Source organism: Microtus pennsylvanicus, chromosome 13 (assembly GCF_037038515.1).
Source record: "Microtus pennsylvanicus isolate mMicPen1 chromosome 13, mMicPen1.hap1, whole genome shotgun sequence".
Classification (NCBI taxonomy): Eukaryota; Metazoa; Chordata; class Mammalia; order Rodentia; family Cricetidae; genus Microtus; species Microtus pennsylvanicus.
The window spans coordinates 61,735,447-61,875,466 of record NC_134591.1 but is presented as its reverse complement, the minus strand read 5'-3'; the positions used below and the strand labels follow the sequence as shown (position 1 = coordinate 61,875,466).

Below are 140,020 nucleotides of genomic sequence, written 5' to 3'. Positions count from 1 at the left end.
ACATGCATGTCCATATACATGATCCTTAGACATGGTCACTGTGCTAGGCGCACACACACTGGATTTTACTTCTCTGTGCCTTGTAGCCATCATGCGTTAGCCCCAGGGCTTCTGGCCTTGCTAGGTCTGTTACTTCTCTTTACCTTCTCTCCTCCAGGTGGCAGGCTGGGAACCATAGTGCCTTCTGGGGCATGACCCTAGACGAGGGCATTCGCTACCGCCTGGGCACAATCCGCCCATCTTCCTCCGTCATGAATATGAATGAGATTTATGTAAGTCCGCCCTTGTGCACATCCTCACCATCTTTCTCCCGGTGGCTTAGCACATCACGGATGATGTGGCTTATCTTGCTCTGCCAAGGGGCTATCCCCTAGGACGAGGCTGTATGTCCCTGGGCATATAGGTGCCTTCTCTGGCAGTGTTGCCGTTAGCTTCTAAACCTAATTCTGGTGGCAGCCCCTCCCGCCTTCCTCAGCCTGGGAAAAATGCTGTTGGTCCCAGTACAGCTGGGTCAAGACCCAAAGGGTCAGGGGTCACCTTGGTATTTTAGGAAACGAGGGACAGACAGTCTTCCAGCTCTGGCCAGAAAGCAACAATTCTCGGAAAAAATGCCGACTCAGTGAAGCCCCCAGGGAGGAGGGGGCTTCTGTTTTCCCACCAGTCAAAGAGGGGGGAAGACTTCGTGCAGCAGGCTTGGGTGGGGCTTGTGCTGTCCCTCAAAGAAGACGTAGTGAGGCCGGGGACTTATACTCAAGGCCAGGGTGACCAGCCTCTGGCCCTGCCTTTCTCCCTGGGGCTGCTTGCTGTTTTCTGCTGTTTGTCTTGGCGACCTGCCTGGTCACGGGACTTTACTGTTTCTTCCCCGCTCCAGTCCTTTGGGGCTTGAAGGCCACTGCTGTGGCAGGAAGGAGGGTGTGGCTCACCAGAAGGTACAGAGAGAGTGGCAGGAGCTGAGAGCAGGAGCTGGTGGCCCTGGCCTAGGCGTCCCTGCTGCTGGCTGGCCTTGGTGACTCATTTGCTGAGTAGGCCTCATTACCCCTGTATGATCTTTGGGGGACCCCACTCAAGGTCAAGTTGGAAGTAACTGGCTCCCTCCCCGCACCCCAGGACAGCTCCAGAACCAACTGCTGGAGGCTCTGGACTTTCAGCGTCCCCCAAAGCCTGGGCTCCAGGGACAACAAGGAATGCTAGGAAGCAAGTGTCATCACTATTGTCTTACAGATGGTGCCGGGCCAAGGGGAAGCACTACCCACGGCCTTTGAGGCTTCTGAGAAGTGGCCCAACCTGATCCATGAGCCACTGGACCAGGGCAACTGCGCAGGCTCCTGGGCTTTCTCGACAGCAGGTGTGTCTAGGGGGAGGAGCTAGTACCAGAGAGGAGGGCCATAGCCCCGCCTCTGACAGCACCTTTTACCTCTCCCACTAGCTGTTGCATCTGACCGGGTCTCCATCCATTCTTTGGGACACATGACGCCCATCCTGTCACCGCAGAACCTGTTGTCCTGTGATACCCACCACCAGCGGGGCTGCCGAGGTGGGCGTCTTGATGGCGCTTGGTGGTTCCTGCGGCGCCGAGGGTATGCAACAAGGGTCTGTGGGCTGGAAGAAGACGAGGCACCCTGAAGAGCCTGGGCTTTCGGGTGTCAGGCATCACGGCCTTCGCTCCCTTCTTCAGGGTGGTGTCTGACAACTGTTACCCATTCGCCGGCCGTGAGCAGAACGAAGCCAGTACCACTCCTCGCTGTATGATGCACAGTCGCGCAATGGGGCGGGGCAAGCGCCAGGCCACTTCCCGCTGCCCCAATAGTCAGGTTGATTCCAATGACATCTACCAGGTCACCCCTGCCTACCGCCTGGGCTCCGATGTATGTCTAAAATAAACATGGGGAGGGGGCAGAAGCAAGAGTTGGGGGGTTAGGCCGGCTAAATCTTACCTTGATGGACCTCCTTCCCCAGGAGAAGGAGATCATGAAGGAGTTAATGGAGAATGGCCCCGTTCAAGGTAAACACCCCTAGCCTGTCCCTGGTTCAGGAGCTTCCTGCGGGAGGCTGGGCACAGGACCTACAGCAGTGGAACAGGAGTGGAAGAGGGTCCGTTCCCCATTCCTTGCAGGAAGCTCCTGGAAAAATCAGTCTCTAACATGAGGCCCCAGTGTCTCAGCATCAGAACCTGTACTAATGGGCCCGGGCGCCCTCCCTGTCTCTGCCCACAGCGCTCATGGAAGTACATGAGGATTTCTTCTTGTACCAGAGCGGCATCTACAGTCACACACCTGTAAGCCAGGGGAGGCCGGAGCAGTACCGCAGACATGGGACTCACTCGGTCAAGATCACAGGGTGAGCCGGGCGGTGGTGGCGCACGCCTTTAATCCCAGCACTCGGGAGGCAGAGACAGGCGGATCTCTGGGAGTTCGAGGCCAGCCTGGTCTACAAGAGCTAGTTCCGGGACGGGCACCAAAGCTACAGAGAAACCCTGTCTCGAAACACCAAAAAAAAAAAAAAAAAAATCACAGGGTGAGGTTCCTGTGCGCACACAGGACTAGGAGCAGCGGGTTTTACACTGGAAATTCTTTGGAACTCTTGGTGTTTTCTGCGGAGCTGAGGCTGCCCCTCCCCTCGTCCTATTGCCAGAGAACCGACACAGAGAGGAGGGGTGGTTGCAGGGGTGCGTGGACAGTGGGGAGCTCTGAGGGGTGTGTGGGAACAGTGAACAGCGCCCCCTTGAAATAGAGGTGAGAATGCAAGGGTGGGGAAATACACCTTAATCCCAGCATTGGGGAGCCTGTGGCAGAAGAACCGGAGTTTAGTCTTTACATAGCAACTTCAGGTCCAGTCTGGGCTATGTGAGACCTTGTCTCAAAAAACAAAACAACAACAACGACAACAAAAACAACAACGAACCAACCAACCAAACAAAACCAAGAAAACCCTCAAGGGTTGTTTACCACTTGTCCCGACTCTGGCCAACTCGGAGTGACGGAGGCTGTGCAAAGAAGGGTGGACGCTCAAGTGCCCGCTGCATTCAGATTTCAGAAGCCACAGGGGTGGGTGAGGAGTGCTTTGTTCGGGTGCTGAGACCTGGTGCAATCAGCACCCCCTCCCTCTTGCTTTACCACTAGGTGGGGAGAGGAGACGATGCCAGACGGGAGGAGGATCAAATACTGGGTGAGTCCCTGGTGCAAAGCTGAGCCCCACATCCCCTGCCCTCCTAGGCCCTGGCCCATCCCTGGCCTCATGTCTCTCTCCTTTTCACTTCCAGACTGCTGCCAACTCATGGGGCCCGTGGTGGGGTGAGAGGGGCCACTTCCGAATCGTGCGTGGCACCAACGAGTGTGACATCGAGAGCTTCGTGCTTGGCGTCTGGGGCCGTGTGGGAATGGAGGACATGGGGCATTAATGACGGGCAGCCACTAGGTGGGATCCACAGCTACGAAGAGGCCTTAGGGGCCACACCTGATGAAGCCTTGGGTGCAGTCAGGGGAACCAGGTGCTAATTCACGTACACACAGATCCGCTAATGCCGCATCCGGCCTGGGAGCCAGAGATGGGTGAGGCTGGAGGAGGTCCCAGACATCACAGCCAGAACTGGAGAGGGCCTGGTTTGCAAACTGCAGGGAGTATAGATCCCAGGCCCCTGGTCCACCAGTCCGAGACCACAGGAGCTAAGACACCCCACTCTTCCTACTACTTAATCCCATTCCCATTTTCTTAACTTTTTCCTCTTCGGTTGTTCCTTCCCATCTTCCTGGTCTCCATTCTGGCTGTACCTTTCCAAAACTCCCAGTACTGTTTTCTTAGTCTTTAAATATATTTATTTTTCTTTTCACCGTTTTAAAATAAAACCAAAGTATTGATAATTACAGTGTCTTGGACTCTTCAAGGTGAGAAAACCAAGTCAGAGCCAGTGTGGCCCACAGCTAGACAACAGAAAGAACCGCCCTAAAGCTGGGAATGAGGACATAGGCTTGTGATCCCAGCACTTGGGAGATGGAGGCCTGAGGGCCTGAGTTCTAGGTTATTATTGGGTTAGGTAGCAAGTCTGAGGACAGCCTTGGAGTACATGAGACCCTGAAGAAAGAGGAAGCAGAGGGATGAGAGGCGGAGGAATGCACGCCACTAGGCGACAGGCATGGGTGGACGGCCAAAAAAATGTAACTGTCCTTCTATTTCTAATTGTCGATGCCTAGTCACTTGGAGGAGGGGCCTGGATAACATGGCCTTTGACCTCCAGAGGTGGTCTGCCCTTTCAGATGCTGAGTCAGCACTGCCCAGGGAATGGGGGAAGGGTGTGCCCAGTCTTCCAATTAACAGAAGCAATCTAGCAGGCAGAGAAGCAGGACCCTCCTCTCTCCCTGCTCCTGAGACAAATCCTCTCCCCGCTGTATATCCCCAGGCTCCCAGTGCCTAACAGCTAGCGATATGTGACCCTCCATCACCTCCCCTCCTCTTCTACACCCTCCCTTGTCTTTCTTATCCTCTCCTTTCCTTTCTGTGAGAGTCAGGACTGCCCTTCCATTCCAGGCTTCAGCCTGATTTCAAGGCCCCAGAGTCCTGTCTTAACTGACAGCTTACCCTGTGCCCGGGTGGTACACATTGCCTACCCTGTACACACCTGCAATCACAACACTCGGTGGATGCAGGAAGCTGCGGAGCAAATCCTGGGTCTGGAGACCCTGTTAGAATGTGACAGCCCCAGGACCTCTCTGCTCCTTAGATGACAGCACATACCCAGACTCGAAGAACTTTCTGGTCTCCAGGCCCTCCCCTGCCACTCATTTCAAAGCCAGGTCCCTATGTTCACGTGGTCCCTGTAAAGGACAACTGATACAGAAGATGCTGCGCCAGGGCCACGCCCACCCCAGCATGGATTAGACACCACCTCTCCCAGTTCTCCTCTGCCTGCCCTTTCACCTCGTATTTGCCTTGTGTGTGCATTTGCGCTAGAAGCCCCCAGAGTCCATCAGGAGTCGGTTCCTTGTTCTTCCATGGATAGGTTCTCACGTAGCGAGTACCCCAGGCTGTCCTCAAACTCTCCGCGTAACTGATGATGACCTTCAACTGATCCTCCTGCCTCCACCTCCCAAACACCGAACTCGGCGGCAAGCCCCGCCACACCCTATTGACCTTCCAGTTTATTCTTTCACCTTCCTCTTCCCTTTGAAGGCTAGCTGTGGGTTCCTCTGGGCGTAGATGCCGGTAACGTGCAAGGAGCTGTCTGGAGGACCGGAGAAGGGAGCTCCTAAGTCACCAGCGGAGCGAGGTCCGCACCGGTGCCCCTGGCAGCCCACAGGCATCTCCTGAAAGGAATGCGGGGCGGCCCGATAAGCGGTCGCCTTTGTCTCGCTTCCTGTTTGCTGGACGTCCCGAACTCGGGGCCCTGGTCAGCGTGTCCCAGGACTCAAAGCCCAGGGCGACCTTGGAACAGCGCAAGTGGGAAGTTCCGAGGGGGCACGCAGGCCCTCTCCTCCCCTCCGAGGCTGTGGCCCAAGACGCACCCTGATGGAAAAACCCCATCCCGGAATAGCTGTAAATTTCTACTAGGACCTTTAGCGGAAACCGTGGGGTGCAGGGAAGGAAACCGGACCAGAGAGGGAAATCGGATGTGGCTGATTTGCCAGCTGAGGCTCCCCTGTGCCCCGTGAACCCCTATGGATTTCACCCAGGTCTACCCGCACTTCTTCTGAACTGGGGGATGGTGGGAATGGAGGTGAAAGGCCGCAGCAGGTGCCCTGTTTACCCCTGTTCCCAGCCACCGCTGTTCTCTGCACTACTGATGGGTGTACTGCCACGCTGAGGGGTGCCTCGGTGCCCCTTAAAGTAAGCCCATAGAGAAATCCTTCCCACTCCATGCCTCTGCCCTTGCTGTGTGTCCTGAGGCTAACCCATCCTCTTGGATCTGGCCTAACATCTTTAAATAAATACAGACTGATCCACACTTCTGGATATAACAGGTCAGCTTTGTCTGTCTTCAATAGAGATACCAGCGGCCATACTGCTCAGTGCTCAGAACATTTTGGTTTTGGTCAGGGTCTCATGTAGCCTCAAACTCTCTATGTAGCTAAGACTTACCTGAACTTCTGATCTTCCACCCAGCTAATGTGGTGCTGGGATAGAGCCCAGAGCTGCGTGTATGCTCTGCAAACACTGAACCAACTGAATTTCGAAGCTCAGTGAACAGTAACAGCCATGATCACGTGAAGGAATTGGACGTGTTCATGAAAGATTTTCATAGTGAGCCGTACATTTGTTGAGAGCTTTGCCACAGATGTCTGCAAACACGCCGTTTGGAATCTTTTTACATATATTACCTCATTTAAGTCTTTAAAATAAACAGTTTCTGGGCTCAGTAGATGGCTTAGCCCTTAAAGGTGAAGGGTGTGATGCTCTTGCAATTGCCCCCAAGCTCTGGTTCCAGCATCCTCATTAGGCAGCTCACAACCACCTGTAACTCTAGCTCCAGAGGATCCAGCATCTTCTTCTGGTTTCCTTGGGCAACCACACACATGTGGTACACACACATACACACATGGTATATACATACACACGTGGCATTTACACACATATATATGGGGCATATACACACAAACACACATGTGGCACACACACGGCATATATACACATACACACATGTGGTGCATATACGCATACATGTCCTACATACACAAATAATAAATATTTTTAAGGTTTCTTTTGCATTCAAACAGAGAATGATACGTTTACGATCATAAGCTCAGTAAATAGGTGAGACATGATCCAATGAGGGTACCTCAACCCTCAGTCATCTGATCTGGACTAATGATGGCAGTTAAGATGGGTAGAGAGGGGCTGGGGGGGGGGCGCAATGGCTCAGTTCACAAAGTACTTGCCGTGCAAACCTAAAGACTAAAATTCTGATTCCCAGACTCCATGTAAAAGCCAGGCAAGTGTGATGCCCTGCCTGTAATCCCAGTTCTCCAGGGCTGGAGGTAGAGACAAGGGATCCCAGGAGGGGCTAACCAGTTAGCATTAGGGAGGAGTGATAGAGCAAGGGGGCCAATGTCAGCCTCTGACCTGTACATACCACACATATGTAAACACACATATACACACATAGGAATACACACATGTACACTACATATATACACCACACACATACACACACACAGAGTACTGATAGTCCAACACCCTTCCCCAGTCTCTTTACCTGTCTGGAAAACTCTTGCTCATCCTTGACAACCCACATACATGTCCCTCCTCCTCCCTCCTCAGCCAAGCCTGTCCTGACAGCCACCCTCTAGGACTGCACCCAACATCTGGATGCCACCTTCTGGGGCTGCACCCAAAGTCTGAATGCCACCTTCCGGGGCTGCACCCAACATCCGGATGCCACCTTCTGGGACTGCACCCAACATCTGGATTAGCCCCCTGGTACAGAGAATGCACTTGCTGACCGCTTTTCCCACAACCCAACGGGGCAGGATCTTTATTATAATAGCTCAGCTCAGTCCTCTCCTGCTCCCCAGCATGGCATCTGGCTTTCCTTCTGGTCTCCTGAGAGTCTCTGCAGGGTTCCAAGGCACCTGACTCTAATCCAGGCAACCACTGAGAAGTCCTGTCACTTCACGAGAACTGAAGCTCCATATCCTCCTGATATCTTGCCAAGCCCTGTCCCTGCCTGGTGTCCATTTAGGGAAAGGAATTCATGTGGCCTGAGCTACAGTGGGCCAGGCTTGGGACTAAGCACGGTCCTGATAGTTGCCTAGGTCCCATCCATGCTTGGTGATGAAGTATGGCTCTTGAAATCCAAATCCAACCGGCGGGGACTCCAGGAACCTAACACAGCTGCCACCAAGGCCCCAATACTATTAGGTGATTCTCACTCTCTCTCTCTTCCTCTGCCTTTTAACTTACGTTTATTTATCTACTCTGTTTGTGGGTGGGTGGGTGCCCCTACGGATGTCAGAGGACAACTTGTAAGAAGTTGATTCCTGCCGGGCGGTGGTGGCACACGCCTTTAATCCCAGCACTCGGGAGGCAGAGGCAGGCGAATCTCTGTGAGTTCGAGACCAGCCTGGTCTACAAGATCTAGTTCCAGGACAGGCTCCAAAACCACAGAGAAACCCTGTCTCGAAAAACCAAAAAAAAAAAAAAAAAAAAAAAAAAAAAAAAAAGAATAAGAAGTTGATTGCTTTTTCCTGTGTGACTCCTGGGACTGGAGCTCAGATCATCAGGGGCAGTGGTAATCAGCCAGCACCTTCACTTGCTGAGCCACTTGGCAACTGACCGCTCTTCTCCCTTCTCTTTAGATCACTCTTCCAGGAAGAAGGCTTGGGGCCAGTGATGGCTCCTGAACCTCCAGCCCACAGCCATTTTCTCTGGATTAACTTAGTTCTCGTCCGGTGTCTACCTATAGGCTAATCACCTATGGGCAAGGGGCAAGGGACAAGGTCACAGATCCTTAGGAAATCAGCACGGTGGGAAGGGGAGCTCCCCAAGGACAGAGAAGTCTACTGTTCCCTGGAATACTGGACAAAGGACAGAGTGTGTCCTCAACAGCCCAGGGCAGCTGTAGGGACACTGCTGATGGGAGATGGGATGGAGGCTCAGGAGGGTATGACGTGACATACTGAGAAGCGACGGAGCCAGGAACGGAGCACACTGCCTGGCTTCTGCCAAACTTGGAGTTCCTTCCAGAGATATGGATTCATCTCTCTCAGCTTCTCCTAGACAACTCTCCTGGCCCACGATGGGTACGCTTTTTAGAATTCCATCCACCTGGTGAAGTCACCACGCTGAGGCAACAACAGTCAGCCCAGTCCCCTCCCAAGCAAGGCTGAGGATGAGCAGTCACTGCAGAAGCATCCTGCTTCCTGCTCCATGGTCTTCCGCCATGAGCTGAGGTAGCTATCAGACCGTGTCAAGTATGTCCACTGGGGAGGAGATGGGGGAGGGGGAGCTTCCTGTGGTCATGTGCTTCCTCTTGGTCTTGTACTCTGGATGGGACTGTTTGCCTTTTTTGTACAAGGAGGAAACTGAGGCAAGGGTGGAAACAGGAGAAGGTGAAGTGACTCGCCAAGGTCACATAACTCAGAAGGAATGGATGTGATTATGACGCATCTTGTTTCCATCCTGGTTTATGACCTCTGTCCCATAGCTAGTCACAGAAGGCAATCTCTTCCTGGAGACTTATTTTACACCTTCTGGTGTTGGGGCTAGCGGTTAAGACATTGGCTAACTCACCCTTATCCAAAACTAGGTCATAAGCCTCGCATTCCTGTCTCAACCTCTGGGCCTAGAACACACATGCAATCTGGCCTGGTAGGGTTTTAGCATATGATCTCACCAGCATCAAATATGAGGTGAAGGTTCCAGAAACCTAGAAGGTCAGGGGTCCAGATAGCTCCCTGCTGAGGTTCTTACATGCCTCACAAAGCATCTCTTCATCCATATCCTTTGTGACAGCATTTGTAATAGGTTACTTAAGGTGTTTCCCTAGTCTGGGGAGGATGGCTCTGTCGGTAAAATGCTTGCTTTGCAAGCATGGGGACCTGAGTTCAAATCCACAGGGCCCACATAAAAAGCTGAGCACCAGCACTTGAAGAAGCAGAGACAAATAATTCTCTGGCACTCACTGGCAAGGCAGCCTCACTGAATCCATGATCTCTGGGCTCAATAAGAGATCCTGCCTCAAAAAAGTAAGACAAAGAGAGATTGAAGAAGATACCTGATGCCATTCTCTGATGTGCACGTGCGTGCGCGCACACACACACACATCTGTCATGCTACTCAGGGGCTTGGCATGCTAGAAAAGTACATTGAGCTACATTCCAGCCATTGGTGACAATCTTGATATGAAAGCCAGGCTGGCTTCAAGCTTCAGCGGACTTCCTACTGCAGACTCCTGCCTGCTGATACCACAGACATGTACCATTGAGTTCTGCTGAGTGAACCTCTTGAGCGAATTGGGATTGAACCCAAGAATGGGGTCATGGGAACCCTGCTTTAGAGCCTGTCCAACTAAAGCACAGATAAATGTGGGTATGGCGGCCCACACCTATAATTCTAGCAGTTGGGAGATGGAGGACAAAGGATTAGGAACTCAAGGTTATTTCTTGGCCATGTAGTGAGTTCAAAGCCAGCCTGGACTATGTGAGAGCCAGTTTAAAAAAAAAACAACAACAGGGCTGGAGAGATGGCTCAGCGGTTAAGAGCATTGCCTGCTCTTCCAAAGGTCCTGAGTTCAATTCCCAGCAACCACATGGTGGCTCACAACCATCTGAAATGAGATCTGATGCCCTCTTCTGGCCTACAGGCAGACACACAGACAGAATATTGTATACATAATAAATAAATAAATAAAAACAACAAAACAAATAAAACTACAAAATCTAAGCGAATCAAAAAACCCAGAAGTACAGGCAAAACAACCTGGGTCTTGTGATAAGCATCTAAAGTGGGGTGCTGTGCTCTCAAACTACGGGAGGAGACAGTTTCTGTAGGTGTCAGGTCAAACTTGGTCAGAGTTTCTGCTGAACAGCAGTTTCCCTGCTGCAAGGCAAAAGCCCTCACACCTTTGAAGCTTTTTGAGATTTGCTTATTTTATTGTTTTATGTGTATGAGTGTTTTTCCTGTAGGTTTGTATGTGTTCCATTTGCATGCCTGGGGCCTGTGGAGGTCAGAAGAGGACATCGGATTCCCTGATATCGGAATTACAGATGGTTGTTAGCCACCACGTGGGTGCTAGGAATCAAACCTGGATCCTCTGCAAGAGCAACAAATACTCTTAACGACTGACCCATCTCCCCAGTTCACCACCCCACCTTTGAGATTACAGAAATCTGTTGTGGAATGATCCTTTATAACTATTACTCTGCAATATGTATTACTCTCATTGATTTAATAGAACCAACTGGCCAATAGCTAGGCAGAAAGAGGTTAGGCAGGAGAGCCAGACTGAGAGAATGCTGGGAAGAAGGGTGGAGTCACCAGCCAGAAGTAGGAGATGAACTTGCCATGCTGAAAAAAGGTACTGCCGTGTGGTATATATAGATAAAAAATATGGATTATATAAGAGCTAGTTAGTAATAAGCCTAAGCTATTGGCCAAGCATTTATACGCAGTAATAAGTCTCCATGTGGTTATTTAGGAGCTGGCTGGTGGGACAGAGTTGACTGTCAGGACAGAGAAAGTCCTCCAACAGAAATCCTGTGTTGCTTGCCGTGCTGTGTGTGCACAGTAGGGGAAACTGAGTCAGCCCAAGTTTGTTATTTCTATAGTAGTGGAATCTCATTTATCAAACTTCAAAGCCTGAGTCATCCACCACCCCTCAGACACACACACAGCTACAATTTGGTTTGGACCAAGCAGGTGTTTTGGCCTTCAGCTGTGCAGATTCCAAAGCCTGAAATCTGGGTTTCAATGTTGCAGCTGACTAAGGCGCACTTGAAGGAAGGTGCAGTGGTCTTGACCTGGAGCTGCTGGGAGCTGAAACATCCCCTTCCTCCAAGAAGCATTTCCTCCCCGCCACACCCCAATTGTCATCCATTCTTGGTTTCACATCATGGAAGAGCCACCTTCCTCCAGCCCCTTCCTGATGACTTCTGGGACACAGGCCAGTTGTACTCTCTCCGGTCTCCGCAGCATTTAAGACAGCAGTACTATATTCTTTCTTTTTTAAATTTAATTTAATTTTTATGTGTTTGGGGTGTTTTTCTTGGAAGTAGGTCTGTGTGTCACGTGTGCCTGGTGCCCACAAAGACCAGAAGAGGGCATCAGATCCCCCAGGACTAGAGTTAGAGACGGCTATGAGTTTCTATGTGGCTGCCAGGACTTGAACTTGGATCCTCCGGAAGAGCAGCCAGTGCTCATAACTGCTGAGCCATCTCTCCAGCCCAAACAGCACCTTTTGTAAGAGGAGAGAGGAGAGAAAGGATTCACACTGGGAAGCCTGCAGCAGCTGATCCCGCAGTGCGGCCTTCCGCAGCTGAGTTCACACCTCACTGCCACAGCAGAGGGGGACAAGGAGAAGTCACCTGAGTGGGGTCTCAGCACAAAGGCCTGACTGTCCACCATGCTTCACATAGCCTCCTGGCTGAGTCCTAGCTGCTCAAAGAGATCAGGGTACTAACACGGGACAGCGTGGGGGGCGGCCAAGGACTCCCAGCTTGTGTGGGCTCCAGAGGCGGATCACTGCTGAGACCCTGCTTTGTTGTCTTTGCTAAGATATTGTGTCGCAGCCTGGCCAGGAGAGGGTCCTTGTTTGGTCACAAGGGCGCCTCCTCCTCATGGCCCTGTCCTATTGTGTCCCCATCTGTGTCCCCTGCATGCACCACAGAAAGCCCTCTCAGGTCCAGGCAGGCCCGCGCTGCAATTTCAGTTGTACTGCACTGCCTGAGGCTCACTCCAAATTCCCAGCCACTGAGGTGAACGCGATATTTCCGTTGCCTCTGTATGAGAGTGACCCCAGACTGAGGGGAGGAAACGAGAGAAGCTTCCATCCAGGGTTAGAGAAATGGGACCTAAGGGATGAAAGTAGAGCCCCATATGATGGCACACTCTCGTGGTCCCACCACTCAGCTAGAAGCAGGAGGATCAAGGCCATCCTCAACTCTAGAGTGAGTTTCGGGCTAGCCTGGGTTAGCCAACCATAACAACAATAAAGAATGAGCCAGAGGGGGCTGGAGAGATGGCTCAAAGGTTAAGAGCACTGGCTGCTCTTCCAGAGGTCCTGAGTTCAATTCCCAGCAACCACATGGTGGCTCACAACCATCTGTACTGAAATCCGGTGCCCTCCTCTGGCATGCGGGCATACATCGAGGCAGAATGTTGTATACATAATAAATAAATAATCTTTTTTTTTTTTAAAAAAAAGAATGAGCCAGAGATGGATCAAGTCATCCCGAATCCCGAGGGGTCAGGATTATTCTGGAGCCTGCAAAGCTGCAGAGACTGTCCTCAGCCTCTTGTGCCAAAGGTGAGTCACCGGGATCTGGGGAGGCTAAGAGCCACTTCAGGCCAGCAGAACAGTGGCCACATAGGGTCTTGGTCCTGATGGACATGGACTTTGGGTAGTGCTTGTCCTCATTGCTGGATGGAGTGGTGAAGACCTGGGTGTGGCGGGTTCTCTAAGCAGGCTGCAGGGTGGGAGCAGAGAGTAGTGAAGCCTGTGTCTGGGCTGTCACAGAGTGTGTTCTCACCCTAAAGCTTGCAAAGCTAGTGACTTTTAAAAACACCAAGGCAGCCTGTATCACTCAGGGCCTTGGCAGGAAGCAGATGGTGAGGGCTAATTAGGAGAATTTGGGCAGAATTTACTTTCAAAACATCTCCACAAAGCAGGGTGTTGGAGTCACAGTAGGAACACAAGACTCAGACCTACAGCAGCCACTTCTGAGAGCTGCAGGGCGGAAGGGAGCAGGGCGTCCAGACACGGGACTCTGAAAGGGCAATCTTAGCAGAGTTCACCTGCTTCAAGGACCTGGGGAATAAACATTTCACAACCTCCCTCCCGTCCCTCACACTTCCTGCAGAGCTCCCCCTGACTAAATCTGAAATCTCACAGGAAGCTGGAGGGCATAGGACTGTGTCTGCGGATCAGCAAATGGGGCACAAAATAAACTGCGTGCGTGTTTGTATGGGGGAGAGGTGTATGTGTGTACGTGTATGTGTGTGTTTATATGGGGGTGTGGTATGTACATATGTGTGTGTGTTTTTGCATGGGGGAGAGGTGTATGTGTGTGTTTGTATGGGGGAGAGGTGTATGTGTGTACGTGTATGTGTGTGTTTGTATGGGGGTGTGGTATGTACATATGTGTGTGTGTTTTTGCATGGGGGAGAGGTGTATGTGTGTGTTTGTATGGGGGAGAGGTATATGTGTGTACGTGTATGTGTGTGTTTATATGGGGGTGTGGTATGTACATATATGTGTGTGTTTTTGCATGGGGGAGAGGTGTATGTGTGTGTTTGTATGGGGGAGAGGTGTATGTGTGTATGTGTGTGTTTTCATGGGGGTGTATGTATGTACATATATGTGTATGTGGTTTTATTTTGTGTGTGTGTTTGTATGGGGGAGAGGTGTGTGTGTGCACGCGCATGCACACACACACATCCATACAGAGGCCCGAAGACATCAGGTATCATCATCTATCACTGTTCGCCTTGTTTCTTTGAGGCATGATCTCACCATGAACCTGGAGCTCATATATTTTCACTAGGCTGCGAGCCAGCAGCCCCAGCCATCCTTCTGACTCCACCTCCCTTAGTGCTGGGGCTACTGGCATACGCGAGGACACACCCAACTTTGACAACTAGTGCTGGAATCCAATCTTCATGCTATACTCTCAACAGCTGAGCTATCTCTCCAGTCCCAAGAGGTAAATTTCTATTTCGTTGAAACCACTGTTTCTTTTCGACCTTTGGCAGCAACAGTCTAACCCATAGCCTAAGCCAAAGGCGCATACAGGGAAATGCCTGCCAAGAAGCTGTAACAATCATGAGTTTGTGTGCGTCTGGCAGCGCGAATCTAGCTTGGTGAGACACAGAGAACAGACCTGGCAGAAGTGCAAGGGGAAGGTCAGGAGCCTCCAACGCGGAACTGCCCGTCGGGCTTTCTTAAAGCTAATGGGTCAATTTGCAGCTTGGTAGTGGGGAGCGCAGGAGTCTGAGCCCTGTCTTGAAGGAACTTGATCTAGCAGGTGTACTTAGGCCCAGCAGAAAACCCATGGCTCATGCTCTCCGTGAGTGCAACGCTTTCTTGTTCTTGAATCACTGCACACTTGGAGCCCAGCTTGGAGGCTCACGTCTGTAACCCTAGCATTTGAGAGACTGATGCAGGAAGTGGTGAGTTCAAGGCCAGCCTGAACTGGGCGATCATCTCAACAAGCCAAATCAAACAAGCAACCAACACTGGAAACTTAGAAATAAAGGAAGTAAAAAAAAAATTCAGATTCTAACATAGGCCAAGGGTGTAGTTTATAGGCAGAGTGATTGTTTAGCATTACTTAGCATGTTCTGGGCTCTGGGTTCAATGCCCAGTACTGCAAACAAAATAAAGGATCAGGAACAGAAAGAATCAATACCATTTGGTCACATTTTTCTAATCCCAATATGATAAAACTTGAAATCAACATTAAAAAGCTGGCTAAGAAAATTTAATATGTTTGGTAACTTACAAACTCATTTCTAAATAATGCATGGGAAAAAGAGGATATTATAATGGAGGCTGCAAGATATTTAAAATGGAATAACAATAAGCTAAAGTGGAACTTGGAGGAAAAATTATAGCCTTCACCATGTTTATTAAAAAAACACAAAGAATTGGCAACAAATGAACTAAGCTACCAATTTGAGACACTGGGAAGAGACAATCAGAAAAATCCAAAGAGAGAGTAACAGGAAGGAAATCATAAAGAGGAAACAGAAAGTGACGACGTAGAAAACAGCAAAAAGCCGAGTCTATTCTTTTAAAGGTCGTAATAAAATAGACAAATCACAAGTACAACAGAACGCAGGCTGTCGGGAACTGGAGGAAGCATGCGGTTGGGGATGCGACCAATGTTGCAAAAATCACTAGACTGTGTGCTGGGGACCCGAGGCCCTAAGATGTCAGACTGGGAACGAGAAGACGCCAGGAAGTACAGTCAGAAGAAGTAGCTGGAGGGAAGAGATGGAGAGCAAAGAAACACTGACCGTGGGAGAGCCCAGCTAGTTAGGACTTTAAAGTCTGGTTTAAAGGAGAGCGGCAATCCCTGCATGTGGGAGGCCGAAACAGGAAGCTCTTGAGTTGACTAAGGCAGCCTGGGCTACACAGCGAGACTGAAATAACACAAGACTATGTGGTGTCCTCTGCCCGTAATGCCACCTCACTCCAGAGGCTGACGTGGGAAGACTGTAAGTGTGGGGCTAGCCTGACCTACTCACTCAGTGAACCCTGTTTCAAAGTAACGATCAAAATGAGAGGGCTGGGTAGTTCAGTGGTAGGGCACTCACCTAGAGTATGCCAGACCCGGTTCGGTCACCAGCACCACCAAAATGAAGCTAAGTAAGACTAAAAATCTGGTAAGCAGTAAGACAAGAGGCAGGAAACCATGGTCAGAGTTCAAAGGCGTTCTACAGCTGCTCCAGATGTGGACCCACACTCTGCAAAGGAGACCTAAGGATGACAGAAAGGGGATAGGATGCATTCTAAACCCTCAGAGAAGAGAGAAAGGAAGTGAAGAAAATCCAGCCGTCAAAGGAGATCTTGGTGTCGCCGCTCCTGCCGCTCTTCTCTCTCAGAATTAGCTGGCTGGACCTGACATTTGCTCTGTCCAGTAGAATACAGTAGGTGTGAGGGCACAGACGTCATTTCCGCATACATCATTTCCGAGTAGGGCGGGATTTCTGGCCTCTCTCCTCAGAAGGCTCCTATGTCCAGCTTGATGATGTACCTGACTTGAATTTTTTTATTTGTCATTTTTTTTAGTTTTTTTAAAATATATTTATTTATTTATTATGTATACAATATTCTGTCTGTGTGTATGCCTGCAGGCCAGAAGAGGGCACCAGACCCCATTACAGATGGTTGTGAGCCACCATGTGGTTGCTGGGAACTGAACTCAGGACCTTTGGAAGAACAGGCAATGCTCTTAACCTCCGAGCCATCTCTCCAGCCCAATTTCTTTAGTTTTTGAGACAGGGTTTTATGTAGCCCAGGTTCACCTTGGGTTTGCTGTGGCTGGCCTTGAACTTCTGAATCTCCTGAATCCATTCTTTGAATGACGAGGTTTCAAGTATGTGGCAACTTACCTGGCAGTGGCTTCAAATCTTTGAACACAGCTTTTCTTCTAGTGTTGGGGACAAAGTCCAGAACTCATGCCTGCTACAGTGCTCTACCACTGAGTCGTATCCCTAACCCTGTTATTTTTTTGTTTGTTTATCGAGACAGGGCCTCACTGTGTAGCCCTGGCTGGCCTGGAATTCATTATGTAAGTAGACCAGGCTAGCCTTGAACTCAGGGATCTGCCTGTCTCTGCCTCCCACATGCTGAGATTAAAGGCGTGAACCACCATCCCCAGCAATTTTTATTTTAAAATTTTAAATCTTTTATGTTTATTATTTTATGCATATGGGTATTTTTCTGTCTCAGTACCACATGTGTGCCTCACCAGAAGAAGACATCAGATTCCCCTGGTACTGGAGTCACACACAGCTGAGGGCCTCATTGTAAGTGCTGGGAATCAAACCCAGGGCCTCTGGAGGAGCTGACAAGTTCCCTTAACTGTTGAGTCACCTATCAGTTTCCTCCCTTTATTTTTTTTTTATTTTTTGTTTTTTTGGTTTTTTTTTTTTTTGGTTTTTCGAGACAGGGTTTCTCTGTAGTTTTGGTGCCTGTCCTGGAACTAGCTCTTGTAGACCAGGCTGGCCTCGAACTCCCAGAGATCCGCCTGCCTCTGCCTCCCGAGTGCTGGGATTAAAGGCGTGCGCCACCACCGCCTGGCTCCTCCCTTTATTTTAATGAGGGTTCCTATCAATTGTTGCAGATGTCCATAGGTTTTCTAAGTAGGCCATATGATCAAAATATTGTAATAACCAATGTATTTGAGACAGAGCCTCAGGCATCCCTGGCGAACTTTAAACTTGCTTTGTAGACAAGCATGACCTTGAACTTCCAACCTTTCTGCCCCTACCTCAGTGCTGGAATTCCAGGCATTTGTCACCATACCTGGTTTTATGTGGTACTGGGGATCCAGTTGAGGGTTTTGTGCTAGGTAAGCACCCTACCAACTAAGCCGCACACCCAGACTCCTAATTTTATCAAAATTTTCTTCCTAAATGTTTTTTTCTCCAAATTGTTCTATGTAAGAGAAGGATGTTGGTCTGTTATTGCATTGATGTCAAGGCTTAAAGTGACAATAATTGTTAAGATTTTTAGAACCGCTGGAATAAGCCCAACTTGGCCATTATGCTTTTTTTTAAAGATTTATTTTTTTTTATTATGTCTACAGTGTTCTGTCTGCATGTTTGCCTGCAAGGCAGAGGAGGGCACCAGATCTCATTACAGATGGTTTTGAGACAGCATGCGGTTGCTGGGGATTGAACTCAGGACCTCCGGAAAAGCAGCCACAGTCTTTTTAACCTCTGAGCCATCTCTCCAGCCCCTGGCTGTAGGACCCAGCCATGACAAGCTCAATAGAGGCCTGAGTCTCAGTAGTTTACCCTGGTTCCAAGAAAGACCACAAACTGAGATTATCCAGGCACCACCAGGAACAGACCATCCAAAGGAAATTCCTAACGTTCCAACTGTCGTAGATAGAATCACCTGCCAACACACACCCATCGCTTTTCACCAGGACACCCCTAGACAAATGCCAGTCAATTAGAGATCATGAACCTTAGAAATCCCTCACACACACCCCCACCTTTGCTACTACAAAAATCCAACCCCAACTGAGCTCGGGGCTCTCCGATCACTCCAATACGCTGGATACATGGAAAGACTGAGTTTGCAAACTTGTGTAAACTAAAGCTTTTACATATAGGACTTGGTCCCCTAGTTGGTTTTGGGGGGACTCCATGAGCTGGGTAACACTGGTCATTAGGCATTTTTAATAGTTTGGGATGTTTGCATCTATAGTCATCAATGAAACTGGCTTCCAACTCCCTTATCCCACTCTGCCATCATCTGGGCTGGGTATCAAGGCTGCACTCACCACATTAAACACAGCAGGCACTTTCCCCTCTTTTTCTATCATCTGAGGCAATTTGTGTAAGATATGGACTCTCTCTGCTTCCTGAATATGTACCTGAGCCCATGGCATTTGGTTGTCATAGCTACGGGCAATTCCCCCAAACCTTCCCTTTCTGATGACAAGATTTGCCACCAGGTCAAGTTCTCAGTGTCCTTCTGCTTGGTCCGTGGGAGGACTCTCTCCCAGTAGGCTTCTCAGCTCCTAAAATCGTGCTGGCCACTTCCCTACCATGGGCAGACACGCCAGAACAGCGGAGTGGGTGGGAGAGCGTGGACGAGACTATGGCTCACTGCAGGAGAGACCGGGTCAGGCCTGTTCGCTCTCTCACTGGCAGCCAGGTCTCCCGCTTCAGAACGGTGATAACAAAAGGGACATTTTGTCTCCTGTCATTACTCATTTTCTTTATTTCCCCGTGTGTCAGAATCTGGGCGAGGAGAAGGGCTATTTAAAGGAGATCCTCTCAGTGGGGAGAATCAGCTCTTAGGTAACTGATCGGCTGGTGATCCACACAGTAAAAGACCAGAGACACTCCCTCCCAAGAACGGCATAAGGGTGGCATTTACTGGTAGATGAATGAATTCTATTATCCAGAGAGTTATAGTATTGTTTAAATGTGGATTTGAAGATAGAGCTAGAGGGCCAGGGGTGTAGCTCAGATGGTAGAGAGCTTGTCTAGCACGCAGGAAGTACTGGGTTCGACCTCACCGTGGTGCGAACCAGGTGTGATAGCCCACACCTCTAATCCCGGTGGAATTAGGAGGGTCAGAAGTTCAAGATCATTCTCACCTGCATGGGGAATTTAAGGACAACTTGGGTACAGAACACTTCATCTCAAAAAAAAAAAAAAGAAAGAAAAGAAAAGAAAAGAAAAAGAAAAGAAAAAAGGGTGTTTTGGGGGGTTGAAGAGATTGCCCAGCATTTAAGAACACTGATCTCTTCCAGAAGTCCCTGGTTCCATTCCCAGAACCCACATGGCAGTTCATAACTGCCTGTAACTCCAGTTCCAGGGGATCTGACACCTACATACAGATATACTTGAAGGCAAATGAGTGCACATGAAATAAAATAAATAAATTATTTAAAAAAAATACAGGCCAGGCCGTCGTGCTTTAATCCCAGCACTCAGGAGGCAGGCAGATCTCCGTGAGTTCAAGACCAGCCTGGTCTACAGAGCTAGTTCCAAGACAGGCCCCAAAGCTACACAGAGAAACCCTGTCTCAAAAACTCAAAAAAACAAAATAAATAAATAAATATACATACATACATACATATGAACAGGGAGACAGGAGATGGCTTGGTTGGTAGAGTCTTGTCTCACAAGTAAGAGGACCTGAGTTTGAATTCCAATCACCCACGTTAAAAAAGCAGAGACAGAGCCGGGCGGTGGTGGCGCACGCCTTTAATCCCAGCACTCGGGAGGCAGAGGCAGGCGGATCTCTGTGAGTTCGAGACCAGCCTGGTCTACAGAGCTAGTTCCAGGACAGGCTCCAAAGCCACAGAGAAACCCTGTCTCGAAAAAAAAAAAAAAGCAGAGACAGCGGTATGTGCTTGTAGTTCCCATTCTGGAAGACAAATACAGGAGCATTGCTGGGGCTCCTGTCAGTTGATCTAACTGGATAGATGAGCTCCCTGTCTCAATCCTAAGATGGAAAGCAACTGAAAAGGATATCCACAGCTGGTAAGATGGCTCAGAGGTTAAGAGCACTGGCTGCTCTCCCAAAGGTCCTGAGTTCAATTCCCAGCATCCACATGGTGGCTCAGAACCATCTGTAATGAGATCTCTTGCCCTCTTCTGGCCTGCAGACAGAACACTGTTTACATAATAAATAAAAAAATCTTTAAAGAAAGATATCCACATCTACCTAACATGTGCGCATACATATGAACACAAGCATCATCCCCCACCATACACATACACACACACACACACACACACACACACACACACACACACACACACACACACCATAGCAATAGCCAGGTATTCTGGTAAAGACAACTTGCAATCCTAAAACTGAGAGGTAGAGCCAACTTCTTGGCTTCAAGAGTTCAGTCATTCTCAGCTACATAGCAAGCCCAGACTATATGAGACAGTCTAAAAGGAAAGAAAGAAAGAAAGAAAGAAAGAAAGAAAGAAAGAAAGAAAGAAAAGAAGTAGAAAGAACAGCTATATAGATATGGTTTTGGTAAAACGGCAAATGTACAAATTACGGGATAGTCACTTTAGAAAAAAATAATACCATGAGTAGTTATAATAAAGAGTAAGGAGAAGTGACCAATGCTGAGACATGGTATGAGAATAAGAAAAGTCTGGGGGCTGATGAAATAATTCAGAAAGCTAAGGTGCTTGCTGCCAAGCCTGAAGACCTGAGTTCAATCCTCAGGACTCACACTTTGGAAGGAGAGCACTGACTCCCAAAAGTTGTTCTCTGATTATATGTGCCCTGTGGCAAGGACACGCCTACACGCATATACACGCATGCACACACACACACACACACACACACACACACACACACACACACACACTAAACAAACAAGTAAGTGTAATACAAATACTTTTTAGAGAAAAATATTTGGGAAACCTCTTTGTAAAAGTTCGTTTAGCACATAGCAAGTCACCATGAGCCTTTAACTTCCTCCTGCCCCAAACACAAGAGTACAAACACACATACAGAGACAGGGACAGAGATGCATTCTAAGATGAAACAGAACCACCCTCCTCTTCCTCTTCCTTCTTCCCTCTCTCCTCCTCCCCCTCCCTTTTTCTCTCCCTGAATGGTTTTTTCTCATGAGGCTGGTGTTCCTAGTGTGAGTGTTGGTATCCCACAGGGAACCTGGCTAATTGCCTATCCGCGAGTTGGTGCCCTGTGCCTCAGCCGGCTAGAAATCCTCCCCCACTTTGGATTTATGAAAGACATTTGCTCACACACGAAGATTCAGAAGGCCTCCTCCTTCCGTGCAGGTCTTTTAAAAAAGTTGTTCAAAGATGCGCCTAGCAAAACAGACATGATGGAAAAATGAGAGACTTACCGTGTGTCCAAGGCGCTGGTGTCAGTGGAAGTCAGTGGAATATCAGAGGTCCTCAGAGCCTCCATCAAAATTAGAACAGGAAGTCTGGGGATCCAGGGAAGAATATCTTCAAGACAGAAGTGGGCTTCACAGAACAAATACTGTGGCTGAGATTGGGGCAGGCTCCAGGGACTGGATGTGAAAGGATAATGTTTCTTCTCTAAAGAAGCAAAGAGAAACACAGTAACTCCGAGAGAGAGCAAGAAGCTGTGTAAGGAAGTCGTGATGCAAGTACGAAAGGAATTAACCAGTCACATGACTTTGAATATTGAAGGGAATGTAGGAGAGCACTCTTGAACTCAGCGCCTTGAGTGTGTCCCTTCAAGAGGCACTTACACCGTAAGATCATAGCTCCTTTTCTACAGTCCCAATGTGCTGTTTGGCTCCATAGAGGACCACGCTTACACAACTGTATTTTTTAAATGCTTTATTGATTTTCAGTATTTGAAATTCAGAGATAGATGTTTTAATTATGGATACAAAACCGGATGCAAACACAGTTAGCAAGGGCTTGAAGGAGGAGGGGAGGGAAGAGTGATGAACCATAGCTCATTTTACACACTGTGGAGTCCAGAAACACCGCATAAACCCAATGGCGCTGAGGGCTGAGGATGCGCTCCAGTGGGAGCGGGTTGTGGGATATTGAACTAGGTAAAGACACTTGCATATGCTGCAGACTATGACTTTGATTGTGTAAAGGTGTGTTGTGCTTGTTTCTGCTGCCTTTGTTAACGACGCAAAGATGTTACATTTGTTTTTGTTGCATTTGTTTCATTATGAAAAAAATGTGTTGCTGTTTCACTTTACCTGCCTAAGGCACCGGACTGGTCTAATAAGAAGCGGAATGGGCAATAGCTGGGCAGGAGAGAGATAGGCAGGGCTGGTGGGCAGAGAGAATAAGTAGGAGGAAAAATCCAGGCTTGAGAGAGAAGAAAAGGAGACAGGAATGGGGGAGAAAGAGAGTGAGATGGGGTGGGGGGGGAGCAGCCAACCAGCCAGCCATGGAAGAAGCAAGAAAAGTAGGACATACAGAAAGAAAAGATAAAAAGCCTTGAAACAAAATGTAGATAAAGAGAAACAGTTAATTGAAGTTAAAAGAGCTAGCCAGAGCCGGGCAGTGGTGGCACAGGCCTTTAATCCCAGCACTCAGGAGGCAGAAACTGGTGAAATCTCTGTGAGTTCTAGGCCAGCCTGGTCTACAAGAGCTAGTTCCAGGACAGGCTCCAAAGCTACAGAGAAACTCTGTCCTAAAAAACAAAAACAAAACAAACAACAAACAAACAAGCAAACAAAAACTAGCCAGAAATGAGCCTAAGCTTGGCCAAGCATTCAAAACCAAAACTAAGTCTCCATGTCATAATTTGGGAACTGGTTGGTGGCCCAAAAGAAAAAGCCTGGTACAGGAAAACACTTGATTGTCACCTGAAAGGCCCCGGACTACATGTTCAGCACCAAAGCAAAGCAAAACGAAATTAATGTACCAGAAGGAAGCATGGGGAAATGTGTACGGAGTCAAACATGGCAGGAAGTCACCGCTGAGAAAGCTGTCACGGTGGCGGACACTGTCGGCTCTTCGGTAACCACCTCCGACTTCCCCCGAGTCCTCGACCATTGAAGCTGCAGTTGGGCATCAGCTGAAATGTCTCTCTGGAGAAAAAGCACATTTCCCAGCATCCCTTGCAGCTTCATTCAGGTAATCAAATTCAGGCTGCCCGGATATCTGTAGAAATGACACTTCTTTTCATTACTTTGAATATGAATGTTACAAGCCTTCTCTGGCCCAGGCTGACTTTTGTCATAAGTAACAGTAGACAGTGCAGGTGCACGCGTGCGTGCATGAGCACACATATACACACACACATACACACACTGACTACCTGTTAGGCACTTTCCTGAGGGCTTTGCACCTTTTTAACTCTCCTAACCTGTTGATGTGTGTTCCTTCTCTATGGCGGACTGCAAGCTTATGGCTTACGGGTACATTTATGCATTTATTGTGTATCTGTGTATGTATGTTGGCGCTCATGTGGGCCTTGAGAATTGAACTCAGGCTGTCAGGCTTGGTGGCAAGAGTCTTTACCCGCGGAGCCATCTTGCTGGTCTGTGCAGTAGTTTCAAACAGGCCTGGAGGGCAGCTGTCTAAAAACAGAGTTCCTTTTTCAGACTTGGTGGGGGTCACCTGCCTTCCCCGATCCCCATACCTTCTGCCCTCACATGCTCCCATCAGCACACCCTGACCACTCTGACTTCCAGCCTTTCTGCAAGGACTCTTGTGATTATATTAGGCTCACCAGGGCAACCCAACACAACCTCACTCCGCAGCATCCCTTTAATTGCAATACTTGACAGGCAGAGGCAGGCAGATCTCTGTGAATTCCAGGCCAGCCTGGTCTGCAAATGGAAATCGTGTCTCAAATAAAAACAGAAGCTATTTTGAAACTGGGTCTCACGTGATCTAGCTTGCCCTTGCCCTTGCTATGTAGCTGAGGATGACTTTGAACTTCTGATCCTCCTGTCTCTACCTCTTAAGTGCTGGCATTACAGTTGTGAGTCATCCTGCCCAACTTATGCCATCCTGGGGATCAAACCCCAGACTTTGTGCACGCTGAGCAAGGACTCTAACAGATGAGCTACACCCGCCTCCCTCGAGAAATCGTGTGTGTGTGTGTGTGTGTGTGTGTGTGTGTGTGTGTGTGTGTGTGTGTGGCGGGGGGGTGACATTTTTCTTCCCACCACAACCCGATACAGTGTTGTTTCCATTTAAAGACAATGAAACCCAAGCACAAGGAAGTGAAATAGCATCCCAGGGTCACACAGCAGGCGAGTAGCTGATCTGTGATTTAAGTCCAGTGTGGCTCTGGTCTCTCTGAACACAAGCCAGACTCCCCCCTCTCCCAGCTGAGTGCTGGTGTCCTGGTAACGGCAGAGCTGCCTTACCAGACCTGGATGGCCTATAGAGAGTGAATGTCATCTTTCTACACCAATGCCATCTGCTATGCTAGCTGCATTCAAAGGCAAGGGTCCGGAGCTGCTCTACTCAATTAAAAATGATGTTACTTTATGTTCTTCTGAATGGTTTAAAGGAGAGTGGATTCCTCATTCAAGTGTCCCAGAGTTGCAGGGCAAGACTGGCCATCTGTCTGCATCAGACCCTGTTGAAGCCATGCAGGGATTGTACTGCCTCTAGGATTGACAGAGTCCTAACTCTTCAGCCCAAGCTGGAGGCCAGGCCTTTACCCATCCTATCCCCACTCCCTTAAGTTTCTCTGGGTAACCCTGGCTGGCCTCGAACTCACAGAGATCTGCCTGCCTCTGCCTCCTGAGTGCCTGTACTAAGTCCTGACATCTTTTTATTTCTCATTGCTCATTTTGGGAACACCCTGGGGGCCAAACTAAATGCTAGTATGACAGCCCTTGAGCTAGCCCTGTTCCCCACCTCCGCTCATGCTGTCCCCAGTAGCTGGACCCCCTCCCCTTCTTCCTGTTTCACTCCTGCCCACCCCTTCTGTCTTGGCTACTTCCCTACTGCCTTGACAAAACACCATGGCCAAAGCAATTTAGGAAAGAAAACATTTATTGGAGGCTTAAGTCTAAGAAAGTGAGTCCTTGGTTATTGTGGCAGGAAGCTTGGCAGCGGGCCGGCAGGCATGGTGGGGTAGCTGAGTGCTCACATCTTGAGACAACACCAAGGGGCAGAGACACTGGGAATGAATGGCAATGAAATCTGAAACCTCAAAGGCCACCCCCACCCTGCCACGCCCAATGACACACCTCCTCCAACAAGGCCACACCCCTTAACCTTTCCCAACCTGTTCTGCCACCTGTGGAGCAAACGTTGAACTATGTAAGACTATGGGGATCATTCTCATGCAAACCAACACAGGTCTCACTCGAACACCACCTGCAAACTGTCCACCAGCCCTCAAGACCCAGTCCAAGCGGCTTCTGGAATAATTTGGTCTTTGGGTTTTCTTTCTCTCCTGTTCAAGATTTTTTTAAAAAAAATACCTGGTAACTTGGGCCATGGTTAGACAATCCTTCTCACTCCTGCCTCCTCCTTACCTGTTCTGACCCCCCCATACCCAGACCACCCCAGAGAAGCAGTCTGTCTCTTGTTTGTGTTCCTCCTGTACTTCTCTGTCAAAATAACCAGTTGTCCACATTTACCGTGACTGTTGCCCCCTAATGTGCAGGCGAGTTTTTTTTTTTTGTTTGTTTGTTTTTTTTGCAGGCGAGTTTTGTGCCCACTTGACACACACACACACTGTGGTCATCTGAAATGAGGGAACCTCAATTGAGAAAATGTTTCCAGAATATGGGTCTAAATAGTCCTGTAGAGAATTTTCTCAATTAGTGATCCATGGGGGGTGTGGCGGGCCCAGATCACTGTGGGTGGAGACACCCCTGCTGAGCCCGGGCAGTGGTGGTGCGGCGCCTTTAATCCCAGCACTCCTGAGGCAGAGGCACGCGGATCTCCACGAGTTCAAGGCCAACCTGGTCTACAAGAGCTAGTTCCAGGACAGCTAGGACTGTTACACAGAGAAACCCTGTCTCCAAAAACACAAAAACAAGAAAGCAGGCTGAACAAGCCAGTAAATGCTTGCAGCGTTTCATCACAGCAACAGTCTCCCAAAAACATTAATATTGGTTGTTTCATTACTTAGAGTTCTCACAGCCCCAAGCACTAACATGGTCTCAACATGCAAGCAGTACCAAAGCACAGGTTAAACATAAGCGTGTCTGACAGTGCTAACTCTTTCCCCACGAGTGCTGGGAATTTAAAATGTGAAACCAATGCCGAAAGATCACGGATCACGGACCTAAGGGTGCCAATCTTCACCTGGCTGATGCCCAGCCCTGCCATTCTACAACCAGCCTAGTCTTAGGATGTCTTCCTACAAACCTCCTCACGGAAAAAAAGCTACTGTGGTTTGATCTTAACCAGCAGCATGAGTGTATGTGCGCGCGTGCTCACGTGCGCGTGCATGCACAAATGTGTGGGTGCATGCACGCTCGCTACGGCAGATTATCCCAAATGTACTGGTTTAAAGCAATGTAAGCGGATCTTCTCCAGTGCTATGGGCTCTCAGCCAAATGAGTTCTGGAGCAGGAAGACCAGGGGATCCGCAGGGTTGCACAGCTTCTCCAGCCTCTGGGGAGTTACTCCCTCACTTTCCAGGTTCACAGGCTTGGTGTGTAGTTGGGGCCACTTCCCACACCGGTATCACTCAGCCCAGGCCTCCTTCCTACCTCCCCTGTCTGGGGTTCCCTATTCCATCTTAGACGCCACCTGCATATTTAGCATTGTCTCACCCTTTCAAGAGCATTATAAAGGAGCCGCATCTGCTCAGTCTACTTGGTTGTCTGGTTCCAGGGGTTGTTTGTGATGTGAGTTTCATTTTTGTTTTTGAAGGGCTGGGTATATAACCCCAGGGCCTTGTGCATGCTAAGCCAGTACTCCACCACGAGACACAGCCTCAGACTCCAACTCACAGATTTCACCTTCCTTAACAACCTCTTGTTCAGTGTCAGGGACAGGACCCAAGGCCTTGCACATGCTCACAACTGCTCAGCTACTGAGTTCTGGGTCAGATTAGGTCCCCTTTGAGCTGTTATCTAACCTACTACAGGGACACAGACGTGACTGTTCAGGGAGCACATATCAGGGAGCACTGAGCTGGCTGTTCAGCCAGGCCTTTCTAGTTTTCCACTTCGACTCAATTGTGGGTCCTAAACTCATTGCCCGGAGTCTGTCTCCATACAATAACCCCACGCATTTGACTCCACCCAACCATCTCTATGCAAGGGGCTCCCCAGCCCGAGCTGGGGGGGGGGCTCCTCAGGGTTTGCTGAGTGAGTAGCTGGGTAAGCAAGCCCCTTCCCCTGTCCCACCCCTGTGTGGAAGATGCTAAATCTAAAAAGGTCCTGATTCCAGACTTAAGGCCCCTCCTTTCTCAGTGCATGCTGATCCTTCTAAAGCCTCCAGGCCTGGAAAAGGAGCTCCTCCCCCAGGGATGAGGACATCCTCCTACAGAGGTGCTGAAAACACAAGGGATCTGGGCACCACCCCAGAGCACTGAATACTTGGCTAACTCCTCCCAGAACCATTGCCATTGAACCCAGGGACCAATAACCTCACAGTTACCTCAGTGACTTCCTTAGTCCCAGTTCTTGGAACCCCCTTCCTGGAGTACATTAGAGCCCTGCACCCCAATCTATCCTCCATTTCCTGCCTCAGGACCTTCTAAGCAGCATCTCTGCCCCCTGGCCACTGTCACCCACCCACAGCCAGGCCCCTGGCGTCCACACATTGCAAAGTCAGTTACTGTTCAATGGCTCTAGTCCTAGCCCAGACAGAAGTTACTGCAAGTCACATCACATCGGGACTGGAGCCACCACCTGAGGACAGTGCCCGGACTGACACTTGGAGATGGATGTGACAGGGACCTGAGGCTTGGAGGCTCAAGATTAGATCAACAAGGCTGGGGCTGGCTGGTTCCAGGAAAAAGGTCATGTGGACACGGTTTGACAGACAGCTCAAGCAAAGCCAAGGTTTCAGGCTGGCCTTCCCCGAACAGAGGAGGCACTGGGGCTGATGGCCCAGTCTAGAGATGAAAAGCCTGAAGTCCTTGGTCTCTCTTGGGCACTGGCATTTTCCCAGGAGCTCCCAGAGGCCAGTGTCATTGTATACAAGAACTAAACAACTACAGCTCCCGTGGGTCTTCCAGGACATGCCCAGCTCAGATGTCCTTTAAGCAGGCATTCAAGGTTTCTCTCTCTCCTGCTCACCTAGGCCCAATGATCAGCCACCTGTAGCTGAACTGGGGTACCCAAATCAGTACCAGATGGTCTTGGGGCACACGGTCTCCTGCTGATCCGGTTCGGTCCGGCAGGTGAAGAACAGAGATCTGCCTCCTTAAGGAGTCCCCTTACAACTCTTGTCTTGGGAAGAAGCCACCTCTGGGGTACGGAGGAATAAGGGGGGAAAAGTGGGCACCTGGAAATTTCTGGTCGGGGGAGCTGGGACTGACCCTAAAACACTGGATGCTCTCAGTGGGTTCAGGGGAATGGCAGGCAGGCTCCCTCCACACACATGGACCAGTGCACCCCCAGTGTACACTGACTTGGGAGACTGGAGGCCCCTTTGCTCGCTACAATCCACAGCTCAGAGCTATCGTCAGTGTGGAGCCTGAGCTGCCCACCGCCCACGCAGTGATCTCTACCTTCCGCATCCCTGGCTGCACCTCGCTTGCAGCAGCTGCGAGCTAAGTGTCCTTGAATGATCTGCCTCCCAGCCCCCACATACTGTAGCCTCCTCGGGGACCCCTACATGGCAAATGGTCGCAGCTCCAGACTGGGGAGGGGGAAGCAGAATGTGGGAAGATGAGTCGTCACCATGGGAGCCGACGACTGAGTTCCACACTCACACACTTGCAGAGCTGGAGGCACCAAGGCATGCCCACACTCACATTCCCAAACTCGCAGGGAAATAGGCTGAGAGGCCAGCGGAGATGCACACTGAGACCCACAGAGACAGACAAACTGCCCCCTCCATACACACACACAGTCCTTAGACACAGACACCAAAACACAGGGGCAAATAGGACCTATGTAGACACATCTTAGCCAGGGTGAACCCCAATCATCACCCAGTGCCTACTTTCATGTACAGAGAGACACAAATACACATGACAACAGACTGAATTCCCAAGACACATCCTAATAACCCTTCTGTGAATACATAAGCGCTCTCTCTCTCTCTCTCTCTCTCTCTCTCTCTCTCTCTCTCTCTCTCACACACACACACACACACACACACACACACACCATCTCTCTTCTTGGGAGTCCTTCATCCATCCATCCCTCTCCTGTCTCAAGCAGCAGACAGGACACTTAGAATCTAGAGATCACAGGGCAGTGGTGACACACGCCTTTAATCCCAGAACTCAGAAAGCAGAGGCAGGCGTATTTCTGTGAGTTCAAGACTAGCCTAGTCTACAGAGTGAGTTCCAGGACAGCCAGGACTATGCAGAAACCCTGTCTTGAAAAAAACCAAAACAAACAAAAATCTTGAAGATCTATGATCCACCATCTTGCATACAAAAGCCACAGCTACCCAAGGACAAGGTTCTTTCTCAGGTCCAGGCACTTTCATTCTTTGGGAGTGGAGGTCACCACATCCATAAGGATGCTGCCCCATCCCTCTGCTTAGCAGCCGGGAAGAGGGTTCTAACTGCAAAGGAAAGATGTGGTTACACTCCCGGGAGGGGAGGGATGTGAGAGAAAGGAGACTTCCTGGCTTGGAAGGTCCTATCCTGAGGCAGGAGGTGGACGAGGTGACTAAGCCTGGAAGGTCCCCCTCCACCTGCCTAGGAATCCCAGGAGATCCAGCCTGCAATCATTTGTACCTGGTGCTGTCTACCTTAAAGACCCCTCCTCCCTACTCTACCTTAGCTACTAGGCCTTTTGTTATTCTTCAAGTTTCAGAGCAGGTATTGCTGCTCTTGGAAGCCTGGTGAAATCTTCGGCCCTGTTGTGACCTCAGTCCCCCTAGGACCTCTCCCAGCACCATAGGGAAATGCCTTAATCCCCAGGCGAGACCCTCTGCATGGCTGGGAGCCTTTGGGGTGCCAACAGATCTGAGTGGAACACAGGTTGGAACCCCCAGCGCTGCTTCTGACCTTGGGCAAAGCCCTGAACTGTGTGTGTCCAAGGTCTTATCTGTAAAAAGGGGACAGTGACAACATCTCACCGGGCTGACGTGGGGATTAAATGAGATCGTACATCGTTTAGCCTGTGGAAATGGCGGCCGTACTATAGGTTCTTTGCTTGCCACAGAACTTGGTAAATATTTATTGAATTAATGAACGCCTCCAGTTCTCCCTCTTTTGCCTCCACCTCACATCCTTGCTTTAGGAGGGGGAAGTAGGAGCGAACAAAGATTTGGGGGCAAAATTTGGGAGAGATGGGGCTTTCTGACATCTCTGGACACTAGCTGCTCCAGCAGGTCCTCAGCTTGCCTGGAGGCGGCACCGGCTTCCTTTCACCTCGGTAACAACCACTTGGGCTATCATTTTCACTGATCAGGTGAGGCAGCGAGTAGAAGTGGGGTCCACCCCTGCACTGTGTCCCCCGACGCCGCCCCACCACACACACACACACACACACACACACACACACACACACACACACACACACTAGGTGCGCACTGAATGCAGGGTGGCGGGAGCGTAAGTGTCGGAAGGATGCGCACGGTATGAATGAGCCAGTGGATGCATGAATGGAGGTGGATGAAAGCTTAAAGTACAAAGCAGGGTTTGAGCTGGGCGACCTCGGGCGCAGACGGGGCCGGGGCTCCCTCCCCTCCCTGCCCAGCCTTCCGCCCCGCTCCCTTCCCTTCCCCTCCCCACGGCACGCAGTCCATCCGAGCCCTCCCAAGCTACCACGGGTGCGGAGCTGGGGCCGCGCAGCCACCGAGGGGATAGCTCGGCCTCGGGAGGGGGCTGCCCCGCCGCGTCCCCTGCCCCTGCCTTCCCCCGCACCAAGGCAAAGTCCCGTCTGCAAGGTCCAGGTACCAGTAACGGATGCTGCTCGGGGCCGGGAGCCAACAGGTGCGGGGTGGGGGGGGGGGCCTCAGGACTGGCATGGGAGTTCCAGAGGAGCAGTGGCAGGTGAAGGTGTCGGGGAAGCCTGGAATTTCTGGGGGTGACCTGGATGCTGGGAGGCTGCGCCACCACCCACTCCGCTCACCTCCAGGCGGCTCTTGCTGACCCTTCTGGGAATCCTCCCAGACCCCCTAAGGAGCAGGGAGGTCCATCTGGGAAATCGGTAGGCCAGCATCTCTGCCCCTTCCCTTAGGGCTCTCCGGGGACTATCCACTCTCCTACACTAGTCTAGGGTCGTCCCTACCCAGCTAGGGGAAGGAGGGGTCTGAGGGAGAGAGGAGGGAGCGGCCTGAGTGGGGCTGGATTTATGAATGGAAAGCGACCTGCGCGCCGGCTCAGCGACCCCTGGCGGCCGTCGGGGGGCATCCCGACCCCGGGGACTGGAGGAGACCTAGGAAGGGGGTCCTGAGAATTTCGTTTCTGGGGAGAGGACTATTTCATTCATTTCATTTCTCTCAGGGAGGTGGTCAGTCCCTTCTCATACTCTTCTTTCCTCTCTCTCTCTCTCTCTCTCTCTCTCTCTCTCTCTCTCTCTCTCTCTCTCTCTCTCTCTCCTCTCTCCCTCTCTCCCTCTCTCCCTCTCTCCCCCTCCCCCCGTGAATGTATGGTGTGTGTGTGTGTGTGTGTATCTCAGGTCTAGTGGGCGGAACCTAGATCTTCAGTATCTCCCTGAATCCTTTCCCCAACCCCTAACCAAGGCTTGTGAGAATATTTGCTATTGGGAATGGCTGCCTTTCCTAACCCTGTGCTGGCTGGAGGATGCAGGTGACCTTGAGCAAGGGGCTCAACCTCTCAGCTTCCCATCTCCTCATCCACACACAGGGCTCACTAATAATGATCCCGGACACTGACTGGGAGGCCGGCTTCTGGGTGAAGTAGTTCCTCATCGTGGCCTGGCAGGTAGGTATCTTTATTACTCCATTGGATGGGGAAACTGAGGCTGAATGAGGGAGGTAAGATGACTTTCTCCACCATTCCCAACCCACGACTAAGATTAGAGAGGGAAGGTAAGCAAAGTCCCTAATGTCCCCTCCTTCCTTCCCTACTCCCTTCTTTTTTTCTGTTTTCCCTTTTTCGTTCTCCCCTAGCCTTCTCTCCTTCATGATGTTTGGGCTGGAACCCCAAGGACTTGGGTACATAAACAGGGCCCCTGAAGGGAGTGGGCTGAGAGCTTGTGGGAATTCCTCTTCTTCCACAGAGCCCAGCACCTTTCTCAGCTGAAGTGGCTCCAGAGCTCATGGAACCCTCGGCCACTCCCGGGGTCCAGCCAGGAGTCCCCACTGGCAGCAGGGAACCCTTCCACCTCCCTCCAGACTATGAGGATGAGTTCCTCCGCTACCTGTGGCGCGATTATCTCTACCCGAAGCAGTATGAGTGGGTTCTCATCGCGGCCTACGTGGCTGTGTTCCTCATAGCCTTGGTGGGCAACACACTGGGTAGGTGTCTGTCTTCTGAGGCCTAGAGGGAGTCCTGCCTGGCCTTGCCTTCATACCCCTTCCTGCTGGTGACGGGGGGGGGGGGATGGGGGCTTAGTGTCCCAGCAGAGCCTGGATGGTCATGGCTGATTTAACTCACCCCATGCTCTCTGCAGTCTGCCTGGCTGTGTGGCGGAACCACCACATGAGGACAGTCACCAACTACTTCATTGTCAACCTGTCGCTGGCAGATGTGCTGGTAACTGCCATCTGCCTGCCTGCCAGTCTGTTAGTGGACATCACTGAGTCGTGGCTCTTCGGCCATGCCTTGTGCAAGGTCATTCCCTACCTACAGGTTAGTTCGCCCACACCCTCAGTAGCCTCTATCACGCCTGCCTAACACCCAGTGACCCTAAGGTTCACCTTTCAGGCAAGTTACAGTGGCTCAGGACTTTTTCAGGGTCACCCAGACCACCAGGCTGGACACTCAGGAACACAGACACAGCCTCACAGACTCACACAGACATCCTCTCCTGGTGACAACTACAAACTTGGCCATGTGTGCACACACAGTTACCTCCAGGTACACGGGCACATATCGAGAGGAGACAGGAGCCCACAGTGACAGTCCCAAATGCTCACTGGGTCTGCTCCCTGACCCCAGCAGAGACCAACTGAGAGAGAGTCAGAGAGAATTGTCTCTTCTCTCCTTTCTAGCCTGCTTCCCCAATCCTTGACACCAGGATGTCAGAGCGTGATCAGTAGCCAGAAGGAGGGCTGGCCCGAGGCCACCATGGCTTCTCAGTAGCCCTCAGACTTCTTCCTGCACCCTGGGAAACTGGGACACTCTGGACGCAATGCCTGCCTATGCTACTTGCATGGCAGACTCATCTTTGCCTCTCCCAGCGACAGAGGAAAGGGATGACCTCCAGGGTGACAGAAATGCTGCCTGGACTTCTCACTGATTTGAGGCTTTCTGCTCAACTGACACAGTCTGTTGGCTTACGTGTGAGGGACTCGCGTATCTCATTTCCTCATCTGTAACATGCACCTACCTCACTGTAAGGCAGGGAGAAGAGTGTCCACCACACAGAGTGACATGGTTCACAGTAGAACAGTGCCTAGTGCCTGTCAGGTCTCCAACTGGACATTCTCCATACATGATTTCATTTATTCGTACCAGAATCCTGCCAGATAGATGCTCTATTCCCATTCTACAGCTAAGGCTCAGAGAGAGTGAGTGACAGTCCCCAAAGCGGCAGAGTCAGAATTTGCTGCCCTGGTAGCTCTGGGCTGCTCCCCGCCACACCTCTGATGTTGTGTCCCCATGGGGGGGGGGGCAGGCCGTGTCCGTGTCAGTGGCAGTGCTGACGCTCAGCTTCATCGCCCTGGACCGCTGGTATGCCATCTGCCACCCGTTGATGTTCAAGAGTACAGCTCGCCGGGCCCGTGGCTCCATTCTGGGCATCTGGGCTGTGTCGCTGGCTGTCATGGTGCCCCAGGCTGCTGTCATGGAGTGCAGCAGTGTGCTGCCCGAGTTAGCCAACCGCACCCGGCTCTTCTCTGTCTGTGATGAACACTGGGCAGGTAATGGTGGGCACCTCTGGGGTGAGTACCCCTAGGACAGGGGACTTTCAGGGTGGGTATTCCCGGGGTGGGTATCACCTCTAGTGTAGGCATCTGCTAGGGGTCCCTCCACGATGATACCACTAGACTGGGCAATTCCCTGCCATGTGCCTATGCAAAATTCAGTTGTCCCTGGGTCCTTGCTTGTTGGGAAGGTGGCATTGCTGAGGCAGACTGGGATTTCCAGGACAGACCTGACCCCTGCATCTCATGACCCCTACAGATGAACTTTACCCCAAGATCTACCACAGCTGCTTCTTCATTGTCACCTACCTGGCCCCGCTGGGCCTCATGGCCATGGCCTACTTCCAGATCTTCCGCAAGCTCTGGGGCCGCCAGGTAAGGCGTCACTGTGTGGGCTGCAAAGGGTGCGGCTGTTACTCTAAGGGGGTAGATGGTCCCTGACATCAGAATATGCCATCCATGCTGTGACTACAGAAAGGCCAGACCCAGGGACATGGGGAGACGAAGGCCCCAAAGTGACTTGCAGCCTCTTTTAATTAATTAATTAATTAATTTTGGGGCTGGAGATCTGGAACCTTGCATATGTTAGACAAGCGTTCTACCACTGAAGACTATCCCCAGACTTTTTTTCTTCCTGACCCCTGTACTCTCCTTCCATTTTTAAATGTTGAGGCAGGGTCTTGCTAAGTTGACCTGACTAGCCTGAACTTGGAATTCTCCTGCCTCAGCCTCCTGAGTAGCTAGGATAATAGTCAGCTTTAACCACCATATCCTATTCCCCCTGCCCCAAACATGTGAGAAAACACCCAGAGAAGCAACACAATGTCCCCCAAAGCATTCAGCTGGTGAGTGGAAAGGCAGGAGTTGGAACCCGAATCTGAGGCTCCGATGCTCAGCTTCATCGCAGGAGGTTAATCATTGCAGCTCCAAATGTTTACCTAGCTGGGCTTCAGGTTAAGTGTCTTCCAGCTAGCTAAGGAAGAGACACTAGTGCCCACTTCAGAGTGTGGGCAACTGACTGCCAAGGCCAGCGAGGCCAACTGGTTCCAGCCATGACTTTGGACCCACAGCAGGTTTCCTGGGGCGGTGTTCATGGGAAGAGGGGTGCTAAGAGCCATTTGCACAGATGGCAGTAAGTCCTGGGTTAGTATCTAGGCAGTGAGAGGACGTGGGTCACAAGGCTGCTGGTCCCGATGACACCAACATTCTGGGATGTCACATACATTCTACACAGTGCTAACCCACCCCTAGGCCATGGAGGGCAATGGGTTGGGTGAAACCCAGATCTGCCTTGCAGGAATGCCAAGTTAAAGCCTTTCCTGGTTGGTCTACATTAAGGAAACAAGGGTTTAGCGAAGTCACACAGCTCATGCATGTGTGAGCAGTCTCTAAACTCTATGTTCTTGTGTCCTGGCTCCATGTCTCTTGGTTGTGGGGCAATTGTGATGTCCAGTGGTGGGAAGAGCTTCCAGCATCCAGAGCTACTCAGGCTTCTGAGCTTCCTCCTAAGGGGAGAGCTCTGCTCTGACTCAGTCCAGGCCATCCCTGAGGCCCTCCTGACTCCCAGGCCTCCGCCACAGTGTGACATGGACAACTCTTCATGACTATCTAAAGAAGATGGGAGAGCAGTTAGGAAGGGGTTCACACTCCACAGTGTGGCAATTTCTTTGCACCTTGCCCACCAGGCCCAGATTGTCCCCAGACAAAGGGAATGACTGTCTCTGAAGGAGTAACATCCACTGCTGTCGTGTGTGTGTGTGTGTGTGTGTGTGTGTGTGTGTGTGTAGATCCCTGGAACCACATCAGCCTTGGTGCGGAACTGGAAGCGGCCCTCAGAGCAACTGGAAGCTCAGCACCAGGGACTGTGCACAGAGCCCCAACCCCGGGCCCGAGCCTTCCTGGCTGAGGTGAAGCAGATGCGAGCTCGGAGGAAGACAGCTAAGATGCTAATGGTGGTTCTGCTGGTCTTTGCACTCTGCTATCTGCCCATCAGTGTCCTCAATGTCCTGAAGAGGTGAGGACACGGGGCAGCCATGTGGGGAGGGGAGGGGCTTCGGGGTCTGAAGAAGACTCCCGTTCACTCCACTCCTCTCCACCCCGGGCCATAGTCATCTCCTCTAGGGTCACGTGGGGATATCAGGCCTCCCTCCAAAGGCAATTGGAAAGGCCCCTTCTCCACGCCCTTGGGTCCCAAGTTCTAGGGTGACTGATTACAAATGACAGACGAAAATCTCTGTCTTCATAGAGGCTGCACTCCAGTGAGAGAGAAGGAAAAATCAGCGTGTATGAGGCAGTGAGGACTATGAAGGAAAATGAAATGCCGGAAGAGGGCAGAGTGTGATGGGGGGAGGGGTTGTCTCAGATACATTGTTGTTGCTATTTAAGGCTTCTCTGAGAAGCTGGGAGGTGAGTGTCTATGCTCTCAGCACTCAACAGGCCAACGTAAGAGGATCATGAGTTCAAAGCCAGCCTAGGTTAGGGCCCCCGAGAAGAGACTTGGCAGACACGAAGAAGCAAGCATCATGGGATGGGAGAATACCAGTTAGGCAGAGGGATACAAGGACACAGACGATAAGGGGTCAGGAGTCATCAACGGAAGGTCATGGAGCAGTGGACAGCAACCAGCCTGGTTTCGGCCATATCCGCACTTGTGGGATCCGGGGCATGTACTTCTCTGTTTATTACCTGGAAACAATGGGTGCTGTCCATGATGTCTTATTTCTGTTGGGATGGATGAGAAGGTAAATGGGATGGCTCCAAGTGATCAGAAAGGTGGAGATTGAGAAAATCATATTCATCGCTGTCCCATTCTGGCCAGAATCCATGCTTGGATACCCAAAGTTGGTACCCAAATTTATGGTCAAGATCTCAAACCAAGTGCCACAAATGGGTGGTAGTGATCACTGGGGACCCTTATACTTTCTAGCTAGAGTTTTGTGGGCACTCTCACCCTGCCCACCTGTCGAACTTCTCTCCATCTTTCCCACTGGCATTAGAGTGTTCGGGATGTTCCGCCAAGCCAGCGACCGGGAAGCTGTCTATGCCTGCTTTACCTTCTCCCACTGGCTGGTGTATGCCAACAGTGCCGCCAACCCCATCATTTATAACTTCCTCAGTGGTAAGTGGACCATGCATGCAGTGGCTCCGGGTGGCCATGGTCCCTTGGTCCATCTCAGGCTGGTAAGAGAGGATGTACCTGCTCGCTTGCTCTCTCTTTGGGTATCCTCCACTCAGGGGAAACTCGAGTACACTGCCCTGGCTAGGGGCCCTAATCTAGGGCCCTAATCTAATAGCACCCAGAAGGCAGTCTGACCAACCTGCAGACCTAAGAGGAAGGGCAGGACCTGGGCCTCCATCCCCCATCCAGGCAGCATGTGCAGTAAGACTTCCTATTAGTCCCTTTCTAGCTGGTGCAGACAGAGCAATCTCTGTTTCTCGAGGGAGCCAGGCCCGAGAAGAGGACCCTGGAGGCTCTGACTGAGGGTGATTGTATAATCTAGCTGAGGGATGAGGGACAGTCAGCCGTAGAGACACAGGGTAGGGTAGCCATCTTGGCTACCCCTGGAGTCATGAGCCTCAAAGCAAATATCTCTCCTGGGAGTCTGGGCCCCCTGGCCCGTCCCCACCACCTTGTCCTATACTTCCCGCTCACGTCCTCTGCCTCCCAGGCTCTTTCAAAAACAATTAAGATGTTTGAGAAGGGGCAGAGGTCCCTAGTGTTACTCAACCAAGGCTTCCTAGCTGTTTCCCTGCCCAGAGGACAGGAGAGAAGAGTGGAACCCTACAGAGGAAGAACCAGGCAGCCATCCAGGTGCACACGGCGTGCCTGGCCTGTGTTTGCTGAGTATCTGCTGTGTGCTCAGCCCTGAGCTGGATACTAAAGAATGGCAGACTGGGGACACGATTGGGGAGGGTTCAGTTTCTGCCCCCCAACACATATACATACACACACGAGCTGGATGCAGTGCCGTGCAGCCCCTCTTCTCCCACTCTGCCTTCCCCTTTAAGAGATGGTTTGGGGTTAGATCCCAATGTCCAATTTCCAGCTGAGTGGACTTGGGCAAACCATATCCTTCTGCACATCTGTGATGTGAGACACAGCCTCGGGGGCGTGGGGGATGTTTTGGGGGATGAGGTCTGAGGTACTGGCCTAGCCTCTGGTGCAGTGTGACTGCCACCAGCAAGGGTTGCATTAGACAGAGCTGGGGTGGTTAGCCACAGCATGAACCCTGAGCTACACACACACACACACACACACACACACACACACACACACACACACACACACGGCATGGAGGGCAGAGGTGACCTGAGGCCCCTGAGCCAGACACCACGTCTTGAGTCAGGCTCCCAGCCAGAATGCAGTCAAGGAATCAAGACAATTGCATTTTGCTCCAGGAACCCACTGGGGCCTCTCATCCTCTCTGGCTGGCAGGGCTGAGGTAGCCTTGGGCTCTACCTCCCAGATGCCCCTCCCTCTCTGCCCCACAGCTTTGACCAAGCTCAGAACCCCTTCCTGCTGCATTTGTCCCCTTATGGCTGTGTCTTTTGTCTCCCAACCAAGGCAAATTTCGGGAGCAGTTTAAGGCCGCCTTCTCCTGCTGCCTGCCTGGGCTGGGTCCCCGCTCCTCTGCCAGACACAAGTCCATGTCCTTGCAGAGCCGATGTTCTGTCTCCAAAGTCTCTGAGCATGTCGTGCTGACCAGCGTCACCACAGTGCTGTCCTAAGTGGGGCCTGGCCCAGGGCCTCCGGGAGGCACAGCTTGATCCTTTGCCCGGGATCCGCCCCAGCGCTCACGAAAAGACGTCTGCTGCTTGGTGAGAGGCTGAGACTCCAGCCCTGGCTTTCTGCCTGGGTGACTCAGCCAGAGTCATTCCCTCTCTGAGGTTGTGTCCCCTAAGCAGGGCTGATAGGGGACTTAAGCACACTCAAGAAAGCAAAGAGCGTTGTAAGTCATTTCGTGCTGTGGACACAGTTACTGTCGTACCTGCCTCGTGTGGCTGTACCCTATGGTGTCACCCCACCCTTTCAGAGCTTGGCTTTCCTCCCAAAGACCTACTCAATTACAGGCTTTCCCTGGCTGGACTCTGTTCCAAAGGTCCCCACAGGCATAGTCACCTGGCCTGGAGGCCACCGAGACCCGGGTCACACATGGCCAGCTGCTCTGATGTCCCTGTGAACTAATTGGGGTCCAGCCCTTCTCAGTGGGCTCTGAAACACAGCCCGCCCTCTCCAGGTGTGGACTGCACGCACCACAGGCTGGATCTCGTTGGCATTGTGGAGTGTGGCTGTTCAGCATGGAGGCCAGCAGCCAGAAGCAATTGTAATTAAAAGCCTGGCACTGACTGGTCCCTTTCCTTGTCATTACACAAAGTCTGTGCTGCTCAGGTTAGTAGTGGAAGGTGGGGCAGCCGGCAGGGGAGGGGGGTGGCAAGAAGAGAAGGCTCTGGAATGCTCTTATCTGCGCGACCCCGCCCCCACCCCAGATGACCTGACTGCAGGCCAGGCTGCCTCTGGCAGTGCCCAGCCTCCGACGTCCAGGACTTAGATCTCTGACACACTTTCTGCTCCCTGCCCGATGACCTCTGGACTGGAAGGTAAGGAGGCAGGTGGGCAGACAGCGGGGCTGACAGATTTACTGTTCCTAACCTTCTTGGAAATCAGGGCTTCGTTTACTTTCCATGAACTCCCAGAAAACAAAGGGGAAGCCACAGATTTGGCCAGCCATGCTCCAGCTGTGACCGAACTGATTATATGGTTGCCAAAAAGGCCCCAACACCTGTTGCCAGAGTAGAGTAAGAGCACATTGTTCCACTCTGCAACAAGGAGCGGGGGACATCTGGCTGAGGCCGTTGAGGGCGAGCACACCAGCAGATGCTCACGGGTTTCCTTGACTTCAGCGGTCAGGAAGTGGGGCAGAGCCGTGGGGCCCAGCCCAGGAGCGCAGAGACACCTCGGCTCCCTGTAAGGCACGGCATTCTGTCCAGATCAGGTCTAGGTGCTGGACCATTTCCTGCTCTACAGACGCATCAGTCCAGGGGCCATAGCTGGCCAGCAGAGTGGGCAGTCCTAATCACTCTGTGCTCCCATTGGCCTTGGGATGCACATAAGTGTGAGGGCTGGCGTGTGCTTGGGATGAGGCCTGAGGGCTGGATGCTCCAGGACTTACGTTCTCAGCACCCCCTCCCGGTGTAAGGTAGATTGTGGTTGACACCATTGTAAAGAAGGGTTTGGGGGCTAGAGGTGTAGCTGGGTGGTAGGGTACTTGTCTAATATGTGAGGCCCTTGGTTCTATCCCCAGAACCACATAAAAAAAGACAAAGATGACTTCCAGTGGACACGTGGCTCAGCAGGAGCAAAGGCGATGGTTGGCAGCTTCCTGCACACACTACCTTACTCCGCTGGTGGACGCCAGCCTGCACCAGCGTGGGCCTTCTGATGGGGAGCTGATGCGTTCAAGCACACTCTGGGGAGGTAGCCAAGATGCCCAGGGGAGTAAAGCTCATGAGGGGCATTTGACGAGTGCAGAGCTACCTGATCGATGAGGGAACTTGGACTGGTGTTGGCTAGGGGAGATGGGGTGATAGGCTCCACTGTCCAGAAATCTAGCATGCAGGAAGTGGGGGGCTGAGCTCTGGCCGGCCCAAGAGTGAAAACTATGGCCAGTGGATGGTGTTTCCAAAGCGGTTGGTTAGGACAGGAAGACACCACTACCAGTCAAAAGAGAAGCAACCTAGAAAGTTTCCCTCCCCCTCCTCTTTTTTTGGTTACTGGAGGTTGGCAGATAGAGGCTGGACTCTCTGGGGTCCCCTAAGAGGACTCCAGAAATGGATGGGGCTGGCCGTTAGGATCTGGACTCTTGATTCTAGGACTGCGGAGCCACAGCAGCACGGGGGAGCTGAATTGGCTGAGCCTGACAGGCCTGCTGGCCTCTGTGACCTGGAAAAGGCCACAGCCGCTCTCCACCCCCACTCTGCAGGGAGGACAGCCCCGAAGGCCTCTGAGCCTCAGCGCTCTTATCTTCATCTCCCAAAGCCAGAGGATAATCACACCATTATCTGTGATAAGGCCCCCCTAGCAAACTAGAATGTCTGGTATCTGCAGCTTTTGATTGAAATTCTGTCAGCTCATTACAGACACAGTGCAGCCTGGGTATCACGCTGATCTAGAAATGCAACTGGCAGGTACTGGTGTCTGTGCTTAATAAAAGTGGGAGGAGAGTTATGGCTTCATAAATGGAGTTTGTCTGAGAGATAAAACTCAGGCCTAAGATAATGAAAAGAGCACGCTGTGAGAAGTTTGGGGTGGCAGCTGCCAGCCCAGAATGGCAACCCTAAACCCAAGAAACAGCCTTTTGGGCAGATCCCCGACACAGAGGAACCTGGCAGGGCCCCAACTTCACCCTGGCAAATCAGATGATCACCAGGTCCGCCAAGGCCCCTGGCACTGCTGCTTTTGCCTGGCTTGGTAAGCAGTGGATGCGTCCATATTAGGATGGATGGATGAATGAATGAATGAGGATGGATGGATGAATGAATGAGTGAATGAATGGTGAGCACAGACACGCGCAAGAGGAGTCGTGGTGGGAAGCATGGGACTGTAGAGTCTTTTATTGAAACTCACAGTTTTCTGGACTTTTGGCCCCAAATGGGAAAAAAAAAGCAAATTATAAACATTGGCAGTAAGATGCGACAACTATCCCCTGGAACTGAAGCTGAGTGGAACATGGCAGGTCAGTGAGGGGTCCAAGTTTTGGAGGGCAGGAACCTCATCAGATATGGCTGAAATGGCAGCTTCTCCAAGCCTCGATAGCAGGCAAAGTCTCAGGTGAACTAATGCTAACACACAAGGATTGTGGGAGTTGAGGAATCCCAGGCACTGGTCCTAGCAAATCTCCCTCATGCTCAGTCTGAGTCCACTTAGCAGAAACTGGGCTCATCTGACCTGGCGGTCTTGGTGAGGGATGACAGTCATGCCAGCAGAGGCCAGCGGTGATGCTTAGCACTGGCATCAGGGAACAGAGGGGGAAGCCAGAGGCCAGGGACAGCTGACCAGACACTAACTCCACTGCCACCACCAGCATCCCCTACCCCAAGGTGGTGCCATTCCACAGCCCAGGGTATTCAGCCTTCGGTCCTTTCCTAGGTCAGGCTAGGAAAAGCTTTGCTAGGAGAGGAGGAAGAGAAGACAGGCCGCATCCCTTGGTGTGCTCCACTCTTGTTGGGTAGGCTGGATCATAGCATCCGAGAGGCTGTCATGGTGACGAAGTCTTCAAAGCTGAGCCGAATGTTGCCCTGTACAGCGGTGTCCTTTTCCCGGAAGGCCTCAGTCAGCACCTGCAGCTGGGTACACACCTTGATGAAGCAGTCGAGCTGCATGGCGGGAGTGGCAGAGCGTGCGCAGTAGCGAGACACCAGGAGCTGGGTGAACTGAGGGCTCAGGTTGTAGCCCATCTGCGACAGCGCTGGAGAGGAAGGGCACAGGAAGCAGAGGCTGCGGTGAGTCTATCACTACTGAGCAGCACTGCAGCACAGCAGATCAGGGGACCTGGGGACAGTTGTTCACAAGTCCTGCAGACCCATTCAGATGTCAGGAGCACAGGAGGTCTCTTCAGAGACCCCACCCCAGTCTCGTCACTGTCAAGGTTCATAAGATCCCAGAGAAGCCAGCAGCCTACCTGTGACCGTCTCATGCGCCTGAGCTACAAAAGAAGTGTGAACCACTAGCCACCCTGGACAGACAGACACCAGAGACAACAGCACAGCACAAGGGCCACTGTCCTGGAGGCAGGCAGTTCTGGGTCCCCTGCTTAGCCTCACTAGCCCTTCTTATTGCCACTCAAGCCGGGCGATACTCAGCCTATGCTTCTACTAAGGATTAAAGGCAATCACAGAGGCACTCGGCACAGGGCCCTGCACACAGTATCCTATTTTAAATAAAAGTCTTATCCCCATACAAGGCCACAGCCTGTGTGCCACTTCCTTTCTCCTACTGAGAGGCCTCCTGCCTTTTCTGTGTCCCCGGCCTCCCAGGAGCAATCTGAGCTCCGCTCTGTGAGCCCTGGGCAAGGGACTAGGCTTCAGTTTTGTCACTCATAAAAGGGAGACCAGCAGGGGTTCTGCACCAGTCCCTGCAAGCGTGGATCAGTCAGCAGGGTCTAGCCTATGGGAAGAGGAATTTCAGGAACCGACTGCAATGCTCATTTCAGTGCCTAGGGCACGGCAAACATTTAGTAAATTGTTGCTATCAACCTCACCAACATCAGTGAAAGGAGCTGGCAAGGCAGCGTTCAGTACTGGTCACCCTCCCTTGTAGCAGGGGCAGACACGGCATGCTCACCCCCCCCACACACACACCTTCATCTCAATGAAATGCACGGCCTGGAAAAAGGACCTAGATTCTCCAGGCAGCCTTTCCCCTGAGAGGTGATGGAACTTCTCCCTGGGTTCTCAAAGCCACATCAGTCATCTGTCTTAGTTCCCTACTGGCCTAAGCCCAGGCTGCAGGCTTGACCTACGGAGTCAGACAGGAACCAGATGTGGATCTGTGGCCCCAGGTCCTCGCACCCAGCCACAACTCTGAGAAGGCTCTGGACCTCAGAAATCACCTCTGGCCAAGTGGCAACAGAACTGTGAGCCCTGAAGCAGGTCTCTTTCCATGCCACATGCTGGACAATAAGAACGAACCACACTGCTAAATTCCCACCTCTCTGATGCCAGAGGGGCTGTCCCGCTCAGTCCTGTCACCAGGGAGCCCAGTTGCCTGGCCCTGGATTTTGGCTCAAAGCACTGGGCAGTGAGAGGAAACCCTTCACTGTTTTAGGCATGAGGAGGAGTCTAGCTGTGCCAGGCCCACTGTGCCTACGGTGGTCCTTACCCTGCTGCAGCTCTACAGAGCTGATGGATCCAGAGCGGTCCCGGTCATACTGCTGGAAGAGGCTCTTCCACTGCTGGAGGAATCTCCACAGGGCTGAGAAGCCGACAACATCAATGCGGCCGGATTTGGTCTTATCAAACATGTCTGAGTGGGAGGAGGGAAAGGATAGAGGAAGGTTTCAAGACTGAGGGCCAAGGGCACCACTGAGGCAGCCCTTCTCCCAGGCTGAAGCAAATGCCTGTGTCTGAGACATGGCACCAAGCCTTTCCCCTGGCCGTTCTCAGTCCCGTCCCATCCAGATTCTGCAGGGCTGGTGGCTTAGCTCCAAGATGTGGGTCCATGATGACCCCTTTCCTGCAGTTTCTTACCAGGGGAGGGAGTGTCTGGCTGCAGAATGGGAGACTGGACCAGCCTGAAACTTAGCAGCCTAGTCTTGACAACAATCCCTGGTAAAGGAAATTGCATCTTGAACCCTGCTTCCTCTCTGGCTACTACTTGTCCACTTCTGTCACCTGTCAGGCGGCTTGGACCAGTTCAAACCTGCATGCTCCTGGAAGGGGGGAACTCACTTATCATCATGAGGCACGTCTCATCATTGAACGAGGACCAGTTAGAGTTGACGAGGGCCTGCTTCAGTTCCTTCAGGGAGATATAGCCGCTGTGATCGGCATCCACTGACTGGAACCACGAGTAGGCCTCAGGATCCACATTGGGGGGGACACCACCTGGAGGAAGGGGTGTAAACCATGGTAGTCAGACCCAGGTCAAAAAAATGCCAGGGAGCCATTCTGGGTACCTCCCTGGTCATAGGCGTTCCTTTCTGTTCTATTATTAGCTTTAATGCTACCTTGACTCAGCCTGGACTCAACTGAGAAAGGAGTCCAACTGAAAGATTAGACTGCCCAGATGAGACTGGCCTGTGGGGGATTGTCTTGACCGTTAGCAGATGTAGGAGGGTCCAATCTGTGGGTGGCGCCATTCCCTGAGCAGGAGGTCCCAGCTGTTTATGAAACTAAGTATAAGTCTGCAAAGGACCTAGCAAACAGTGTTCTTCCATGGTTCCTGTTTCTGAGTTCTTGTCCATGATGAGACTACCACCTATAAGCGGAAATAAACGCTTCCTGCCCTAAATCCCCTTGGTCAGTGTTCTACCACAGGGACAGAGAGCAAACTAGAAACCCACCCACAAAGCCTCGCAGGCCTGCCTGTCCATCCGCCACCAAGCCCACGCCCCTCTCTGCATGGCACCTCAGGAAGGCTTGATTCCTGTAGCAGAGTCCTGCACAGCTTTGTGTATAGTGTCCCAGTAACTGCTCTAAGATGTCATTTTCCCACGCCTCCAATACAGGGAGAACGCTCTGTAAATGGCCTGGGGGATGGAGCAACACGGGCAGGAAAAGGTCGCCTGAGGGAAGCAGGGTTAACGGGCCACAGAAGGGATCAGAAGCAGACATGGGCAGTGTGGAGGACAGACCCAGAGGGGACGCCAAGGGAAACTGCTTGCCTGACTGAAGGTCTGGCGTGGAGACCCAGGCCGGCTTGGCCACCTTAAACAACAGTGCACTGGTTAGTATTTATTTTCGACTTGGCACAAACTCGACTGAGGACTGCTCAGATCAGAGCTCTAAGAAACAGGTCAGTGGAGGAAAATGAAAGGACACTCAGTGTGACCTCAAAATAACGACAGCACACTGTGGCCTCTTACTGGCCTGAGAGACAGGTGCCCAAACCCTGCAGGTCGGCCTCTGAGGGTCCAGGAAAACACGCCCATCACACAGGGTGTGAGAATCAGCTTTTGTAGTGGAGAATAGGGACAGAAACTTTTTTTCCTAGATAAACTGTTTTTGAAACTGTAGGGAAGGAGAGAAATCAGACTTCCTGCTTCTAAGACCTAGGGCTCCAGGGTAACTCTCTGGAACTCCATGGGCTGCAGGTTTCTTGAGCCTTGGGCCCATTTTATGGCCCTGGTTTTGAGGTGGGGATTTCCTTTAAGATTGGCTGGTGGGCATGTTTGTTTGTCGGGCACTGGCTTACTGGTAGTTGATTTAGAAGCCCACTGCGGGCAGCACCATCCCTAGGCAGGTGGGCCTGTGTTGAAGAGAAAACTAGCTGAGCCTGAACCGGGGAACGAGCAAGAGGTGAAGGCAGCAGGCGGCGCTCTGCCTCGGTTTCTGCTTTACACCTCCTGCCTTGGTTTCCCTGTGTTAGACTAATCTGAAGTCAAACAAACCCTTTCTTCCTCTTTTGGTCATGGTGTTCTTCACAACAGAAACCAAACTAGAACAAGCAGGGTCACTGGGGAGGGAGGACATTTCTGTGACATGTGCCAGTGTGCTGAGACTCGAGATAGACCAGGACTCAAGACCTGACCGATTTTCACTAGTTGTGGACCTTCAGGTGAAGTAAGTAACTTTTTTGAATTCCAACTTCCAGCTTTATAAAGTGAACCACTTCCAAGGGTGGTTAGATGACCACCTGAGACAGCAGCAAACCCAAGTCCTCAGCAGAGGCAGGAAGGGGGTGGTGGGAGACGTTTTCAGAGGAGGAGTATTTCAGCTGTTTTCTGAAGGAAGAAGAGCTGTGGAGGAGGAGGCAGCAAAGGATGCATTTACAGCACTCAGCATCTTTGCTGGATGGAAGGCAAGGGCTGACGGCAAATGCGGAAGCCACTGGCCCTCTGGGATCTTTCTGCAAACAGAGCAGCACCCCTAATGGTCAGATCTGCCACCTACAGTAGTAGTACTTGAACCTTGGAGGTGGACCTTCCCAGGATTCTAAGGCAAGTGCAGCAGGGATCAGGATGGATGCAGTATTGCTCCCAGGTGTTGCTAGTCACCCCGGAGAGGAAGCAATGCAGGCAAATGAGAAAGCAGATGAGGCACGCCCCTTCTTCCCTCTCGTCCTGGAGACTACTGCCACTCTCTGGCCCTGGGATCAGAGGCCTCAGAGTGGGGGGTGGGGGTAGGGGGTCGGGCTCCTTTCCCTGCAGACTTTTGATGAGCTCAGACACAAGGTTTTGGAGGACTTGGAAATTCACTGCAGAGCTGCTGAGCCGGAAGCCAACAGCCAGATGCTTGGGCTCTGAGAAGATAAATGTCACTGGCTGGCTGTGCTCAGAACCCCAGAGGTTTGGGTACCTCCCCAGGGCCACCTGCCTGGGTACCTCCATTCAGATGCTGCTTGCTTCCTAAGCACAGCATTCCCAGGAGGCCCTTCTCATGGGCCAAAGCAGTTCCTGGCTGCCTAACTGGTGCTCAGCCTCCTGAGAACAGCCACTCTGTGAAGGGAGTCAGGGGAAAAGCAGGGACTGCACCCACTTTCCCCAGCCTTCTGCTAAGAGGCCCCAGCTAAGGCTCGTCAATCTCTGGTCCTTGTCTTGTCCAACACCTCCCCTCCTGCCTGCGGCTTTCCTTCCCCTTCTCTTCCACCCTTGTTTGCCACAGGTACCATCACATTAAAGCCAAGAGTCCTCTGCCCTAAAACAAGTCTCTCAGAGTGCCGTCCACTAAGCCCAGATGCTGTGTCCAGGGTTAAGCTGCAGCTTCACACTTAGGGCCTTTTTTTTTTTTTTTTTTTTTTTTTTAGTTTTTTTGAGACAGGGTTTCGAGACAGGCTTTGGAGCCTGTCCTGGAACTAGCTCTTGTAGACCAGGCTGGCCTCGAACTCACAGAGATCCACCTGCCTCTGCCTCCCGAGTGCTGGGATTAAAGGTGTGCGCCACCACCGCCTGGCACACTTAGGGCCTTCTAATCAGCCTGTGAAGCAGTGACACTGTCCCTATTTTACAGAGGGGACTGAGGCATAAGAGGCCGTCTGGGCAGGTCACTGAGTGTCTGATCTCGAAAGCTTTCACTAGCGACACCATCTTTTCTTTCCACGGATGTGGTCAGTCACCTTCCTACAGGAATGCAGTTTCTTCTCCCGTGGACTGCATTGCTGTCTCCTATTGTCTGCTGCTCTCCCTGCCCAAGACAAGCACTGTACACCCTCTCCACTGCCTGGTAGCCCGAGGGGCTCCTCATGAGAGGAGCACCACGTCCTGCCAGGGTCAGGCTCGACAACGGGATGTGTTTCTGCCAAAAGAACACGAGTAGATGAGACATGAGTACTTCAGACAGGAACCACCCAGCCTGGTCACCTTCTCACTCTCTCCACCCTGAGGACAACGTGCCCCCAAAGGGGATGCTCTCAGCTGCAGCTGACTGACACACGAGCGAGGAGAGCAAACAACAGAAGTGTTTGTTGTAGCCGAGAGGACTTCAGGGATGTCAGCACACTCGTTTTGCCAGTACAGCAAAGCAGGAGGCAAGGAGCTTGTGCCAGAGACTGGGGTAGGCGCACATCTTCAGGAAGGACACGGATGGGACACGGATGCTTAGTCCAGGTCAAAAGGTTCCACACTGGGTTCCAGAGCTGAAGATTCTACTTACCCTGTCCATAAGGTCCAGGCTGCTGGGCACCATAGGAACTTGGAGGTGGCTGACCGTAGGGGCCCCCTGGGTGTACACCACCATATGGTCCACTCGGAGTTCCAGAGGGGAGTCCCCCAGCACAGGGGTATCCATAGGGCCCTCCAGGGGCAGGACCTCCGTAACCACCACCAGGGGGGAATCCACTGCCATACTGGCCCCCACCATGGGGAGGTCCAGGGTAGTAGCCACCTGGAGGTGCTCCAGGTGCCTGTCCTGCAGCTCCGGGGCAATTCTGCAGGAAGAAGAGGGACATCAGGGTGGTGAAGGAGGCCATAGCACTTTACAGCTACTGAGCACCTACTGAGCCACAAATAGCATAAAATATCTTGGGGTAACTCTGACCAAGGAAGTGAAAGATCTATTTGACAAGAACTTTAAGGCATTGAAGAAAGAAATTGAAGAGGACACCAGAAAATGGAAGGACCTCCCTTGCTCTTGGATTGGGAGGATCAACATAGTAAAAATGGCAATTCTACCAAAAGCAATCTATAGATTCAATGCAATCCCCATCAAAATCCCATCAAAATTCTTCACATATCTGGAGAAGACAATAATCAACTTTATATGGAAAAACAAAAAAACCCAGGATAGCCAAAACAATCTTATACAATAAAGGATTGTCTGGAGGCATTACCATCCCTGACTTCAAACTCTATTACAGAGCTACAGTATTGAAAACAGCTTGGTATTGGCATAAAAACAGAGAAGTCGACCAATGGAATCAAATAGAAGACCCTGACTTTAACCCACAAATCTATGAACACCTGATTTTCGATAAAGGAGCTAAAAGTATACAATGGAAAAAAGAGAGCATCTTCAACAAATTGTGCTGGCAAAACTGGATGTCAATCTGTAGAAGAATGAAAATAGATCCATATCTATCACCATGCACAAAACTCAAGTCCAAATGGATTAGAGACCTCAACATCAGTCCGAACACACTGAACCTGATAGAAGAGAAAGTGGGAAGTACTCTACAACACATGGGCACAGGAGACCACTTCCTACGTATAACCCCAGCAGCACAGACATTAAGAGCCTCATTGAATAAATGGGACCTCCTGAGACTGAGAAACTTCTGTAAAGCAAAGGACACTGTCACTAAGACAAAAAGGCAACCCACTTACTGGGAGAAGATCTTCACCAACCCTGCAACAGACAAAGGTCTGATCTCCGAAATATATAAAGAACTCAAGAAACTAGACCGTAAAAGGCTAATCAACCCAATTATAAAATGGGGCACTGAGCTGAACAGAGAATTCTCAACAGAAGAACTTCAAATGGCCAAAAGACACTTAAGGTCATGCTCAACTTCCTTAGCGATCAGGGAAATGCAAATCAAGACAACTTTAAGATACCATCTTACACCTGTCAGAATGGCTAAAATAAAAAACACCAATGATAGCCTTTGCTGGAGAGGTTGTGGAGAAAGGGGTACACTCATCCATTGCTGGTGGGAATGCAAATTTGTGCAACCACTCTGGAAAGCAGTGTGGCGGTTTCTCAGGAAATTCGGGATCAACCTACCCCTGGACCCAGCAATACCACTCTTGGGAATATACCCAAGAGAGGCCCTATCATACAACAAAAGTATATGCTCAACTATGTTCATAGCAGCATTGTTTGTAATAGCCAGAACCTGGAAACAACCTAGATGCCCTTCAATGGAAGAATGGATGAAGAAAGTATGGAATATATACATATTAGAGTATTACTCAGCATTAAAAACAAGGACTTCTTGAATTTTGCATACAAATGGATGGAAATAGAAAACACTATCCTGAGTGAGGTAAGCCAGACCCAAAAAGAGGAACATGGGATGTACTCACTCATATTTGGTTTCTAGCCATAAATAGAGGACATTGAGTTTATAATTCGTGATCCTAGAGAAGCTAAATAAGAAGGTGAATCCAAAGACAAACATATAGGCATCCTCCTGAATATTAACCTTCATCAGGCAATGAAAGGAGACAGAGACAGAGACCCACATTGGAGCACCGGACAGAAATCTCAAGGTCCAAATCAGGAGCAGAAGGAGAGGGAGCACGAGCAAGGAACTCAGGACCGCGAGGGGTGCACCCACACACTGAGACAATGGGAATGTTCTATCGGGAACTCACCAAGGCCAGCTGGCCTGGGTCTGAAAAAGCATGGGATAAAACCGGACTTGCTGAACATAGCGGACAATGAGGACTACTGAGAACTCAAGAACAATGGCAATGGGTTTTTGATCCTACTGCACGTACTGGCTTTGGGGGAGCCTAGGCAGTTTGGACGCTCACCTTACTAGATCTGGATGGAGGTGGGTGGTCCTTGGACTTCCCACAGGTCAGGGAACCCTGATTGCTCTTCGAGCTGATGAGGGAGGGGGACTTGATCGGGGGAGGGGGAGGGAAATAGGAGGAGGCAGAAATCCTTAATAAATAAATAAATAAATAAAAAAAGAAAAACAAAACAACAACAAAAATCAGGGTCTTGTCCATTGAGTCTGTCCAGTAAGTTGGGCAGTGCTGGTGAATAAGAGTCACTGTTGGTTTGGAATTAAAACAAACAAAAAGTTTTAGGTTTATTATAACATGGCTGAAAGGGGAATGAATGGTAGTTACAAAAAAAGAGAAGTGTTCAAGACAAACAGAGGGGTAAATCCAAGCATCTTTGCCATGAAACAGCTGTCCTGTTCCAGAGCTCAAGCCACTTGCTGGGATTGTTGTAATGTAAAGACGTTAACAAAGGAGGTGAGTTCAAGACCTGTGAGGGAGGCAGAAGGATGGGAAAGCCACTTTGGGAATTCCCAAGGAAAGCAGACTGATGTTGCCCAAGAGCTAATGAAAAGAATTTAACATTTCTCTTTTTGGGAGCAGACCACTGCAATCAGCAAGGTGTAATGGAAGGATAATGGACAATACAGAGACAGATGCATGGAACATCTAGCAGAACTCTGCTGGGGCAAGCACCAAATGAAAAAAGGTTTGTATTGAAGTGTGTATGTCCTTAAAACAGTTAGACATACTTTAGTAGAAGAGGCTAATAGGATCCATATAGTGAAATATGTAATAGGTACCAGAAAATTTTTGTCTAATAAGAGTGTATTGCCCTTTCAGCGGTAGTACTGTATACCCACCCCTGGCAGCGGGAAGTGAGATATAGGTGCCTACTTATTGACAGGAGGCACTGAAAATGCAATTCTTGATCATCAGGGCGTAATGGAATAGTAAAAAAGGCAGCGTTTTAAGTCAATAACTATAACATAATAGTTTTGAGGGACGTTGGTGGGAGCGGGAACTCCAGGCTGGAGGCTCCACAGCATGGAGAGCATGGCACGGCCTCCAGTTAGCAGAGTTCCGGGAAGACAGATAGCAGCACTGAACAAGGGGTTCTACATAGTCTGGCTGGAGCTGTTCTCGGATTAACAGACATAACTAAGTTTGTCCCCATGGGGGGACCTCTGATCCAAGAAAGTTTGGGCAGGTGTTTCTCGTGGCCCTGAGGGAAAAGGATGTTCAGGAGCTGTCACAGCCCCACTGAGACAGGGGGTCTCTACCCCAATGGAGGAAAAAAGATAAGGGTAAAACAAGGGTGGAAAACAGCAGTTTGATTGCACATAAGGTTTCTGTACTTACAAAAGCAGGGGATTACTTCTGTCACCAACTCCTTCAATGTCTGAAACTGGGGACTCAATGTGCCAATTAGAAGGCCAGGATTATTTGGCTATAATGGAAACACCAGCTGCTGTATCTCTAATGCCCTTCATGGGAATCTGGTTGACAGAAACACCAAGTCCAGTGCATTTTGTGGAATCAAATTCTTTTTTTTTTTTTTTTTTTGGTTTTTCGAGACAGGGTTTCTCTGTGGCTTTGGAGCCTGTCCTGGAACTCGCTCTTGTAGACCAGGCTGGTCTCGAACTTACAGAGATCCGCCTGCCTCTGCCTCCTGAGTGCTGGGATTAAAGGCGTGCGCCACCATCGCCTGGCCGGAATCAAATTCTTGTTTAGTCCATTATCAGGGTCTATGGTGTGGGATAAGGATTAATAATCAATTTTGTCAATTGAGTTAGAGCTGGAATTTCTCAGAGCAGCTGGGAATAAACTATAATGTAAATTTGACTAATATAATCAGAATCAGTGACATCTGGAGGAAAAATAATCAGGGCAAACAAAACTTCTATAGTCCAGTCTGATTTACCTAAAATCAAGTCAAAACAGTCATAGGAAGGGGTTCCTACCATCTGTCGGGGCCTCTTCACCTCTGCTCTTACATCGAATTTTATACCCTTAATTACAGATAAATCTAATATAGAATTACCTTTAGTAATCAAACCTCTTAATGTCTTAGGTTTGGAATGGATCTGGATGGTGTGCGGCAGAGGCACGTGGTGTAGAATCTGTGGTTCCACACTGTGCTCCTGCAGAGGCAGCACGGGGCCAGGACACTGGAACCACAGGCAGGGACCAAAGGGGGTTTGCTGGTATCAAGCCACCCTCAGTACTCATTCCTGTTTTCCCCAAACTGGACTACCTTCACTATCAACTCCAGATGGACACTGACTAGGCCAGCAAAACCATCTTTACATTCGGGGTATATTTAGAAAGGGGGTTTACCATACTGAAGTCTACGAATAAGTTTTATTTATACTGTTTTTGGAAATGGCTTCTTTTCCCACATTTGAAACAGAGAGAGCCACAAGGCTGCTGGCAGAATCTGAGCCTTCAGCTCCTCTGTGCCAATGCTTTGGTGGGCCTTTATTGATCAGCATAGTATGAAAAGGATTAATTAGCAACTACAGTTGATGGGTTTTTTGCAATCAGATTTGCATTTTTGTGAGCTAATGAAAGGTAAAGTGGTAGCAGCTTCTTTATTATCCGCCTTTCACAGCTTGCTGTGTAGACAGCCGACAGAGTCCATAAAGGGCTCTGTAGATTTTTGTCTGATGGTAGAAAAGGACCCTAAGGAAGAATTAGGATCAGCAACTTTGGTCCCAGCCCTTGTAGTTGCTGAGGCTAGCAAGCGGCTGAGCCTTGGTTTCAAAGTCTCCTTGTCTGATTAATTGATCATAATTAACATTTGTAAGGGGCTGCTGCCTCTGGTTGTGAGCAGCAATGGAGGCATTTGTCCATCCACTCTGAAGGCCACATTAGCAGTGGTGAGAACTGCTTTTATAAGGGCTTGTATTCAAAAGGTATCACTTCATATGTATTTGCAGTAACATTACTATTCCGCTAGTAAATGGTTTGAACCTCATTCTCTGTAACACCCTTTGTGAGATCTTAGTACACGGCGAATGAGCCCTTCTCTGGCAGCGCCAGGTCCCACTTCTCTAATGACTGCAAATGCAGTCACTGGCTCTCCTGCCCAAGAAGCCCTTTAAGGCCACTTTATGGATGGGGACAATTTATTTATTTTATTTTGTTTTCTCGAGACAGCGTCTCCCTGTGTAACCTTGGGGCTGACCTGGATCTCACTCTGTAGACCAGGCTGGCCTTGAACTCAGAGAACCACCGGCCTCTGCCTCCCAAACGCTGGGAATAAAGGCCTGCACCACCACTGCTTAGCAAGTACAAGGAAGCAACTCCAGCTGGAGTGATTTGACAAGAGCCAGCCCATGTGACTTCTCCACTTCTCCTGTGTTTTCTGCTGGACTCTACCAAAGGTCTTCGCCCTGCATTTACTGAACAGCACAGAAAAACGGCATAGGACAGAAATGAAGAACACTTCATTTTCTGGGGGGAGCGGGTTCAAGATAGGGCTTCTCTGTGTAGCCTTGGCTGTTCTGGAGCTCATTCTACAGACCAGGCTGGCCTCAAACTCAGGAATCTACCTGTCCCTGCCTTCCAAGTGCTTGGGATCAAAGGTGTGAGCCACCAATGGCTCTTAAGGGACAATTTTCTACAGAAATCTTTAGCAGAGTTTTACAAAGAAACAAGTTACTTCACTGACCCAGAACAGTGCTCAAAGCCTCACACAGGTGTTGGCGGCTTTCAGTAAAAGACTAACACACACACACACACACACACACACACACACACACACACTGTTCTGGGTCAGCGGCATAGGAGAATATAGAATATATAACTTAAGAGTAAAGCTCTGCATTTAGCTTAGCACGGGTTGTAAAAGTTGATGGAGAATCCAAGTCAAGTAAGGTTGGTTACACTGCTGTTCTCTTAAAGGCAGGATAAACTACACAGTAGATAGCAGATCGGGTACAGTCTTCGTGGATCTCAGGCATACGAACTTCTACTGCTAAGTCTGGGAAAAGTTCTGTCTCTCTGAATGAAAGAGCTATTTTCAAAAATGTCCACCACACTAACTGAATTAATGGCTCACCCGCACAAAGCCTCGGGTTCCTTAGGTAAGAGCTCCTCACACTGCCTGCTACATGAATGGAATCAGGCTCATCACACAAAGCCTGACGGGACCAGAACTTGATACGCAGTAACTATTAATGACAGTGCCCCTCTACAGAGGAGGAAACGAGTTCAGAGAGGTCACACGTAAGCTGTGTGTGCAGGCTCAGGTCCAGAGGCTGGGTCTCCTGACGACCACAACTATAGCTACATTCCATATGTAGTCCACCTCTGTGCACTACAGCCAGGGGCTCTGGAGGCTTGGAGTGTTCCATTCCCATCCCTACATGGGTTTGGCAAGCATAGATCAAACAAACATATGTACTATTATTATTTTAAATGTATATCCATCTCTCAAAAAAAGTTGCTTTGACTAAAGCTAGAAGTGCCATGCTGGTCTTTGAAAGATGCGGAGGTATCCCCACCAAAAGAAGTCAGAGGGGGACACTGTGACAGACCTATGAGTAAGCATGGCGTGGCCAGGGAATGGCGAGAACATGCTGTGAACCCAGAAAGGAGGACCCTTCACACCCTCCTCGACCACGCACCTCTCCTGCTGTTTTCAGCTGGTGGGTGAGTTATCCATACCTGCCCAGTGTCACCCTCACTCAACAGTAAGTTCTCTAGGGACAGACCCAGAACTTCTTTAGCATCACCATCGCCACCCCCACCCACCATCCCCAAGCCCGGCACAGTGACCGGTACCTGTAAGCCTCCATAAATATGGGAATACATAAACACCGCTCCGCAGTGAGGGCTTTATGCGGAGCAAACAGGGAGCACCATAGAAGGCTTTCCAGCGGAGGAGGAATGTGCTCTGAGCCTTGTCTGGAGAATTAGCCAGTGCAGATTTGGAGATGAGCTATAGAGCTGGGGCGGAGGGAGGGGGCAGGTGCTGGGCAGGCAGGGCATGAACCAGACAGCAGCAGGCGCAGGGATGGGAAGAATGGGGTGGATTCTGAAGCAATTTCAGAGAGAGACTAGACATGACTTGGCAACTAATTGGATTAGGCAAGAGATGGAGGGGGAGTGAAGAAAGCCAAGTGTTCTGAATGACTCAGGGTTCTAGCCTGCACACGATGAAGGAGGGACAGCCATCAACTGAAGGCAGAGCAGGCCGGGGAGGAAGCTTGTGTAAGGCATTGGGCTGGTCCCAGGGTCACTGAGTTGCAAGTTAAGGGCTGAACTTGAGGAAATGAGAGCCAGATCTTTGCCTCCACGTTTTGCTGCCAACCCGGTCCAGACATTTTCTAACAGCATTTTAGCCTCATAAACAGAAAATCGGGGCGGAGGGCAAAAGACAAGAGTTCAGCAGCCATGGTTTCTAGAGCATCACAGAAACCTACCTCTAGGTCTTAGCTGATGGAAATAAGCTATATTTGGGATTTTTCGGTGTTGGGGGACATAATTAACGAGGCTCTGTGAGGTGCTTTAAGTTCACTTGGTTGTCACTGGTTCCCTGATCATGAGAGCTAAATGCTCACCCCCATTTCAGAGATGAGAAAATGAAGATGCCCAGAGTTTAATATACTTTAGATCATGCAGCTAAAATGGGAAACTGATTCAAAATAGGCCCTGCACATATGAGTGCCGAGCACAGGCCTGTGCCAGGAGCTGAGCACCTGTCAGGTACGACAGCTTCTGCAGTGGACACAGAGGGAGGGAAAAGCCGGAACAGACAGACTCAGAAAATCACATCCTTCTTTAACTGCAGCATCTAGCCCCCGATTTGTTCAGTTCAACCTCCAAGTCTCTATCTGCACTCCTGCAGGTGACAGACAGCACAGCTCCTCCCAATTCAGAAATTCCTGCATCCTCTCTTAGTCCCAAGAGCTCATTTTTCTACCTCCTAGCCCAAGCGAGGCTCCAAGGTATCAAAGAGGGTCCAGACTGACTTCTGATGAGGAAGGGAGGAGATTGCATTTGCAAAGGCAAGCCTGCTCAGAGCTACCTTTCAAGTGCCTGATGGAAGAGGCAAGAACCCAAGCTAAGGGGTTAAACAGCCACAGGAAGACAGAAGGAATGGTCTGGGCAATCACCAGCAGAGCCTTGTAAAATATTTAAAGGACAGAAACATGCAACCAACAAACAGTGAGCTGAGAACTGTCCCAAGACTTTAATTACCACCTCCGTGCTGACACTCCAAAAATCTTTCTTTCCAGCGTCATCTCCCCTGAGCCGCAGACCCACATACCCAACAGCTTCCTGACCTTCCCTCCCACCTTATCCATCTCTTTGTTCCCATCTCCTAGTGCTTCCTGCCACCCAGTCATCTAAATCAAAGCCTTAGTGCCCTCCCGGGTACTTTCCTTCCTCCCGCTGTCACCTCAATTAAACACCATGTTCCCTCAACTCTTCCTGCCAACAGCCTGTCACACCAGCCTTTACCAGGTCACTGTCCTCTTTCGGAGAGAGGATTTCAATAGCTTTGAAACTGGCCACCTCGCCTCCACCTCTCCAGCTTCAATGTCTCCTCTCAAGGCCCATAGTTAGAGCCCTGCAGGACAAAAGTAACAAGAGAAAACCAGACCCCTCTAACAAGCCCCTCACCAGCTCCCCTCCCTCAGTACTCAAGAGAAAACCAGATCCCTCAAAATGACACACAAGACCCTTTGGGATCTGGCCCTTCTTACACTTTTGGTCTTGTTTTATTGCCTCCTGGTTCATCATCATTAAAACCAGACTAATCTTAAAATTGCCCCCAAATATTGGACTTTCTTCTTCTTTAATAAAGCTCTCAGATACTTATGCTACAAAGCAGCCGCTAAGAGCAATGCACCATGGAATGTACCTGTACTACCCTACTTGCTTTCTGGTCTTTGTGAAGTTATTTCTTTAGCTGGAATATAAACTTTTTTCTTCCCCTATCTTACACCTACCGGTGATTCCTCCTGCTGAACCCCACTGGGCTGGTCCCCCTGCACTATCCCAAGGCCTTTTGTCCATTCCCACTTCACACCATCTACATATCTGCATTCCGCTCCCACTTGAGTATCTACTACATACCACACTTGATATTAATATTCTCATTGCGCCCTCACAGTGAGTCTGCCGTAGGTACTGCTATGACCCCATTCTAAATAGTGGGAAAATGAGCGTCAGGTCTTCACAAGCAATTTCTGTAAGCAAGCGGCAGAGCAGGGAAGTGAAAACCAACTTCTCTGGGCTTGGAGACCAAGCTCTTGAGCATTGAGCTCCATCAAGCAGGCTCCCCCACTGAACCAAAGGGCACTTGACTTTTACTACTCCACAACCCAGGCAACGCCTGAGTACCCTGGGCCAGAGGCAGCAGACACCGTGCCTGCCATGGACGGCTGGGAGCCTCTGGAACTAGGCAGTGGGTGGGAGGCAGGAAGCATTGCCTGAGCTTTTGCCTGACTTCAAACAACCAGCTCTTCTTCCTCAGAACACCTGGGATGAGGAGGCGGCCAACTGCGAGGTGGGGATGGAAAGTACCATTGCTGCCTCTATTCCAGACATTGTCTCCTGGTGGTCCTTTTCAGGACTCTGCCCCGAGCGTGAGCCCAGGCAGCATGGCAAAGCAACCACACACTGCCAGGTCCTATGCACCAGTGACGTGCAGGGCTCCCGTGCGCTTTGCTGCACCCCATCCTCCTTACACCCTTTCCACAGGTGCTAGTCCCCGCTTTCTATGGTAAGGAAATTAAGGCCCAGAGCCCTTAAATGGTCTATCCGGGAGCATATAAGACTTACTAAGTGAGTAGTGTTGGGATTCTAGCCCGATTCACTCTGTCATTGCTTCTAGAGTATATACAAACCACCCCCAGAGCTTACTAAGATGGTGACCACTGGGGCTTGGAGGATGGCTCCATCAGCACTGTGTTTACCATGCAAGCATGAGGACCTACTTGCATGGATTCCCAGTATCTAAGTAAAAAAGCCAGGTATGGCAAAGCATGCCTGGGGAGGCAGAGACGAAGAGGATCCCTGCAGCTCAGTGAGTTCCTGGCTCAGTGAAAGACTGTCTCAAAAAATATATTGGAGGGCAACTGGGAAGCTACTATGTCGACCTTTGGCTTCTAGATTCTCAGTGCCCACACACACTGAGGCAGCTCCAGGGGAGGAGTAATCGTTGGGCCGGCTTTCACGGGGATGGAGGTGGGGGTAGGGGTGGAGTTTGGACAGCCGCAGCTCCAAGGGAGGGGGCATGGAATGGAGCTTCCAACTGAACATTCCAGACTCTTTGGATCTATGGATACCAGGGACCGGGGTTAGGCTTCCATTCAAACAGTGGGAATCTGTGTCAGAGCAAGTTTTAGGTGGGATCCAAGTCTGTTCTTTAAGTGAGCTCTCGGGTAATTCTGATACAAACCAGCCACTAAAAAACAAACAAAACAAAACAAAAAACCCAAATGTACTATGGCAATGCTTTCCCAAACTGAACTCCTCCAGAATACCAGAATGTCACACACACAAAAAAAGACCAGACATAAGACAAACTAATGTGGAGGGGTGCTCCATGGTTAAGTAATGTTTCAAAGAAATATCACATATTTTATGACTTTCTGGCAGACTTAATGAATATTATCAAGCTGTATCTAACACAGTATTTCCCAAACTTGCTTAACCACAGAACCCTCCTCTATTGACAGCACCACTAACGTCTCAGAAAACCCAGCGAGTGGAATGGAGTCAGGGAAACACTGCTCTGTTCTAACCTCAGCTCACAATGGCTCTCTGCTCTCTTCTGCTAAGTATGCAGTAAACATAGTTCATGGCTCTAATCATGGCCTCAGGCTCTCTTGCTTTGTGGGACCTTCAGGCTCCTCGGGGGTTCGTTTCTCAGCTATAAATCAAAACAGGAAGCCCTGCGTGCCTACAGGGTCTTCACATGAGCATAACGGAGGCCCAACTGCTGTGTAGGGGCCAGCAAGATGACTCAGTGGCTGAAGGTGTTTTCTGGCAGGTCCAAGGAGTTTGATCCCCAAGACCCACGATAGGAGCGAAAGCAATTCCTGGACATGTGCAAAGTCTGGTCTCCCCTCTCTCTCTCCAATTCCTGTGCATGTGCAAATCTAGTCTCTCCTCTCTCTCTCTCTCTGTCCCTCTCTCTCATAAATGTTAACAAATGCTGTATTAATGTACAGGGCTGCACATCTTTTGGCCTCTGACTATGGTCAATCAAGGCTTGCTAATATCTCATTTGATTTTGTTTTCTACTTTTCTTGCATGAGATTAATCTCTCAAATTACTCTGTGATCAGGGCAACTCTGGACCCTTCGCTGGGATTGTTTTGTACCATGTGAAGTGGGGGGGGGGGGCTACTTTGAAAAATCCTACAAAATAATGTTACACTTGACTGTATAGCATATGCGCTGCAAGAATCACATCGTTTTTCCTACTAACTCTGTGAGGGGTGCGACAACTTATTCGACCTATTTTATGAGGAAACTGGCTCAGAAAAAAACGCCTTAACTAATGCGGCCAGGACATGACTCTACTTTTGACTCAACTGCATTTAACTGCTTCTCCACTCTGGCACCTAACAGATTTCTGGTCACAAAAATGACACTGCCATGTTCCTGGCTGGTTCGAGACAGGCTAGCAAGTGAGGAAGACGCGTTGGCAGACAATCCAGGTTCTGACCTTGGCCCCGCCGCCTAACTACCTGGTGACCAGATAAACTCCGTGTCTTCTCTGGGTTTCACTTTTCCTACACGTGAAGTGACGCTGGACTATCGTTGAGTGGTGTAAGCATCTCACTTCTGGCACCTCCTACCACTGTCGCAGTACGTGCTAGGTGAGTCGGAAACCTGTTTTTTATCCCACGCCCTCACTGACAGGGAGAGAACCACAGCTCTGGACGCCTCGTCAACACAGAGGACCCCGCCCCATAGGAGACCTGAGGAGTGTGTCCTGGTCAGCCCAGATCTATCCAGTCCAAAGCCCCCAAAGCCTGGCGTGTGCGACGTCAGAGGGGACGCGACACACACACACACAAAAAAAAAACCTCTCGAGTGGTCCTCAGTGACGTAAGAGAGCGCGACAGACTGGCCCTCTTTGTTTCTCGCTCACGCAAGACCTTGCTAAGGCGAACCTCTGCGTGGAAAGGGCGCGAATAAAGTGGGAAGAAAGAGCTGAGGATGAAGAGCGGCCCCGGGCCTCTAGACAGAGCCCAGACATTGATGCAGGGGCCGCTACAACTCACCTGCCCGTACGGATAGCTGGCCATGGCGACTATGACGCCATACAGTTGTGGAAGGCGGGGCTTCCTGCTTCATTCAGTCTGGGGGGGCGGGTACGCATCTTATTGGATAGACAGACTGTCGATATTACGGCGGACAAACGGAAGTGACTCTTGGGGCAGCGGGCGGATACCTAACAGACCGACTGCAAGAGCGGGGTGTCTGGTTGCTGTATCCGGAAGTGTTGGTGGCTGTAGTAGTGCGTTTGTTGTTGATTTGGTGACCTGGAGCAGCCTTCGGGGCTCGTTAGACCAGGCTTTTCTAATGGGGAGACTAAGTCGGTTGTTTTCGCGGTGGCCATATTATAACCTGGCAAATCGGTCGCGTGTTAGTTACGTCACTTTCTGAGATCACTTTATTTTTACGACCAAGCCGTTGGGAACTAACCCCCTCCTGGAATACAGGTACCATTTAGTGCTTGGATGCTAAACCGGTTTTTGGACCGTGGAGAAAGGTCAACTTGCCTGAGTAGAAGAAAAATTAACATGATTTAGCACTTCTTCATAAATGGGGAAACTGAAATCCAGAAAGGCTTGTTTTCCTAAATTCACAGTGAGTTCGTAATAAAATATGGAATAGGATTAGTGCCGATGAATAACTAGGTCTCAGCAAGAAGGTCTGTCTCTCTTTGTAGGTCAAATCCCAGGTCCTAAGCGATCATCATCATGTACTTATCTCTTGGGTTTAGGTCCTACACTTGCTTATTTGATTGAATTTCCACGTGGCCAGGCAAGGTGGCACATACCTTTAGTCTCAGCACTCAGCAGGCAGAAGTAAGCATATCCACATAGAGAGTTCCAGGCCAGCCAAAGCTACATAGGGAGGCCCTGTCTCAAAAAACTCTCATGTGGACAAGAATTGTGTCTGCTTTGCTAGTAATTGTATCTCCAGTATCTATAGTGCCGGTGCTATACTTTTCACTAAACAAAGAGTTATGAGCTGTTATCCAGCCAGGCCCTTTCCAAACCCCCAGTGCTGATCTTGGTGCTGACCACAGGACAGTCTGCAGTTCCCATCCCTCATCCATATCTGCAAAGGAAGACAAACCCTTTGTTCTGATGCTCTCGGCTCCTAATGATCTGGCCCAGCTGTCCCCAGTCTGTGTCCCACTCTCTTTGCTCCTTCTCCACCTTCAACATGCTTTAGTGAGCAGATCTTGCTTTCTGTTTTAAAAATCAGTTTCTAGCTGTATGGTCTGCCTTCTCAAATGTCTGTTAAAACAATGTTAACGTAAGCCGGGCGGTGGTGGCGCACGCCTTTAATCCCAGCACTCGGGAGGCAGAGGCAGGCAGATCTCTGAGTTCGAGGCCAGCCTGGTCTACAAGAGCTAGTTCCAGGACAGGAACCAAAAAGCTACGGAGAAACCCTGTCTTGAAAATCCAAAAAAAAAAAAAAGTTAACTTGAAAGGAAATTAATTACAGCCTCTCATGCTCAGGCTAGGGACACACTGCTCATTCATAAAAAGACCCATGGCCCTTTCGCTTCTGTCTGTCAGTTCCATCCTCCATTTAACCTCCCTCCTAGCCCCCAACTCATTAGCTTCTCCTCTTAGTCTCCCTTTGGACCTAGCATGGCCGCTAGCCATGGATAAGAATTTTCTGATCATTTCCACCAAACTCATCCATTCTAACTCAAAAATCTGCAGTCGCTCAGGCCAAAGACCCAGGATCATTCTTGTGTGTCTTCTCCACGCACTCACGTACCTTCATTTGTTTTTTTTTTTGTTGTTGTTGTTGTTAAAAAATATATCACATCTGTTTTTTTTTTCTCCATGTTCCACCTATCACTGGTCCAAGACCCCTCTCTAGACTGGCCTCCCCACCAATGTCTTTTTATTTGGCTCCAACACTCCCTTTTCCACTGAGAAGTCAGAGGAAGCACCTTAAGAATTAGGCTGGGTGGTGGTGATACATTACCTTTAGTCCCAGCACTCGGGAGACAGAGGGTCTTTGAGTTCAAGGCCAGCCTGGTCTACAGAGCGAGTTCCAGGATAGCCTGGGCTACACAGAGAAACCCTGCCTTGAAGAACAAAATGAAACAAAAGGCGAATTCAATATTGTCATTCTCTAAACTCCTCTGAGGGTTTCCCATCACTCTTATAATAAAATCTAAACTCATCCTTGTGATTTTATGATCCTATAAGAACTAGACCCAGCCTGTGACGCCAGCCTCATTGATGTCATTACTGTCCTCCTCAGTTCACTGCAGCTCTGCTGGCCTGGTCACCACCCTGAAACCAATGGAACTCAATCTTCTCCAGATCTTTGGATCTGCTCTTCTCTTCCTTTAAGAGCGTTCTCCCCTTAACTTTCCACATTTTCCTTTCTTGTCTCATTCGGGTCCCAGCTGAAATACGACATTGTGGGTAGGTGGCATCCGTGATACCACATCTAAGATACCTTGCCTTCCCAAGCACACTCCAGTCATCAGACGTATCACTGTATCTCATTTTGCCATAAAATGTGCTATGTTGACTAGTTCCCTGGATTTACATGCAGTCATAAAGTGGGCATGTATATTGCAGGATGATCCTGTTCTTTTTATAGTTATATTACTTGTCTGTATCTGTGTGTGGGTGTGTGCATGTGACTGCAGGTGCCTGTGGATGCCAGAAGAGGGTGTCAGATCCCCTGGAGATGGAGTTCCTGGCAGTTGTGAGCCAATCGACCTGGGAACTGAACTTGGGTCCTCTGGAGAAACAGCAGACTAACTGCTGAGCCAGCTCTCCAGCCCTTGTGTTTGTACTTAGTACATAGACTAGCGCCTGGCATGCATCCAGTAGGTGTTGATGGTTGTTATTATCATCGACGTGCTTTGAATGCTTACTATGAGACATCGGGCAAGTCCTGCAATATTGTTCAGTTACCAGCACAGTCTTTTGAGATAAATGTCATTACCTAATTGTAACGGAGGACTGGAGAAGCTAAATGATTTTCCGAGTATAAGAAAGAGAAATGATGAGCTGGGACATAGTCTTGCATCCCTGTAATCTCAGTATATGTGAGGCTGCTGGCTGGAGAATCACTAGTTCAAGGCAAATGTGGTCTACATAGCAAGATCTTGTTTCAAAAAAAAAAATGAGTCAGGCAGTGGTGGTGCACACCTTTAATCCCAGCATTCAGGAGGCAGAGGCAGGTAGATCTCTGTGAGTTCGAGGCCAGCCTGGTCTACAGAGTGAGTTCTGAGACAGCCAGACTGTTACATAGAGAAACCTTGTCTTGAAAAACCACAAAAGAAGAAGAGCCAGGCGGTGGTGGCGCACACCTTTAATCCCAGCACTCGGGAGGCAAAGGCAGGCGGATCTCTGTGAGTTCAAGGCCAGCCTGGTCTAGAAGAGCTAGTTCCAGGACATGAATCAAAAAAGCTACAGAGAAACCCTGTCTCGAAAATCAAAAAAAAAAAGAAGAAGAGGAGGAGGAGGAGAAGGAGAAGAAGGAGGAGAAGGAGAAGAAGAAGACCCGGTTTGGTTACCAGCACCCCACATGGTGGTTCTCAACCAGCCATAACCTCAGTTTCTGAGGGATCAGTTGCCCTCTTCTGAGGGATCATGCCCTCCAAGAGCAGCATGCACACACATGGCTCACATGCATATGTGCAAGCAAAACAGAAACAGTCATACACATAAATAAATCTAAAAAACTTAATGGAGAAGCCAGATTTCAGGCCAAGTTCAGAATATTTTAACAACTCAGTGCTATTATTAATATGTCATGTGGAATTTCTAGGCCAGGAGTCTGGCTTGGGTGTGGTAGACTCAATAAATCATGCCCAGCCACTCCAAAAGACAAAACAGAAAAAAGTGGTAAACAAGGGAAAAAAGTTGATTCCGTACAGCCATCATGCTGAGGAATAGGAACCAGCGTCCTTGGTCCTGTCTTCGAGGCGCTAGCAAGAGTTCTGAGTTTATGTTAGAACAGACAAAAGGCTGGTGGCAAGAAATGCATGGCCAAGCAGTCTTGCTCTGGCTGTGGTTGGGTAATCATTACCTCGGGGTGGGTTCAGAACCTTCTGGGTAGTATCAAAGCTGCTGCTGCTCAGGCCGCATTGTTTATCAGTCAGACCTGTAATTCCTGGAATCCAGAGCAACTGCAAGAGTACATGACTCAGGACAAGTCAGGAAGACAAGGTGGAGTCAGATCAGTAGTTGGTCTCTTCCAGCTTAAGGCAATGATTAGAGATTTCTAGGCGCTGCTCTTGTGGTCTGGAACAGGACAATGTAAGGACCAGATGCCAACCAGGTGTTGCGGCACACACCTTTAATCTCAGCACTTGAGAGGAAAAGGCAGGCAGATCTCTGAGCTGGAGGCCAGCCTGGTCTACAGAGTGAGTTCCAGGACAAACCAGGGCTACACCAAGAAACCCTGTCTCAAAAACAAACAAACAATAAACAAACAGCTCCATCCTCCAGCAGTTGGGAAATTGAGGTAAAAGGATGATTTGGTCCACACCCGGCCCCCGACCTTTAGGGACCTGTGTATCCCAAGCTGGCTTAGAACTTGCTGCATAGTCAAGACTGACCTTGAATCCCTGATTCTCCTGCCTCCACTTTCCAAGTGCTGAAGGTGTGAACACTCTGCTCTAGGAAGATTCCCAGTTTGAAGCCGTCCTCTGTCTAAAAACAAAAACCCAAAATCTGGTAGTTGGCAGTCTACTGGAAAACTGGAAATCTGCCCCAGTCCTTGGATGAGTTAGCCTCGGGTTAGGGACATTTTCCCTAGAGTGCCTTACTCGACAAAGACTCAGAGACCAGCAAAATAGGGAGCGTGGAGCGAAACCAGAGCACAAGGGAAGGGCAGTGCGTGAAGGGGAAGGCACGAGGTGGCTCAGCGGTTAGAGCACTTGCTGCTCTTCCAGAGGAGCTGGGTTCCGTCCCGACACCCAAGTGTAGCTCACAGCTGTCTATGACTCCACTTTGCCCCCTTCCAGCCTCCGCAGGTACTGCATCTGTGCCGTGCACAGGTGTGCCGTCAAAACACCCACGGGAATAAAATAAAGAATGAGCTTGGGAGTGGGGGCAGGGCAAAACCGACAAACTGGGGAGGGAACTGGTCACTTCAAGTCCTTGTCCAAATGTGAGTGTCCCAGGATGAGATGAGCTTTCGATTCAAAACGTGTGCCCTAACTTTTCTGGCCAACCGAGGGAGAAATGGCCACTTTCTATTACCGTTACTTAAACTTTGCAGTCCGTTAACGCCACTGTTCACAGTTCCATGCGGCCTAAAACCCAGGATGGGCGTTTGCTAGGCAACAGTTGACTGCATGTGTGACTGGGAGTTCACCTCCTCGCTGCCCTTAGTTGGGCTAGGAAGGGACAGCTGCCTGAAATATTCACCGTCTTCAGTATACCTTTTAGCTTTGTGGCCAGATTAAAGTTCCAAGTACTCTTATGGTTCATTTTTTTTTTTAAGCATTACACGCAGAAGATTGCTGGCTGAAATTCCCTCATTTGATGGTTTTAAGCTGCCTCCTGGAGTACGTGACTGCTCTCGCAATCCCCTAACGCCTGCCTTGTGTTCTCCGGCGATCGTTATGGCATCTCTGCAAATCTTGAAGATGCCTCAGTCCCTCTTATCTTGCTGTCTTCCATCTTGAATGGGGAAGATCACCAGTGCTGCAGAACATTCCTTAAATGATTAACACGCTGACGCGCAGAAATTAGCAGGAATTTGACTCAAGGGTTTTATTACATCTTATTTCTTTTGTGCTGTGGATGAGTTCACTCACCCGTGTGTCGACGTGCGTATGTAGAGGTCAGAGGACACCTTTGTGGAATCACGTCTTTCCTTCCACCATGTGGGGCCGGGAAGATCAAACCCAGGTCATCAGGCTTGGCAGTAGCTGTGTTTCCTTGATGAGCCATCCGGGCCCCAGACCCAAAGTCTGAAGTAGCAAAAGGAGACACGTAAAATAAAAATGGAGACGTCACGCTTTGCTCCTGCCTTTAGTCAGCCAGCAGGCCCCAGTGAAGAGGATACTTTCAGCCTCTCATCGGATAGTGTCTTCCAGGAACTGTGGGTGGGACTGATCTGTGAAATCTCAAAAAGGAAGCAGTTCTGAGGTAAGGGGCTGAAGGTCAAAGAATAACACCTCACCTTCAAAGTGAGGTCATGTGACTCAACTAATTCCACAGACACCTTAGTCTGAGTTCCTCAGGAGCTCAGGGGTCACCACCCCCTGTGTCCATCCTTTTATGAATGCATCTGTGTGCGTGCATGCACACCTGTGCATGCATTTGCCTGCCTAAGCCAGTGTGCGGAGGTCTTAGGACAGCTTGAGGGAGTCATTTCTGTCCTCCCACCACGTGGGTCCCAGGAATGGGAACAAGTCACCAGCGTTGCCAGTCACTACCGAGCCATCTCGCCCACCTCGGGAAAGTTCTTTGCATTCTTACACCCCAGTAAAAAGGCTTAGGAGAACTCACAGCCGGAGGTCTGCATTACTTGGGGGTCAGGAGGAGCTTCCAAGGAGCCTCTCAAGCAGCCAGACTCCAACCAAAGCCAGCGGGGGCGCAGGTGTGTTTATTTTGGAGGGGCAGATGAAAGAGAGAAAAACAAGCCGCTCTCATTTCCAAACCTTAACCACCTGAAGCAGACAGCGGTGGGTGGGGTCTTCCTGTTATTGTTTCAGCTCTGGCGGAAGGAGAGAGAAAGCTTGGCTTGCTGCCTTTCTCGGGGAAGCGAGAGTTTTCCGGAGATCACAGAAGGCATGTGCTTGACCATCAGAGAAGCAGAGCTTGGTAATGGAAGGCCTCACACTGAAAAATCTTTCTTCCCCCAGTGCCACCTGGCTGGGTGCCAAGCTCCCCGTGTGGCATGCTGGGAAGGAACACCAACACCCACCTCATTATGGAATTCGCTTTGATTCCAACTAGATCCAGGTTTGAAGTTTGGATTCCTTTTGGATTTTGTGGACTGGAGGGAGGTGTTCCCGCTTTCCATAGAGCCCATTGTAAAATGAGACCAACGCACGCAGGTGTCTGGCCCCTGGCCCCTTACATCATGGCACCATGGGAACAGTATGAAAGAAAAAAAGGGCTGTTTTTGTAAGGGGTTAACAGACCTCGTGTGAAGCGAGAATGCTACTGAATTGTGTTGAAGTGTGGTGGAAGGAAAATATTTTGACAAAAGAGAGGATTTCAGCTCCCCAGGCTTCCAACATGGGATTCTTTTTTTCTCTGCAGAATAAATATGCAAAAGCCTTGGACTATAACTTAAGGGCTCTCTAGTCCATTCTTCACGCTGCAACCCGCAAACTCCTCATTAGGCAAACCTTTGTTTAAAACTCACCAGCGGTTACCCACTGTGTGACCATTGCTCGTGCTAAGGACTGCAGCCCCACGGCCCGTGGCCTCCCCACCCACCTGCTGCGCTCAGTCATCTCTGGACCTTGGCACATGCTGTTCCCTGTGCCTGGATCAACTTCTGTCTAGACAGTGAGGTCCCACAGCGCTGCACCTCCCTAGCCACGGGGTACCGTCCCCCCATCCCTTGTTGTTGTAATCATTTAATGAACTGCTGTCTCTGTCGTCATGGTGGGGCCTGAGTCCATAGCTGTCTAGTTTCTTTCAGGATTCCCCAGAGCCTAGTACAGTTCCTGGCACAAACCAGGAAAAGGAAACAGGCTCTTCAAGTTAGACTTCATCAATTTGAATGATCTCTGCGTTACCTTGAAAGTCTGGAACAGACTGGGAAGTGGAGACGGAAGAGCAGAGTGGGAAGTGGCAGCGTTGCTGAGGAGAGCAGAAGGCACCCCTCCCTGTTTTCCAGGCAGCCCATGGCTCCTGAGCTGATGAGCAAGATGCACAGATTTTTTTTTTCTGCTGACCACAGAAGAAGAGACTATAAAATTCAGCTTCCATCTGGTTCTTCATGGTCCAAGAAAAGACAGCAATTTCAAACTCCAGGGACACAACCACTCAGATCACAAAAGCCTATAAACCCTAGCCTGTCGTAGAATCCCCAAGAGCGGCATGGATTTGCCCCAGGAAGGAAAGCGAAGGAAGCACCGGTTTCTTAGGATCGATTCCCCGGTGGCCCTCAAAGGGTGCGCATTTGATGTCTCCCATGTCAGTTACCCCCCTGGCTTTCAGAGCCAACCTGCAGGATTCAACAGCTGGTCCTCGCTTCTCTTTCTTTCTACTTGTGCCAGCAGGCTTCTGGTCACAGGACCCCTCTCCAGTTTGCTTTGCAGGCTGGGCTGAGAGTAGAAGCGAGGCCTTCCAATGGGAGCGCTTTAACATCTGTCCTCACCCACCGTCTAAAACCTGGCTGCGACTTCAATGCAGTGATGATGTATTTGCTTTTTAATGTTTTCTGTTAGAACCAGAGTTAACTGAGAGTTACTGGTGAGAGATGAAAAGAGAATGGACTCCCCTGGCTCTAAGAGCAGAATGGGGAGGCACTTGGCAGACTCAGGAGCCTGCCTGTTAGCATTGTTTGGCCACGGGCACACCTCTGTGTCAGGCCAGAAAAAAAAAATAGGGCAAAGGTTCTGAAGAGCCACCCATAGGCTGGTACCAGACCAGAGAAGGGAATGTTCAAAAATGTATTGAAATGCCAGCTCTGGAGAGATGTAACAGCCAGCTTGAAGGCTTCAGGCAGTCTGGATAAACATCTAGACTTTGAGTACATTTCTGAGCCTGCTCTGTGATCCCTTTGAAGTTTATCCAACTTGAATAAGCCCTCCAGAAGGCCAGGGCCAGTGAAATAGGCTTTCTTTGGAAGTCCCCCTGGATGTACCCTGTTGCTTCCTCCAGGGCAGCCGGCCCATCAGGACCAGTGATCTGAGGAGCAAAGAAGAAAGACGCCCGAGACATAGCGCTCCTAGAATACGCAGTGCATTGTCTTCTTCTTTTCTTCCTGTCCTTTTTACATATGGAGGGCACAGCAGATAGAAATCCCCTGGTGGAGTTGGTGGACCACAAGCTTAGATCTAATCGTGGCTTGCCTGGGACCCCTTCTCAACGATCTAACCCCAGCTATTTCTGAAGGCCCGGCCTGAGACATACATCACGAACATTTGAATAACAAAAGGCACTGTTTGCAGTCTAAAAAGTCTGCCTGAAGCTGGAAGGCTGGTGACAGAGCTCAGCGTAGGCACAGGCAAGAGGTTCCATCTCATTTCCCAGAGAAACAACCCCTGGCTGCCTGGACAGGGGCCGAGGCAGTCTTTCCTCCTGTCTGTGCGGGTTTTCTAGTCATGAAATTACTGGGGCATTGAGAAGAGCCTGCATGCATGGAGGGGTGTCCGGGCGGATGAGCACTCCTCAGCCCTGGGTGACATCTCCTAGGTGCAAGCTGGCTCAGCTTCAGGTCACACAAAGGAGAATGGGCTACTAAATACTGGGTTCATTCAGAAAGAAGACAGGGAGCAACCTTTCTGAGCGTGTCTCGGTGGTCTCTGAACCGGCTTTTGACTCACTCCGGAGATTGAGCAGTACCTCTTCCCTACCAAGGCAAGTGTGCCCTGGTGGTGCCTAGAGAGAGAGAGAGAGCAGGGCAAGTGGACGGCCTGTGCCTAGCACAACACAAACCTACAGGCTGGCGTAGACCATGGGGACACATCCTTTCGTAACCCTAGGACCAAATGACAGAGAAGACGCGGCTGCAGCACCAGGAGAACCCCATGGAAGTGGGGTTACAAATAGTTTTGTTTCTTTATTGTTAAAAAAAAATATTAACAGCAACAACAACAAACGAAAGAATAGCACAAACATTCACAACCCATCAGAGTCCGTAAGCTTTGCCCACTAATTCCTCTTGGAGTCCTTCATCTCCGTGCAGGTGGTGGTTTCAGCCGAAAGGTCCCTTCATGTTTTTCATGGGGGGGTACTGTTGCTCCATTGGCATGGCCCCAAAGCAGTCTGAGGGGTTGCAGTGGCCAGCCTTCCCCGGTTGGCCCATAGGGCCTGGGGGGCCGGGGATGCCTGGAATGCCTTGCTGACCCATTGGCCCTGTGGCACCCATCTTGCCGTAACCGGGAGGTCCCTGAGGACCTACGGAGAGAAGAGCCACAGATGACAAGAGACAATGGCTGTGACCAGTTACACCTTCATTTCATGCATATTTGCCAGGTTGAATCATGCTTTTTTTGAGACCTGCCTGCTCCTCATATTGATTTCAAAAGGACAGCCGCACATCTGGCTGGTTTTATTGGGAGTGTCTGTGTATCAGGAAAAAGGATCGTGAGCCTTTAATACATCATTGCATCCACAAAATAGCTCCCGAGGAGAATGACAGGACTCAAAAAAGTCCTACGTGGGTAATACCCGTGGGTAAGTAGCGAAGCTGAGCTTCAGGGCTTGGTCACCAGGTTTTAACCACGCTCAACTTTCTGACCATTCACCTTGGAGAACAACTCTGAGGGCTTAAGTGACCTCATCAACATCACAAGACCAGTAAATGCCAAACAGGTCTGAGACTTGGATTTCTGGTCCCTACTGCATGCAGTCCCTCCCCCAACACACACACACTGCATCATGCGAGCCTAGCTGAGGACAGAGGCAGACAGTCTCTCTCTCCACTCCTCCCCTTCAGGCCCTAGCACCGTATCTTGAGCTGGGAGCATTTCTGTAAGTGGTAGTTAGCCTGGCATTATTTGCTGTTCTAATCATTATGTTGTAAAGAAGCGCAGGAGGGGGGGGGGTGATGAGAGGGTGGGTTCTGTTGTTCTGAATTCATGGTCTGAAAGACTGGGTTCTCCTACCTGGGGGACCAGGAAGACCATTTTCTCCTGCGATGCCAACACCAATATCTCCCTTCTCACCTTTGGTGCCAGGTAATCCTGCGACAACAGAAATGAAGTTAAGTTCTATCTCTAAGTAGAAAAATGATAGCAGTGTGAATTGCTACACATACACACACACACACACACACACACACACAGAGAGAGAGAGAGAGAGAGAGAGAGAGAGAGAGAGAGAGAGAGAGAGAACAGCCAGCCCACGCACAGCTGCAGATACCCTATACCCTAGAGATCCAGAAGGCAGAGCTACCTCTCATTCCTGGCAAACCCTGGCGTCCTTCTCGGCCTATCTGACCAGGGAGCCCAGGTGACCCTGGAGCACCTGGCCGGCCTGGAGCACCATCCTTTCCAGGCGGCCCTGGCCGGCCCGGAGCTGCTGCCACCTCCATGGGGAACTGCATCCTGGAGGTATAGTAAGCCATCCTCTCTGTAAGGAAAGACAAAGGCCAGGTCACTGGGCGACCAGGTGCTTAGAGTGGCTGCAAATGCTGCAGACATGCCACCAGCATGGGACAGCTTCCAAAGAGAAGTATCAGGCTGGGGAGCATGGGCTGCTCTCCCGAGGGAGGTCTTGTGCTGTGGCCCCCATGTGCCCTCCCATTCAGACCTTTCAGAAGCATGGATCTGATTTGGGCATCTCTTTCCTGTAACCATCACCCTTGGTCCACCACTGGCTTCAGAATGTGGTCCAGAGAGGCCTCTTTCCTAAGCAGGACGCCCAGCATCCATGTTCCCCTGAGTCCACAGCACACAGGCAGGAAAAAGGGCTTCAAACCAACCCTAGCGGCACCTTCTGCCTGCTCGCCCCTCTCCTCAGAAGTGCCACTACACAGGCTCCTTTGAAATTGGCTTTCTTAACCTCCTCTGCTCGAGTGGGGGATCGGGAGGGCAGAAGAGAACCGATTCATCTCTGAACAGAGCAGGTGACAAGGGAGGTCTGATGGATAGGTGAGCATATGCCTGTCACCTGCTGTCTGTAAATGTGCGAGGGTGGGAAGGGGAGGACACTGGAGCTTTAAGGAAAAGGAAGGCAGGACCGGGTGAAGAAATGGCTGGTAAGGGCAAACATTACCCACTGCCACCCAGCCGGCTGCCAATTACCATCAAACATTTTAATGATCTCTTGTCTGATGAACCTCTTGATGTCATCATAATTCACCATGTCTCCCTGATGAAAGAGAAGAAACCTGGCCTCAATTATACGTCCAAGCTTGGCACTTTCCCCGTGAACAGACTTGATTTCCAGAAATAAAAGATGGAGCAGAGGGTAAAGGTCCTGGGAGCCTCCCACGGAGGCTTAATCCAAAGTGCTACCCACCCTGAAATAGTACAATACATTTTGTGCTAAAATGCAGCTTGGGATGGGAGGGGCACCTGAAGCTCCCCCACTTTCCCATGAAAAACTAGACACCACCTGGAGCTGAGCTCTTTCCTGCAGAATGTCAGCAGGAGTTGCTAAAGTAACCATGTGCCAGCCCGTGGTTGCTGGCCTCCCCTTACCATAGAGCCTGGCAAACCAGGCAATCCAGGGTTCCCTGCAGGCCCTGGGGACCCAGGGTGGCCTCTTTCTCCTGCAGGACCTGGTGGCCCAATAGGTCCCATGGAACCGCTCTTGCCAGGTCCCCCCGGCATGCCAGATCGTCCCTTCTCTCCTGCTTGGCCCTTCTGTCCTGCAGGTCCTGGGTCACCCTACAAAGACAGCAAGTCACAGACAGCATTACTGACTGTTTCCAAGTCTGTCACAGTATGTCAGCCCCTTTCCCAGGTGCCCAGCATCCCCCGCTGAGCTGATACAGGCTCCTATGTCTCACCACCTCCCAGAGCAGTGCTTCTGGAAGGCAATGTTCGCATCACCCTTTGCTGGGAAATGCTCAGGCTCCCACATACCCTCAGTAGGAAGGTCCCTTTCCTTGCCCAGGCAAGACCATAACGCCATCCTCACACCCTCCTTTGCCAGCTCTAGCTGCCTGTCACTCTCTGGTTCTACCATGTTGCTTGAATCTGCTGTCTGGAAGGCCTTCCCAGCCTCAGCGCCCTAATGATTACCTCTCTACTTTTCTATGCTGAATGTTCCTGTCCTTCCTGCAGCCTTCCTCCCTCACGGCCAGTTAGAGTTAGGAGTCCTTCCTGGAGTCCCATAGCACCGCTTCCACACTCTAGTATCAGTGTGACTAGGCAAAGGGAGTGTCTGTCCAGGGACTTCTTTTTACTTCTAGACCAACCCAGAGGCCCTGGAGTGAGCCAGAGTGGGCCATGATGAGAGGATTAGTGAGACCTCCATTCCCTAAGATATAGATGGGACAGTCCCAGGTGAGGTCACATCTCCCTTTCCTGACTATTGGCCACCCTAGGCTTCCTCTGTGGCTACAATTGCAACTTGGGGTTCCTGAGTACCTCTTTTCAGACCCAGCGAGAGGTCGCTCACCTTTGGGCCGGGAGGTCCATAGAGCCCCTGCTTTCCGGGAGGTCCCTATAAGAAAGCAGAAGTTTGGGGTCAAGTCTGGGCAGCATCACTGAGGCTCCCTGGGGTGGGAGCAGGGGAGGTGCAGTGGGAAGGACCACCATTTTCTACCCTAGGACCCTGGTTATGTCCAGCTGGGCTGTGTGGGAAGAGATGACAGCTTCCCTTCCGACCAGAGGGGGCTGACGGCTGGGAGGGAGGATGACGTCCCCGGGGGCATGGCCTTGTTTGATAGCATTGGCTGATCCCTCGTCACAGATGAACTGATATGACAAGAAGTCAGAGTGGGAAGGCCAGTCTGAAAGAGCAGAGGGCCAGGCAGGGGCCCAGGGAACGTTTGTTTGGAGACTGTTAATCATTGTTGTCTCTTTCTGACCAGAAACAGGGTCCTCTTATTCCATGAGAACAAGAGTTACCAGCTTCTTGCATGTAATTGGCCCTGGATATCTGTAGGGGACTGTTCCGGGATCCCCGTGTATCCCCAAGTCTGTCTCGAGTCCCGTTTGTAAAGTGGTGTGACACTTGGTATAACCTGTGTGTACCAACCAGTCTGTGTGCTCCGCGTCACCTCTGACCTGCTTAACAATGGCGACCAGTGGAAATGCTGCCGTGTAGGGAGTCGTGGTCAGGGAAGAAAGTGAGCGGGCGTGGAGACACATGCGAGTTTTCCCTGAATATTTTCAATCAACCTGAGATTGGTTGAGTTTCTGGATGTGGAAGCTATGGGTATAGTTTCTATAGGAGATAGTCTGTGCCCATGGCGTACGCTTACTGAATGAGGGATGGAACAAGATGAGGACCAAGAAGAAATGTCCCCGAGGGGAAGAGAGAGCAGTGTAACTGTACCTCTTTGCCAGCCGCACCATCCGACCCAGGTTCACCCTGGGGAGCAGAGAGCATTAGAAGCAGAATGAGCAGTCAGTCAACCCCACCCTACCTCCCTCACACCTCTTTGTTCTATCAAGGAACCCTGATCCTGCAGTTCCCTTCCCTCCCCACTGCAACCTGCCGGAGCGAGGGCAGAGGTGTCTTTTTTCCTTGAGAACTGTATGCATTCCCTGGCTCTCGGTGTGCAGTAAATGCTTGCTGAAGGGCTACATGAACGGTGAGCCTCTGTCCTCAGTGAGACTGGCCAGGACAAGCCGACTTCCTTCCTTCCCCCACGACACTACAACCGCTCAGGGCTATCCAGCCCCTGACCCCCTGAGTTGCCCAGGCCTTTCTGGTGGCTGCTAAAGAAGGAAAATCTGTGATTGCAGGTCAAGGGTTAGAGGCTGGGGATGACATCCCCAGGGGTGGAGTTCACAGTGAGCATGAGTGCTGACTCCTGGCCCTCTGGGAAATACGTCCAGTGACCATGCCCACATGGCATGTCCTCATCCATCTCATCAGGGACTAACAACCAGCTCTGGTTGTGCTCTGGAGGAAAGTCTGCTTGGTGAGAAAGCCCCGGTCATAGAGACCTGGGCCCCCTTCTTTGGCTTCTCAGAACCTTTACATGCCCAAGACCAGCAGTCAGCTCCACTCATGTGGTTTGCCTGTCTGGACCTCTATAGAGGGGAAGCCGGGTAGGTTGGTGAAGGGGCACAAAATCTGCAATGGCGAAGGGGTGCAGAATTTGCAGTGAAACAGGCTGGGGATCAAGTCTCAGCTCTCCCATTTACTAGCTGTGTAACTCAGAGCCATCAGCTCAGTCACACTGAACCCTCATTTCCTCATCTGAAACCCCAGGGACAATTGGACCTCCAAATAGTGTTGCAGAACACATTAAGAGAAAACACACATCCAACATAAGCTAAGGCTCACTTCGGCACAGTCAGTGACCAATATAGCATCACTCTGAATGCTAAACGGGCTGAGATCAAGTCTGGCTTCTGCGGCGCTCTGAAAGTTACAGTAATAGCACAGTATTTCTGGTTCCTGACATTTTCAAAGACTTTTTGTGGTTACTGACAAGCTCCACTGGGGCAGGGGCAGGGCCAATACATGGACCAAGTCTTCTCTTCCTGGCACCTCGTCAAGGGGTCTGCATTAGGTTGATGATATGTCCTCAGAGGCAGTGCCCTTGCGTGCAGCTGGCTCGGTGCTGGCTTGCAGGGCTTGTCTTTCAGGATACAATACAATCCCTAGACACAGGCCCATGCTGCTTCCCTGCCATGTTAACACCCTCTCCTTTCCTGGAGATCCCAGGTGTGTTGGACAAAGTCAAGTCTTCTCCCCTGGGCTGGGCTATAAGATGTGGGGTCTTACCGGAGGGCCAGGATGTCCAGGTGTGCCAGGTTGGCCTGGGAGGCCTGCCAAACCCCTTTCTCCAGGGGATCCCCGATCTCCTTTCAGGCCCTGGAAAACAGGATGAAAGTGAGCGGGGAAAGGAGAAGCAGAACCCACGAGTCCAGAGGCAGAACCCAACCCCCACCACCATGTTCCAGGGGCCAGGCTCCACAGGGGCAGATGGCCCTAGGGTGGCCTTGAACCACCCTTTGCCTCATCCCAGAAGGGAGATCTTTAGGACAAATGAGAGGCTGCTGCTAAGGAGGAGGGAAGACAAAAACATCCTCCATCCGTTGGCTTTAGAAAGAGCCCACAGCAGAAAAGACAATGTTCAATGTTCCTCGAGGAAGTACTTGGAAGAAAATCACTTACCATAGTGGAGATCCCAGGTGGACCTGGCTGGCCTGGAGGCCCCTGTGGCCCCTAGGGACAGGGGAGACAAAGCATGGTAAGGGGTTTGGCCTAAAGCCCAGGCTGGAGGGGGTGTACACGGCAGCAGGAACATCCCTACACTGCATTCACTCTGCTCTCCTCCCGAAATCTCCCCTTCCTTCCTATCTTACACTTTAACTTCTACCAGGAGCTCTGCTTCCAGAGCAGAGGCGGGAGGGGCTGAATAGACAGGACCCTTGTACCCAGTGCTCACTGATGGGTGTACCTAGGTTGTGAGGTTCAGAGGCCAAAGGCAGGGGAGGACGAACCACTAACCGGGACCTCTCCCGAGACCCTGTGCTCCCTAAAGGCAGCCCAGCCTCCCATTGTTTTGTGGAGGAGGCAAAACCAGTAATGAGGTTTTACACCGTAGAGGTGAAGGGCAGGGACAACATGTACCAGAGACCATGTCCCCCATCCCCTACAGCCACAGAAGGGAATCCAGCTGTCTCCAAAGTCCTTTTCCATATCACGGAAGGGGGAGATCTTTGGGGACAGAACAGAAAGGCTGACCCAGCATCCACATGGGAACGCTCTGTAGCCCCACATTCTGGGAAGCAATGACACTCTAACCCCCCCCCCCCGGGTTGTCCCCTCCTGACACCGCTGGAGCTGTATCTGAGATGCCCACAGTCCAAAGGTCACCTCCCTCAGCAGAACAATACCTTCTCTGAACCCAAGAGTGCTCAGCTCCTCCCCAGAGCACATCCCTCCACACCCCTTCCAGAACATTCTGGCACCATGGCACCTATACTACTCATGTAAGACTCCTAGGGTGGGGATGCTCATTGGGACCAGCACATAGCAGGGACCAGGGTGGAAGAGAGGAATGACGGGGGAGCCCAGCAGGTCCTCATTCATAGCCCCCCACCCTGTGGAATCTCTACCAGGCCCACCATCCAGTGTATGACTCTCTCATACTTAATGTGAACGGGTCTGGGGGGAGCCCTGGAATCCCCAACACAGAGCCTCTGTAGTCCTTGAGATACACAAAACGGGGACCTGAGAATTCCTGGGTTTTTTTTGTCATGAGCTATTTTTAATGTTCCCAAACACCTCCTGAAAATTATACAGCCATGCTATACTAGCATGCCAGTGGATTTGCTCTCGGGAGCCCTGTTGGCTTGGTGCTGTCACACTGATCAAAGGCCACAATCGGCAGCCGTTTGTGTCACTGATGAGAAAAGTGGATGGAAAAATACAGCATTGCTAAATAAATGTGTTCTCCAATTCCCCCTAATGGCAAAACCACCACCTGCCCACCCAGGCGCTCAGCAGAACTTCTTGGTCCCTCTCTTTCCACCGCTCAGCTCGCCCTTGCTTCAGAGCGAGCTCCCCACCTCTGAGTGCACCCCAGATTCCGAGCCCTCTGTTCCCTCTCCCTTCCCACCACCCAGCCACCCACCTGCCACTTACCAGCCCTTTCCTGGGCATACCTGCCTGCACCCACCACAGAGGTATCGTTTTCAAAGTTCAGCTTTTCCGGTCACACATGTATCAAGCTACCCCAGTGTGACAGTCTTCAGGTCCCTCAGACACATCAAGCCCCCGGCTGCTTTTGGTTTTGTGTATCCATGTCCCTTCTCCAGCAATGGCTCCCCTAAAGCAGTGGTTCTCAACCTTTAATATCTCATGTTGTGGGGACCCCCAACCATAAAATCATTTCATTGCTACTTTGTCACTGGGATTTTGCTACTGTTATGAATCATAATGAATTGATACACCAATATCTAATATCTCAACCCACAGGCTGGGTACTGCTGTCCTAGCTTTCCCCACCTCCCAGGTGTTCCCTGCAACATCCCCTTTCAGACACATTTCCTGTGCCTGCTGGGAAGCCCTGTGGGATAAGGGCCCTTGTCTGTCTGACTCCATGCTGTGGCCCTGATCTGCAGCAGATCGCCAATAACTACTTCCTGACTAACTGAATGACTCGTGTCTGGTCAGCAAATGTGAGTGTGCACACTGAACCCCAAAAGTGGCAAAAAGCAAAAACCACTGAGTCAGATGAGCCTGAAGCCCCTCATACCTCTGCCTGGCTAGGACAGCTACTGAGGCATAACCAGCTTACCCCATCCCCAGGGGCATCCTAATTCATAGAAGGAGAGACAAAACCAGTTTAACTCACAAGATGACCTGGGGGTCCTGGTCGTCCCTGGGGTCCCATGGCACCAGGCTCACCCTGCAGGAGTCAGAGAAAGAAAGAGGTGACACAGAAACCAACTGATCTGCATATGTGTGGCTGATCGGTAGGAGTGGGTTGAGGGTAGTGGCCTGCAGCAATGGCCAGAGGGCTGGACAGAGCTCTGAACTTTGACCCTAGCCTTCCAGGGCTTAAGAAGGCCAGGCTTGTCTTTTGGGTGGTTGTGGAATTGTCCTTCCAGGGAGGGGACCAGTTACAGCTCTCAAGATAGAGAAGGGTCAAGATGTGCAGTGTGGGGTGAAATTTCCCAGCAGGAAGCCAAGGAGAGAAGGCAGCCACTTTGCCAGTGTGAGGAAGGAGAGGCTTCATCTTGGGACACAGCAGAGCCCAAGGCTGTGTGACAGCAGTGTGCACAGAACCCCAGTCCTTACCTCTGCACCTGGCCGGCCACTGCTGCCAGGGGGACCTGGTTTTCCGCAGTCACCCTAAAAGAGAGAGGGGACAGTGGAGTTTAGTATCTCCACCCTCTGTTGAGCCTGGATAAAGTGAACTCTGCCACCTTGCCCTGGCTTTGACCAGAGGGTCTCTGGCACCCTTCGGCTGATAGGTGGCAGAGTCCTGACCCAGGTCGGCAGGCCCTAGTGGCCACAGGAAGCTAGGGTGCTGGAGTAACATCATTCTGGGACCAGGCGACATCCTAGACCCAGGCTGGGTTGCCATGTCTGGCTGGACTGGGCCTGAAGAGAATAGGGACGCCCGTTGTCCAGAGTCCCCCTTACCTTAGGCCCAGGGAGGCCGGGATGCCCTGTTTTCCCCTTGAAACCCTGGAAGAAAAAGCAGGGAGATGTTTCTCTTACCTCCTCTGAGATGCTCCCCATACCCTGCTCAGGCCAAATCAATGGAGTCTATCACAGTCATAGCGTGAGGACTGGGAGGCTGAGGATGGCTGGGAGGAGGCTCGGAGCTCCAGGCTCCTTCCTGCTCTCAACTTACCGGGGGTCCCATGAGTCCAGGAGGGCCAGCAGGACCTGGGTCCCCCTAGGGAAAGAGAAGGAGCATTGAGGAAGTTTGGTTTGGCCTCCACCCAACTCCTTCCCCTCTGCCTCTGCTTGTCCGAGTCTCCCATCTCAGGATTTGGTGGGGCAGAGGGAACTCAGCCTGGCTCGGCCTCTGACAGGCTGGGGACTGTGAATGGGTCCCAGCCCCTCTGTAGGCCCGGATTTTCTTTCTTTGGTTAAGGATAGGAGTTGACCTCAATGTTCCCTGTATGCCATGTTCCCATCTCTCACAGGATTCTCCAGAAAAAAACTCAACCAAGGAGCCAGGGCCTGCTCAGGCCTGTCATGGCTACAGCTTGGTTCTCCACAGAACCTAGCTTCCTTTCTCTAGCCGCCCAAATTTTGGAATATAAATGGCATCTCTGTCACCATTCTGTCTTCACTGAGGCCAATCCACTGAACCTGGCTAAATCTATTAGAAGGAGTGAGAGACCCGAGAAGTCTGATGCCATCTGGGAGAAGGAGCAGCCTAGGAGGACACTTAGGCACCCTGATGAAGGGGTGACTTCTCAGCACACTTTATCAGGAGAAGGTTAGGGAGGGGTCCTGCCTACCCCACTCCCCATCCCCATCTTACCCTCAGGCCAGGCTTGCCATCCTTCCCGTCCAGTCCGTCCAGCCCAGCAGGGCCCTGCAGACAGGGAGGGGAAAGGCATTTCTGGATGCTGTACTATCTCTGGAAGGCGGATCCAGCCCCTCGGCTCTCTTTACCTCTTACTCAGCTCACATCCCTGCCACACATGTATCTGCTCACACAGGCACTCACTCCATCCCCCATACCTGCCAGGCGCTGAGGGCACACACTCACCTGAATCCCAGGAGGGCCTGGTGGCCCAGGGGAACCAGGCAAGCCCGATGGACCTCGAATCCCTTCACTGCCCTGAAACCAGAACACCCAATGAAATCAGGGCAAAGGGGACTACGGACCCCTGGAAGTCAGGGCATTTGGCTCCCAGCCCTAGTTCTGTCCTGACCTGATGAGCATGTGCCCTCGTCTGCCAAGCCCCACCACCACCACCATTTTCCTCACTGCTTTATGGAGAAAGAACTTGCTCAGACCAACCTCTTCTCAGGGTTGTCCCTGGGACTGGCACCTGGATGGGTGAATGTGTTTAGTCTTTATCACTTTAATGACATGCCGTGTTTGTGGGCTCTAACACCTCAAGGAGAAAAAAGTGGGGGAGATTCCTGCACTCCAGGGTAGCATGACCCCTCAAGTACCACGACCTGCTGGAGCCAATGGCAGCGCAACACCCCATATCTGCTTTGCAAAGATGGGGCTGCGGAGCCCAAGGGTAGGGTGGGAGACCCATGGTGGCCGGGGCTCAGGGAAAATGCCACAGAAGTGTCACCAGGTGGCGCACTCTGAAGAATGCCTGGGATGGGGCAGGAGGAAGCTAGAGGGGACCTAGGGCAGGAAGGTTTGCATGTGGTCACATGGCTGCCTGACCTGGGTATTGGGGCCCTTATGGTTGATGGACTGGGAGAGGAAGCTGGGCCAGTGGTCACCTGACTGGGAAGCACCCTGAATAACAAGCTGCACTTTGTCAAGCAGGCCCAGTGCCTTTCAAATCACATCTCAGGGTCCAAGGGGTTGTTTTGGGGAGCCCTGAAGCTGGGCACATGAAGTAGGTTTCTGGCCCAGAGGATAGGACTTCAGAACCTTCTTCCAGGTTTTATCCAGAGCATCTTCCCTTGTGTCTGTGTTATTTGAGATTTTACATGAACTTTTGTCTAATAAAAGGCTCAGGGACTGTAAAACGGCCTGCAAATACAGCCACAGTCCCTGGGTAGCCCCTTAAAGCCCAAAGCAGGACAGCGGTGAGAACAGGCATGTGGACTGGGATGTAAGAAGCTTAAGGAAAGGCTGCTACCTCCCCTGGGCAGGAGAGAGAGGCACAGCCCTGGATCAGCATCTGTGGAGGGGGCTGCAGAAAAGGGAAAGAACTACAGGGGAGAAAACCAGGGGTGTTGCAATACCGCCACCCACCAGAAGGGGTCAGCACAGCTCTAGCCAATGTGGGCCTCACTGAGCGTTGTGATGGAGCATCTCCTGCCAACAGTTTGGGGTTCTCTGCAATGATCAGCCTAAGAAGGACTCCACAGGGAAGGGGTGAGAGGGAGCTGTCAGCTATCAAAGATCTGCCTATGGCTGATGGGTCCTGGCTTGGGGAAGCAGTGAGGGGCTTGTCCTCTCTTCCAATGGGGAACTCAGCTGATGGCTCCCTACCTTTTGGGTTCCCCCCACTGTTTTTTTTCTCACTTGTTTTTCTCACAGTCAGAGGAAAGAGGCTCCCGGAGACTACAGAACATCCCAGCTCCCTGTGCACCCCCTCTTCCATCCAAAGCTCAGACATCAACCTTGGGGTCTCTGACAGCTCCCACCCAGTACACAAAGGAGGCCCAGCTTCTACAGAGTCAGGGGTGTCCTCTCCAAGCCACAGTAGGGCTACGTGTCCAGTTTAACAAGGCAGTCTCAGAGTAACGAGTGTGGCTCTCCACGGCTACTGTCTCTGTCTTATCACGAAGTCATGGGTGACTCCCGTGTCCTCTGGCCCTTGGGGACAGCCTAGGGAGAGAGGCACGCTCCACCTTCGAGGGATCCCGGTTCCATCCTTTCCCTTGGCTTCTTGCCCTCTCTGCTCTCTCTTGAGAAACGAAGCTAGGCAAAGCTGGCCTGTCACAGTCTAGTTACCCACCTCTCTCGCTCCTGCGCCTCCTTCCCCACCCTGCTTTTGCCAGGGAGCCCAGGATACTCAGAGGCTGCTAGAGGGTGTGGGGAGGGCAAGGGGAGGGCAATGGGAGGGTGCAGGGCCATCCAAGGAGCCACTGGTTGCCTTAGTGCAATGGAGTTGTCTGTGGATTTCCTGAAGGCCTGAACAGAGTCATGAGAGCTTCCTGGCTCAGATGTGGGTTTCTGCTCACCTTCTCTGCTTGGGGACCAGGAGGACCAGGGGCTCCAGCTTTGCCTGGGAATCCTGGGGGACCCTGGATCGACAAAGAAGCAGGCAGGAATAAAAGTGGGGCTTCATCTCCCTTCTTTCTCTGTGTGTTTCTTCTGTCTGTCTGGTCCTCTGTGGCCACCCATAAGGTCTGCTCTTTACATCTGGCTTCTAGAATCTATCATGGCCACCTACACTGTCCGGCCACTTACACGGTCCGGCCACCTACACTGTCCGGCCACCTACACGGTCCGGCCACCTACACTGTCCTCCCATCTCTTGACTCCCCTCCCCAGGTTCGTTTTCATCCAGGGGGGACTGGCCAGACCTGCTCTTCTCAATGGGACCACATTACAGGGAACTTTTGTGTCTTTACTCACCGGTGGGCCTGGAAAGCCTGGCTGGCCTTGAAATCCCTAGGGGAAGAAGTGAGGAGGTCACCCCTACGCCTGGCCACTTGGGTGGAAAGAGGAACGGGTGGAGCAGCCTGCAGGCTTTGTCCTCATCTACCCAGTAGGAGATGGCCAGTAGGAGAGGCTCTGGCTAGGTGGGAGGGTGGGTAGGAGAACCAGAACTAGTGGCCAGCCTCTTCAACCCCGCCCCCAGCCCCTTCAGTCACGCCCCCAGCCCCTTCAGCCACGCCCCCAGGCATCACTCACCTGGTCACCCTTCTCACCAGAGCTCCCCTGGGGGCCTCGCTCTCCTCGAGGACCCTGTCGCCACAGAGAAGAATATAACTGAAACCCACCCTTCTAGTCCCCAGGCCACAGGGAGGAGTCAGGAGACTCCCCCGCCCCCTCCACAGCTCCATGGCCCGCCCACTCACTCACCGCTGGGCCTTGGGGACCTGGAAGGCCTTCAGATCCTGGTGGGCCCTGGGGACTCAAAGGAACAGAATCAGTCATTCAGAAACAGGAGGAGTGAGGCCTGGGGATGGGCAGGGTACGCGGTGGGCGTGTCCTGAGCTGGTACGACTCTCAGCCCAGGCCCCTCGGTTCCCTGGAACCAGTCTGCTAATTAATCCTACTACCTCCTGTTTCACTCCGAAGCTGCCAGCAAACAGCAGCTGATCTCTCCTTCTTAGGCACGGCTCCGACTACGCCATTCTCCTGCTCAGAGCCTCGAACGGCTCCCCTCTGTCTAATGAATGAGCCTGTGCTTTCCTGCTGGCTTCCCAGGCATCCTGTAACCCATCACCAACCACCCTTGCCTTGCTTCCTGTCCCTCTCCTGCTCCCTCTGTTGTGTTTTGCTCAGTTCAGACTGCTGTCACCCCCAGGCCTGAGCGTTGCTGTCCCCTCTTTCTGGAATGCCCACCACTGGTCGCCCTTCCGTGTTGCTGAGCCCTTAGGGAACCGGGGAGTAGCTCCAAGCTGTTCCTGCCAGGACCCCACCCGTGACCTCCGTTCTCTGTGGACAGACACCATATAGCTCCTTCCACCCCCATTAGGAACTCAGCCTTGAGAGTACCCCCCCGCCCCCCCTTCTCTCTCTCTCTCTCTCTCTCTCTCTCTCTCTCTCTCTCTCTCTCTCTCTCGTCTACACAGCATCCTCACACTACTCCAGCCCCACACCCCACTCCCACCCTGCACGCTCAGGGGTCTCAGCTCTCTTCATAGCTATTTCTATCTACTCGTGTTTTATCTGCTTCCTGCTGCAGGGCAAGGCATGCAGGGCCTGCTTTGCTCAGTGCAGAACCCTCAGAAGGGCTCAGAATACCCAGCATGCCTAGGAGACAATCTTGTTGCAGATTAAAAGTGTGACAGTTGTTGGCAGAGTCCCATGAGGTTTCGCTGACATTTGCGAGGGGGAGAGGTAAGGTTCCCATCCTAGCTTGGCGGGTCCCAGATATGAGGGTTGGGGTTCCTCACCAGAGAGACTTGGGCTCCAGGCCAGGCTCCTCACCACTAACTCCCTAGCTGGCTGGAGGACATTGGGTGAGTCATGTCCCTCAGGAGCCTGTGACCTCATGTGCTAGCTGTCCCAGCACCTTCATTCGGTGTAGGACCCCCATGAAGGTGGCCTCAATAGAGAAAAAGGCTCCTGGCCCTGATCTGGCAGGAGGGGGAATTCTGCCAGCTGACTGGGCCCTTCCCCTCCTCAGTGTCGTCTCTGCAAGAAGCCTGCTGGGATCTCCTCACAGCCTCCGCCTCCGCAGCCACCAGCTGGTGCAGAGACGCAGCTGGAGTGACTCTGGGGCAGGGGCAGCAGGGGTCACAGGAAAGTCCCAACCCTGTTGATGAACAGGATGCGGGGAGGGGGCTCTCCCCTGCCCTCCATCCATCCCATGCTGTAGCTTACCGACTCGCCCTTCTCTCCTGCAGGGCCAGTGTATCCTCGCTCTCCCTTGATGCCCTGACAAGCGACAGCAGAATTAGCTCTGTGGCCTGCCTATGGGGGTGCTAATGCAAGACGCCAGGGTTGCAGCTGGGGCCCAGACTGACACTTGAAGGCTGAGGGGACCAAAGTAGGGGACTAGAGGGGGGAAACAGTAGCCAGTGTGGCCACCCAGCGGCCACTGTGGCCCACACTGGAGAGGCCTGGGGGCGCCTTTGCAAGGAGAGGCATCTCTCGGGTGTCTTCCTCACTCTCTCAAAACCCTTTGGGCGGCACATCTCAGTTCCTTCTGAGTCTGGGACTCATGGGGGTTCTGAGAGTGTCCCCTTCCTTCCCTCCATTGCAATGGTGGGGGCAAGCCACATCACCAGGGGAACCAAAGTGGAATGGGGGGGGTCATACATGGATGGCATGGCAGAGACTGAATGTTGGGAAAAGGGGAACACGGTTGAGGGACGCCCTTTCTGGCCCTGTTCTCACCGTTGGACTGTACCCCCAGTACCCTCAGAGTCAGAGTCCTCTTACTCACAGGCAATCCTGGGGGTCCCATGGCACCTGGGTAGCCAGGTTGTCCTGGAGGACCCTGCAAAGCAAGGGAGGTATGGTGATGGACCAGCCCTCAACCTTTCTGTTACCCTCTCCCTGTGTGAGAAACCCAAACTGAAAACCCTGGATCTGCTATCCAGCAGGTGCCCATCCGCCACCCAAAACACCCACACCCCAGGTACAGTTACTATTCTGGGCCATTTCCCAAGCCCAGGTGACCAGCCCCAGAACCCCGGGAGCAGAGCAGGAAAGGAGGCCCAGAATGAGGTGTGGAGGAGCAGGCAGGCACACAAGTGTGGAGGATGAGGGAAGGAGAGGAACCCCCACCCCCACAATGGTAGCTAAGAGCCGGAACACACACAGCTCCCAGGGTGTAGGAGCTACATGGACACCCAGCTCCATCCATCTGAGGGGTGTGAAGCCCTTTCTTTTGAAGCTCCCAGCCCTTCTGCATCAGGGCTTCGTGAATGAGGAGTTCAGAAGAAAGCCTCTCCTCATCTCCCACTCAGTGGCCACCCCTCAGCCATCGCTGCAGGACTCCTGGGCCCCTTTCTTACCGGCTCTCCCTTGTCTCCAGTCAGGCCTGTGAGGCCTCGCTCTCCTTGCAGGCCCTTAGAGAGAGAAACCATGAGAAACGGCAGAGGAAGATAATCCTACCTAGAGCAGACTCTTCCTGCCCCATGCCTGCCTCTTTGCACTCTGGACAAAGGTCACGAGCAGCAGCCCAGTGTCCCTGGTAAAGGGACTGTCATGGGTGTGTTCTGGAAGGGCGAATGTGTAAATCCACTTTCAGGAGTGCAGCTTCCAGACAGGCAGCAGCAGAGACACCCCTTCAAGAGAGCCCTGACAGGGCTCCTTCCCTGTGACTGTCACTGCCCTACCCTACTGTGGAGGCTGTCTGGGATGCACCTTAGGAGATCTGTGCTCCTTCTTGGGGGGAGGCTGTCAGGGAAGATGCTCCCACAAAGTGTCACCAAGTCCCCGGCACTTACCTGTCCCAGTTCCCACCCGAGCCCCAAATCACCTTCTTTAGTGATGCCAGGGACAGGCACAAGAGGGCTCTCCCCAGAGCAATCCCATATCACTCGTAACATGGAGAGGGATGTCAGTGGCAATCAAAGCCCACCGTTCCTCACCCCGATCGCCACAGCTCCAGGTCACCATCAAAAAACATCTCTTCTGCCCCCTTATCCCTTGTGCCCGCTAGAAATGGCGCCCAAACCTTTCCATGACACAAGACAGATGGCTAGACAGACAGATGGCCCCTTCACCCAAGCAAGCAGAAACAGACATGGCCTGGCCAGGGATGAAGACATGGGGACAGATGGGACTACGCAAGACAAGGAGAGGCCCTCGCCCATGAGCCTCCACCACCAGGCCTGGGACGGCAGGAGCCAGCCCCGGGAACACGCATCCAACAAACAAGAGGTTTAGCTTCCATGACCCAGGAGAGAGCAACACTGAGGATGGGGTGGGGGTTTGTGATTTAAACACACCTGTGACAACAACGACGACAAGCAGAGCAATTAACGACACCTGGCAGAAGGATCAGCCCAAGACCGTGGGCACAGAGGGGCAGGGCCCTAACACCAGAAACCCAACTGACTGGTATCACATGCCCAGCCTTGAAGCAGACTGGGCCTAGAGCCAGGGAAGAGAAAGAAGAGGAGGGCATGGGTTTCCTCTAGCCGCGGGGAAGGGTGCACGCAGGGCTGCCTGTAAATCCCCAGGGTGCCTCTGGACAGTCCTACCAGGCAGCAGGGCAGCCAACCTGTGCCAGCCTGCAGTGTGAAGCCCTAAAGCCTTGGCATCTCTGCCGGGCACAGAGCCAGGTGCCTGGCAGGGTCCCAAGAACTACTTTCAGCAAATCTTCAGTCCACACGGCAGTGGTGGGAAGCAGGAGGCAAGAGTGAGACGGAAGAGAAACAGGGGCTCCTTCATAGAGGCCCCAGCTTCCAGCATGAAGGTAAAAGAGACCTGCGGGACACAGGGGAGTGACGTGTGGGCTTGGAGGGAAAGAAAAAGAGGGCGGTGAAGGTGTGAAGATGGGAAGAGGAACCCTGGAGGAGAGGCTTGAGGGCGCTCGCTCCAAGAAAGTCAAGACTGGGATGGTCTCCAAGCCTTCAGGGCTTAAGGGAACCTGTGTCGTTAGCTACCATGCCTGCAGGGGACAAACAACGAACAGAACACCAGAACACGGAGGGGGAGAGGAGAGGGCACCACGGGAGGGCGAGACAAGCAAAGCCACAGAGACCTGGCTGGCAGGAAGGGGAGGCAGAGTGGCGCTAGGTTCTTACAGGCAGTCCGGGGGAGCCAACAGTACCAGGAAAACCTGGGGGGCCCTGGTGGGAGAAACAGGCACGTGGTCACATCTCACAAGAACAATCACCCTGGGGGAACCTGGAGGTACCGTCCGCAGTTGGGAGCTTTGTGGGGAGGTGGTCCTGGGAGTTTTTCAAGGTTGCTGGAAAGAGGTCTTATCAGAAGATGGCCACCGTGCCCCTCGATGGGCTCCTCCACCGGCAGATACCAGCAGCCTCCCTAGTCTGAAAACCCTTGCCAGGGCGCTCCCAGTGGAGTAAAAAGCCCGTTCCTTTCGGTCCTGCCCCCCTCTCCTGATCACCAACATCCCTCAGAAGAATAGTTCCAAGGTCTCCACCAGCCATTTTGTTTTTGACAAAGAACACACTGCCAGCACTTCCCGTTTGTCAAGTCCCGTCTTTCCTGTTTCGCTAACATCCCTGATGATTCTGGGTGGAGACCCCTGGCCTGGGCTTTGTAGACTTCCCTAGAGACGGCTCCACAGAATGACGGAGGGCCCTTGTAGGGACTGTGTTAAGGTGAGTGGCGAGATCTGACTGGGCAACCATACACCTTGCTGTCTGTGGGGCCCCTAGTGTGCTACTAAATCCTGCAGGGAAGAGGAGGGGCCCAGACACGTGCCCCTGAGGGCTTTCCCTAAGTGGATTCACAGGCAGTGGGGGCAGAGCAGGGCATTCCTGGCCAGAGACCACTGTCCCAAAAGATGTTCTCCCGAGGGAAAGAGAAGCATAGTCGGTGTCTCGCCTGGCTTCTTGGGGACAAGGCAGCAGAATGGCGTGTGGGTTAGGACTTTCTGAGATCGGTTCAAACAGACCAGAATGCCTGAGATACTTACAATAGGGCCTGGAGGACCTGGGGAGCCTCTCATGCCAGGTGGTCCCTGCAGAAGAAACCAAAGGAACAAGATGGAGAACCTGAGGCCTTGCGGAAACCCGTGTTATGGTACCTGCCTCCAGCCCCCTGCTGCAGCCCTAGGAGGGCTGTCTGATGTCAGAGCAGAGCCATTTAGCTGATGTTAAAATGGCCTTTCATTCAGTTCATTCAGTCATCCAACAGACATTTATTGAGCAGCTATTATGTGCCGGGCACAGGCCCAGGGGCTGGGAACATAGCCATAAACAAAACATTAAAATCTCCACTATGAAGTGCTTATGTCCTAGAGGCAAGGTGAACAGTAACAAACAGAACACAGCTGGCACACAGCTGCTGCGCAAGTCCATACCTGTGGAATGTTCTAGAAGGAAGTAGATGCCCAGAATGTTGGATGGTGTGAGTCTAAGGAAGGCAAAAGAGCTTGGGGAGGGTGTGTGTGTGTGTGTGTGTGTGTGTATGTGTGTGTGTGTGTGTGTAGCTTGGGGAGGGTGTGTGGGTGGAGCTTGGGGAGGGTGTGTGTGTGTGTGTATGTGTGTGTGTGTGTGTGTAGCTTGGGGAGGGTGTGTGGGTGGAGCTTGGGGAGGGGGTGTGTGTATATGTGTGTGTGTGTGTGTGTATGTGTGTGTAGCTTGAGGAGGGGGTGTGTGGGGGGGGAGAGCTTGAGGAGTTATTGTGGAGGGAACTTCCATTTTAGAATGGGTGATTCAGGAAGGCCTCACTGAGAAGGAACGATGTGACCTGATTGCTGAGGGGAAAATAGGCCTGGAGAAGAGGGGTACCAGGAGAGGAAGCAGCTAGGAGCCAACCTGCTCGGGTGCCAGGAAGCTGAGGAGGCTGAGTGGTGAGTGGCTCCAGGCCATGGGAAACCCAGAGGAGGAGAGTGCTCAAGGCAGATGTGGACCCTATGTCTTCCAGGCCCTACCTGGATGAGGGCCTGGGCCTTGGTCTTACCTCTTCTCCTCTTTGACCTGGAAGCCCTGGAGGACCAGGCAGGCCGGGGTTCCCAGGACAGCCGGGTTCTCCCTCACTGTTGTCTCCCTGGGGTGGGGGGGAAGAGATAAAAGCAGAAGTGAGTAGGAGGGACGGAGGGAGGGAGGGAGGAAGGAAGGAAGGAAGGAGAAGAGGGAGGAAGGAGAAGAGGGAGGGAGGGAGGGAGGGAGGGAGGGAGGGAGGGAGGGAGGGAGGCAGGGAAAAACGGCAAGAGGGATGGACGAAGAGAAGGCAAGGACTTGCTCACCCTGGCCTCCTCTGCTCTGGGACGCTCCCTTCCCATAAAGCACTGTGGTAGACAAGAGAGGCTCTGTTAAGTAAGGCTGGTCAGGAGGCCTCTGGTAGGCACATGACACCACACCAGGACTGCCAGCTACCCCAGCCCAGTCTCTGCCAGATGGAGACATCAGGACCAGCAGCAGGGAGCCCTCCTACACCAGGGAAACCTACCGTACCAGCCCGCCTCTGCCCAGTTCCTACCCTGGCACAGTTGTCAAAGCCTGGCACACCAGGGATGCCCTGGTCTCCCTTTTCTCCCTTCTCCAGGAGGAAGGCCGGATGGGCCGTCTGGGCCTGGGCACAGTTTCCACAGATGCTCTGATGGGACAAAGGGGAAGGACAGAGGGACTGGGTCAGAGATGCGCAGGAAGAGTCTACTGGGGAATGCCCTCTCGGAATCCAAGACCCGGGCACCCTGCCCAGCAGTCCTCCACCCTCACACCCTCCCTCCCCAGCCACATCCCTGCAGCAGCTTTGCTCTGTCCTCAGGGGACCCAATCCCAGCAATTGGCTCTGAGTTTCCTCCAGGAAGAGGCTCAGGTAGGGCCAAGCCAGAGTGCTTTCCAGACAGGCTGTGTGGGAGGAGGCGGAGGGACCCGCAGAGGGACCATCTGTCCCGGCTGTTCCTGCAACCTGCACCCGTGGCGAGGACAAGCCCCAAGGATCCAGGATGTAAAGCCTGGTTCCCAGTGCCAGCACCTCTGCCTGGGGATGCCAGGAAAGGGCTGCCAGAGGAGCAGGTCCTTCGTGGACACTTCCAGGGCGGGCCTGAAGCTCACCAACTGTCACCGGCTCCACAGGTCCCTGGGTCTGAACTGTTCTAACGAAAAAGGCTTCTTCTGACTGGGGCTTTGACCTTCTTGGTCACAGACTCTGTGACTCGTGGAAGCTGTGGGTCCCCTCCATCCAAACTAGCTAAACTAGGGCTCTCGTTCCAGGGGCCTTAGGAGCCTGGAGTCTCCCAGTCACCAGGCGTGGTAGCTGGGACCCAGACAGAAGCCTCATGCTCACCTTCACCATTCACAGAGACACCCAAAGATAATGGCCATCATTTCCTCAGCACCCACGAGGCCACAGATTGTAATGGCCTTGGCATGTATCGCATTTGGTCCCCAGGGCACAGTGAGGTCGATTACGTTCCGGGCATTGTGGAGGAAGCTACCATTCAAGAGGGGTGGTATGATTTGTCCAGGTAAACCTGGATTGGTCACTGCCTGTCTGTGTGGAGTCAGGTGGACGTGGTGACTGCCGGGCCTCCCAGCAGCCTCCCCTGGCTGCCATTTGACCTCTGTTACAGGCTGATTCAGTTCCTGGGTGGAACCTTTTGTGGGACACTTGATTACAAAGCCACCTTGTGAACCATCAGAAGGACTTCACACCATCACGGCCTGGAGGGCAGGATTGAGGGGACGCAGGCTCCACCAAGACTAGGAGAGCTAGGGGTCTCACTGCCACAACCTCACTGTGATCTGACTCAGGGCTGCTGCCTGGTTAACTCAACCACCTCCACCAGCTGCTTCTGGAAACATCTGTGGTTCAAAGACGGGGCAGGGCAGACAGCTCTCATACTGTGCCCTGAATGAAGCTCCCTGCGGTGACATAATGTCCACAGCACTGACTAGCCAGAGCCGAAGAGAGAGTGGCTGAAGGAGGAGAGATGGGGAAAGGAGCCCTGAGGATGCCAGCTCCTAGAGAGCGGTCTAGGAGCTCGAAGTCAGCCTGCAGGAATGACCTGGCTGGACTGTCACTTCAGGAGGTGACTGAGCAAGGAGAAGGGTGGCATAGGGACCTTGGTTTCCAGAGGACCCCCCGAGAGCTTGGCCAGTCAGATGAGGCCACAGCCCTTCGGTAGAACCGCAGGTCGACCCCCTCCACAACTGCTCCTCCTACTGAAGTCTTTTCAAGCTGACATCCACCAGGCCTGTCTCCAACCTGACCCACCTGGTCCCTTGCCACTGCGTTGTCACCCCCTGCCTTGGCATGACCCAGAGAAGCGATGGTGCTACTTTGCCAGCCGATACCAGCTGATGTCAGACTGGGTTCTGTCACCAGGCACATACCAGGTGGGGACCTTCCCAGCATTCCTTTAAGCAAGCATTCAGCAAATGTTGCCTAGAGGGTTGTTACAAGCCAGCGCCCAGCCAGACCCTTTCAGGCAGATGCTTAGCACACCCTTCCCTCCCAGGAAGGTTCCCCAGGGAACCAGCAGGTTCAATCTGCTGCTATCTGTTAGCCGGCAGGCAACTGAACACCTGCTGTGAGAATCCCCTTTGGCGACACCTGCCAGTGCCAGTGCCTCCCGGTGCCCTCTTACCTCAAGGAGGCGCTGCTCGATGGGTAAGGATCCCTGCAAGAGACAGATTTGGTTCTAGCTGGTTGGGGAGGGGAGGCTTATACAGCCTAGATGAGCATCCAGCCTTAAGATCGGAGCCAAGGAGGATCCCCCACCAGAGCTAAAGGGGTTGCACGGCCAGTTCATCACCCAGAAGGACAGGAATGACGATGGCCAGTGTATCCTGGCTGATACCCACCAGCTCAGCAGTGAGCCCAGGCTGTCCTGGCAAACCGTTATGTCCTGGCAAGCCCTGAAGCCGAAAAGAGACAGGAGAGATCAGACCCCTCTCTCAGGCTTGCGCTTCCCTTGTTTCCTTGTTCCCAGCTCACAGTGCTGCCACCTGTCACCCCCTCCTGCATGGGTGAGAGCTCTCTTCACTCTTAGATTGACGGTCTCATCACACAGTTGGGGGCTGGGGGCACAGAAGGGTGGTCCTCAAAAGCAGCTCTACTGAGCGCATTTCCTTGCTTCGCAGGTCAGAAGTTGGACAGTGGGTCTTTTTATTATTATTTTTTTTTATTTTAGAGATATGGTTTCTCTGTATAACATGTATAACAGCTCTGGCTGTCTTGGGACTCCCTTGTAGACCAGGCTGGCCTCAAATTCACAGAGATCCACCTGCCTCTGCCTCTGCCTCCCAAGTGCTGGCATTGGAGGCAAGAGTCACAATGCCGTGCAGGCAGAGGGTCTTCTATAGAGTAACTGCTGGGGTCTATCCTAAGTCATTTTCCTGTATTTTCTCATTAATTATCATCATAGTCTCCTAGAGGCAACAAGCAGTTTACCACCATCTTAAAAAACAAAGCCACTCAGAGAAGAACATTTGCCAAAGGTCACAGGTTGAACAAGACAGAGAAGAGACTCTGGGTGAGGGCCACTGGCCCCCACCCTCTAGCCACTGACTGCATCTCATTCCTTGAAAAACATCCCTAGAGCTGATGTCAGAAGCTTGCCAATCCGACCATCTGAGCATGAGTAACTTCTGGAAGAGTCTAAGCCCAACTCTGTGCCTTGGTTTCCCTCTCTGTAAAATGGTCATCGTGTGCAGCTTCGAGGAGGTGAAGCTGTGGGGGACTCAGCATAGAGCCCAGATGTAGGATGGATTGGGGTTCAGAGTGTGCCATCCAGCCTCTGGCTCTCTCGCATATTCACAATGCACATTTGCATATTAAATACTCTGCCGAGGAAGGGAGGATGTTCCAGTCTGAATCTCCAGCACCCCACAAGGAGGAGGTGCACATTAAATGCGTGTTGCATGCACGCATCACTGCACAGCCTGCTCCTCCTGGTGCAGGATTTCCTGGGCCTGCTCTGAGACCCGGTCTCCCTTCATGACCCAGCTCCCAGCACTGGAGCAGGCCAGCTTCCCCTGAGTGATTCCTTCCTGTCCAGAGCAGGCTCTCCCACTCCTGGGTCACCACCCACTGTGTCCCCAGGGTTTAGAACAGTGCCTGGCACATGGGTAAATGCTTTGAATGTTTTTGTTTAGAAACAGGGACTAGTGCAGCCCAGACTTAGCCTCAAACTCACTATGTAGCTGAGAATGGTCTTGAACTCTGGTCCCACTGCCTCTGCCACCTAAGGGCTGGGATTGCAAGCATGTGCCACCTCACCCAGTGTACGGGGTGTTGGGGATCCACAGGGCTTCTTGCATGCTAGGCAAACACACTACTAACTGAGCCATGCCCCCAGCCCTGTTACTATAACTCAGCTCCACTCCAGGGCTGCTGTGCTAGCTCAAGTCTGAGCGCATGAGTCTCTCTTACCCTGGTAGGATTACACGCGTGTGTTCTCCTCTAGAAGTAGGGGATACAGCCTGAGTTTGACCGCTACCTTCCAGTTCTAAAAATCTTGGGTTCATTTCTTAGCCTCTGTGCCTCAGGCTCCTCAGCTGGAAAATGGATCCAGATAAAACGCCGTCTGTGGGCATTGGGACACAGCCTTGGGCGAATAAATGTCATCCGCCTCTTAGCCCATTTTGGCACAGAGAAGCCTGGCAAAGGGCAGGTGCCTGTTTGCGGCAGCCTCAGGTTGGTCATGGACACAGGCATCAGATAACGACTCTGGGTCCTGGGATTGTACTCAGCACTTTTTCCTGTCCTTGTTCCCCTGGTGTGGCTTGGCATGGTTTGCACTACACTAGCTCTGCCTGGTTAATGGGTCACTCTGGAATGACTCAGCCTCCACAAGCCAACTCCATGCCCCCTGTGATGGATCGGTGGATGCTGGCACTGGACAGAAAGCTCGGACACTTTCATCAAACGCAAAGACTGCCAAATGTGCAGTGTAGGCTCTGGTTCCTGGTGAGCAGACCCCTGGGAGCTGTCCTGAGAGGTGGAGGAAGGGAGGAGAAAGGCTCCACTTGGGAAAGCTCAGAGGCGGCTCTTCTATACCTGTGAGGCCTTGGACATGCTGGCTCACTTCTTGGGGCTTAAGCTGGCCCCAGTGGTGTGACTTAGGGGTTGGGGCTGACATAAGGCTCAAAGGAATGAGAGGAGTGTAAACTAAGAGCAGGAAACGCTGTGGCAATAGCTAACGCCCCAGGGCACTCACTGTGTGCCAGGAAAGATCTCACACGCGTTGCACACGCAAGCTTATTTAACACCTACAAGAAGCCCACTGAGGCAGGTGCTTTAATGATCTACATTTAACAGATAAACGCATGGAGATACCACGAGACTAAGAAACTTGCCCAGTATCCCAGAGCACATGGCAGAGACGAGCTTCAGCCTGAGGCTGCCCTGGCGCTGGGAACCGAAGTGTGACATGGATCTCGGCTCCTCCTAATAGTCTCGCCTTACTGACTCTGGCCTCTGCGCTGTTTCCAAGGACATCATGGACATTCTCACCTCTAGGCCTTTGTATCTGCTGCCTTCCCTGATAGGAGGGTACCTCCCCAGGGGTGCTTCTCCCCAGGGGTGCTCCTCCTCAGGGATCCTCCTTCCAAGAGGTGCTCCTCCCCAGGGGTGCTTCTTCCCAGGGATGCTCCTCCCCAGGGGTGCTCCTCCCCAGGGGTGCTCCTTCCCAGGGATCCTCCTCCTCCTCAGGGATCCTCCTTCCAAGGGGTGCTCTTCCGCAGGGGTACTCCTCCTCAGGGATCCTCCTCTCTAGGTGTGCTCCTCCTCAAGAATGCTCCTCCCCAGGGGTGTTCCTCCTCAGGGGTGCCCCTCCCTAGGAATGTTCTCTCCCCAACAGATTCACTTGTATTTCCTTTATATTTTGATCCAAATGTCACCTTTTATTTTATTTGTATGTGTGTGTTTATGTGTATGTACATGTGTGTATGTAGGTTCATGTGTACGTGTGTGTGTGTGTGTGTGTGTGTGTGTGTGTGCATGTTAAAGCCAGATCTTAACACTGGATGTCTTCCTCAGTTGTTCTAAGATTTATTTATTTATTTATTTATTTATTTAATGTGCACTGATGTTTTGCTTGTATATACTCTGGGTGAGGATGTCCGATCCAATCCCCTGGAACTGGAGTTACAGACAGTTGTGAACTGCTATATGGGTGCTGGGAATTGAACCCGGGTTTTTTTGGAAGAGCAGCCAGTGCTCTTAACTGCTAAGCCATCTCTTCAGACCCTCTCCATCTTATTTTTAACTTAATCTATGTGTGCATGTGTACGTGTGTGAGTCGATGTGTGTGTGTGTGAGTCAGTGTGTGTATATGTGTGTGCACACGCTCATGCACACATACACAAGTCCACAGATGCCACAGCAAGGTTGTGGAGCTCAGAGGACAGCTGAGGATTTAATAATTCTCTCCTTCCACCGTGTGGGATCTGGGGAAGGAAGTCAGGTCAGCAAGCCTACATGCGAGCACCTTTCCTGGTAGAACCATCTCACTGGCTCTCACCTTAATTTCTGAGACGGGGTCTCTCACTGAAACTGGAGCTCACCAGTTAGACTGGCAGGATCCTCCTGCCTCTGCCCCTCCCCCAAGCACTGGAGTTACAGGCATAGGCCACCACGTCTGGCTCTGATCTCACAGTGAGCACAGTGAGCACTTTACCAACTAGGCCACCTTCCCAGCTCCCAGGTCCTTATGTCAGCCCCAACCCCTAAGTCAAACCACTGGGGCCAGCTTAAGCCCCAAGAAGTGAGCCAGCATGTCCAAGGCCTCACAGTGAGGTATTAAAGAGCCGCCTCTGAGCTTTCCCAAGTGGAGCCTTTTTCCTCCCTTCCTCCACCTTTCAGGACAGCTCCCAGGGGTCTGCTCACCAGGAACCAGAGCCTACACTGCACATTTGGCAGTCTTTGCGTTTGATGAAAGTGTCCGAGCTTTCTGTCCAGTGTCAGCATCTCTCTATGTTTCACAGAGGTCTTCCCAGTCCTCCCACTGTCCATCCCCATAGTCAGCTCTATCTCCCTCCTTTGCACGGACCACGCTCTACTATACTAGAGTTTCTATTTCTTGCCTGTTACCCATCTCTCTTGCAGGGATTCTAATGTTTGATCCACATCCCGGTATCTAAAATGGTGCCTGGAAAAGATCACACGGGCAGAAAGGCATGGCACACCAACAAATGCTGACTGCGGCTCCAACAGTGCACTGTGTACCAGCAGAGCCTGGCTTCCTGCCAGGCCTGGGCTTGCTTGGGCTAAAACACAACAGGACATTCCTCAAAATAAGGCTAGGAGTCCACAAGCCTGGCCCAGGGCTCTGCGAGCCAGCCATGCCATGCCAGGAGGCAAGAGCAAAGAGAACCCATGACAGATGTGTAAGTAGAGACACAGTACTCAGGGCCAGGATGGAGGAGGTCCCACGACTGCTTGGGCCCTGACCCCTAAACCTCAGACTCTCTCTTCACCCTTTTACCTGCAGTCCAGGCATTCCAGGGGGACCTGGTGGTCCAGGGACACCTGGGGGACCCTGTGGGAGAGAAGACAAAATCAGAGGGGGAAGAGAGCTCCCTGCCACAGGGGATGGCAGTAGTGTCAGGGCGGGAAAGCGGCGACAGGAGGCAAGACAAAGGAGACAAGCCACACACACCTGCGGGCCCGGCTGCGAGGAGCTGCCCATCCACAGTCCCGGAGCACCCTGGGTGGGAGTGGGGGTCGCAAAAGAAGGGGAGAGGTTACAGACAACGCCTACACCAAGCGCAGAGCTGCACGGGAAGGGGGCTGGCTGGAACACGAAGCCTGGCAAGGGCTCTCGCCCGCTGGCACCAGGTGAGGTGAGGATCCAGACCTCTCCCCCAGTGGGAGAAGGTGGGAAAGCAGCTCTGCCCACTCACCGGCATGCCAGAGAAGATGGCCTCTCCCCGAGAAGTACAGGAGCACTCTCCTGGTTCACCCTGGAAGGACAAGAGCCTTGGTTTGAAGTGGCAAAGACAGAGGGTCCTCTGGAAACCTCATCTGGGAGGTGGCATGGGCTTTAGAGCTGGAAAGGTCCGGATCAGCTTCCTCCATCGTCATGACTTCAGGCAACCCACAGGCCTCAGCCTCCTCCTCCACCAGGGGATGGGCTATATGCAGTGTGTAGTGGCCATTTAGTTCAGTCACCATCAACTGAGGACCAGGAGAATAATCCAGTCCTGTCCTTCTCGGGGTCCTCATCAGCTATGCACCCGCATAATCTCGCCATAGCGGCCACGGCTTCATCTTGAGCAGCCCCGCTCCCCAAGGCTCTGCCTGGTTCTGTGCCCTTTTATTCTGGTCCCTCATCCCTCTGCCTTCCTCTCTTCTTGCCTCATCCTTTGACCCAGTTTCCATGTGGAAGTGCAGCTGTCCACTAAAGGGGCCCTGGAGTTCTCTGGTCCCCTGAGATCAAGGCTGGATTCTGAGCTATCTATCATCCCCTGCACGAAGTGAGTGTGGTACCCACAGCTCTTGGAACCAGGAAGCCTGTGAAAAGTAAGGTGACCTGCCCCATCCTCCAGTCTGAGCAGCTGTTAGGAGGAATGGGACTCTAGGAGCCCAGTCCCAATGAGCGGTGGCCCCTGGCCCTGGAGACTTACCTTCTCTCCTCGAGATCCCTTTTCACCCTGCAGAGATAAAACACCAGGAAGTGAGTAGGTATGAGGGGGAGGCAGGTCCAGCTACAGAATCCTGCTGCCTTGGCCACCATACTCACTGGTGTCCCTTGGGCTCCTGGAAGTCCAGTCTGTCCTTTCTGCCCATCTTGGCCCTGAAGGGAAAGGGGCAGAGTTAGTAGGTAAGGTTGGATGGCAGCCAGTCATTTGGTTAAAGGAGAACAGCAGCACAAACGGAAGCAGTGCCAGGCCCCCTGGTGCCCCTGTTCCAGAGGGGAGATTGTGGCCAGCGTGCAAGGAGAAGGCAGGAAGGAGGAAAAGAGACCCAGCACCCGTCAGAGAACAGTGAATGAGGCCTCCACCCTTGCCTCCTGCAGGAAAGGGTTCTGCTTTGCAAACGAGGAAACTGAGGCTTGAGGAGATTTCAGAGCCACAGCATCAAGCACACAAGCCTGGCTGGGGATCTGTGGGCCCAAAGGCCCCTCCTTCCTTCTTTTTCTTTTTGCACACATCCTCGCTGTTTAAGTTTCTCTGTGGACTGAGCTGAGAGAATGGAATTTCAGACCTTGTTATATCAATTCTGAGACACTATCACTTACATAAAGTCTCACAAGTAGTGAGTGTGACACACAGCCAGGTAGTGTGCGGCACACCTGGAAGCCACCCCCCACCCCCGTGGGATTGGGGACAGGAGAGGTCTGTCAGTGCTTCTGACAAGGAGTATATCAGATGTGCTGAGCATAGCAGACATCCCCATGACTGCCTTCCTGGGGATGCCCCACCTTTGGAACCAGGGTTCAAAGCTGTCCTGGGACAAGTCTCCAGCTCCACCTTTTCCCTGCTTTGAGACAGGCAGGGATTCCAACTGTCTAGGTCTGCTGGGCAAAGCCATATGGGCTCGGGCAAATCCCTGTCCCTCTAGGCTTTGGCACACCACCAGAAAGAATTTATCAATGTTCTCCGAACTCAAACAACAATTTCTCTAGGGATCTACAAAAGACAGGGAAAGGATAAGGCTCACTGGGCTATTTTCAACATTAGCGAAAGCTCAAGAAAAATTATACATTTGCCCACAGCCCAGCATGGCACAGGCTGGCTGAAAGGTGGCATTTCTTTGATTCAGGCTAAAATTATCATCTTGTAAAATTCTAGTGGGTTCACACGGAGTAGAAGCTGACTATTAGACAGGTCTTTGATGACTAAAATGAGAAAATGCACTTATTATTACTTAATCTATGCAATTTGCTCAATAGACAGGTCTTTTAAGTGTGGGAGTCATTGTCTTGGGCAGCACAGAATCGAACCTTTCTTTTCCCACAGATGCTCAGTGGATGGTGCCCAGGGGCTCCAGGGCTGGGATAAGGGGTAAACTTCAAGTTCCCAGCTCCACCCCCTACTCTCTGGTCTTTGCTCGCCTTGTATGGAACTGGAAAATGACAGCAGCCCATTTTGGTGGCTCATACCTGCAATCCCAACACTTAGGAAGCTGAGAAAGGAGGCATGCCAAATTTTCAGTACAAACCCGGGCTACACAGCCAAGTTCCAGGTTAAGTCTGGCTTAGAGTGTTAGACCGTGCCTCTAAAACACACCAATAATAATCATAGCACTTCCTCTACAGGGCTGTGTTTTAAGACAGGGTTTCTCTGTGTAGTCCTGGCTATCCTGGAACTTGCTTTGTATTTGTAGACCAGGCTGGCCTCGAACTCACAGAGATCCACCTGCCTTTGCCTCTCAAGTGCTGGGATTGAAGGCTTGCCCTACCACTGCCCGGCCTCTACAGGATTGTCTGGAGGAGAAAGCTCATTTCTGCATGTCCAGAGCTGACTGAGCACAGGGCCTCAGCAGGCCACTGCTCCAAAAATGGGGATGACCGTGTTCCTCTCCCTTCAGAAGCTAAAAATGTAGATCTCCAAACAGGGGAGCGAGCTAGTGATTGAGGGGAGGGAAAAACCAAGGGGACTGGATAATGGCAACCAAATTCCTATTAGTTTGGATAAACAATTTCTAGTCCTCTACAGAACAGGAAGGTGACCCCGGTTTACAAACAGCGGAGTGGCTGAGGGTTCTGGACACAAAGAAACGATCAGAAGATGAAATGCTAATCACCCTGATTTGTTCAGAATACCCTGCGTGAATGTGCTGTGTAAATATGGACAGTTAGCTATAATCTGATTTGAAAAAGCAAAACACTGGGCTGGAGAGCTGGCTCAGCAGTTAAAAGCACTTATTGCTTGTGCAAAGCATGCTGGTTAGAGGTGCAGCACCTACGTGGTGGCTCACAACCATCTGCAGCTGCAGACCCCGGGATCTGGTGCCCTCTTCTGACCTCCGCAGGCACCAGGCTTACACATGCAAACAGAACATTCATATACATAAAAAAATGAAGTTTTAAAGGAAAAGACTTCGTGTGTGTGTGTGTGTGTGTGTGTGTGTGTGTGTGTGTGTGTGTACACGTGTATGCGTGCTTGCAGGTGAAGTGGTCAGAAGTCAATTCAGGCTGTCGTTCCTCAGGAACTATCTACCTTAGTTGTGTTTGTTTGTTTTTAAGACATGGTCTCTCATGGGCACCTGGGGCTTTCCAGTTAGTCTACAGGGACTGGCCAGTGAGCCCTAGGCTTACACTACTGGGGTTACGGCTACATGCGATCACATCTGACTTTTGTTTGTTAATATTAGTGGTGGTTGGAGTGCTTTTTTGAGACAGGGTTTCTCTGTGTCACCCTGGCTGTCCAGAAACACACTCTGTAGAACATGCTAGCCTTGAACTCAGAGATCCACCTGCCTCTACCTCCCAAGTTGCTTGTTTTTGAGACAGGGTTTCTCTACGTAGCCCTGGCTGTCCTGAAACAGGCTAAGTAGACCAAGCTAGTCTTGAACTTGAAGAGATCCAGCTGTCTCTGCCTTCTGAATGCGGGATTAAAGGCATGTACCCCCATGTCTGGCCACATGTGACTTTCCACATGGATATGGAGGATCAAACTCGGGGTCTCATGCAGCAAGCACTTTACCCACTGAGCATCTCCCTAGTCCTTGAAAAATATATATACTTTTTCTCTTTTTAATTGTTTGGATAGGAATGTGCTATACATTTCCCCCACTCCTCTTCCCTCCTCCCCTCTCCCCTTCCACCCTCCCCACTGCCCTTCATGTTCCCATTTTCTCAAGAGATCTTGTCTTTTTTCCCCTTCCTAGGTAGATTCATGTATGTCTTTTAGGGTCCTCTTTGTTACCTTGGTTCTCTAGGGTTGTGGCCTGTAGGCTGGCTGTCCTTTGCTTTATGTCTATTATCTACTTATGAGTAAGTACATGTCGTATTTGTCTTTCTGGGTGTGGGTTGCCTCACTCAGGATGGTTGTTTCTAGTCCCATCCATCTGCCTGCAGATTTCAAGGTGTCGCTGCTTTTTACTGCTGTGTAGCATTCCGTTGTGTAAATGTACCACATTTTCTTTATCCATTCTTCGGTTGAGGGGCATCTAGGTTGTTTCCAGATTCTGGCTATTACAAACAATGCTGCCATGAACATAATTGAGCAAATGTCCTTGTGGCACGACTGAGCATCCTTTGGGTATATGCCCCAAAGTGGTATTGCTGGGTTTTCAGGTAGATTGATTCCCAATTTTCTGAGAAACAGCCATACTGATTTCCAAAGCAGCTGTACAAGTTTACATTCGCACCAGCAATGGAGGAGTGTTCCCACTTACTCCACACCCTGTCCAGCGTAAGCTGTCATCAGAGGTTTTTTTTTTTTTTAATAAAAACTCAAGTCCAAATGGATAAAAGACCTCAACATAAAACCAACTACACTGAACCTCACAGAAGAGAAAGTGGGAAGTAGCCTTGCACGCATTGGCACAGGAGACCACTCCCTAAATATAACTCTAGTAGCACAGACACTGAGAGCAACAATTCTAAATGGGACCTCCTGAAACTGAGAAGCTTCTGTAAAGCAAATGAACAGTCAAAAAGACAAAATAGTAGCCTACAGAATGGGAAAAGATCTTCACCAACCCCACATCAGACAGAGGACTGATCTCCAAAATATACAAAGAACTCAAGAAACTAGATATCAAAGACCAAATAATCAAATAAAAAATGGGGCACAGATCTAAACAGAGAACTCTCAACAGAGGAAGCTCAAATGGCTGAAAGACACTTAATACTCAACATTTTTAGTTATCAGAGAAAAACAAATCAAAACAACTTTGAGATACCATCTTACATCCGTCAGAATGAGCAAGATTGAAAATATATCTTTAAAAATAATAGAGGGGGTTGAAGAGATGGCTCAGTGACTAAGAGCACTGGCTGCTCTTCCAGAGGACCTGGGTTAAATTCCCAGCACCCACATGGCAGCTCATAGCTGTCTGTAACTCCAATTCCAGGGAATCTGACACCCTCGCACAGATATATATGCAGATAAAACACCAATGCACATAAAATAAAAATAAATCTTTTAAAAAAAGCTAACAGAGACAGAGTGGGGAGATGACTCAGCAGTGAAGAGCATGTGCTGCTCTTCCAGAGGACCAGAGTTCAGTTCCCAGCACCCAACGGCGCATGAGCTCATGTGGGGCACAGGCACACACATACATATACACACACCGAGAGAGAGAGAGAGAGAGAGAGAGAGAGAGAGAGAGAGAGAGAGAGAGAGAGAGAAACATGGCGGTGTTTATCATTTAAAGGCAGTTCCTGCAGTGTGTCTTCCTTCCCTGATGATGGCCCAGGAGGCTTGTCTCCTCCCACCCCAGGCTGTTGAGATGGGCAGGGTCAACTCTGTGCCCTCCCTGGAGCAGCAGTGTCAAGGGCCCAATCACAGCTCTAGTCTTGTAGGAAAGGCTCTTACCGGAGGCCCGGAGACACTAGCACCAGGAGGTCCCATGGGTCCTGTGGCTCCTTTGGGTCCTGGAGGTCCCTGTGAGGAGAGGACAAATAGGTTGCCGAGGAATGATTTGAAGCCAGGACCATTCAGAAGCGAGATGATGATCGGATCCCGGACAACCCTCTGCTGCTGTCACTTAGTCCCAGGTCTCCATGCCTGCAGCCCAAAGAACCACAGAGGAAGGGGCTCACCTGGGCACCTCTTTCTCCAGCTGAGCCAGGTGGTCCCCGAGGTCCTGGAAGTCCCTGCAGATGGAAGCCCAGTTGGTTATCTCTTACCATAAAATGGCCCCTTCCCTGTCAGCCACCTCCAGGCCATAGGAAACCTACCTGAATGCCAGGTAAACCTTGGGCTCCAGGCTCACCCTGCAAGTCAGAATGGACAGTGTGGCATAGCAGCGAAAGCCACCTGTCCCTTGGACCTGTGTCACTGGCAGATCTGGAGGGTGTCTGCCAGCCCCAACTCAAGGGTTAGAGTAATGGGTTGGGGGGAACAAAGCCAAATTCTGGCAAAGCATTGTGGGTGGCACATGCCTTAATCCCAGTATTCAGGAGGCAGAGGCAGGTAGATCTCTGTGAGTTCAAAGCCAGTCTGACCTACATAGTGAGTTCTAGAACAGCTAGGGCTATGTAGAGAGAGACCCTGTCTCAAATCCTGTACAGGGTAACATCGGGCCAAGACTGCTGTAACCCCTAGACAGGCAAAGCCCGGGATGGGGGGAACGGGCAGCTATGGCGTGTTAGAAGAGAGCTGGAAGGCAAAGGTGGGATGAGATACTCACTTGGGGTCCCTCAGCACCAGTACCTGGAGGTCCAGGCTCTCCCTGAAGAGGAAAACCGACAATCCCTGGGTGGAAATTCTCAGCCCATCCCCCAGCTTCTCCTGAGCCCCTATGAAGAATCTACCCCCACCTTCTGCCTCTCTGTGACTCAATCCCCCATTTCAAGCCTCAGTCCCACGGTCCCACGGGTAGCTGCCCAGGGCTACCATTCCCGCACTTACCTGAGTACCCTTCAGTCCTGGGGGCCCTTGAACTCCTGGTAGACCAGGCTGGCCCTAAAAGGCACAAGGGAATCCCTGGTGTGTTGGGAGGATAGAGAAGGCAACACTCAGGCAGGGAAAGATGAGAGGATGAGCCACTGAACACTTACTGGTTTCCCAGGCCGACCCACACCTTCAGGACCTGGCTCTCCCTTGGGACCCGGCTTCCCAGGCAGTCCTGATACATCGGTCAACGCCCCCTGCAGGCTAGAGCAGGCAGTGCATCCATCGCCCTGGTCAAGAGACAGGGGGAGCTTGTGAGCCAGAACGGGTAGCCAGGTCAGGGGGCCTCGCAAAGGGGCCTCCTGCATCCTCTGAGAGCCCCACCCCTCTTCCACCTCTCCTCAGCTGAGAAAAAACAGATCCCTGATACTCCAAGCTGCAGTAAGGAGACCCGGGGAATCTGGTGCCGCCGGGCTCCCTTGAGGCTCCCTGCGGTCCTACCCCTCATTACTGACACCTTGATTTCTATTTGCCCATGCAACAAATTCCTCCAAGCATGGTCCACTTACCTTTTCTCCTTTTGGACCAGCAGGACCCCGAACTCCAGGCTCTCCAGACATTCCAGGCTGCCCAGTAGTGCCTGGTGTTCCAGGGTCTCCAGGATTTCCAGCATCACCCTGAAAGAATTAGGGTTTAAGGAAGCCTGGAGTCACCCAGCAGGGGGCAGGTTGCCTCTTGAGAGCTCCGGGCAATAGCAGTCTCTTCCCCGGGCTGGGGGCTGAGAAGGGAATGGAGATTGGTACAAGTAATCAAGAAAAGGGGGGGGGGTATAGATTGTTTCTGAAAAGGGGGGTGGAATTGGATGGGTGGGGAGGTGGGGAGGATCTGGAAGGAGTTGGAAACTGTGCTGAGAATACATTCCATAAGAAATATAATTTCGGGCTGGAGAGATGGCTCAGAGGTTAAGAGCATTGCCTGCTCTTCCAGAGGTCCTGAGTTCAATTCCCAGCAACCACATGATGGCTCACAACCATCTGTAATGAGATCTGGCGCCCTCTTCTGGTGTGTGGGAAGCAGAATGTTGTACACATAATAAATAAATTAATTTAAAAAATTAAAAAAAAAGAAATATAATTTCAATTAAGAAAGAAAGAAAAAAAGAAAGAGAGAGAGAGAGAGAGAGAGAGAGAGAGAGAGAGAGAGAACAGCCTCCAAGACAACCAGGTACCCACCCACCTCCACGCCCATCCACATCCTCTCACCTTCTGGCCCTTGAGTCCACGCTCTCCGGCTCTGCCCTGAGGAGAAAACAGTCCCAGCACCCATTCACTCAGAGTCAATGCCCCTGGGTACCCAGCACTGTGTGAGACCCAGGGGATGTGGCAGAATACGAGACACGAAGACCTACGTTCTCACACCAGGGAACCAGTCTAACATGGGAGAGATTTCTGCCTGTATGACCTAGGCAAGGAGCCTCATCTAGGCTCACTTTCCTCATTTGTCAAATGGGGAGGATGACATAGTGTAGGCTTCTGCAACCAAGGGTTCCTGTGAGATTGTTCTGCTGGGTCAGTGTTTGCTGTCACCGTAAAAGTGGCAGCCACCAACCTACAGCAGTCGTAACTGCTGTTTCTCCAGCAGCCCTTGTGCGCTGTCCCGTGCTTTGCTCATGAGCTTCACCACAACTCTAAGAATGGGACCCAGAGGGACAGAGAACAGGAGTGACTTGCTCAAGTCAAAGATCTTATCAAAATCAGAGCCAGAGTTGGAACCTAGCTCTGCTGAGGCTGTGCCTTGTCCTTGCTCTGCCACAACAGGAACCTGTGTGCAGGGTGCAAGCAGCTTGCACTAGACACAGAAAGGTTGATCCCACCCCCACTTTATCTTTCTGTGTAGGAAGTCCAGAGACGCAGGGAGGGACCATGCTCTTCCTCGCATCCTGCCCACATCCACCTCCAGAGATCTCAGAATTCACCTGCTTCCCAGGTAATCCAAAGCCTGGGGGACCGGGCTCTCCCTTCTCTCCAGCTGGGCCCGGCAAATGAACCACATGGCTGTCCCCATCCGGAAGTCTGGATAAGGCTGCACAGGGCTCACAAGGCTCCCCCTGCAGAGCAAAGATACTGAGTTAAGGGGTTCCTGGGCTTGGGATCTGGAGCTGCAGAAGGTAGCCAGCTCAGCAGAGTGGGGGATGTCTCTGGAGAGACTAGGAGCACAGCAGAGAGACGGGGAGCATGAGAAGTGAAGATGGAAGCAAGACTATTGTCACTAAGAGCTAGAATTCACCCCCACAGACTGCAGAGAATCCAGGATCTGGAGTAGAACATGCTAGAACAGGGATGTGCCCTGTGCCACACCAGGAGCCCCAGACTCACCTTTGCCCCTTTGGTGCCTGCTGGTCCCACTGGTCCTGGTGGCCCCTGCATGAGAAGCCATATGAGAGGCTGCCCAGTAGCAGCCGAGGCTAGGCAGAGGCCCAGCCCAAGCCTGTCAGTTCTCCTGTGGAGGGCAGCACCTCCCACCTTGCCCTACCCTAAGCCACTGCCATCTGAAGTTTACTTACTGGAACTCCAGCCGGCCCCGAATCGCCAAAATTACCCTGAGGGCCAAACAGAGAGCATATAGTTAAGGGGAAACGGTAGAGATGCCAGATGCAGGAGCAGACTCGTGGGATTTCCCCAAATTCCTCAGGGAATCCCTGACCAGCTACAGCCTTGAAGCTGAGCCCAGCCCGCTCCACCTCTCGCCGGGCAGAGATCATGAAGTTATTTCTCCAACAGCTGTTCATCGACTGCCTTTCGGCCCCGAGCACCGGGCTAGGTACTGCATACGTGAACAGCATAGACAAAAATGCCCCGTGGACCCTGCACACTGAAGGACTTTTTTAAAAAAAAGTTACCCTATGCTATGTAGTCAAAGATCACCTTGAACTTCTGATCTTCCTGCCTCGGGTGGGCATCACCCTTCCCAGTTTCTATAGTGTTGGGGATCAAACGCAGGGCTTTGTGTATGGTGGACAAGCACCTTACCAATTAAACTATATTCTCATCTTTCCTCCCAACGTGTGTGTGTGTGTGCGTGCGTGTGTGCGTGGTTGTGTGTGTGTGTGTGTGCGTGCATGTATGCGTGCGTGCGTGTGTGTATGTGTGTGTGTGTGTGTGTGTGTGTGTGTGTGTGTGTGGTGTACATATGCATGTGGGCAGAGGCCAGAGGTTGACATCAGGCATCTTCCACTAACGTTCTCCACATAATACTTTGAGATTGGGTCTCTCTCACTGACCCCAGCGCTCATCAGTTCCGCTTGGCTAGCAGGTCAGTGAGCTCCAGGTTTTCAACTGCTTCTCACCTGCAGTGCTGGGGTTACAGTGCTCAGGGTTCTGACTTTTTATATAGATGCTGGGAATTCGAATTCAGGTCCTCAAGCTTGTGAGGCAAGCTCTTTATGAGCAGAGCTTTTAGAATAGCAACCTTGTCAGTGACAATGACCCAGACCAGAGGAGGTCCCGTTTATACAGGGTGGTCAGAGACGTGGCACCACAGTCATCAGAAGGATGCAAATGAGGCCCGCCAGCGAAAGAAGTGGGAGCTTCTGTGTTCCTATGGGAGTCGCCTGTATGAAGGCTGGAGGGGGAACAGTCTCCACACGCTCCAGAATGGAAGAGGGTCAGACGGCTGAAGTAAAGGAAGGCAGAGAGAGGAGGAGGGGACCCTAGAAGGGAGGTCGCCCAGCATGAGGTCCAGCAGGATGGTGGCACAAAGCCAAGTCCCCAAAGGCCTGTAAGCAGGAAGCTCTGCCACTGGAGTTCTTTCTACAAAGCCACATGAACTGCTCAGTGATAAATGGGCCGTCGAAGGGCTGCGAAGGACACCTGCGGGCTGCCATCAGGAGGGAGGCCACGGAGACCCAGGGGCACAAATGGAGAGAAGCAGGGAGAGTTGCAGGAGACTGGGGCTGAACTATCAGGACCTGTGGATGGGATGGATGGGAGGAGGTGTGGGGGGAGGAGGGGTCAAGGGTGACGTCAGCTCTGGGCTTTGGAGATTTCGGGATATGCTATTCGCTGTGCTGGAAAAGGCTGGGCACACCTGTTAGCCCCTAATCTAGTACTAAAGAAGGGTAGGAAGGAGAATCGCAAAGTCAAGGTCTGCCTGAGGTTACACTGTGAGTTCAAAGCCAGCCTGGGCAACTTAGTGAGACCCTATTTCAAAATAAAGAGTGAAATAAGGGTTCTCCAGGTGTCTATGGGGCAGGGGATGGGACTCAGTGGTAGAGGGTTGGCAAAGCACATAGTAGATTCTGGTTCAATCTCGGTGGCACCACACACACACAAGGGAAGGAGAGCAGGGCTGGGAAGGGGTACTACAGCTCCGTCTGAGAAACGCCACATGTGATTCTCCTGTTAGAGGTGAGTCTAAACGCACATCCTAATGTGCCCCCCCTCCCCCGCTTGAGCGCGTCCACACCCACAGAGCCCCTCGCTTGAGCAACGCTCTATTAGACATTTTTCTCTAACGCAATCATAAATACAAGTGTTAGCATGGGCATCAACTCTAGAAACCTAGCCGAGTAGTGGCGACTATAGACTATAGTGGAGCCAGACTTCCTGGGCTCAGATCACAATTCTGTATCCAAACACCCACGGAGCCCTGGGAGATTTCCTTGGCCTTTTTATGTCTCATTTTCCTTATCCATAAAATGGGAAGAGTGGAGAAGAAATGCGCCCCCTCAGATCTGGGAGGAATAAAGCAAGAATATAACCTGCACAAGGCGTGGAGCCGGCCTGGCAATGATGAACAGAGAAGGGAAATTAAGTATTATCTTGCTATAAGGTAGTCTGGACGTGCTTAATAGTTTTAGGTGATCGTGAAATTAAAAATACAGCACTAAGTAATTCTCTTGAAAAACATGAGCTTCTTGGAAATAAATTCCTTGACTCTGCTCAGTTAAAAAAATAAAATAAAAATAAAAATTAAGGGGCTGGAGAGATGGCTCCGCGGTTAAGAGCATTGCCTGCTCTTCCAAAGGTCCTGAGTTCAATTCCCAGCAACCACATGGTGGCTCACAACCATCTGTAATGAGGTCTGGTGCCCTCTTCTGGCCTGTAGGCATAGACACAGACAGAATATTGTACACATAATAAATAAATAAATATTTTTAAAAAAATAAAAACAAAACCCTGAAGGATGAGTTCTGCGGTGAAATTCCAGTCTGATCTCTGCCTCACTTGCCTCTCAGGGCTGTCTCCCCTGCTGCCTGTGTCTCTGACTTTCAGCCCTGGACTCACCTTCTCTCCTTTCAGACCTCTCGGCCCAGGAACTCCAGATTTCCCCTTAAAACAAAACAAAACAAGATGGAGTCACAGTGCCTCTGCTCTGGGTCACTGACACCCCTCCAAACTCCCGCTTGTCTCAGTGTCCAACAAGCAAGAGAAAGGAGCAAGGGGGGTTGCTAGACAGTTACTATGTTACAAGTAGCAGCCTAGCACAGACAGAGAAAAGCTATGGCCCACCTCCTGCTCCCTGCCCCAAAGCTTGGGACCTGAAGAGCTAGGACAGCCATTAGTATGCTAAGGGCAGGTCACTCACCGGAAGGCCAGGTAAACCATGGCCAGAGGAGCCTGGGTCTTCACTGGCCCCTGTGGAGGGCCTAAGATGCTGGGCCCCAACACCTGAACTGCAGGATGAACAGGGTTCCCCCTAAGGAAGGAAGAGAAGAATCAAAACCTCCTAAGTGAACAGAAGGCAAAGAGCAGGACGCAGGGGCTTCCTACCTTCTCTCCCTTCATGCCTTGGATGCCTGGATCTCCCTGCAAGGAAAAAGAACGGTTTGTGGGCTGAGAGCAGGCATGTCGGGACACCCCGAATGCTCTAGCCATATTTAAGGACAGCAGTGTGACATCCACACGGATGCCCTCTGAATTGCTCCCGTCCTGTGGTTCAGAGGGCGTGCCCGTCAACTCATATAACAAACAAGGGAAATAAGCTTAGGCTAACTGTCCCCACAGAAAGTTCCTTACTTACCCGATCACCTTTCAGTCCAACAGCTCCTAGGCCCTCCTGAAAGAGAGTGTACCAAGGAGTGGGATGAGGAGGCGGGGCCAGGACCTTAACCCTGGCCCTGACCACTTTCTTGTATCCTCTCTAACCAATTCCCAAGCCTAGAGGCAGGCTACTCACAGTAAGAGATGGTTCCACCCTATCTTGCCCAAAAGACATTCCAGAGTCTCTTGGGGGTGTAGGGAAAGTGCTGGGAGGTTGCCATGGAAATCTGGGATGACACTCTTGCCTGCCCTAAACTCTATGGTTCAAACCCCTTCTGGGCTATACTCTGCTTAACCTCTCGGTGGCTTTGAGAAATACCCAGTCCTTTAGGGTCTGTTTTAAATATGTCCCTCTGTGGCCACTTGGGCACTCACCCTGGCTGGAGCAGGATCACCTGGCTCTCCTTTGGGACCTGGTTTTCCAGGGAGTCCCACAAAATTCTGGAACCCTTCAGGCAGTGTTGGACACACTTCACAGGGGTCACCCTAGTGGAAGGGAACAACCACAGGAGGATAAGGTGGGGCTGAGACCTTGGGAAAGATGGAAGCCTCTGTCACACCAGCTTTAGGTATCCCCATCCTCAAAGTGGACAACAGGAACACTATAGGGCCTTCATGTCCAAGGGACTCCTTCATTCAGGAGTCTCAGACTTGCTGACACTCTGTCCTCGAAGGAAGCCAGGGGAGGCACATGTGTCCTGCTGACAGCGCTCATTAACCATGCAGGTGCCAGAGGCAGGGTCCGAGTGTGGCCGACCCCCCAGGCAGGCTCCTGAGCTAATCACATACCTTCCATAGGAATAAAGAGAGGGCCACCTGAGGCAGGCCCTGCCTGTGGGCAGAGTGCCCCTGCTGCTCAGAGCAGATCCTGTTCCCAACCTAACCCAGGGCAGCCAGGCCTGGAGCTTACCTTCTCTCCCTTAGTCCCTGGCACTCCCGGCTTGCCCTGTTGGGAAGGAAGGGCAGAGAGAAGCAGGGGCATTAATGCCAGGGCAAAAAGACCAGTATGCCCGGAAAGAGCCGAGGACCCAGGCATGGTGGACAGGGAACCCTCTCCCATGCTTGCGCCCACTCACAGGCTTCCCTCCAGGACCTTCCTTTCCTGGAGTCCCAGAGCTGCCCTGTAATCAGAAGAAAGGTTAAAGGCGAGGCTCCCCCTGATGTGGCCTCTTCCCCTTTGTCCCTTGACCCGGCCTCTCAGCTGAACCTCCCACCTCCACTTGGTCCACTGACTGGCTAAATCCTCCCTTCCTTTTGCCTGTTCTCCTGTGTGTAGCTCTGGAAAAGGATGGGGAATGACTAAGGCTCTGAGTGCCCTTCCGTGAGTGTCACAACAAGGAGGAGTGACAGACAGACAGACATTTGCAGGGCTTGCTGCTCGCCAAAGCCAAGGCCCCCAGCCCAGCTAGTATTTGAGTAGAGATACCCCCTTTAGCACCTCGACTAAACTGAGCCCATTCAGGCCAAAACCCCACCATGTCTTCAGATATGCACACTGCATGGTCACGCCCCCTCCCAGCCCATGTCCACACTCCTTCCAGGCTTACCTTGTCTCCCTTTGGGCCTGGTGGGCCACCTGGATCTCCCTGATGGCAGAAACAGGGTGGTACAAGTTTCCTCTCTACAGCACTATGAGGGGCTTTGTCTTAAGTCACCCTCCAACCTGCACCCCCGGGACCTGGTCTTATTCCCAACTCAGCCCCACCCTTGGGGGGGGCAGGAGTGGGGGAGGGAGAGGTCCCAGGAGAGGACAAGAAGAGAGGTGTGGGCATACTTACAGGAGTCCCAGGCAGTCCTATCCCAGGCAGCCCAGGGAGGCCGGGGGGCCCAGGCTCTCCTGCCAGTCCCTCGGGCCCCACGAAGCCAGGGTCACCCTGGCACACAAGTGGTTATGAGAGGGGCCACCACCTTAGCCCCACCGCTGCTCCAACACCCGGGCCTGAAACTCACTTTCTGCCCTTTGGGTCCAATGACACAGATCTCTCCTGGCCGACCCTGTTAGGAAGAGGGCCAAGGTAGGGACAGCCAGGGGTCTGGCAACTGCCCCACTGAGACAAGAAAATAAATATACACCTCTGTCACCCTTTATCATCCTTCTCCCATGCCAGACCCCAACCTGGTACCCTACAGTTATCAAATATGACCATTCTTAGAGTTAAGAGCCTGCGTTCAGGACCTATACCGCCATGCTATGTCTCCTGGGACACAGCCCCTCACCTCCTTGACCAGCAGGAGGAGGCTGGACCTCTGGGTTAGAGTCTAAATTTTGAGGCCTAGGGAGAGGGTCCCCAACAACATACATCTCGGCCTGGCTTTCCTGGCAATCCTTTGAGGCCTCCGTCACCCTTCTCGCCTTTCTGGCCCTGGGGAAGGAAGAGACAAGTGACCAGGACTGAGGAAAAGAAGCAGGGCAGTTATTTCCTATTAGGGGAGGGCCAAGGGCCTTCCAGAGCTCCCCTGCCCAACTCCGCTTCTTCTGAAAAATGAATGCCTTCCTCAGAAGGGCAGACAATAGAAAGAACTTTCAAACCAGCTAGACTACTCATTCCACAAACATGTGGTATTGCCTTCTAGATGTGGTGGGTGTTTGGACTAGGCAGAGGATTAGAAGGGATGGGGAGGGGAGAGTCAACTCTGCCGATCTGTCACGATCCTCTAGGAAGGCCTTAGACATTTCTGTCCTCATGAACGTAGGACCCGTGGTCCATCTGGGCACCCACCCCTCCAAACAAAAGCCTTTTACCTTCTGGCCTGTTGAGCCTGGGGCTCCTGAGGGTCCCTAAGATGAGGAGGGAGCACAAATGAATGGGGGAGGCGGGGTCAGGACCCATCCTCTCTGCCCTGCGGTAGGTCCCAGGCTTACCAAGTCTCCTGATTCTCCCTTCTCTCCTTTCAGGCCTTCTGCACACTGACAAGGGAGAAAAGGGGTTAAGTGGGCAGAATGCTCCTGTCTCGGCCCTGAAACAGGCCTCACTTCTCAGTCTTACCTGAAGTGGGGCATCTGGGGAGACTCGAACACAGTCGCTGCCCTGTGAGTAAGTAACAGGGGTCAAGGCTAGAGCCTCCCAGGGGAGTCACAAAAACCTATTGCTAGGAAAGGCCTAGGTACCCTAGAAAATAGGCTTCCACATGTTAACCCCTGTAGAACCCTGACCAAATGCCCAGTTGGCCAGGCTAACCCCTGTAGAACCCTGACCAAACGCCCACTTGGCCAGGCTAACCCCTGTAGAACCCTGACCAAACACCCACTTGGCCAGGCCAATTCCTGTAGAACCCTGACCAAATGCCCGCTTGGCCAGGCTAACCCCTGTAGAACTCTGGCCAAATGCCCATTTGGTCAGGTTTCCCACTGAGGTGGTGGGATGTTAATTTACATCCCACCAAGCCCCTCTCCAGTGGGAGAGGCCCTGATGTTGACTTGGTTTGGGCACTTACCCGAGCTCCCTTCTCTCCCTTGGGGCCTGATGGTCCAGTCAGGCCTCGCTCACCTTTCCCTCCCTGTGGGTGAGACCAGAATGATGGTCAAGCCTAAAGGGAGCCTCCAGGAAGTTTTCCCTACCCCTGGTTGCCTCCATCCCTCTATTATGCAAATGTGTGCGTGCATATACATACACACATACACACACAGAGCCCCACCCCCATATACTACCCACAGTACACAGATTCCATATACACCAAAAGGCTGTTTGGCAAACCTACAGCCTCACACAGAGTATCCCATCCCCCACACCCACAGGCATGCACATTAGCAAACACCCAACAGATCCACAGCACGTGAACACATTGCATAGATACGCAGAACAACATAAACCCAGGACAGCTAATAGTCAAGTTTCCTGAGCTCGAGCCTTGTGCAAGTCCTGTCACCTCCCTGAGCCTCCAATTCTTCATCAATAAAATAGGATTGATGCAGCTGCACCCGTCTCCAGACATTGTGTGAATAAGACAGGGATGCTGTGGGCGACGTGGTGGGCAGAGCCCACCCACTCACAAGCTAGCAAAGCAAGTATAGCACATGCTCACACGAGCCATGCTTGCCCCATTGCTCACAAACTTGAGACCCATTAAGCCCACAGGTCCCTAGAGGCTCAGCCCTTGGCCTGTGGACCACATAGGTGCAGATATATGTTCCAGAATATACAGGTATATACCCACACATGATCATTCTGACACATCCCATGACCTATGCCTGGAATGATGAGAGCACTCACCTCCTAGGAAGGGTATGTATACCCAGGGCTCAGGGCTTGGTACTCGGTACTGAGGAGCTTTGCCTCAGCAAAGGTCAGTTCTGGACTCTGCATAATATACAACCCACTCACTCCAACACAGACTTAAACACACCCGGGCAGTTCTGACATAAACACATGACCATAGGGCAACATGACATGGGAGGGACCAAGACCACCAAAGAAGATGGGAGAATTCTGCTCTCTGCTGGGTCTTACCTTGGGGCCAGAGGGACCAAGTGTGACCTAAGGGAACACAGGAGGGAAGAGGACATTGAGCTATAGGGAGCTAGAGGGAACCAAGGGCCCAGAGTGGGGAAACAAATCGGTGAGGCTCACACCCATGACGGCAAAACCAACCACAAGAGTCCAGGTCCCCATCCTGCCTTCCAGGCCAATCAGCGAGCTGATTCTATTTTCCAAGGCTGTAAAGCCAACAGAAGGGTCTGATCTACTCTCTCCAACCTGCCTGCCTTTGACTAGGCCCACCTCAAGTTGTTAGGCTAACATGGTCATTCGGTTGCCATGGCAACCCCAGCACCTCTGGGAACCAAGGCCTTACCAGATTTGATGGGAGACTGGATAGAAAGAGAGGCAGGCAGCAGTGGGGGGCACCTCTAAGTTCCCCCAAAGTTAGGGGAATCAATTCCCCCTTTGTGAATCAATATAGCCCGCCTGCTCAAAACACGGTAACTCCTGCAGAAGGGGCACAGTAGGTACCAAATGGCTCGCACTGAGTCCTGTCCTTTCAGACTCTTAGTGGGAAGGCTGGGCTAGGCTAGGAGAGGAGAATGCTCAGGCTCTGAGCTAGGTGTCCCTAGGCTGCTCCTCCACCCCCCACCCCTAGGCCTTCAAGGTGACAGGTGGAGCCTTCCAGTCAAAGCGGATCTGAGATCTGGAGGCCAACGCACAACTGGAATCAGCACCCAAGGTCTTAGTCCCCTTCCGCCTCCGGAGGAGGCCACCACTCTGGATCATAAGGCCCCATCAAGATGTCAGGGCTTGATGGCTCAGGGGTGGGGCTAAGCACAGCTCTGGGGATCAGGCAGGGGATGCTGGGAAAGTGAACAAAGCCCCCTTGTCCTCAACCAGGAAACTCCAGCCTGCTCTAAGAAGCAAGCACGCCCAGACTGCGGCCACCCCACCCACGACTCCCCATCCACTTACATTGCTCTCCCGGGCACCGTGGACACAGGGTGGGCACTGAAAGAAAACAGGCCTGCGGGTCAATTCTGAGCCCCAAGATTAGCCCTACCCAACATGAGAGTGCATAACACACACTCTCTCTCTGTCTCTCTGTCTGTCTCTTTCTGTCTCTCTGTCTGTCTCTGTCTGTCTCTCTGTCTCTGTCTGTCTCTCTGTCTCTGTGTCTGTCTCTCTCTGTCTCTCTGTCTCTCTCTCTGTGTGTCTGTCTCTCTCTGTCTCTGTCTGTCTCTCTCTGTCTCTGTCTCTCTGTCTATCTCTCTCTGTCTCTCTGTCTCTGTCTGTCTCTCTGTCTCTGTCTCTCTCTGTCTCTCTCTGTCTCCGTCTCTCTCTGTCTCTCTGTCTCTGTCTCCGTCTCTCTCTGTCTCTCGCTATCAGCACAAACAGCGCCTCACGTGTCCTTAGCATGACCTGAGATATTCATAGAGGCAGAAAGCATAGAAGGCCAAACTTGCCCCTTGTCTCCCACCAACACAGACCTACAGTCATCTTCTCAAATGAAAAAAACTAAAGCCCAGAGAGGAACAAGCCCAAGGCCACACAGCACGTCACTGAAGAAGGGTTTCATGGCTAAAACCTAGGCTTTCCTCATGTGCCCATGGCCATTGGCTTCTGACTCAGTAGGAATGGCTCCCAGGGCCTCCACCCTAGAATCCAGGGCAGGCAGGGGCTCCTGTTGGGCCCTCAGGAATGTCGGGCACTTCACAGTCATCTGTTACCCCAATACCTAGGCGCTATGCCTCAAAACCTTTATCCAAAGAGTTAGTGCTGACATTCCCCACCCCACCCCCGCAGAAGAAAGGCTCACCTCATTGGCTTCAGTCTCCTGGTGGGCCTGGGAAAAAGGGGGTATGGGGATGGAAAGGGAACCTGGGATCAAGCATTGCTCCAAGCCCCTGTACAAGAGCAGGCAGGAGCCAGCTCTCTAGAGAACACCCAAAACTGTGTCCCGCCCAGTCTGTCTTCCCTTCTCAGAGCTGGCACCACACAGCCAAGCTCTGTCCGGGCAGGAAGAGAGTGGGAGTGTGGCATCTTCTCCGAGGGCTTTACAGAGGGCATGCAGGGCAGACAGAGGGCACCGTGAGCTCCTCCCTCCACCCCCGTCTACCTTTGTCCCCCTTTCTGCCTTCTGGCTGCTTCTTCCCATCAGCTGTGCATCCACCTGGGCAGAGAGAGGGACAATTCTGGAGTCCATGATGGAAAGGGGCATCCAGGCAGAGCACACACATGCCAGGCACTCCCTCAGTTTGGCATCTGGCACCTCCCAGGGCATCAAGGGCTTGCTCAGACCCCTGAGGCTGCCCCCACAGGAGCCCCTTCTCCCTTCCACTCCACCATGTGATGTAGAAAGGAGACAGCGAATCAATGGGATCTTGTGTTTCTGCAGTCAAAGACTGGGCATGATGCCTGAGTAGGCAGGGACACTGCCCAACCAGAGGGTGGGGCTGAGGGAAGGATGGGGTTTTCCTGCCACCTCCAAAGAACCTGGGAATGGATGGGGCAGCTGGCCATGGTGCTGCGAGAGTGAGAGAGCCCCGGGGGAAAGAGCGCAGCCTGGCATCAGGGCCCACATATCCCTGTTCAGGAGAAAGTGCAGACTGGGTCCTGCCTGCCTCAGGAGGGTCTAGATGGCATTAGTGAGAGGCTGGCCAGAGTCAGAGCTAGAGCAGCGTAATGTGCAATGCCAGCGAGGCACAGGGTTAAAGCCATGGGTTCTCTCTCTACTTCCCTGAGTTCCATAAGATAAGATGTAAGTTAAGCCCACATCCAGGGGTCTTCCCAACTTGGGCACACAACCTGCTGAGTCTGGTGGCAAGCCTCAGCCAGGTCAGGGGTGGAACAGTCTGTACCTCCCCGGCTCACCCACCTTGCTGTTCTGGGGCTCCTCCAAGCAGAAGCAGCGGGTGTAGACCTTGCCCTCCGTCTGAGGATTGATCTCAATGAGCTCATTACTCTGCGTATCCCGACGGGCCTTGGAGGTCTCTGGGGGACACTGCTCAATGTGGGGGAAAGGTCAGGGTCAGCAGAGGGGCAGATGCATCCTCAGACCTCTGCCGTCCCCATGCAGGCTGCCCCCCCCCCTCCAGCACAGCATGTGCTAGGGGCCAGCTCCTCACCCCTCCTGGTAAGATCTCACAGCAGCCCTCCTCCAGCACCAGCTCTGGGTCACAGTAGATGTGCGCCTGCTGAAGGTCAAACTGCAGGGGACACACAACTTTATCTTATTTCAGATGATCAAATAGCTCTGCCTTGGTCCCCAAAGAGGCTCAAAGACGTCTTCACCCCAGGATTTGACTTTAGGGTCTCTCCAGGCTAGTCAGGGAAGCCATCAAGAATAGAGCTGTCGCTAAAAGCAGAGATGGAGGAGGAAGGGAGGAATAGGGAGAGAGAAGAAGATGGAGGAACGGGCAGTAAGAGGTGGCTCCATCCAAGCTGGGCCCATCCTGTAAATGAATATTTAAGGAAAAGCATCGCAGGTAAAGGGAAAAGCATATGCAAAGACATACATATGCAAGTTTCCTAGGTGATCCATCGGACTGGAGGGAATTGATGACAGCAGTCAATAGAGATATAAGGAAAATGCTGGGAGCACGTAGCCAGATGGTGGAGGGCCTGAAATGTCAGGTTAACGTGGCTAGGCTGCAGATGGAAGGCAATGGCTCCAGAGGGGGATCTGAACACTAATACACACTCTCAGGAGCTCAAGGTTCCCCCAGAGGTAGAAACAGAGACCAGGATCCAGCACTCACCAAAACAGGTTTGCCCTGCTCAGCATCTAAGCCCAGAAATACATGGCCCCCAGGCCGAATGGGTTGCCTGGGCCCCAGGGGCTGGGAGGAGGCTGAGATGCAGTCCACATGCACAGAGGCCACACGACCTGCCACACTCAGCATCAGCTTGTGCCAACGCAAATCAAAGAGCTGGGGCACTGGGAAGATGCAGGACACAAAGTCGCCATCTTGGCCCTGTGCCCGGAGCTCTAGACTCCGCTCCTGGCTGTTGACTTCCAAGGAGATCTGTGACAAATTGGGGGGGGGGGGATAAAAAAAGGACAGCGATTCAGAGTTCTAGAGGAATAGAACGGCAAAGTTGAGGGCCTCAAACTTATTTCCCAGGATGGGAGAGAGCTAGCTGGGGTCACAGAGAACATCCTGTAAGAATGTGATGGGCCCTGGGATGGAGCAGAGATGCCCCAGAAACCACAAGGGTGGGGAGAAGCTGAGCTGGATACATGCAACCAGTTGCCCAAGGAGTGGGTGAGGGAAGGGGTGGGCTCACCTGTGGGTACCCGTTTGCATCAGTCACTTGGAACAAGTACCACGTGTTCCGGAAGGTTTGCTTCTTTAGCAGGACTGTCAGGACCAGGACAAACTCCTCTGGCAGTCCCCGAGGGAATACTTTTCTGCAGGGGAGAAGAGAGGCTGCTCTGAGTTTCAGTGGCACCCAAGGGATGAGCCTGCCCGAGACATGCACAGCACGCACCTCCAAACCATGCACACAGTCATCCTGACACACTCACTGAGCACCTTCCGGGTGCTAAGCATTGACTATCTACTGGGAAAGCCAGTGGTGAAAACAGGGAAATTCTTGTCCAGGGAAGTCTCATGGGGCCTGATGGGACAGAGGAACATTAACAGAGAATCCCTGAAACGATCTCAGCAAACTGGAGAGATAGATCAGTGGTTAAGAGCACTGGCTTCTCAACCAGAAGACCAAGGATTGATTCCCAGCATCCATATAGTATCTCACAACCATCTATAACTGGAGTCTCAGAGGGAATCGAATGCCCCCTTCTGGCCTCTGCAGTCAGTGCATGCATGTGGTGCACATACATATAGGCATAATACTCATATGCACAATAAATAAATCATTTCTTTTTCTATTTCAGCATTGCATCCCAACTTTGGCAAAGGAAGCTCCCTCCCAAGGAAATCAGCATGGCGTATGGACCTAGAGTGGAAGGAGAGATTCTGAGAAAGGGACCAAGGGCTTCTGCATAAACACAGCAGCCAGGAAAGGAGATGCAGGTCAGGAGGAGCCAGACGGCCCAGGGGCTGTTGGGAGTTGGGCTTCACACAAGACCACACTCACATAGACACAGGCTCTTGAAACCAGCCTAGGGTTCTCATTGCAACCAGGGGATATAAACCTGGCCCTGCCTTGCCAGTGAGAGCCAGGCTGGGGTTGCCAGTCACCACGCACACAAACCTACCCTTCAAGCCCAGGGGCCAGCCAGTAGGTAGACATTAGGCAGGGAAGGCTCAAAACGGCCTCCAGAGAGGCCCTGGAATGGACCACTCACATCCAGAGTTGCAAGAATGTGGCTGAGGTCAGTATGAATTCCCAATAGTCACCCAGAGTCTGTTACCGTGTGGGTTGGGTCAACGGGGCAGCTCCCAGTCGCAAGATGAGCGGCCCTTTGGGGTTGCGGATCTTCTTGATGGCAGATATCTTCATGAGATTCAGTCGGCGGATTAGGTTGAAGCCTTCAGGACATCAGAGGAAGGGCAGGTGAGAAGCACAGGGCAACCCTAGGAAGTGGGCAGGGGATGGTTGAGACTGCACTCACCAGTCACATTGGTTGATGGGTCACTACTGTGTTCCAGCTTGAGTCCTTCTTGCTGGGAAGATGGGCATTGCTCACCTGGGAGAAAGTTGGCCTGGAGCATTAGGAACTCAGGAAGGCAGCTGCCTGGGGCTGGGTGGGGGGATCCTGGGGACCCCAGGAGGGGAAAAGTCCATAGTCTTCCTTCTGGACTTTTAACTTAGTCTGCCTTGAGGCTATGCTCACTCTCGCCTTATGACCTTGGCTGTGCCAGAAGGGCCCAGCACACAGCCACTGAATGAGTCAACAGAAGAATAGGACCCAATGCCTGGGATCCCAGCCTTCCAATACCCGCAGCTGGAGCTAGGCCAATCAGGGGTGAAAGAAACCCTGGTTGGTTCAGAGCCCGGACAGTGGACATGTACATGTTATGTACATGTTCCTCCATGTGTTCCACCTAGGTGGGGGCAGAGGAACACAGTGGGGATGAGGATATGTTATCTTCATGCACACTTGGTGTTGCGTGCAACTGCGTGCACATGACTATACATGCATGAGCTATGCATACCCATGTCCTCAGGGCTGCCATATGCACTCGCATACATGGGTGGCATTCTGTTTTCCATATTCCCAGAAGAAAAAGGCTGACACAAGTCTGAGCCACCAGTATGGCTTTTCACCTGCATTCCCAGCTAGTGAAACAATAAAAAGAGAGCAAGAGGCTTGAGGGGACCACAAGCTCAAGGGTACCGTCAGTGACTTAGGCCAGACAAGGCCCATTAAAGAGGTATGAGATTCTGAACAAAGACACAGTCTCTGAAGTCCCAAAGGGACGGGCTGGTGGCTATAAACCTCCTTCTCCCCGGGGCTGCACTTCCCTCCCATCCTGAGACCAGAAGTGTTGATGGAGGGTGCTACATCAAAGAGGCAGGGGCTAAAATCAACGGGCCTTCCCAGCAAAGCTGACGGAAAGGCTGGGCCAAGCCAGTCAAGTCACCTCCCAGAAGATAGCCAACTCCCTGTCCAACCTAGTTGAAAGACCGAGCCCTGTGTCCCTGGGCACAGTGACCCACTGCAATCTCCACCCCCAAGTCTGGCCGGAAAGACCATCACTGTCTTCAGCATCCCGCAGTACTGGGTGACTCACCCTTGGCAACAGACCCAGATTCCTTACAGATGTTGAAATCCTCTGCCCCAGCCCCTCTAGGGGACCCGGTGAGGGAGAGGAGAGCAAAACTCTCCAATACACATGCAGAAACACACATGTGCCTGTACACACACACACACATACACAGGCAGTCCCACCCACCCTGAATGCCTGGACTTGGGCCTAAGAGTTCGGCTCCTTCCTGGCTAGGTGGTGCAACTACCGGGCCCAGAGGGCACCCAGCAAGGCCAGGCAGATTGCCTGGTCAACTTCCCTTGGCTTTGGCCCCTGGAAAACTGCACCCTCTCCCTGTCCAGAGCCTAGACCATGGGGTGGGCAGTCGTCAGAGATTCAAGCTGGTACAAAAGAAGAGCCTGTGGCTGGAGGATGGGGTCACTGTCATGAGAAGGAACAGAGGGGCTGGGCAGCTTTCTGAAAGTGCTGCCTTTGTAAGGAGAGTGTGGTGCCTGCTCCTTCTCATCCAGAGAGCCAGTAAGAAGTGCAAGGATGTGCTGGGGGTGGGGACGGGGGACTGTTCTCCCCCTGCAGAGACCCAAGAGAACATACAAATGTACTGAGCTTCTCAAGATGCAAACCCAGAGATCCTCAGACACAAGTGATACAGAGAGAGAGAGGGAGGGAGGGAGAGAGAGAGAGAGAGAGAGAGAGAGAGAGAGAGAGAGAGCGCTAACTCACACACACACACAGCTAACTCACACAGGCTCAAGTATGCAAACATCTCAGAAGCTAACCTGAGCTCAGCTCCTACACTTGCCCATAAATGCCCATATGACTGATATATACATTGTCACATATGTGCAAAGACCCCAGAAACCGGGAGCCAGAGGCAGGTCTGAGTCAGCTCACCTATATTTGCTCCATGGCTGAAAGTGGCCCAGAGCCCAAGCAGCCACAAGCCAGGAGCCCAGGATGCCAACATGCTGGTCCAGAGAGATCAGCTGCAGCCTTGGCACCTGACAACCAAAAACAGGGAAGGTGGGCTTCAGGGTGCCCAAAGGACAATGGCATGTGTGGACAAGTAGGAACAGTCTGAGGCCCATGCATCAGGGACTGTAGTGGTCAGGGCTTGGCATCCGTCGCTGTCAGGAGCCCCACACAGGTCTGAGGTGAGAATCTGGGCAGAGGTGATAATATAAATATTTAGCCACCGGTATGGCCCAGACACCCACCAGCCAGAGCAGAAGGCTGGCTGACGCATAGAAACAGGGGCCCAGGCAGCTTCTAGCTGTGTCAGGATTGAGAAGGGGGTCTAGAGGGCCTTTAAAGACCATAGAGGCTGGGAGGGTGGGATGGGAGGTTGAGCAGAGGCAATGTATCAAAATGCTGGGATGAATCCCGGAGCTCTAACAGCTGTTCTGTGCTGGCACACAGTAGCCCAGTACCTGGAGAGCTGTGTTCAACCAAGCACAGGTAGCCCTGCCAGGCGTCCACGAGGTCAGGGCCGAAAACTGGACTGAGTCTCTTGGCAGAGATCACAGGGCTTTGTGCGGGCCAAGAAAGCTTCCCCTTGTGTGGACAAGGGGCGGGAGAGCAGGTCACCAGGGCCCAGGACCTTGTTGCCAACCTCCCAGGCTGATGGATGCTTGTCTTTTGGTTTTATTAAACCCTGATGGATGGGCCCAGATAAATCAATGCAGGCTCAGCAAGTGGCCAGCAGAGTCATATATCATGTCCTCTTCCGGGACAGGCAGATCATGAGCACACAAAGCCATGTGTGTCAGTACAATACACACAGGCGCATGGGTACCAGGACTATGCAGTCAAACCTAGCTGCACGCAGGCATGCTAACAGACCTGAGGACTGATAAGCCCAGAGTTTATATATACACTCCTGTCCAGAGCCAGCCCATAAGCACCCCTCCCTGGGGCCTTCCTGTTGGTACTTTTCTTAGGCAAGTCCAATTTCATCCAGTGCAATCCTAACTTACCTGCCTTGTGGCTGGATACAGAATGACAACGGAAAGGACCCCTTCCCCCAATATATATGTAGGCTCGACTCTTCCTCCCTTCTCCCTGGGATGGAACTGCGTCCCCCACCCTAGTCATCTCCCATCCTAGGGGTGTGTATCTCCCACTCTCAAATCCTACCCTGGCCCTCCCTTCCCGACAGCCAATGAAAGGCTAGCCGGCTGTGAGCCGCATGTGGGCGCATGTGGAGGCGTGAACATAGACGTGCTCATCATGTTCACTTCTGGCATCCATTCTCGGGCCTCGGTCTGAGTGGAGGGGTGTAGAGACAGCTAGAGAGATGCTTCCAGGGAGACCCCGCCCCCGTCAACACAGGTACAGATTTGAGGCGACAGCAGGACCGGCATGGAGTTTCCATGCCACCCTGGGGCAGAGAAGAGCACGGAGGACCTCAGGGAGGGGATGCCACTTGTCCCAGGTCACATAGCTAGTCAGTAGCAGAAAATGCCCTTTCAGCCTAGAGCGAGAAGCAGCCCAATCCTGGCCCACTTACCAATAGCCCGGAAGCCCCTCACTGAACAATCCTGGCGGCCCCAAGGCCGCCAGCTGTGGGAAGCAGGGCCCTGGGGTCCACCGGCCCGCAGGGGAATTCTCGATCTCTCCCTGCCCTGCCGGTCTGCCCGGTCTCCAGCTTCTCGGCGTCCCGAGTTCTCTCTGTTGAGTGCCGCGCAGCGCACGCCTGCCTGGACTGCCGGCCGCTCCTGGAGGGGAAAGAGGGCGGTTCTAGGGGCGCTGGGACCTTGCCAAGAGGCTAATGGAACACAGCTGAGCCAGCCCGCCAGGCTGGAGGCGGAGGGAGGCAGAGAGCGCTTGGCGCGAAGGCGCTAGCTGCTGGGCTGCACTGCCGTGCTCCTGGCCTGGCCCTGCGCCCGGGCGCACCCGTCCTGCTTCACCAGCCAGGTGAGCCCGCGGGCCAGCAGGGCGAGGCGGCACCCTGCGTGCCCAGAGCTGCCCTAGAAGGGGCGCCTGCGGCGGGTTGGAGAGAGGGAGACCACGCCAGACGCTTCCAGAGCCAGGCCTGGTGTTTAAGAAAACTCCTTTGTGCCCCCCTTTTCCTTTTTTTGGCCGGGACCCCAGAAAGCTGGAGAGGTCTGAGGACCCTCCTCCACAGCCATGGAACTCGCGACGTGGCTGCTGACCAAGCCTCAGTGGTCAGCTTTTTCCAGAGCCTGGGCCTAGCATTCCTAGGTTGTAGTGCCTCCGTCTGCTCTGGGAGGAGGGACAGAGCAACACGCGCCCCCTCCCCAACCCTGTGCTAAATTAACTCCTTCTGCTCTGCCCTCGTTTCTGCAGAAGTATAATCAGTGAGTCCTCTTTTTCCTCTTGGACTCAGCGAGGTTGGAAAGGCTCAGATCCCTGCTCCCTGCTCCAGCTTTGTAAAAACTTAATTAATCTTGTATGTGTATGCGTGGGAACATGGGCACAGACATAGTTGTAAATGCCATGTTGTGTGGAAGTCAGAGGACAGCTTGTAGAATCAGTTATTTCCTCCCGCTGTGTGGATTCTGGGGCTCAGACTACGATCACCAGGCTGGGCTTGGTGACAAGCACCTTTACCGACAGCTATCTATCTCCATGGCCCTTGAACTTTTTTTTTTTTTTAAATTGGAGATTGAACCTAGAGTTTGCATACCCTAAGCTAATGTGCTACCACTGAGCTCCAGCTCCAGCCTTTGGTGTGTATGGGTGTGTACGTGTGTGTTCTGTATAAATGTGTGCAGGTGTGCACACAGGTATGCACATGCGTGTGGAGACCATAGGTGTCTTCCTCAAGGACTCTCTCTCCCTCTCTCTCTCTTATTTTTTGAGACAGGCTTTTCCACTGAGCCTGGAATTCATTGATTCAGCTATATTAGTTATCCAAGGAGCGGTAGGGATCCTCTTTGTCTCCACCTCCCCAGAAATGGAATTTCAAGTGAACCCCGATGTTACAGCTGGGATTCAAATTCAGGTTCTCAGATTTGTAGAGCAAGAACTTTACCGACTGAGCCACCTCCCTTCCCCACCAGCCTTGTTTTTTAAGACAGGGGCTTGTGAAGTTGCTCAGGCTGGCCTTGAACTGCTCTGCAGCAGAAGCAGACCTAGTCCATCCGTCTGTCTGTCCTTCCTTCCTTCCTCCCTTCTTCCCTCGTTCCTTCCCTCCCTCCCTTCCTTTCTTCCTTCCTCCCTTCCTCCCTCCCTCCCTTCCTTTTAGATAGGTTCTCTCTGGCTGTCCTAGAGCTCTCTTTGTAGACCAGGCTGGCCTTGAACTCACAGAGATCCCCCTTGCCTTGGCTGGTGTGCTCCACCACACCCAACCAGGTCCATAACTTTCATCCCTCCTGTCTCAGCCTCCTGAGTAGCTGGGCACAGCAGGCCTGGTTCAAATCTACTTTTTATCTCTAATTCCATTTGCACATCTGTGAGCAGAGACAGCATCTGCCTGGTGTGGCTTTGCTAAAGGAAACTCATTAACATCTGCGGGAATGCTTAGCCAGCGGTCTGGCTCCTAAGAGCAGAGATACTTGTTGCTATTTTCATTATTGGGATCCCTAGCCGAGGACAGGGTGAGCAGGAGGTGGGGGTGGGCGTTAAGTGATGGGGAGGTTTGCTTTCTATCCAGAGTCTAAAAAAGCAAAAACAATTGAGGTTGGGTGGACAATAGACTCTTCAGAAGAGGAAGAGGCTGGTCAGTCTCTCCACGGAGGTAGCAAACAAATTTCTTAGCACTAATTCAGGGACCATGGAATAATTGTTTGAAGAGGTCTGTGAGTAGTATAGTGGATGCTGGTGTTAGAAAGGAAACAATGGAAGATTCTTAATCTATGAGGATGGGCTTCCCTTTGGGGTAGGTGGTATAGCTGTAGATCTGTGACCCCATCTAACCCAGGCAGAGCCATGACAGCCTTGGGATTCCCCACTTCTACCCTTGGCAGTGCTGAGTCAGTGGAAACCCTAACTACTACGCTGCTACGCCACGGAGGCGCCCCACTGTGGTCCCCACTGAGCTTGGGCCCAGATGTGTGGTGGCAGTGGTGGGGCCTGGGAAGCGCTGAGCTCAGCAGGCAGGAAGTGCAGGAGGTGGGGCTTTCAGAAGCTCTGTCAGGAGAGGTGGGCAGGCATAGTCGGGTTGCTAACAGAGTTCTGCCCAGCTCTGGGGCAGGCAGGAAAAGGAAGGAACGCTGGCAGGTCAAGAACTCCACCTAAGCTAACTCTTGCCATCTCCACAGCCACGGAGGGGGCAGTGTTCTACGCCTAACCTCATCTTGCCGAAGGGAAACCCAGAGTACAGCAGCAACACGCATCGCCTAGCGTCACATAACCCGTTGGTGGCAGAGTGGCGACCATGGCCGGGAAGCCTAAACAGCAGGCGATCACACCCTGTGCCAATCTGGTCACACCCACTCTTCACCCACTCACGCCCCCACCAGTGCTCTCAGAGTTGAAGATAAAGGAACCTGAGAAGGTGATGCCCAGAGACCTTCCCCACCAAACCTAGGGAACACCCTCTGCCCGGGTCCATCGTCACAGTCGAGAGATGTACTCAAGTCCCGACTTCACTCTGACACACAGACACACAGTCCCCGTGTGTACTAACTCACTCCTCATGCATCTGTAGGCACTCATGTTCCTTCAGACAGGAGCATACACACAGCACACCTCTTGGTGGGACGGATGTGACCCCCACACGGAACTAGATTCCTGGATCGATCCAGATGCAGACAGGTACATCTTCTCCGAATATATATGACATGAGGTGGGGTAGTATACACCTGTAAAAGTGTGAGGCCAGACGTCATCTCAAAGCAAAGGTTTTTAAAGGGACTGGGAATGCCGGGCCAGGGGGAGAACAGTTTCATACACCAGACTAGACTCACTCCCTAGTGCTCAAAACAAAAACAAAACAAAAGAAACCTGTATAGATTTGCGTGTGCCCACACAGGCATGTATATGTATGTAGACATGTGTACATGTATGCACACATACATTCACATAAAAACTCAGATGAGTCCACTATGCAAGCAGAGATACCTGCAGAATCTTGGCACTCACAGATATGCACACACTACCACACTTACACTCAGGTGTGTATGCAGCTACGTCGACGCATTTATATGCATTCCGTCCCAGAAAGCCCCACACATCAGCAAGTAGGGTATCCCACGGGACTGGGCTCAGTGCCCTCGCCCCAGATGGCATCGCCACGAGGTAATCAACGCTGCTAATCGCCACCAGCTGCCCTGGAGCCTGCTTGCCGCTGCCGGGTGGGGCTACCAAAACCTCCTGGGCCTGGGGTAATGTGCACAGATGTTGGCAAAGCTCAAGGGCCTCTCTATTACCCCAGCTTGCCACTGGGACTCCCCACATGGCAGGGGCAACCCTTGGGACTGGGAGAGCATTAAGGAACAAGATAGAGCCTGGTCCCAGGACAGACCTGGGGGGGGGGAGCACATGTCCAAGCAAAAGTGACCCAGATGTCGTAGGTTTGCTCAGGGATCCTGGATCCCACATGCACACCTAGATTTGGGCACAGATGAACGCAAATGCATACCCACCCTGAGACACATCACACCTGATGGATTGCTCATCAGAGATCAGCTTCTGCTTCTTCCTCCCAGTAAATGCCACCATAATTCATCCTGACACTCGGGCTGGAGATGACACTTTGCTCCTGCCTTCCGTCCCCCCCATCCCTGTCACCTCTACCCCCCCCCCAGTACAGGCCGCATCCATACACTTCCACTGTTCCCACCTTTGCCCACGCCACCAGCACCTTCTACCAGAACCACAGCAAGGGTTTTTGAGTATGCAGCCTGCTGCTCACAGCCCACTAACCCCACCCTGGGCCCTAGCCCTGCAGACAGGAGGCTGCTCCCCGACCTGACAGCTGCTGTTCAGCTCTCATTATAGCTAGAGTGAAACCCCAGGATTGAGGGCTGGAGAGATGGTTCAGCAGTTAAGAGCCCTGGCTGCCCTCCCAGAGGACCTGGGTTTAATTCCTGGCACCCACATGGTGGCTCGGGACCATCAGTAATTATAGTTCCCCTGATCAAATGTCCTTTTCACACCTCCATGGGAACCAGGCACACAGACATACATGCAGACAAAACACTCTCACAGATAAACTAAATAGTTTTTAATAAGTAAAACCCCAGTTTGTTTCCCTCCAGCCTAACCAAGTCCTTCACAATCTAACTAACCTCTATTGCTGGCCCTCACCCTTACCCGGCAAGCTTCCTCCCACCCTCTGTCTAAACCATGAACTGCTATTGGCTTGGCACAGGGATTTTGTACCTATCCTCCTCTCTTTCCGGAGGGGCCTGCCCCTAGTCTTTGTAGCCTGGCTCTTTTATACCCAGGTCTCTGCTGAGTGCCTTCCTGACTTCCCAATGTGGAAGATTCCCAGTGGGTCTTTATCACACGGAAGTGGGAAGCGCTGCAAGGCTTTGGTGTGTGTTTGCATGTTAGCTTTCTGACTGGCCCTGTTGGCCATTCCTAGGGCATTATGGTTGAACCTGGCATCTTGCAGGTATTCGGTAGCAACTGAGTAGGCTATATCCTGTCCACCCTGTACCCAGATAGACTGAAACTGTGCTTTTATGGGGGACACACACACACAAGGGGGAAGGCGCCCACATGTAGACACATACACACACAGCTCAGCTTCTGAATCTGGGAAAAGATACTGTGAACCAGACAGGACTCTTCTTCATCCTCCCTTGTCTCTGGTCTCTCTGTCCTCCTTCACTGTGACTTTGTCCCTGTCTCCCTTTCACTGTAACCTCTGTTTCGAACCCTCCCATGTTTCTCTTGAGATCTGAGTCTCCAAGTCTGCATTTCTCTCATGTTTTCGGTTTTCTGTCTTTTTCTTGTGTTCCCTCTGAGTCTGTGTCCCCATCTCCTGTCCCTGTCACTGACTTTCAAGCTAGTGTTTCTCTGCCTCTTGGTCTCTCTCACTTCCTCCTGTCTCTGTCCCTATACATCTCTCTCTAGCGCCCATACGTCTGCCTACAGCCTTCTTCCCTCCCTCACCAAGGTCCTACTCGGCAGTCAAGGCTATTCTTGAACGCGTGATCCTCCTGCCTCAGTCTGCCTACCACCATGTGCAGCCACGTGTTTCTAAGTCTGACTGACTTTCATTCTCCACACTCCTCCCTGCCCTAAATCAGCAACAGCACCACATCTCCACAGCTGCCCGCGTTCCTGTGGCAGAGCGCCCTGTCTTTTACCACCGACTGTCAGCTCTATGGTCCTGTTGGAAAGGCCAGTGCTCCACTCTGCTAAAGCCCACCTGCCCTGCAGAGCCACAGCAGACTAAGGACTGGCAATGGTCACCCGCCACCCAGGCCTGGCCAGGACATTTTACTTCAGGTTGTTCATGTTACCAGACTTTTGCTCAAGATGGCTGCCTTGGATGCTCTAGAAGTGTGGGCACAGATCCCAGGAGGCTAAACTGTAGGCATGGTGATGGCCAGACCAAATGGATGCTGGGAGAGGGAGACCCTTGAGATTCCCCAAACTTCAGCCCTGCTGGCTTTTTGGGCTCTTCCAACTTCTTTGGAATGAACCATGGAGAAATGGCAGGTGCAAAAACCTCACCTGTATCTGGGCGGTGGTGGAGCATGCCTTTAATCCCAGCACTTGGAAGGCAGAGGCAGGCGTATCTCTGTGAGTTCAAGGCCAGCCTGGTCTACAGAGTGAATTCCAGGATTGCTAGGGTTACGTAGAGAAACCCTATCTCAAAACAACAACAACAAAAACAAAACCAAAAACCTCACCTCTGCTTATTCTGCAACCCTAGTCCTCAGTTCCCTTGTAACATAAGGTTAAACTGTCAACCCTATCCTGACCCACTGTGCCTGGCATTAAAGGAGCTAAAAGGACTTTGCCTAACTACTCTAACTCAGTGCATCTTGGCAGTGGAGCAATTTTGCTCCGCCTCTCCAGACACACATGGACAATGTATGAAGACATTGTCTTAACAGAAAAAAGTGCCACTGGCATCTAGAGTAGGGGCCAGAGATGTTGCTAAACACCCTCCAGTGTCCAGAACATTCCTCCCAATAAAGAAGCAGCTGATCCCAAAGTCAAGAGTGGAAAGCTAAGAAATCTTCCCTGCCTCCCAGGGCCAGTACAGCTCTGCAGAATCCCATGACCTCTTTTAAACTCTGACGAGGGATGGGAGTCATTAGAAGACCCAAGACTCCAGAGTTTGACCCTACTCCTGCCTTTAATAACCTCTGCTAACATTTATTGAGCCCATATCAAGCACTGGCTGGTACTGTCTACGGCAAACTCAATTTAGTCTCACCACACCACGGGAGGCCCCAGGACTATTACCAGCTCTGTTCTAAGGGCGAGGAATCAGGCAGAGGGAAGAAGAATAATCAGCACAAGGTCTCTCAGAGGACACAGATGGAACATAGATTTGAACTAGTCATTTGGGGACAAGTCCACGGGACAGAGCGCTATCCAAGAAAGAGCCCACATGACAGGAGTCCCAGCAAGTCCTTTTTCTTTTTACTCCTCTGTCAAAAGGAATGAGCGGTGTCATTAAGCCCTGCAACTGTTCTAGGCGGTATGGCAATACCGCTGCTGGTGCCCTGGGACAGTGGGGATTTGGAGACTTAACTCTCAGAGTGAGGGCTGGGAACTCAGCTCTGTTTGCGACTTCTGTCAGTCAGGCTATGGCAGCCCCTGTGAAGTAGGAGCTGTCGTCACCTGGGAAGGGATTGGTATACAGAGTGTCAGGCTTCTGAGTCCATCAAGTTCCCAGGACCCAGAGAACCACTGAGAAGCCTGGGCAGGCACGATACCAGAGTCTGAGCCTAGGGTTCCCACCCTGCTCTGGCTCTTTCTGACTGTAACTTGGGGCTATCACTTACCTCTTCCTCTCAAAGACCTGCCTCATCTGGTCACTGAAAGAATTAAAGGAAGTGGTAAGGTTGGGCCTGATGGCAAGGGCCTGGACTCCCAGACACTCAGGAGGTGAAGTGAGTCACAGGTTCAAGGCTAGCTTGGGCTATATAGTGAGACTCAAAAAAAAAAGTTTATTCTCCTATAAAAACAAGTAAGAATTGTCCCTGGGACACATGAGGTTGACTCTCACTTCTACCGTCTATTTAGTATGGAGTTTTGTCAAGTTACTCCCCCTTAGAAAGTGGTTGCCCATACCTCACAAGGAGGGTTGCTAAGACGGTGCCTGTAAAGTCCTGAGCCTAGTTCCTGGAACCCAATAAACACTAACTACTCCAGACATACAATGAGTGTATGCAGCCTCAGCACCACAGAACACACAAACTCTTGGCGGCCTTCCCCCTTCCCTCTAGCTTTAGATTGTTTTCCATTCCTTCCCACTTGGGGGTGGGGACGGCAATTGGGACCAGTCTCGCAGATGGGTACATTTGGGCAGATGCTCAGAGGAGAGAGGAGAAAGAGGAGATCTGAGAGAGATGTTTGGTAACCAATAAGCAGCAGCCACTGATTGGTTAGAGCATCTAGTGCCCTTCTGGGCACCAGGCTTAGAAGAACCTGGTTTGGGTACCATTTCCCTGAAGTCAGTGACAGAGCCTAAGTATGATGGAGACACCCCACCTCCTTCTGAGGAGCAGAGCCAGAGCCTGGTGAGGCATGGGAGGATGGGAGCAGCCAGAGGCTCCTCCCACATTCTTTCTTCGCATGCAATAACCTCAGACAGTTGGACTCAAAGATTCACAAATTCGTAGAATCCTGGAACTTCTGGGTAGGGAGAAGCTCTGACTGATGCTGGCCTTCGCCTCCTCCCAACGGTGCCCACGGCGAAGCTGTGGAGGCCTGACAGCTTGGCTAGCAAGACAAGCTGCCGCAGTGAGGCAGGCCAGCGTCCAGCTTTTCCACCAAGATAGAAAATAAAAGATCAGAGAGGGTCTGACCCTGGTTCTGCAATTTCCTGGCTTTGTTCTCTTATTCGGTTCGCTGAGCCACAGCCTCCATATCTGTTGAATACGGTGCTCTGTGGAGAGGATTAAATGAGGCAATGTATGAAATTAAGCCAAGTCCACAGCAACACTCAAGGCCGCTAATGATAACAGTGGTCACCATCATCATGAGGGGTCTGGTGCTGTCCTGAGAACTCTTGTCCCGTCCCTCACAGCCATGTTCATCTGACATTTCCTCCAGGCCTTGCTTCTGCTCTGTATTAGTTACCTAGCTGCCTTTATGTAGCTTGAAGAAGCCGTTGGTATTTCCGACAGATATGATAGCGTTTCCTGTGAGATGGATGAAATAACCCATAATATATAAAAACCGACCTTAGGGTATGTCAGCCTTGACCTTCAGTAAAGGCCCAAAACCAGTGTTTGGGGGCAAAAGTGATTGGGGTGGAAGTGGGTGTTTGGGTTCAAGGCCAGGGTCTCTTTGGATGCATTTGGCTTTAGGGAAGGGTGGACTTGGGGACTCTGAGCCCATCCATTCCCCAAGTCTGGAACCCTGAGGGCCCAGATATGGCCACTCCTCAGGGTGGAAAATGGGCTGCGGAGCCAGACCTGTGTGAGGCCCAGTGTGCCACCCGCTCCTAGCATTCATGCCTCGGTGTACTGGTCATTCCACATCCATCCAAGGGCCCCACACCACTGTAGGGAGCTCACTTCTTCAGGGAAGAGAACCCCCACACCCCACAGAGGAGGGACAAGATCTCAGACATGGACACTAACTGGCTGAGCTGGGACGGAACCAAGCACTGCTCCCAATCCGTCACTGCTACTTAACAATTTTTATTTATTACTGTGTGTGATGAAGGAGCAGATGCGCACACCACAGCTCAGAGGGAGGCCACAGGACACTGGTGTGGAGAGGGTCTCCCACCTCGACCTGGGGCTGGGATTTGAACTCAGGTCATCAGGCCTGTGCAGCAAGTGCCTCACTGGCTGAACCATCTTGCCAGCCCCTACTGCTACTGTACTAGGGAAGTTCCATTGTTCTCATTTTACAGCTGAGCAAGAGGCCATTCCGGTATCATCCCCAGTGCAAAGGCTTTACTGGACAGGCCCTAGAAGAAGCCAGGCAAGTGACCAGCTAAGAGGCAGGACAAAGGTCTGAAGGTCAGGCTATCACACACTGTCTGCTGGGTGATGGCTCCTTCATGCATTTGTAAAACTCAGTTTTCTCATCTGGAGAACGGGAGTGTTTGTTCCAGAATCTCTAAGATCCCAGATGCGCCCTTTCTAGTCCAGGTCCACACCCAGAAGCCCAGACCGGCCTAATGAATTTGGGTGGTAGGGTCAGGTGCAGACGTGACTACCCAGCCAGGGGTGGGCGCAACAGTCAGACACACAAAAACAACCAAATAAATCAGGCCAAGGAACTCCTAATCCTTCCCGGCTGTGGCTGCTACTGCTCACAGGGCTGGAAGCAGGGCACCGCATGGCCAAGAGCTCGGTCGAGCCAAGAGACTCGGAGTGAAGCTGGGCCATCGAGACTGCTTCTTCTCCCCGCGGGGGATGCGAGAAAAGGCCCTCCGGACTGGTGACTCAGACCTCCCTGACCCTCTCCTGGGTGGGCACTTTCCAGCGCCTATGTCTATTTTTAGAACTGGCTCCAGGTCTGAGTACAGAATAGCAGGAAGGGGGTGGAGGGAGACTGAGAAGCCAGAACCTGAACAGCTCCTCCTCTGGGGCTCAAGCCTTGAGGCCCTCCAGCTGTCCGCCTAGAAATGAGAGAAGCGCGAGGGCGCAGCATCATCACCTACGGAGGGGACGCAGGCCCAGAGATGAGTCCCCTCCTCCCCTCCCACCAGGCCTGGAAGTTCCAAAGAGCTGGGTGTGGCCTCTTTTAAGTGGGGCCATGAGCCTCCAGATATTGAGGTGTCTGTCTATTGGACTTCAGGCCAGGGCTGGAGGGACTCTGGTGACTGAGACAGCGAGAGAGAGAGAGAGAGAGAGAGAGAGAGAGAGAGAGAGAGAGAGAGAGAGAGAGAGAGAGAGAGAGAGAGAGAGAGAGAGAGAGAGAGAGAGAGAGAGAGAGAGAGAGAACTGCCAGATTCACGAACCCAGATCCCACCCAACTGTTGGCCACGCCCCAGCCGCACTTTAGTCACGCCCTTACTGACTACGCCCCAACCGCTTTTGACTTCCCTTAGGGAAGGCAAGTCTTCCTCTCCAGGACCTCACTCTAGGCCCCGCCTCCAACTTAGCCCTGCCCATCCCCGGTCAACTTTCCACCCTGTCCTGAGGTTTAGAGGACCTGGCTGCCGAGGCATGGGGCAAATGTGAGGGGAATGTGCTCCTACTTTCAACCCCCGCCCCAACCCCTCTGCCCTGGCATTGGTTCACAGAGGAAAGATGTCTGGGGTGGGGGATAAAGTCAGCAGTGGCGAGGTCATTGGACACCTAAGGTATATAGGACGTATCTGCTTGGAGCCAGAGTGACTTAAAGACTAGACGGGCTAAGACACTGCTGAATATAGGGACAGCCCTGAATGGATAGACTTGGGGTGCCACAGGATGGCACTTAGGCAGAGTTAGAGCTAAGCTGAGACCACGTTTCTGAGAGATGAAGGGAGCTGAACACCCGTGGGACCTGACTTTTGGGAGGTCCAAGTCGAGGGCCATCCTTCTGGGGTGAGGGGCGGATAATAGGAGGCGGAGCCCGTTCTCCCGGCACCATCTAGTGGGAAGTTGAGGAATTGCGGAGGACAGATGGGATGGGGGGGGGGACGACGACGACACTAAGCTTCCTCCCTCTCCCTGAATGTTCTTCCAGGACCTGCATATCACCCTTCCGGGGGAGATCCTCATCAACAGGGTTTCCCTCCCTGGAAACAGGAGCCATTCTCACCGGTGTTTTCCAGTTTCAAGCTCTGTCTGTCTTTTGTTGCTCGGGATTACTTTCAACCTGCTTTCTCTCTCTCCCAGTCACTGGTCCCTGGAGCACCTGCCAGCTGCTGCCCGTCTCTTACTCTTGCCCCAGCTATTCCTGATCCTCGTGCGGTGTTTCTATAACAGAAATCTACCAATGTAGCTCTCGTGATTAAAATATCCCTGTGGTTTCTCAGGGTCCAGGTAAACTCCACACTCGGGACTCTGTGGCCTCCTGCCGATTGACCCCACCTTCTGTGGAGTTCATCCCTCTGGTGGCTCCTTCTGTCTTTCCATTCCATCTGAGCACTCCCTAATCCTTGCCATTGGCGGGACTGGGTGGGGGTGGGGATGAGTTCCCATAACCCCAGCACACCTCCACTGCTTACAGAGCAGACTCCACGAGGGCTCTAGCTGCCTGTCACTCTGCAGGACAGCTTATGGAGATAGTAATTGCTTTGCTCTTCCCCACTCCCCCTTCCCACTTCCAAGCTGGTAGCCAAGGTCTTTGATTTTCATAGCCTGGGGGAACTGCGCTGGGTAGCACACAGTGGCTGCTTGAAGTCTGATGGTTCCTGCCTACTTTTGAAAAAGCTAACCTTCTGGAAGCAACTGTGCCAGGTGTCCTCAAGGGATGAGCAGAAGAGGACAAAGAGAAGAGATTGGCAACTAGTTGCACGGGGAGCAGCAGTGAAGGGGGGCAGGGTGGATAGAGATAGATGTCCTTGGTAGATGACAAGATCTGTGGGGGGCTGGCAATGCACCTGGGTATTGAGATACTGGCCTCACTTTCCCCAGGTGGCAGGGGACAAGCTGGGTGGGTGAATCTCGAGAACCCTGTGGGAACCAGCACAGCAGGCCTCTCCTTGGGGGTAAGATGAACCAGGGCAGGAGGCAGCTCCTCCGTGGTGTAGGCAGAAGCATCAGATCCGTGTACGAGCCTATGGAGGAGGAAGGGGAGTCCGATGATGGTTGAGATGGAATTTTCTGCCAACTTGCAGGAAAGGGCTTAGGGTGAATCAGATTGGGGAGGTTTTGAGCGAAAACACACACAGGGTATTTCTTGGGCCAAGATTCCTACCTGCTACTCCTGGCTGTGTGCATCTCAGATATGGAGCTGAGATCATGTGTGTTTTGTTCAAAATTGCTGCCTCAGGTTCCGGCGTGGGGTCTGGTTTATAGTACGTGCTCAAAATGTTTTTTTTTTCTCAGTTAAGTCAAAAACTCAAGTCTGTTTCAGTAAAGTACACAGGGTACCCCTAGTGCCCTGCAGTGGGTTGCACAAGGGTACCCCTACAGCCCTGCAAATAAGCTAATACATAATGCTCTCTCAGGGCCCACCAAGCCTGCTGGGGTCATAGCCCACCTCCCTCACAGCCCGTCTCTGCAGCCCGCCCTCCATGCAGGCTCCTCTCTAGCCAAATGATACTGTTTGTAATTCTCCAAACTTGCCACATTGTTTCATGCCTCCATGCCTTTGCTTATGCGGCATCTCTGCCTCTGGTGCCCTTTCCCCTCTTTCTGGCTGCTGAGCTTTCAATTAGTGTAAGTTCAGCCCAAGTCTTCTCTAACATTCTCCCCTTCACTGCAAGGCAGAATGGACCCATCCTGCTCCAGGAGCGATTGTTCATATCCATGTCTGTCTCCTCCACGGGCTGTATCCCGGGCTTCTCTGGGATAGCAAGTCTTCTGTGCCCAGCATAATGACGTGGCTTTCTGTCTCCCTGGCCAAGGTTTCCTTCTCTCTGCATAATGGAGGGAATGGAACTCTGTGGTCCCTGGGCTCCCTCCTTTGAGCTTGGCAGTAATGGCATGTAAAACTCAGTTTCCCTGCATCCCTGCAGGTCAACTGAAGGCTGTGCATGCTCAGGCATGTAGATGCACATAGCAAAGCCCACAGTTACCTGGGAACAAGCCCCTGCTAAGCAGCTGCATGTGACCTACACATGAAAGTGTGTGTCTTCTGGATGCAGGTGCTTGGACCTCCCAACTCCCCATCCCCAGTCAGCCACTGGCTTTGGCAGTGAAAAATTCAGAAGCAGTCAGAGCTGCTGGTCCAGCAACCCGTTAATATTCAAGGAAGGAGCCTTCTGCAATAGGCACACCCCAAGGCTGGTGTCCTGTGGGGCTCCCCCTTTCTGAGGCCTGCATAGGCTTTAGCCTCCTACCCCAACCACCCCAGCTGCAGACCCAGACACAGCCTGCCTGCAGCAGGCCAGCCACCAAGACCCAGGCCTTTAGTTGCATTTGCTTTCTGGGCACTCCCTTCCCAGTGTCTCCTCACTTCTTCGTTCAGGATTGTCTCTGAAGTTCCTCTGGGGTGCCAGGCAACCAGCATTCATGTCAGCGACTATGACCCTGCTCTTGACCCAGGAGCTCAAAGGCCAGTGGGAGAGACAAGAAGAACATACTAGATATAATTTCACATAAAAAGAAATGGTGCTGAGGAAAAAATAAAATGATGTGCTTTAAAAAAAAAAATGCTTCCAGACCAGTGAAATGGCTCCATGGCATTCCCTACCCAGCCTGACTGCCTGGTTCAATGCTGGAATCCAAACTGTGGAAAGAGAGAGAGAACTGGCTCCCACAAGTTGTTTACTGATTTCCACACGCATATAATGATATGTGCACGTCCACACATGCGTGTGTGCATGCTCACACACAACACACATATAATTGTTGTTTTTAATGATTCAGAGAGGCAAAGGCAACCTTGGTCCTTCTGGGAGGCACTGTAGAAGTGGCATCAAGAGGAAGTTAGGAAGCTGAAGAAATTTAGCGGCTAAGAATACTTATTCTTTTTTAATTGTTTTTATTGAGGTATATATTTTTCTCCACTCCCTTCTCTTCCTCCCCATTTACCTTCTGCCCTCTCCGATGATCCCCATGCTCCCAATTTACTGAAGAGATCTTGTTTTTTTCTACTTCCCAAGTAGATTAGATCCATGTGTGTCTCTCGTAGGGTCCTCTTTTTCTAGGTTCTCTGGGTTGTGAAAGAATTACTTATTCTTACAGAGAACCCTGGGTTGGTTCCTAGCTCCAGCATGGTGGCTCACAACCATCTCTAACTCCAGTTCCAGAGGATCTGGTGCCCTCTTCTGACCTCCACAGATACCAGGAAGGCATGTAGTACACATACATCATGCAGGGAAAACATTCATATACATAAAATAAATAAATCTTATTTATTTACCTTAACTTCTTTACTACAGCTTTTCACAATATATTTTGATCATGTTTTCTTCTCCCCCAATTCCTCCCAGATTCTCCCTACTTCCTTACCTACATACCTAACTTTATGTTCTTTTTCTTTCTTTAAAAAACAAACAAAATCAAAACAACAACCAAACAAGAAACACACATATATCCTACAAAAATGAAAATAAAAATAAACAAAAGACCAATAAGACAAAAAGATGCCCAAACAAAGCAAAATGAGATAAAAAAAATTCTACAAAAAATACCATTGAGTTTGTTGCTGGTCATCTCCTCCTGGGGAAGGAGCCTTCCCTGAAGTGTGGTTAATATACGCAGTGAAACTCGACTGGAGAAAACTGACCTTTTCTTTGCCAGAAGGAATCAATTACAGATACCTTCTTGGTTAGGGGTGGGACCCTGTGTCCACTCCTCCTCTCAGTCCCGGGACCCTGTCTGGTTTGAACCTGTGCAAGCTTTATGCATGCTGCCACAGTGTCTGTGAATTCCACGCACCCGTAGAAGACACTGTCCTTGGAGTCATCCATCACCTCTGCCTCTTACAAGCCTTCACCTCCTCTTCCACAGAGATCCCAGAGCCTTGAGGGAAGGGCTTTGATGAAAATGTCCCATCTAGGACTGAGTGCTCTAAAGTCTCTTGCTCTGCACGTTGTCCAGTTGTGGGTCTCTGTGTTAGTTACTACAGGAAGACGTTTCTCTGGTGGGAGCCAAGTAAGGCGCTGGTGGATGGGTATAGCAGAATGTCATTAGGAGTCATTTTATTGCTATGACAGAGTGATAGTATGAGGTTTCACCTTAGGCCTGTGACCTATCTAGTCTCAGAGTCATGGCCATTTTAGCAAGGTCAGGTATGGGTTCCGTGTCATGGAGTGTGCCGTCCATTCAATCAGACAGTGGTTGGTTACACCTGCATC

At 51.8% G+C, this 140,020-nt stretch overlaps 4 protein-coding genes across 9 annotated transcripts in view; 2 read left to right on the top strand and 2 right to left on the bottom strand.

Annotated features, from left to right (window-relative positions):
* Positions 1–3,857, top strand: part of Tinagl1 (tubulointerstitial nephritis antigen like 1) — a 9,752-nt gene extending 5,895 nt beyond the window's left edge. For 2 of the 3 annotated variants that reach the window (XM_075945040.1, XM_075945041.1), the window contains exons 5-12: positions 158–272; positions 1,222–1,345; positions 1,427–1,577; positions 1,676–1,865; positions 1,957–2,002; positions 2,214–2,337; positions 3,120–3,165; positions 3,260–3,857. In XM_075945040.1, coding sequence (XP_075801155.1) covers positions 158–272; positions 1,222–1,345; positions 1,427–1,577; positions 1,676–1,865; positions 1,957–2,002; positions 2,214–2,337; positions 3,120–3,165; positions 3,260–3,397 — 934 coding nt within the window. In that variant the 3' untranslated portion in view covers positions 3,398–3,857. The remainder of the gene's footprint in view (positions 1–157; positions 273–1,221; positions 1,346–1,426; positions 1,578–1,675; positions 1,866–1,956; positions 2,003–2,213; positions 2,338–3,119; positions 3,166–3,259) is intronic. The other variant, XM_075945042.1, reaches the window with a different exon arrangement.
* Positions 3,858–31,249: 27,392 nt separating this feature from the next.
* Hcrtr1 (hypocretin receptor 1) lies at positions 31,250–39,757 on the top strand. Its single transcript, XM_075945336.1, has 9 exons — positions 31,250–31,387; positions 32,264–32,341; positions 32,640–32,877; positions 33,033–33,211; positions 34,200–34,443; positions 34,706–34,821; positions 36,234–36,460; positions 37,443–37,564; positions 39,011–39,757. The coding sequence occupies exons 3-9, from the start codon at positions 32,679–32,681 to the stop codon at positions 39,172–39,174; spliced, it is 1,251 nt and encodes a 416-aa protein (XP_075801451.1). The 5' UTR covers positions 31,250–31,387; positions 32,264–32,341; positions 32,640–32,678; the 3' UTR covers positions 39,175–39,757.
* A 2,270-nt stretch (positions 39,758–42,027) lies between these two features.
* Pef1 (penta-EF-hand domain containing 1) lies at positions 42,028–61,675 on the bottom strand. The gene is made up of 5 exons (XM_075945713.1): positions 61,309–61,675; positions 48,754–49,027; positions 44,893–45,048; positions 44,324–44,467; positions 42,028–42,911 (listed from the first exon to the last, which is right to left on the bottom strand). The coding sequence occupies exons 1-5, from the start codon at positions 61,330–61,332 to the stop codon at positions 42,682–42,684; spliced, it is 828 nt and encodes a 275-aa protein (XP_075801828.1). The 5' UTR covers positions 61,333–61,675; the 3' UTR covers positions 42,028–42,681.
* A 9,275-nt stretch (positions 61,676–70,950) lies between these two features.
* Col16a1 (collagen type XVI alpha 1 chain) lies at positions 70,951–124,784 on the bottom strand. Of its 4 annotated transcripts, XM_075944889.1 has the most exons (72): positions 124,571–124,784; positions 122,956–123,062; positions 120,966–121,040; positions 120,765–120,882; positions 119,675–119,798; positions 119,146–119,412; positions 118,513–118,593; positions 118,263–118,388; positions 117,504–117,557; positions 117,204–117,230; positions 116,360–116,395; positions 115,412–115,438; positions 114,399–114,461; positions 113,951–113,992; positions 113,827–113,871; positions 113,707–113,742; positions 113,264–113,326; positions 112,914–112,958; positions 112,742–112,837; positions 112,511–112,549; positions 112,040–112,084; positions 111,874–111,909; positions 111,339–111,449; positions 110,944–110,979; positions 110,694–110,729; positions 110,509–110,619; positions 110,208–110,252; positions 107,486–107,521; positions 107,298–107,342; positions 106,898–107,029; positions 106,185–106,220; positions 105,492–105,599; positions 105,090–105,212; positions 104,941–104,994; positions 104,720–104,761; positions 104,268–104,303; positions 104,130–104,183; positions 103,903–103,971; positions 99,156–99,209; positions 99,040–99,066; positions 98,317–98,376; positions 98,073–98,120; positions 97,899–97,952; positions 93,274–93,327; positions 93,057–93,089; positions 90,944–91,060; positions 90,711–90,752; positions 90,425–90,511; positions 89,436–89,480; positions 88,576–88,620; positions 86,836–86,889; positions 86,262–86,315; positions 85,697–85,750; positions 84,227–84,271; positions 84,056–84,109; positions 83,777–83,812; positions 83,380–83,442; positions 81,263–81,334; positions 81,032–81,085; positions 80,390–80,434; positions 80,176–80,220; positions 79,828–79,881; positions 79,382–79,435; positions 77,194–77,244; positions 76,801–76,890; positions 75,397–75,432; positions 74,515–74,559; positions 73,590–73,778; positions 73,191–73,257; positions 72,340–72,516; positions 72,051–72,128; positions 70,951–71,340 (listed from the first exon to the last, which is right to left on the bottom strand). In XM_075944889.1, exons 2-72 carry the CDS (start codon positions 123,026–123,028, stop codon positions 71,138–71,140), a joined length of 4,878 nt encoding a protein of 1,625 aa, XP_075801004.1. In that variant the 5' UTR covers positions 123,029–123,062; positions 124,571–124,784; the 3' UTR covers positions 70,951–71,137. The 4 variants fall into 4 exon arrangements, with proteins under 4 accessions (XP_075801004.1, XP_075801008.1, XP_075801006.1 ...); XM_075944893.1 differs by lacking the exon at positions 120,966–121,040 and having other exon boundaries at positions 120,765–120,927; positions 124,571–124,739; XM_075944891.1 differs by lacking the exon at positions 88,576–88,620 and having other exon boundaries at positions 124,571–124,700.
* Between the last annotated feature and the right edge of the window lie 15,236 nt (positions 124,785–140,020).

Bases quoted from the DNA above. Each gene is read 5' to 3' on its own strand.
- Hcrtr1 (XM_075945336.1), top strand. From the start codon at position 32,679: ATGGAACCCTCGGCCACTCCCGGGGTCCAGCCAGGAGTCCCCACTGGC. The intron at 34,822-36,233 runs GTAAGGCGTCAC...GTGTGTGTGTAG, and splicing joins GCAAGCTCTGGGGCCGCCAG to ATCCCTGGAACCACATCAGC. The intron at 36,461-37,442 runs GTGAGGACACGG...CACTGGCATTAG, and splicing joins GTCCTCAATGTCCTGAAGAG to AGTGTTCGGGATGTTCCGCC.
- Pef1 (XM_075945713.1), bottom strand. From the start codon at position 61,332: ATGGCCAGCTATCCGTACGGGCAG. The intron at 49,028-61,308 runs GTGAGTTGTAGC...TTCTTCCTGCAG, and splicing joins CCAGCTATCCGTACGGGCAG to AATTGCCCCGGAGCTGCAGG. The intron at 42,912-44,323 runs GTAAGGACCACC...CTTCCTCTCCAG, and splicing joins CTCTGTAGAGCTGCAGCAGG to CGCTGTCGCAGATGGGCTAC.
- Col16a1 (XM_075944889.1), bottom strand. From the start codon at position 123,028: ATGTTGGCATCCTGGGCTCCTGGCTTGTGGCTGCTTGGGCTCTGGGCC. The intron at 86,316-86,835 runs GTAAGAAAGGGG...CTTGCTTTGCAG, and splicing joins CTGGAGACAAGGGAGAGCCG to GGTCCTCCAGGACAACCTGG. The intron at 79,882-80,175 runs GTAAGGGGGACT...TCTCTCTTTTAG, and splicing joins CCGGCCTCCCTGGGCCTAAG to GGTGACTGCGGAAAACCAGG.